The following is a 144,179-nucleotide window of genomic DNA, read 5'->3' on the forward strand; positions in this document are numbered from 1 at the left end:
ATTTTGACAGCTGTTGTATAAGATGCATAATAAATTAACTCCTGATTATCTAAATGCCTTTTTACCACCTTTAATTGGAGAAAATATCAACTATGCTCTACGTAACATGAATGACTATATAATTCCACGATTCAGGCTCTCTCTTACTAACTCGTCTTTTATACCGTCTACCCTTCAGTGTTGTAATTTAGATAATTCAGTTCGGTCCTTGCCGTCCTTGCATTCGTTTAAATTATCATTATCGAAAAAATGTCCTGTCACGTCCTCCAGTACATTTTAAATTTGGAAATCGCAAACTTAATATGTTGCATACCAAACTAAGACACCAATGTAGTTCACTTAATTATGATCTTTTTAGATAAACCTTTTAGAAAGCGCAGCTTGTATTTTTGGTCATCCTTGTGATAATGCCTTTCACTTTTGTATGGAATGTCATCGTTTTACTAACGAAAGGCATATTTTGTTGCAAAACCTAAATAATCTGAATGTTACAATATGTTTAGAAGTTATGTTAAATGGAAACTCACAACTTTCCGTTGAGCTTAATAGAAATATCTTTAGATATGTGCAATGCTTTATCAAATCCAGTAATATGTTTTAAATTTTGTAATTGGACCAGTTTATTTGGTAAACCGTATATTATATCATTTTGTCATCATCCCTGTAAATGTAACTATGCCTAAACTGTCTAACACCGAAGGTATCACCAACGCTTGTGATAAAGGTAGAAGAACCTTACATTCTATTGTTGGTGTGGCTCCCTCCTTATCTGCAATAAGTCCTCTCGTTAAAACCAGTCTCTACAAGAAAGTCGTTTTACCGTCGATTCTGTATGGGTGTGAACATTGGACTAATCTCACTGTAACAGAAATCTCCAAGATTGCTTGTTTTCAACACTACGCTGTAAAACTCATACTGGGTTTACCACGTCGTACAAGGTCAGATATAGCCGAATCTATACTTGGTCTTTTCAGAATCTCAGCAGAAGTCGACCGGAGGAAACTACTGTTTCTACAAAAAATGATAGCTATGGACCAATCCTATCTGCCGAAGCAAATTTTTACCATACGTCTACATTTATATATTTCAGTGTTACCCAACACACCAGCTAACCATAAAGGATTTTTCCCTGATATAGTTAAAGTACTCCGGAAATACAATCTTCTTTATTATTTGGAGACATATCTACGGTCTAACATATTTCCAACCAAGTCCCAAATGGAAACGCATAGTGAAATCCACTATTAGGTCCTACGAAAACTCGGCTCTCAAGGAACGTATGGCAAATGATAATGACTTCTCCTTTTTCCAAAAGATTCATTGCTCATATGACCTATATAGCTTGTGGCATGCTGCGGAATCTCCGTCCGATATGCAAAACATTTATTATATATGTTCTGTGTTGGCTCTGCCTAGTGGCCTTGCCGATGAACAATGCCCTCTCTGCACAATGTCTCATGACGTCGCAGTAATTCATCTGTGTGCTGATTGTATAGTCAATATTGCTCTAAAACAAAGCTTTATGGAAGACATTCTCATTACCTTCGGTCCAACTGTATTCCATTTCATTGAGAGAATGGATGCTACTGCCTTCACCCGCACCATATTAGGAGCCAATACAGGAATTCCCTTCATTGACGATACAGACTATGAACAATTCCTCATGAAATCTGTTCAATTTGTCGCTCGTGTTACGCGATGTCTGTTGTAATGTATTGACTTAACCCAACGTAACTGTTTCGCGCGGACATGAAAATCCCTTTCAATGCCGCGCTTGCATCTCGTTGTATATACATATTTTTTTTCGCGTTTTCTTCTAATTCCTCTGTTCATTTACTTTTTTTTATGTCGATTTCCTTGTATTTAAAATCTCCAACCGGAGGAAATAAAGTATGATGATGATGATGATGAAATAGTTCGAACATTGGGCTCCGGCCTGATAATCAACTGTAACCTCCACAAATTTTCACGTCCACATGCGAGTACGTTGAATATGTATGATCGTATTTGAACCACAGGGATCTAAGAATTGGTCAGTCTGTATGTAAAATGTGCTATACACTCTAGGGAAGATGCAATTACATGTACGCTGTAACAAATTCTCAAGTCCCTGTGTTTGAACCACAGGTTAACATACGTATGTACAATAGCTCGAAAGTGTAAATTTAGGAGCCGCCAGAATAGTTACTGGTGTTAACAAATTAACTAATATTGAAAAACTGTATATTGTGGTAGGTTGGTCTAAATTGATCGACAAAAGACAAAACCACAAAATTATCCAATTTCATAAAATGCATTATCATAATACACCAGTGTACCGACAGTCTGAAAATATTACACAGATTCGTTGTAGAACTAGCATATATGCTAATTACTTCCTTCTCTCTGCTATTGACAGTTGGAAGAATATGCCAATTAGCATACGTAACAATCCATCTCCTTCTTGTCTCAAAACTTATCTAAAAAGATCATCTCCGCCGGAACCACCAAGTCATTTCTACTGTGGGATACGTTTAGGTCAAATCTATCATACCAGATTGAGAATGAAGAGTAGTTCACTGAATGATCATTTATTTAAAAGAAACTTATTTCTCACCTCTGTGTACCTGTGGTCTAATTTAGGATACTTCTCATTTTCTTTTAACATGTAATAATTTTCCCGATCTACGACATAAGTATATTCTCACCTTACCATATAACATAACTGTAAGTTTATTACTGTCTTGCGATGCTTCTCTTTCGATCGACGATAACAGGAGGATATTCCTTGCTGTGTATGTACATGTACCATGGACAAGCTAATGTACGTGTATGTCAGTGTTATGGTACAGCTGTCAAACAAAAAACACAATCTGGAGTTTAGTTATTATAACTCTGTCGAGTCTCTTGTACGACGGCCCATATACGCCTGGACAATATACACATAAGCAATTGATGTTTGTCCGAGGTTTCCAGAAAAAATGTGGTCAAAAAACTGCATATGCAGTTGTTTTTTGCCAAGTGTCTGACACATTTCATCGTCAGATTTTGCTTTGCTTTTTGTTTATTTCGACAACACAGTGTTGGCCCGTAACCGCCTTGGCACATTGCGAGCTTTGCTCAGGTAATTAGCATAACATTTGATAACTCCCGACTGCCTGATGAAGCACAGAACTCTACGTTTTACCTACGTTTTCTCTTCGTTTTCTCTTCGCTTCCCTTCTTTAAACAATCTTAAAATAACGTTATCTTTCACATACGATGAAAATACACCGTTTTAAAAGAATTTGAATTTTTCGATTTTGTATCATTTGACCTCCGTGAATCGTATATCTCGTACCTTGTATCGTGTTTACTGTACTGTGAATCATGTATCCCGTACCTTGTATCGTGTTAACTGTACTATGAATCGTGTATCCCGTACCTTGCATCGTGTTTACTGTGCTGTGAATCGTGTATCTCGTACCTTGTATCGTGTTTACTGTACTGTGAATCGTGTATCTCGTGCCTTGTATCGTGTTAACTGTAATGTGAATCGTGTATCTCGTACCTTGTATCGTGTTTACTGTACTGTGAATCGTGTATCCCGTACCTTGTATCGTGTTAACTGTACTATGAATCGTGTATCCCGTACCTTGTTTCGTGTTTACTGTGAATCGTGTATCTCGTACCTTGTATCGTGTTTACTGTACTGTGAATCGTGTATCTCGTGCCTTGTATCGTGTTTACTGTACTATGAATCGTGTATCCCGTACCTTGCATCGTGTTTACTGTACTGTGAATCGCGTATCTCGTACCTTGTATCGTGTTTACTGTACTGTGAATCGTGTATCTCGTGCCTTGTATCGTGTTTACTGTACTGTGAATCGTGTATCCCGTACCTTGTATCGTGTTTACTGTACTGTGAATCGTGTATCCCGTACCTTGTATCGTGTTTACTGTACTGTGAATCGTGTATCCCGTACCTTGTTTCGTGTTTACTGTACTGTGAATCGTGTATCCCGTACCTTGTATCGTGTTTACTGTACTGTGAATCGTGTATCCCGTACCTTGTATCGTGTTTACTGTACTGTGAATCGTGTATCTCGTACCTTGTATCGTGTTTACTGTACTGTGAATCGTGTATCCCGTACCTGGTATCGTGTTTACTGTACTGTGAATCGTGTATCCCGTACCTTGTATCGTTTTAACTGTACTGTGAATCGTGTATCTCGTACCTTGTATCGTGTTTGCTGTACTGTGAATCGTGTATCCCGTACCTTGTATCGTGTTTACTGTGCTGTGAAACGTGTATCTCGTACCTTTTATCGTGTTTACTGTACTGTGAATCGTGTATCCCGTACCTTGTATCGTGTTTAATGTACTGTGAATCGTGTATCCCGTACCTGGTTTCGTGTTTACTGTACTGTGAATCGTGTATCCCGTACCTTGTATCGTGTTTACTGTACTGTGAATCGTGTATCTCGTACCTTGTATCGTTTTAACTGTACTGTGAATCGTGTATCTCGTACCTTGTATCGTGTTTACTGTACTGTGAATCGTGTATCCCGTACCTTGTATCGTGTTTACTGTACTGTGAATCGTGTATCCCGTACCTTGTATCGTGTTTACTGTACTGTGAATCGTGTATCCCGTACCTTGTATCGTGTTTACTGTACTGTGAATCGTGTATCTCGTACCTTGTATCGTGTTTACTGTACTGTGAATCGTGTATCCCGTACCTTGTATCGTGTTTACTGTACTGTGAATCGTGTATCCCGTACCTTGTATCGTGTTTACTGTACTGTGAATCGTGTATTCCGTACCTTGTATCGTGTTTACTGTGCTGTGATTAGTGTATCTCGTATATTTTATCGTGTTAACTGTGCTGTGAATCGTGTATCTCGTACCTTGTTTCGGGATTACTGTATTGTGAATCCCGTTCCATGTATCATGTATCCCATATTGTATAATGTATCCAGTAATATGTATCGTCTATCTCGTATCGTGTATCGTGTATCCCGTAGTGTGTATACCGTACACTGTACCTTGTATGGTGTTAACTGTACTATGAATCGTGTATCCCGTACCTTGTTTCGTGTTTACTGTACTGTGAATCGTGTATCCCGTACCTTGTATCGTGTTTACTGTACTGTGAATCGTGTATCTCGTACCTTGTATCGTGTTAACTGTACTGTGAATCGTGTATCCCGTACCTTGTTTCGTGTTTACTGTACTGTGAATCGTGTATCCCGTACCTTGTATCGTGTTTACTGTACTATGAATCGTGTATCCCGTACCTTGTTTCGTGTTTACTGTACTGTGAATCGTGTATCTCGTACCTTGTATCGTGTTTACTGCACTGTGAATCGTGTATCTCGTGCCTTGTATCGTGTTTACTGTACTATGAATCGTGTATCCCGTACCTTGCATCGTGTTTAATGTACTGTGAATCGCGTATCTCGTACCTTGTATCGTGTTTACTGTACTGTGAATCGTGTATCCCGTACCTTGTATCGTGTTTACTGTACTGTGAATCGTGTATCTCGTACCTTGTATCGTGTTTACTGTACTGTGAATCGTGTATCCCGTACCTGGTATCGTGTTTACTGTACTGTGAATCGTGTATCCCGTACCTTGTATCGTTTTAATTGTACTGTGAATCGTGTATCTCGTACCTTGTATCGTGTTTGCTGTACTGTGAATCGTGTATCCCGTACCTTGTATCGTGTTTACTGTACTATGAATCGTGTATCCCGTATCTTGTTTCGTGTTTACTGTACTGTGAATCGTGTATCTCGTGCCTTGTATCGTGTTTACTGTACTATGAATCGTGTATCCCGTACCTTGTATCGTGTTTACTGTACTGTGAATCGCGTATCTCGTACCTTGTATCGTGTTTACTGTACTGTGAGTCGTGTATCTCGTGCCTTGTATCGTGTTTACTGTACTGTGAATCGTGTATCCCGTACCTTGTATCGTGTTAACTGTGCTGTGAAACGTGTATCTCGTACCTTTTATCGTGTTTACTGTACTGTGAATCGTGTATCCCGTACCTTGTATCGTGTTTACTGTACTGTGAATCGTGTATCCCGTACCTTGTTTCGTGTTTACTGTACTGTGAATCGTGTATCCCGTACCTTGTATCGTGTTTACTGTACTGTGAATCGTGTATCTCGTACCTTGTATCGTGTTTACTGTACTGTGAATCGTGTATCCCGTACCTGGTATCGTGTTTACTGTACTGTGAATGGTGTATCCCGTACCTTGTTTCGTGTTTACTGTACTGTGAATCGTGTATCCCGTACCTTGTATCGTGTTTACTGTGCTGTGATTCGTGTATCTCGTATTTTTTTATCGTGTTAACTGTACTGTGAATCGTGTATCCCGTACCTTGTATCGTGTTAACTGTGCTGTGAAACGTGTATCTCGTACCTTTTATCGTGTTTACTGTACTGTGAATCGTGTATCCCGTACCTTGTATCGTGTTTACTGTACTGTGAATCGTGTATCCCGTACCTTGTTTCGTGTTTACTGTACTGTGAATCGTGTATCCCGTACCTTGTATCGTGTTTACTGTACTGTGAATCGTGTATCTCGTACCTTGTATCGTGTTTACTGTACTGTGAATCGTGTATCCCGTACCTGGTATCGTGTTTACTGTACTGTGAATCGTGTATCTCGTACCTTGTATCGTGTTTGCTGTACTGTGAATCGTGTATCCCGTACCTTGTATCGTGTTTACTGTACTGTGAATCGTGTATCCCGTACCTTGTATCGTGTTTACTGTACTGTGATTAGTGTATCTCGTATATTTTATCGTGTTAACTGTGCTGTGAATCGTGTATCTCGTACCTTGTTTCGTGTTTACTGTATTGTGAATCCCGTTCCATGTATCATGTATCCCATATTGTATAATGTATCCAGTAATATGTATCGTCTATCTCGTATCGTGTATCGTGTATCCCGTAGTGTGTATACCGTACACTGTACCATGTATCGTGTTTACTGAACTGTGAATCGTGTATCACGTACCTTGTATGGTGTTAACTGTGCTGTAAATCATGTATGTCGTACCTAGTATCGTGATCGTGTTTATCATACCGTGTATCGTGTTTACTGAACCGTATATCGTGTATCCCGTACAACGTATTGTGTATCCCGTAACGTGTATCGTGTATACTGTACCGTGTATCTCGTACCAAGTACCTTGTATCTCGTACCAAGTATTGTGTATACCGTACCGTGTTTCGTGTGTACTGTACCGTATATAGTGTTTCCGTACAAGTATCGCGAATTCTGTACCGTGTATTGTGTATACCTTACCGTGCATCATGTATACCACACCGTTATCTTCTTTTTTTGTATGTTTGTTTGTTTTTCTTTTTTGATGATTTGACCTTTAAACGTTGCAAACATCTTCAAACGAACGTTTTCTTTCATACATTATCAAGATAAACTGTTTTTAAGAGAATTTGAAATTTTCGATTTTTGATCATTTGACCTCAGTGACCTTGAAAAAAGATCAAGGTCAATAAAAAATAATCAAGATTGTAGCCCTCTGTACAAGCTATGACTTTGCCAAAATTCTAATCTGTATGTGTAAAGATATAGGAGTAAACGGAAATTAAGAAAATTTTTGGGACAAATTTGAATTTTGGCGGGAAAACGAACATTTTTCAAAGTGCCATTTCTACGCCATTTTTTATCGCACGACCATAAAACTTGCTCAGTTCCTCTTCATTGATCATGCACTTTAAAATAAACTTAACAAATCAAATCAATTTTGTTTTTGAATTTTTAACCTTGATTTGACCTCATGCTTAGACCTTGACCTTGACATATTTTTTGATAACATGTTACAGGGAAAAGTTAGACCTGATCATGACCTACAAGATGCACTGATTGTTCAAGGAAAAAAACGAACAAAGAAAGAACCTGATTCGAAAGAATTTATAAAATTGTACTTTTTTTGATTATTTGACCTTGAATGAAGGTCAAGGTCAATGATCAGTGATACTTTTTGTAGCCATTCTTATATGCTATTGTTGTGCCAAAAATCAGGTCTGTAGGTGTATAGATGACGGAGGAGAAGCATTTTAAGTGCATTTTTGCCTGTTTTTTGAATTTTGACGGGAAAAACTTTGAAATTTTCAAAGTGCCATATCTCCGTCATTTTTCATTTGATCACTAAATTTTTTTCACATTCCAACTCAGTGGTCCATGCTCTTTCATATGTTATGGTACACTTGACTCTATTAGAACATTTTATTTTTGACCTTACCTTCAACCCATTGCGAGGTCATGACTTTGGCACTTTTTCTGATGACATGGCATGGACAAAAGTTAGCCCCGACAACGACCTACATGACACACTGAGCCTGCATGAAATAGAACGATCGTGTATGAAGTTATGGTCGTTCAAACAAAAATCTGTGTTTTGACCTGTGACCTTGACCTTCGAACTTACGATCACCAAAATTTCAGACAAATCACCAGCTCGGTTGTTCATTAACAAATACTATACTATGAACGTTTTATCGTTTGTTATTGAGAAAAGTTGTTCACAGCACGTGTTAAGAATAATTAATTAAATAAGTATTTATATAATAATCCGAATTCTTATGTTAATGACCGTAGCGACTAAACAACAACTGTTCTGAATGCATATTGAAAAAAATTAGATGATCCGACCACACGGGAACCTTGTACGATGTTTACTTGCCGAAATATACGCAATTTAATTCCAATCCAAACCGCCACACAGCTTCAGGTCGCCATCTTTGCTCAAATCAAAGCATCTGGGCGTTTGAAAGAGTGAGTACTGCAAAGCTTCTAAACGATCTTGTGATGCAAATTTTAAGATTATAATAGAAACGAAATGTGAATTTTAGAATAATTTGATTTAAATTACTTATGCTTTAGGTTAGCATATCGTAGCAATTATTTAGAATGAATATTTAATGTTGCACTAAATACTGATCACAACATTTTTATTTAGACATTTTTTTTTATATTTCTTCAATTTCATTTCATTTCAAGTGTTGATTTAGATTTCCCAATAAATTCGCGGAAAATGAATTTGATGACGTAACCGGAAGTCCACATGTTATTAGAACGTGACCCGGCTGGAAAACATGCATGACGATAATAAAAACAGAAAATCATTGAACATTATACCGGGTTATTGTCGCTTTTTTTGAGACACCGATGTGCTAAAATACAACGGAAGGTAACACTGATTTTGTTCATAGCTATCGTAATATAATTTTAGGCATGGCCTATGTGAGAGCGCAGCAATCCCGGTGCCCATGGAATTCGAGAAACAAGCACTCATAATCTAGTCTACTAGAATAGTAAATCCCACGTGATTTGTTTCATCTATGCGGAACGTAGTACAGTTTCCGATGGTGTGAAATGTAAAACAGACTGGTCGTATCACTGCCTCAAATATCATGTGAATTTAAATACATGCTTTATTTAGCGTAAGATATATATATAAGATATATATAATATTGTAATGTTTTTAAAACTCGAGGATCAAGACCGTGATTTCGATGCTAATCTATTTACGGTGGTCACGTGACTCCTCGAATACCGCGAGATCTGCCGAAATTTACCGCGAACGGGTTTTCGAGCTGCGCTCTCTATCAAGTAAAACGAACAGTTATTGCGAAAATAGCAGCATTTGCTTCACCTAGTTGGGCCAGACCTACTTTCGTTTTACAGTTTACAGATCATCTTCTCAACCAGTCGATCTAATTGCTTATCCGCGGGATTTTCTATTAAGCATATTTGTACTTCTCATCAGAAACGTATATACCTGTTATAAAAGTCTCTGTTCTCATGTACAATGCATCTTTGTTTAAAATTGACTGGTATGCAGGTCGGATCCGACTTTCCTCATGATCAGCTGACCCTGACCACATGTCCACGTTACGATCGTATCCTTTCTTAAACACTTCATAATAGATGTTTATATCCACGGCAGATTTGTCTTGATTACTACAATTTTCTACCTTCTTGCAGAGATATTATAATGTTAAAGATAATGTAAAGTTCTATAGATTGAAAAATACTGCACATATCATTCAACGAAAGACCATGCTTTCCCTAGATGTAAAAGTAAAATAATGCTACTGGTCACACAATATTTTTTTTATAATATTTATTCTTTAAGTGGATGTATATGGCAACATTTTAAATACTTTAATATATATAAACACTTATAACCGGTTAGCTTGTAAGAATAATAAGAATAATAATAAGAAAAAACATAACAATAACAATAGTGATTTCCATACGAAATGGAAATCCCTAATTACCCCATCCCTGATGGCTTTGTACATGTCACGCTAGCCACCGTGTTCGGCCCACGCCAGCCGAAGGGTTCATGGTTGTTATTTCAACTACTACCAAGTATACTAGTCTTACTGTATCTGATTGTATAGTACTGTTTATATATTATGTGATTGTATTTGTATTATCTGTGTCTTGATAAAGGGGCGGATTGCCTCGAAAATTTGAGATTGTTCACGTCGACACTGTTAGAATAACTTCTTTGCCCCATATATATACATGTATATATATATACCGATCATCTCAACTGAAATAGAAAAGTTATATTCTTTCGTATGAATTTGATTACACATCACATGCAGTATCAACACAACACTTTTGTCATTTTTAGTTTGTACTTCAGCCTACATACACCAATCAACCGTAACCCTTTTAGGCCCGTGGTTCTCCCTACTTCACTTGTATGGGAAACAAGAGATGTAGTTAAATATTCTTATTATTTTCGACCGTAGTATTTAATTTGTAAAAGAAAACTTCGGCCTATACAGATTTTAAATACCCCCTGGTTGTGATTTTGACGATACTTGAATATGTTTTCATCCATCACACGAAATGAAAAGTAGACCTCCATATCAATCTTAATAGCAATATACTCCATAACCCATCCTCGGTTATATGATTTTGTTAAATATACATTCATATCTTACGTGTCTAAAATTGTTTATTTTCAATTTGAACAGATCCCGATAATTTAACTATTGAAATATGAATTTATATCTTCATTACATATTGTTGTTCACAAAACTTTAAATACATTTTGTATGTCGTCCGTTTAAATACCCGTGAAAAGACTACCGTTTTGCACACGGATATGAGGGGCATTGGCTCACAGGTGTCTCGTGTGTACATGTAGTTGTGTAATTGTAGAGTCGGACGATATCGTACAGGATGGATTTCCGAATCATAACGTGGATATTTGCTATTCTAGCCTCTATGGCGCCATCAACAAATGGTGAGTTTTTTTCCGTATGCATTTTAGTCTTTTTTTTTGCTTTTTCTCCCCCCCCCCTTTTTTTCTCACAATTAAAAAATAAAACCTCCTCCTCCAACTAGTCAGAGCAATTCAAAAGTTTGACCGAGGAATATATAACATACGTAAATTATCAGCAATAGACACAATTTTGTTTTCTTAAAACTACAGGTAATGCATACATTGGTGTATTTTGTTTCTCGTGGCCTAATCGACGGTTCAAAACATTATTGAGATATACTCTATCCATCGTTTCTTTATAATTGAATAAGAATTCCTCATCCTTAAACTTACGTTAATTAATGCTCTCGAAGTCGCTTAAGGTCGCCATACTGTCTGTCCACCCCTTTCTGCCTTGTGTCAATCTTTAGACTATATTGAAACCTGTCTAGCTCTGATGCTTTTTTTTTCTGTTGTTCCTTTCAATGTGGGGTTTGGCCGACTTGGAGTCCTTCCTTCGTTTGTCCATGCTACGGCTATATAACAGTTTCTGTTCCTTTCTCTCCTCATCGCGTCTACCGATTTCTTTTTATATCACAACTGATATTTCTTGTTTAGGGATTTTTTTTTTTAGATATTTGAAAGTTTTATTTAAATACTTGTTATGATTAAGATAGCTGATATAACTAAATAGAGGATATTTTGCCAAAAACTAGTGTGAACATTTCAGAAATACAGCAAAATAACCCATTTATCTATCTTCGCTTCGATTGGAAAAATCGGCAAGTTTCAATGAGGTGAATAAAAACACCTCATGCCATGCGACATCACCAGACAGAAATGTAAATCAAATTTAGAGGAATTCTTCAGAGTAGGCCTTAATACTGTCATCCAATTCATGTATTTAAAGAAATCTGAAATATCTTTAAATATTTATATAAGACTTTTGCTTTGTTAATATAACAATATGTTGTATGAAAAAAAGTGTGAACCTGTGACATAAAATGGACATAATTACTTACAAACTTCGATAAAACATGAGATTCATGATTTTTTGAAATCAAATTTGCACGACATCTTAGCCTGTAAATAGCTTGTCATATTCCTATCATAGTTTTAAAAGGAAATCACGACATACACACAAGGAAATAATAACGTGAAATATTAATTCAATAACAGACAAAACTGCACGCCCTGGTGTAGTCGGTGACGTTAGGGACTAAGAGTAAAACTGTCGTGAAAGTCGTGAACATGGAAATGTGCCTGGATAAATGTAAAAATGCAGCATGGGAGACGCATTTAACGACAGATTTTAATGATTTGAATATTTATCACTGACCCTGAAATTGACAAAACACATTTTCTAAACAAACATTAAAAAAACTTGGTGCAAACCATGATTTAATCATATTTGCAATTGTTTGATATTGGATAAGAATTAAGACAATACAGGACTGTAGTTGTAAATATCTTACAAACCACTATTCGACAAACAGAAATGCTGGAAGTGTACTGCGGATTAATTCAACTTCATCTATTTGAAGCAATTGATAATCAAGTTTATCAATTAATCACTCTTGTTGGCCCGGATGGACGGAAGCTCGCAAAGGGTCTAAACCGGAGTAAAGTGGCCGGGCAGGTGACCCGATACCTATTCCAGGCCCGATCGTGGAATCAATTCCTTGCAGCCTAACTGTACACGGCCAACCGACAACCCACAAACAACAGATCTTTCCTTTTCCCTATACTACATGCATTATATTTTAAGAGATATTCTATTTCTTTGAGAATCTATGTTTTGGTAAAGCATTTAAAAATAAAGAAACAAATATGAATTTAAGCATTAGATTTCATCTTCTGATTTGATTATATAATTGTCGTAGAGGATCATATTTGATTTCGTTATTATTCAGTTTATTTTCTGTTTTTCTTCTTTTGTATTTCTCTAAATGCTTTCAACAATAAGACAATATATTCCTGTCAGACAATACGTTAATCACATGCAAATACGTACAAAGGTAATGTATAAAAAATAAGGACCTTTGACTACGGTTAATATAGTTATTTATCGACCTGGCAAAAAAAAAATAACATCGGGCTTCACAATCGGTCAATATTTTCCCACCATGATGATGTAACATCTTACTAATAAATCGAAATAGGAGGTCATGATTAATAAACACGGTTAGGTTTATTTACCTCAGAAGTATCCGAACTAAATATCTATTCTCATGGTAGAGTGGTCAAGTACTGTACACACAGGTTCAAACAGTGCAACTCGTATTACAATGCCTCTTAAACCAAGTTTTGTACTACTGTTTGGGTGGTTCAGTGTGTGTTAATAAAACTCGTCGGACATATCATTGTTACTTTAATAGGACTTTTTAATTTTGAAAATGAGCAATCTTAATTTGTGTATCATTAATTCAACATATAAGAATATTACGTCTCGCAACCAGACTGTTTGTACAATAAATAGTTCATTTTATACAATTACTAAATTTCGCTAAATAAAATTGGTCAAGAGGTTAATAAGTCAACACAATTGCGATGATATATATTCAATTCATAGGTATGGGTAGGAAGTTAGAGTAATTTCCGCTCCAATGTAAATATTAGTGAGCATGACAAAAATCAAATAAATATACGTGTAAATATACATTACCCAAATCAGATGACCGATAGAAGTCATATCTATAATGTATGTGACGTTTCGATGACTACACTGTCACCTTCATCAGACTAACGACCAATGTGAAATGTACTAGCACTGTCTTATGTAGTGTCCGAGATGGTAAACGATTCGATCTACTCTTAAGAATGTTTCGTCTTAATCATGATCCTATGAGTTCGCTAATAGTTAATTTTACCATCTCGTCACACTATTTTCGAGCTTGGTGTCATTTGGATATATAACGTATAAAGTTGATAATAACCGAAATTACATATATCATATATTATAACGTATATAGTTAATAATAACCGAAATAACATATATAATATGTTAAAACGTATATAGTTAATAATAACCGAAATAACATATGCGATATATTATAACGTATATAATTAATGATAACCGAAATAACATATATAATATATTAAAACGTATATGATTGATAATAACCGAAATAACATATATAATATATTATAACGTATATAGTTGATAACAACCGAAATAACATATATACTATATTATAACGTATATAGTTGATAATAACCGAAATAACATATATAATATATTATAACGTATATGATTGATAATAACCGAAATAACATATATAATATATTATAACGTATATAGTTGATAACAACCGAAATAACATATATACTATATTATAACGTATATAGTTGATAATAACCGAAATAACATATATAATATATTATAACGTATATGATTGATAATAACCGAAATAACATATATAATATATTATAACGTATATAGTTGATAACAACCGAAATAACATATATACTATATTATAACGTATATAGCTGATAATAACCGAAATTACATATATGATATATTATAACGTATATAGTTAATAATAACCGAAATAACATATGCGATATATTATTACGTATATAATTAATGATAACCGAAATAACATATATAATATATTAAAACGTATATGATTGATAATAACCGAAATAATATATATAATATATTATAACGTATATAGTTGATAACAACCGAAATAACATATATACTTTATTATTACGTATATAGTTGATAATAACCGAAATAACATATATAATATATTATAACGTATATAATTGATAATAACCGAAATAACATATATAACATATTTTAACGTATAAAGTTAATGATAACCGAAATAACATACATGATATATTATAACGTATATAATTGATAATAACCGAAATAAAATATGTTATATATTATGACGTATATAATTAATGATAACCGAAATTACATACATGTATACAATATATTATAACGTATATAATTCATAATAACCGAAATAACATATATTATAACGTATGTTGTTAATCTATATAATATATTAATACTATATTAAGACATATTTGCTGTATCATAACGTACATACTTTATTATTACATACACTATCATGCATTGCATATATTCTTATGTTATTGAGATATAACACAAAAAAGTGTACTCGAAGTAAACCGCGTGTGATGATAGTACACTTGATCAAGGTAATTCTTTTAACTTAGTCTAATTTACTATACACAATACCTGTGAAAATCCACTTTTATTGATGGATTTTTTTTCTCTTAGAAATTTTAACGCCGCTGTTATAGCCAATCCAAAGCGACGCTATAAACGGTTACACATTTTTTTATGGGCTGAATATTTTTTGCCAATGAAAATGCTTTATATAATTTCCACACTATATATATAATAGCGTGTATATCATTTTAATGCATTTTTTTGCCACTGAAATAGAGAAATTAATCAAACTAATAAAATTTATATTTTCACTGCAGCGATGAGCAGTGAAAACATAAGATTTTGCAGTGGAATTATAAGTTTTTCGTTTTTGACCAATCAGAGCGAACCTTTGTATTCACCACATTGAAACTTGCCGATTTTTCCAATAGAAGCAAAGATAGATAAATTGGTTATTTTGCTGTATTTCTGAAATATTCAGACTAGTTTTGACAAAATACTTACTTGACGATAGCTATTCATGCATGTTTCTCCGATAACAGCAGAAAACGCTTAAATTGCGTTGATTAGTCCTCTCAAAATGGCGCCGTCAAGTTAACATCGAGTAAGGTAACAGAGATGGCGTCATGAATTCCCGCTGTTTTTGACACTAATAATTTTTTAATGCTTTTAATTTTGTTTTTAAGCATATGAAATGAAATAAAAAGAAAATTGAATGGTTTCCCGTTTAACATAACATATATTTCACTTGTAAGACAGAATATTTCGATATTTTTTACTCGTGCTTCGCACTCGTGAAAATATCGATATTTTGTCATACTCGTGAAATATATGTTATATTAAACGGGAAACCATTCAATATCCTGTATATAATATATATATACTATATCAAAACGTGCATATCCATCTGTAGTCTACGAAATTGATTACATATTATTATTTCAATTTCTACTCAAGTTGGACTCAATGAAACTACCAAACTATTAATCTGTTTCATTTGCTCATGAATTTGACAAGATTAACACTGATCAGTGCGTATGAATACATGGTTAAAATCCTTCCGCGAAACGATTTCACTTTTTCTACATTGTTGTTATAAACATGGAATAATTATTAAAATTATCAAATTTATAATGCATTCTTGTATTTTATGAAAGACCAGATATGCTAAATACTTCTATTTTGACAAATTAATGCTGTTTTTAATCCTAATATTGCGGACTATTTTACTCGACCGACTAGACATGCACAATCCGGAACTCCTCGGACTTTTCCGCAGTTGGACTTGCACAAGCTTCCAGACATTAATATCTAGACCGACTTTTTTATTCGAAAAAAAAACCAATTGAAATATAAGGATTGAATCTTGATTTGGTCGATTTCATGGGATCATGAATTGAGTTGCTCTTGAGACAAATTCAACATGAACTGCTTCGCAGTTCATTAAATTTGTCGCAAGAGCAACTCAATTCATGACCCCATGAAATCGACCAAATCAAGATTCAATCCTTAAATGAACGACAGGAAAGTTATGGCATGAAATGTGATTTCTTAAATATGAATATTGGATAATCATCGAGGGTAACTTATATGCACAGGTGCTGATTGTACGACAGGGGCGAAGGTTGGTGACGACACTCCGCTAACAAGAAATACAGACGACTTTGGAGTAAATGGTAAGCTTGGTTTATATAACTGTACCTAAGTCATGATCTTTATATTTTAGATAAATTAACCAGTAAGTTCTTATCGATACTACCATCAAAGGAAACGCCACATACATTGTATGTTAAAGATAACGTGAACGTTTAGTCCTATAAGGCTTCTCACAAACTAAGATATCATTGATGGAAACGGTACAAATAATTTTATACCTATAGTAAGGTACTTTTATAAAACCTGATATATTCAATGCCAACATAATTTATCAATTATGATATTATCTAAGTAAGTGAAATGGCAGTGATAACAATGTTGTGTGCAAGTTGTAAGCGCCGAATGGCAGCTCCGCCTGTCTGCTACCCAGGGGTTGCGAAAGAAAATGGATGGTAGCTTAATGCTTTATAGCCACGGATAATAATTTATGAATAGCTTTCAGAAGACTATAATGTTTTGATAAATCGATACAATAATTCAAATAATGATAATAATTGAAATAGTTTATTATAAAAATATATGTAAAATACAAATATTAACTTACGGTTTCGTGACATTCATGCCGGTATTTACAGAAAAAAAATACATGTCAAAGTATTGTATAGTGTGTGTATGTATGGATGTATAATAATTTGCCCCAATTTTGATAATTTATATTTGTTAAAGTTCCAAATATTCAAGTGAGAACACGCTATGTAAAGACAATAACGCAATGATATTACTGTACTGTATGCTTGTCTGACTGGGTGATATTAATAGCATAATTGAAAACTCGTCTGAGTGTCGCGTCTATCTCTGAGTTCAAGTTGTCGTAGTGGTATGTTTCCCTCATTGAGTTTCGTTTAAGTAAACGTAAGAACCCCCTGGAAAATTGTGTTCAGGTGTACATTTTGTATTTTTGACTGATATAACAATATTGCGGCTTCTACAAGTGTTAGTAGCAATGGTGGGCGTAGCTTGGTTAACTTACGTGACCGCCATCTCTTGCAATTGTAATAGTTGAATAATTGAAATATCGAGAAATGCTTTTATTTTGTTATCACATGTAAATTTTTCTTATAGAACTTTTTTTTTGTTAAAAAAATTGTCATTACTGAAATAAAAAAAAGTAAAATATTGTTACTGTTTATGGCAGAGTTAATAAAACATGTGAAGCTAGTGGAACTTTCAAGTTTAATGCGAAGCTGGGGGGTTCTCAATGTTAATGTGAAGCATGCGGGACTCTTCAGGTTGATGTGAAGTTGGTGGTACTCTCAAAGCTTAATGTGAAGCTGGTGGAAGAAACAAATCTATTTTTTCTTTATAGGTATGAGCCTGTGGACAGATGACGCGGTAGGATGTACCTGTGGTGTTATCTATGAGTGGCTATACTATGCCAAAAGTGTGAACACAGTTTATTTTCAAGTGTGGAGAGACACTGGTGGGGATGTTTATGAGTTAGTTGGACAGCATCAACATACTCCTACAGGTATGCTTTAAGAAATTATTTTTCTTTTTAGTTGTTTACTGGTTTGTCAACTACACATTTTACAGATGTTTTGAATGGACGTCAACAAATTCTTATATTTCATTTAAATTTGTTTGTTTACAATACTTCAAAAGTGGTCCAAGAGGGTGTGTTTGTGCCAACCATTGAATTATATTGATTGGTTCTATCGAAGACTGATATACGTATTTGCTCTGCTTTAATGATTTTATAACGAGAACATAATATTATATATCACAGAAAAATAATAATAATTTTCAATGAATTAGAAATAAAAATGACTAAACTTCATGTTTCAGCCATTTTGTTCGGCACAGCTAGGGACCAAGGAAAACCTACATATAATGTTTTAGACAATGGAAACATACATATGACAGAACGTTATGTGAATTAGAAATAGTAACATCATGCTTCAATTCCAAGCCATTTTGTTTTCTGATCATACTCAAAGTCGAATGGACACAACTAGGGACTAAGGGAAAGCTAAATATAAAGTTTGTGAAAAATTCTCTCGGTACTTCTCAAGAAATATAGCGATAACAGACTTCAACTGTCAAAACCGAAGATTGCCATTAGGTGGCAATACTATTTTCTGGATCGGACTCCAAATCGAGTAAATTGGCACAATTAGGGACCGAGGGAAAGAAGTTTGAAACAAATTGAAAGTAAATCTCAAGAAATAGTGATAACAAGGATTGTTTACGGACATACGACGGACATAGTGCGATTTGAGAAATAAGATCAATGATCGTCATTCCATGGGCATTATGCGAACTGATTCAATAGTCCGACAACTGATGGAATAGCAAAACAGCTGATTCTAATCATTATTATTCTAATAAAGTTTGACAATAACGTCACCTTTTGTTCCATTTCCTTGATGAATCATAAACATTTACATTTACATGTTGTTTGATTTGCATTAAAGCGTATCAAATATAAATTAACAAAACGGAAAAATTAGAATAAGGCGTGCTGAATTGTGGCTCCGACCTCATTCACTGTCATCAGAGATAACTTTCACTCTTTAAATGGAACGAAAGTGAACAACGCAATCCCTGTTGTATCAAGGATGGCTTTCGCGGTTTCATTTATATCCTTCAAAATAACAGAGAGTGGATCCATTTTGAAAGAACATTTAATAGTTATAACACTCATTTTTTTTCTTTAACATTTAATTTTTGTCTTAACAGGACAAGTTAGCAAATGTCATTTTACATTGAAAATGAACACCTGTTGCACTGTTGATAAAGGTGTTTATTTTTCGAAGTTTGGAATTTCTGTAAAATATCTCAATCTACTACCAGTATTATTTCTGTATTTTATTTTTTCTGTATTATAAAAATTGTATCATTTTTCAGCTACTGGCAGCAATACTGCTACATTTACTGGCGCTACCCTGATCCCAGTCAATGAAGGTGATGTCGTAGGGTGGTACGTATATGTTGTTATTATATAAATGGACATTATGATAATTAAATAACAATAATAACAACTTTACAGGAAGATTAAGTCAACAGATTCCATGTTACATTGTTCATACATTTCTTAAGTCTTTGGTCGAAAATTGATTTTCTCTGAAATATTTAAGTTTACACTGAAGCACACTTATATTGGGATAACAATGACGACTAACGTAAAAATATACATCCGCACAGTTACATCAAGCGGCGTAGTAATACAACCGAAATATTAAGAAAACTTACAGGCTGAAAAATTACTATGGATTGTGTATAGTCAGTATACTTAAAGTGATGTGAACGTAGTTACAACTTGCATTACATGCATAAAAATAGCGGAGTACTTTTTTCATAAAAGTTAGATTCTTGACAATAGATGAAAGTTGATTATCAAGCGGCGTAGTAATACCACGATAATGTAATGAATACTCACAGGAAGTACACTATGGAGTACTTTTAGTCAATGTACTCAGGGATGAACATGGTGTGAACTTAATTTCTTTTACCTTTTAATACATAAAAAATGTTGAACAAATAGTACCCTTTTTATTAAAGCAATGTCATTGAATGTGGATGAAAGTTGATCCGATTATTTACTGGGAAATATCTTATAGAAAAATGGAAAGATTATAATGGCTATCTATTTGAATACATTTTGTATATTGCTTAGATCAAGATAAAGAAACTAATTTAAAACTCGGCTTCATTATACAATATATTTTGAATTGGTTAAGTGGTTATTTATATAGTGATTCTCCAAGAAGGGACGGTTGTTTATCATGTTTATTTAAGTGGAGTTAATTAATTTCCAAATTTATAAAAGACACGAGCTTTAGCTAGTGCCTTTTCTAAAGAAAATTAACTAACGAGATTAAGATTAACATGATAAACAACCGTCGCACGTTTGGAAACATGTTTATCCAATAACTCCTTTGCCTACACATATACCGGGTTAAAATTCTCCCAACGTATTTACTAGATTTTGCAAGCCGAGTCACTATGGAAAATATAGTTCGTAACAATGAAGAGTTTTTTTCATCTATTTTAGATGAACCACTTATGTATATGGAAATAGGTTTGCAAAATATAGTATTTTCTGAAATGTAAGTATGACACTCATTATTTTTAAAATTTATATTTATATACCTTTCCATGAGGACAATACTCTCACTCATGGAATCATACCAAAGTTGACTTCCGCTAAATCCACAAAACGTGTCAGGTCGATGTTTAGATTGACAGACGACAACAAAAATCGAGCGTAGTAAAAGAAGTCCGCGGTCAAAGGACATAGGTTAACCAATCAGAATTGTTGGAGGTCAGAAATGACCAATCGGAGGCTTTGAAAGTGGTTATACCCTGTGGTGTGTAAACAAAACAATGTTCACTGTTACGAATTTTATCACCTGCCATGTCAGTTGTGACACAAGCGTAGTTATGGGTTAAATATCGGTAATAGCAGGTAATTGTGTGTATTTCATTTACTTTTATTGTCTATAATATAAACTCGGTATACGTTACTGATAATCTTTTAAATCGAGTCATTTCTATGTTGTAAAAAGGTATTCTCCTGACGCATCTGTGGTAAGCTATAGAGGCAATGGAGGGAATCTGAACTATCGAACGTCTACTGCTGTGGGGGCCTTGGTAGTAGGGGACACTCATGATTGGTCTGGTGATGCCACGCAATCTGGAAAGCGATTTGGATTCCATGCTAAGATACAACCAAGTGAGTATTATTTCCAATATATTTAAAATGTTATCAACCAGTTCTCAAAACTGTTAAGAATTTTGGTATCACACTGCAACATATAAGTTCTTACAGTCTTTGCAGACAATATTTCAAAATTCAGTAAATATGCTTGTTACATTTGTATATTGTATATTGTAAAATGAAATCATAATTCCTTTATAGTCGATACGATTATTGATAATCTGAAAATACTAAAAATGCAACATTTTTGCAACATTATGCTTTCTTTTGTTTTTTTGTTTTTCTTTTTTAAATAGAAATTTTGTTAAAGTGAAAGCATATTTTCACAAGTTAACAAGTGTTTGCATGCAGTGTAGTAGCCGCAACGACTGGTACACAGTTTACCATGTCAGTGTGCAAAAGAATTATAGTGCGCGCGCGCACACACACACACACACACACACACACATCCACCCCCCCCCCCCCCCACAAAAAGTATGTTTTATTACACTTTGTTTATTTGTACGATGGCCGATATCAGCCGTCACGTTACTCGCATTTATGTGATGCGAGTAACCTGACATAGGCTAAAATCACTTGACATGTTACTCTCATGTGATGCGAGTAACCTGACATAGTAAAAATCACTTGACAGGTTACTGGCATTTGATGCGAGAAACTGTACCCGGTCACGAAAGAGATGAATGTACATTTACAAAACCCATTAACATTCCAGAGTATAGTTTTACTAGACCTTTCAAAAGAGGATATCATGGCGACTGTCGAATATCTCCGCATTTTCGTTTTTCCCCCCTGATTAAACCACAGTTTCATGTTTTGACCACAGACTAATTGCAACAGAATTTCTTTTTGTTTTCCCCCTGTAGATTGCTATATTTATGTGGTAGAACAATTACCCGACAGGGGCGAAGCTAGACCTAAATGAATGTGGAGCCCGGTCGAACCGAAGGTCCGATGGAAGACTTTAGGTCGTATCGACCTTCCGAGCGAGTGGCGAGGTTCTAACTAAGGGCTAAAAGGAAAGGGCGAGGAAAGGCTAGAAATCTTTCTTTTGCAAAGAGTAAGAAGTAGTACGGGGGTCTCCCCCGAGAGTCTGAGATATACAATAGAAAATTTTGATATTTTATGTTGCAAGAAATTTTGTAATGTTCCATACTTAGTAGACACTATATTAGGATAGGTCCTAATAATACATGTAGACTGTGATGTAATCCAAGGTTCGTGTGGGTTAAACGGGAAACTGTCGTAAGATTGTGTTTATTAATGAAACTATTGAAAGAATGAATTCTTGAAAACAGCTTTAAAAAAATGGTTTCTCGGCAAAATTATGTGGAAGCCCGGGCGTACTGGCGTACGTCTAGCTACGCGCCTGCCCGAAAATGTAAATTGAGGGAAATGGCTTTATTGACCAAAAATAATTGAGGAAATAAGAGAAATTGCCTAATTGACCAAATTTGAGGCCAAATATTATACTTTTGAGTGACATTGGACGAGAGTTTTTGTATGCAACACAAATAATCAAAGATAAGGTTTTAACTTGCTATGTTGATGTGAAACACGTGTTAACCCTGGAATGTTAATGGGTTTTGCAAGTGTTTTTGTCACCTACTTTAATGTTACGAACAATTACCCGTATCACATGAGAGTAACCCGTCATGTGATTTTTATTATGCCAGGTTACTGGCATCTCATGAGAGTAACCCGTCATGTGATTTTTACTATGTCAGGTTACTCGCATCTCATAAGAGTAACCCGTCATGTGATTTTTACTATGTCAGGTTACTCGCATCACATAAGAGTAACCCGTCATGTGATTTTTACTATGTAAGGTTACTCGCATAACATAAATGCGAGTAACGTGACGGCTGATATCAGCCATCGTATATTTGATACCTTAGTGTATATTCAAGCCTCACAGGCCATTTGTCTGATGAAGGTGAAAAAGTGTAGTTATCGAAGCTTCAGGCTTAGGTCCAATCCTACTTGAGATTATACCAAAGTCTATCAACATAATTCACGAATGCTGCCTAAGATTTTGCTAGGTATCTCCTTTGAAGTTGCTTAGTTGGAAGCACTGCTTGTAGACTTTTGTCCCTGAGGTTAACAACTACATATGTCACATATCACGTATACATTGACTTTAAACTTTACCGATTGCCACCAAAATCTGATCAAGTGTAGAATGATGTGTAGAATAAGGTGTTGTGATTTTGCGGTGTGAATATAAACTAAATCTATCAAACGGATAATGAAATATCTTGTATACAATTTTATCACCGAGCCACGAAAGGATGCACATAAAATTATATGCTTGTATCACCACTTTCCTTATCAAGCTGGGGTTTAATAAGACATTTCTTTTAATGTTAGACAGATCGGACATTTTCTAAGTAAACATTACCCCGTGATTTGATTACGGGGTTGAGCCAGATTTCCCCCTGCTTTTTGTTTGAAAGTTTTTAATTTGGTTTCCATGACTGATGCTTATTATTATGTTTAAGAGAGTTGGTTGGACAATGAGGGAATATATCTATTATTCCTGTGTATTGTTGACAAATGGCTTCTGGTCCGTAAGATAAGATTACATGGGTGACACCTGACGGATGTCACAGATTGAATGAAGAGTAGTAGAGGGCGATAACCCTGTTTGTGTTTATCACTTTATTATTATTCCGGTAGGTTTTTTCTTTCTACTACACTAAGTAGGTAGGATGTATTTTTTTTATTCGTGATTTCTATTCAGAAAGTGCAGAAAACAAAAAGGGAGCAACAACATTAAGAAAAATCGACACAGCGGGGGCAAAATATGACTAAATTTAGATTGACAACTTGGAAATGAAAAGGATAGCATTACCAGGTGTTTAAGAATGATTAAAGTCCCTTACTTCTTAGAAGGCATCCAGCATGCTAATCTATGTCGAATCCAGCTTATGTCACATTCCCGATGAGAGCATGTCCACTGATGACGATATCATCACCAAACACGGTGTATTAAAATTGTCTGTCTAATTTCAACATCTATAACAGAAATAACGAAATTGGCAACAAGCCAAAATTGATTGATCCAGCCGGTACATTTAAGAAACATTTGTTGAGGAATCATGGATATGCTATATAGAAAAAAAATTAAAGCCACATACTCAAAAAGAAATATGTTTACATTTTGAGCACTTTACAGTTTCCGACAGACCAAGTTTCTATGCGAAATAGTCCCATAATGCATCGGGCGGGTTAACAAAATTGCGAAACGCCGAATGCCTGAGCCTGCCTAATACAGACAGAATCTGCCAAAAGAATCTTGAAAGGGATAAAATCGGCAAAACCAGAGTATTTCCTTAGGAAAGGAAAAAATTCATTGCAACTTAACGAGAGAAGAAAAGGGAATAGACTCAAGGACTTCCGCGGTCAAGCATCTTGGATTGCAATTGATACATGTGTGCAACTAGAATTTTAGTTTTTTTGGGAGTATGTGGCTTTAACGATGGGTGCAATTGTACAGTTTAGTTTTAAGCGGACCCCAGTTGTGGTTCTGTTTTAAGGAATGATCGAGGCAAAGTCTAATAAAGAAGATACTGTAAAGTCCGTGATTTGAATTTCTCTATAATATCTTCAGTGACAAACTTTTGGAACATAAATCATTTGCATTCCAACCTCCAACCATTAATATTGATGGTATATAGGTTCTCTCGATGGTTCAGGTTGTCCTCAGTTTTCACCAAATTGACGTCACATTTTTTCTCTCGGTAAAAGCAATTGTCTTGTGTGAAGATGTTTACCTTTTCGAAACACCTTGTTTTTATCTTTTTATTCTCATTAGCAGCACTTAATATCCTTTCTCATCGGTGAACCTTGTGTTTTGCTGCAGTCTATTCTCTTCTTCATTAAATCTTGTCATGAGCTCCACGTAATGTTTAATGTTCTTCGCTTTTTCGTTATATCTGTCCTAGTTTTGTCGATGTAATGGGATTTTATTCATTCTTCCATAATCTAATATTTATCATAATCTATCAATGAATGGAAGGTTGTATGACTTGATTCATAAAAAAATAGCCTCTTTGAAAAAATGTACAAAATATTAATAGAGAATTGTGGCATTTTTTCATCGTAGTTCTTCCCGCTCCAAATCATCTAGCTATCGAGTAAACTAGCATGAAAAGCAAAGTGATTTTGCTCTTTGCAAATTATCCAACAGTGGCGCAAAGATCACATATGTGTATTTTCATGACGATCGGCTCATATTTACTGACCGACAAAATATACCGGGACACTAGTGAAAAACATCACATTGATAGAATGAATAATTTTCGATATTTCACTGGTAAAATAAAGAAATTTATCTCATCTTACACCAAGAAAAATAATAGCATCGGCCTTATAAGTAACAACTTAAATGACATAAATACTATACAAAATATAGAACCGGACCAAGAGAGAATTTAAAGCCTATACATGCAGCATTTTCCCGTTTTAATCGATTATAATTGCTCTTTATCGGACATGTAGCATCTTTAAACAAGTGATTGATTGTTACAGATACTGCACCAACAATAAGAAACTTGGCGAAGACAACCTCGATCAGCGACACCTCACCAACGGGATTTCTTGTGTTTACCTTGGATGTATATGATGCTGACGGCGATACCATAACAGCAAGCATGACGTCAGCTTCCACTGATTTTGCGTTTGATGCAAATACACGTAAACATATATTTATTTTTTACCCTTCCTAGTTTTTCCATCCTATTCTCAACTCTCCCGAACTAGTCTATTTCTAATGTCCAATCCTATTTTTGACAGCAAAAGGTGCTGAAAATGAAAGTTAAATAGTTTTCAGTCATGTTTTGCCGAAGTTATATAAAAGATGGGTTCCGCGTATTTTCGTTCATTTTTTGTTCCCTGTGACACTTTCAAGTAACTTCCATTTTTCTGGATTGCCTAAGTGATAATTTTGCACTAATATCTCGCAGTATGATATAATGATAAGACAATGCTATATCACTGTGCAGTATTGAGACACAGATTGAAAGCAACATCAGCTTTTCTCAAGTTGCTTGAATATTGAGACTTGTCATTTAATTCTACTGAGAGTGCTTCCTTTCAGAGATCAATTTACATTCGGTATGTAAAAGGTGTTCCATTACAGGTAGCCTAGAACGTGATAGGTATATGAATATGTAAGTATTTCAAACATTCTATTTATGGAAAACGATTGATTCCAAAATGACATGAAGGAAAAATACATTTTATAAATCGTTATATTTGAAATATTCGTGATTAAGATATATATATATTAGATCATTGATTCCTTATCAGTATCAACATTGACTGCAGCAAACGTTAGTGTTTTGAAAAAATAATTACTTAGTTACAAAATGGAAGCTTCCTAATCATGTCTGATGTCATGCGGAGAGTCACATCCGCGACAGCACAGACAAGCAAATTGTGGAATTTTCGAGGCAATCTACTCCTTTATCAAGACATACGACATATGTTTCAATATTTACCAGATCTTTCCAACATATATCTATTTCTTTATTCAAGTTCCTGTTTTATAAATCTCGCGTGTTTTGTAAAATCAGTTGATCCTATCAGTCTTGCCATCGTTGAGAAGGCTATATCTTCCTTCTTTTCGTGGTAGATGAAAATTCCGGAATGCGTTAGCGTGTTAAAGTTAAATAACATTTAAATATTTGAGCATTTATAGTCCATATTGTCGTATTTGTACTGAACTTGAAAGGTCTACATACTTAAGAACTTCTGTCGCTCCGATCACGATAAATGATTATACATTTGGAAACAATTGTAAGAAGGAAGTTTTGCTGTTCTTAAGCCGGTCGCCCGATGCGAGTCTGCATTATCGACGATCTCCTTCCATTAGACAGTGTTTGGACATTTATTTCTGACGTGATTCTCTGTGTACGTACGACCTTTGCTCCCCTCCTCCATTTTTAGGCTTCTTCCCCCTTCATCCTCGAAACAAGCGTGTCTAGGCCATCAGACACTGCCATAGAGATTCCACTCTGTCTCTCCCATCATTCGCTGTGAATAACCGTGGCACTTTTTTTTTTTTACTTGTTTTGCTTTACCATGCGGTTTTCAGATATGCGCCTGCAAGGTGATCCAGGACGTTGGTTATGTATCCAATTATTTCATTCTTTGCTTCCTGGTATATTTTTATGCTTTATTCTGTTTTCAGTTCGGGTGACAACACTTATTGATACGATTACTGCTGGTTCCTACCCTCTAACGTTCCAAGTACAGGACCCATGTGGTAAAACAGGCACCGGTACTCTTACCATAACAGTTACGAATTCGGTAAGTTCCGGTAGGTCAGTGGGAATTCGGTTAGCTCTGGGAAATCGCCTTGTGATTCGGTAAATGCAAGAATGCCCATGTGTAATTCGACAGGTTCCATTAGTCTGAAATGTTAATGATGACTTTTTAAATTTTCAATAGTCTAAAAAAACAATGCATGATTTGGTATGTTCAGGTACATACATGAGTAATTCGTAAGTTCCGGTATTCTGACATTAACATTGAAATACTCAACATGTACATATTTCCATACGCATTTGTTGAAAATTTCTACATACATTCTTTATGCCTGTCTTCCTTACATAAAACCTTTTTAGATGTCCCCTTTTCCAGCCACAGCCTATTTTTTTTTATATCTCTTGCATACATCGTAAATGTACGGCATGTATGTTGTTAAACCTCGTCGCTTAGATCATGAATAAAACTTTTTACCGTCTGAACTGAATTTAGCTTCTAATTAAGCAGGGTTTTCGAGTTCGAGGAAACGAAATTTAGTTAAATATTGTTATTGACAGCCCATCTATCTCACCAGCCTTCCGAGTTACGCCGTGGTGAGTCAAGATATCACCACCCAGACCCTTCTCCATACCTTGGCCACTTCGGACGCCTCTCCGACCGACAGTATCGCCAGCTGCAACTTGGCTGCCGCCCCGAAATTCTCCACCGCTATTGTCACAGGAACAAGTGAGCCTCACATGTTTACGCACAGAACTGTGCTAATTTTGCACAATGAAATCCGTCTAAAGAATATGAGGTTTTTACCGTAATTTAAAGTTTTATCGTCTACAAAAGGTGTTATTTTTGTTTAATACAAGTAAAAAGTAATCTCTTACAAACACCGGTTTCATTGTAAATAAATGCCAAGTGAAATAACTAGCTATCCTTAAATTACTTATTCTAATTTGATCATTTGATACATTGTTGATTTATTTTATCATTAAGTTACTGATAAGGCATTAAACTAACAGTTCTCATTAAAAAATTAATTTCAATAAAAATTAAATCAATCCGGTTGACTATATTCAAACTTGAGCGTTTCGGCAAAAAATGAATAACAAAAACATATGATATGCTGCCAAAATGTGATATAAAACTGCAGCCTAGTTTGAAGGGAAGGCGTCCTATATCCGAAGCAATTCTAACGTTGCCTATAATAAATATGTACTGATTTGGTTGCACTCAAATTTCAGTGCATTATCAGTTTTAGCAGATTAGCGCAACTATGAAACAAATTCAACATTATTTGCTTCAGAAATAGTATATAGAACGTGTACGTGACAACATTAAAAATTAACGAAATGAGCTTCAAGCGCCGAAAAAAACGCTAATATGAGAGTACCGCTAAATCAATGTACGCTTGCAGTGTTTCATAGCCGAAAGTACTTCATGCGGAATGTAGTCAGGGGTCAAAAAGATTAAGACACATTAAAATAAAAATCTATACACTCAGATCGGGATAAAACAACAGGAGCTCTTTGATACTCTTATCAGTAGTTGACAAACCTCAGTAAATATTCCCTGTCACTTTCGCCCGATTTAAAATGTTCTTTAACTAACACTTAGGTGAAGTTACATTACTTTTTTTTTCTAAAAACATTATGTGGATTTGTAGGGTAACGACACACATCAGTAGTTGAAAAACCAACATACTATCTCCAATGAGTTCGGTTCTTTCTCGGCGCAGTAAACTGATATATGCATTTTTTTTTATTTTAGCGTACGGAATATACTCCATTTTAAATCCCGGGTTCGATTATGTAACGACAAAGAAGTATCAATTTGACGCCACATGTACAGATTCCTATGGAGCCTCAGACAGCGGAACTTTGTATGTCTACGTTACAGCCAACACTCCACCGATATTCACAAACCTGCCAGGTTACCAATTTAATCAATAACACTACACATTCTCCAACAACAGTTGCTTTCCCTGATCTTTACTTATAATGTTTAGCAATAAGGACATTCTTCAACAAAGTTGTATCATGAGTGTAATGGTTTCAATTTCATCATTGTTAATTTTACATTCCTAGAAAGAGACCTACCTGCTTTACCATCTACGGTATTTAATATTCCAGTTGATTCACTGTTTAAGGATTTGTGTCCATTAGCTCCGTGATATATATTTACTACTAACGGGAAAATAACAACAAAAGGTTTCGAGAGATCATGTGAAGTTTTTTGGTGGATATCATGTTCTCATTGAGAAATATTTCATTTCTTTGTGGCCAGACTACTGTTAATATGGCTAGTAGTGCAATTGCCATCACCCTAGTTCTCATTTTAAGGATGGGACACAACCCGGATTAGACTTAAATTTGCATGGCGGGTGTCATCCATGAAGCAAGAGACGTTTTCCCTTCTGGGACACATGCTCTTATTATTCCACGTGTATTTCAATTAAGATTCCCCTTACAAATACATAATATAACTTTAACTATCAGGGAAATGTATTTTTAAATGAGATCCCCACACTAAGATTAAATGTTGATCTTTTAGATCTCATCAGTTATGATTCTGTTTTTAATCCGTTGTATGTTTGGTAATGACAGATAAAACAACGATTGCCAGTACCATAGCAACCGGTACCAGTGTGTTTGCTGTAACAGCCACCGATGTTGACGTTGTAGATACCATCACGTTCAACGGCGTCACGTGCTCGACAGGAACCTGTCCGTTTACAATAACCGCCGGCACGTGATCACTATTCCTTTGTTATCTACAAACATATATTTAACAGAAAGATTTGTTTTAATATCATTTGATGTTTTCTAAAGTCATTAAAAGCAAAACAGTACAGCAAAGAACCTCCTTAATTTAAATACGTCTAACAGAAATCCATTAAAAATCAAGCAGGTATATGTAGGAGAACATTTTTTATAATGTATCTTGCATGGCGGTGAAGATCATTTCCGTGTTTAAAAAACTTTCGGAACTTCAAGAATTGGTAACTAGACTTTGTTTAAGGTAATATTAATCTCCAAGGAAGCGTATTAATGATCGTTTGAAAACGAGAAAAGGCTGTATTTTTATACATCACCAAAAGTTGCAATTTCATACCTCCTTCTAAATATTTTATCATTATTATGTTGATAAACTGATGATATATTCATAATGGTTTTAGGTGGTGAAATACAGACGAATGCAGATATCTCGGCACTAACCATACCTGGATATGACATATACGTCACAATCACTGACGGAACAAACACTGTGGGACCGAGGACCGTGACTGTCATAGTTACTGGTAAGTCGGTAACAAATGTACATGGATGCATATTATGTATACAACTACTTTTAATCGAAAGTAATGAGCATCATTATTAGTTTCTCTCTCATTTAAAAGGTTCTTAGAACTTGAAATTATCTTAACTTCAGTAATTTTATGCAATTAACATTGCCTTATATTAATCTCTTTTGTTAGAAAAGATGCGAGGGGGCGACAGAGGTTTTAAGCGAGAGTGGATCGGAGTAACCGTTGAAAATTTTGGTGTTCGGGGAATCGAACCCTGATCACCTTAAGGAAATTTGGTGCGGAGTATAATTGGGCAAAAGGGATGAAACGTTGTATAAACGGAGGGTGTGGCTCCCCTGGGGCCGGAGAGGTGAGGCACAGTAGGGGAAATTGAGATTAATCCTTTTAATCCCTACTAGTCTTGAACGCTTGAATGGATTCTGATGAAATTCAGTCTGGAGTATTATTGGTTAAAGGGGATCAACCATTGTATAAACAAAGGTTGTAGCCCCATGGGCCCGGAGGAGCGGGACCCAGTAGGGGAAATTAAGATTAATCCTTAAATCACACTAGTCATGGACGCTTGAAATGATTTTGATGAAATTTGGTCTGGAGCAATATTGGGCAAAGGGGATCAAACGTTGTATAAAAGGAGGGTTTGGCTCCACTGGGGCTGGAGGGGCGGGGCCTAGTAGGGAAAATTGAGGTTAATCCTTTAAATCCCTTCCCGTCCTGAACGCTTAAATAGATTTTGATGAAATTTGGTCTGGAGCATTATTGGGCATATGTGATCTAATGTTGTGTAAACGGAGGTTTGGCTCCCCTGGGGCCGGAGGGTCGGGACCCAGGAGGATAAATTGAGGTTAATCCTTTAAATCCTACAAGTCTTGAATGTCTGCATGGATTTTGAGGAAATTTGGTCTGGAGCATTGTTGGGCAAAGGAGAACAAACGTATAAACGGAGGGTGTGGCTCCCCTCGGGCCGGAGGGAGTGTGACCCTATAGGGGAACTTGAGGTAAATCCTTGAATCCGCTACAAGTCCTGAACGCATGAATGGATTTTGATTGAATTCGGTCTGGAGCACTATGCGGCAAATGTGATCTAATGTTGTGTAAACGAAGGGTAAGGCTCTGTGGGGGCGGGAGGGGCAGGGCCAAATAGCGGATATTGAGCTAAATCCTTTAAATTGCTACTAGTTTAAACCCTTGAGATCCGAACCCCATAACCATATATAGCATTGCTTGACATCAAGAGATAAACATACTCATGATGTCAAAATAGGCTCTGGGGTATTCTTTCACCCCTAGGGACTTTGTTTCTTTGATATATCTTTGAAAATATTGAAAACCCCACCCTATAACCATATATAGTATTGTTAGGCATAAAGAGATAAACACAAACATGATGTGGAAATAGGCCCTGAGGTCTTTCCCTGCTCCTAGGGTCTTGGTTTCTTGGTTATATTTTTGAAACCGTTGAGATCCCAACCCAATAAACATATATAGCATTATTTGAAATCAACAAATATATAAATTAACAAATTTAACATGAACATTATTTTGACATTTTGTCAAATCCAACCAGGTGAGCGATACAGGCCCTCTTGTACATTTGTGATATCATATGTATCCTTTTAATGTTTTTAATCGTTTGCGTATCGGGTGTTACTTTATTTCAATCATTGTTTGTTATATTATCGTTCAAGTAAATAGAATATATAAATAACAAAAAATGTTTATGTAATCTAGGCATAAACTCACCACCTGTTATACGGAACACACCTCTGACGTTTAGCCTGTCATTAATGGAGAACAGTGCAAAAAGCGCCTCTATTTATCAGATAAATGCTGCAGATCCGGACTCGGATACGCTAACCTATAGCATCACCTACACACCTGCTACCGAAGGAGCTACTGTCTTCTCGTTTGATACATCTAGTAAGTTTCGAAACACACTTGAATTGCTAATCATAGCCACAAAAATAACAGAGAATACCGACATATTAACGAGAACTGTCACCGTAGCTCTAACCTAATTCAAAATCGATCAAACCAAGGCAAAATTCGAACAAATATAAGAGATACATGAAGATACTTGACAAAGTAAGATGTACTCCAGTACGGTAATCGTCCTCACCAATAACAACAACGAAATATGTTGCTTATTGCACTTTCATATTTTCATAAAAAACAAAAACAAAAACATTTTGATCTGGAATTGTATTGAAAGTTGTAAATAGCTACAATCTGCTATCTGCCTACATCGTTTGCTTTTTCCTGTCTAGCTGGGTAATTGTCCAAGTATCATATTCTATTATCTGCCTTCATCTTTTAACCTTCCAGCTGGGATATTGTACAGGTATTGATAGACTACTATTTGCCTAAATCGTTTGTTTTCCTTTCTAGCTGGGCTATTGTCCACCTCTTCAGCTACCGTAGTAGACTATGAGAGTTTGACCAGTAAGAGTTTTACCGCGGACATCAGCGTTACAGACGGCGCGGCGACTGATACCTACGCCACATTCACCATCGATGTGATTGACATAAACGAGGCTCCAGCTTTCGGAACTACAATCTATTACGTCACCGGAAATGAAGGGAATGTAAGGAGAAAATTCTAGAACTTAACAATACAGTCAAATTGCGACAGACAAAAATGATCATACTTCGTCAATTGTGTATCTGTGTTATATATATTAGCGCAAAAATGAAACGCAAGTTCGATTTTCCAAATGGAACTTTTAGACACGTGGTCTAAATTCAATTAAATTTCACACTGAGCTAGTTCCGTGCACTGTGTAAATCTTCTTCAGTTAAAATTCAGCAGATATTTTTCAAAATAGCGTGCATCAAGGGTACTCTTGCAACATATTTGCTGGTAAATCATTAAAAATCGAACATTTGAACAATTCAGATCAGTTGCACAGCACTTCTTTTCGAAGCTTTTGCACAGCAGAATATTGCGTTTGAGTGAAATCGATAGGAGTAGGGCCATTGCTCTGATAATGCAGGGGCATTCGCAACGTCATGTAGCCCAGCAATATGGTGTATATGAAACAACAATATCCCGTTTACTTGGGTGTCCCAGAATCACAGGATGACTGGGTCCCCAGTCCCAGGAGCGGATGCCCGCGCATTTCGTCGCGACATCAAGATACATACATCTCTCGCACCTCCGTAATCGATTGCAGACGGAGACAGCACGTCAAGGTTTCGGCACTGATAGTCGGCGATGGTGTCCACGAACGCTTCAAATCGGTTGCGGGAGTTTCATTTATGGCCAGGCCGTCCCTATCATGGTCCAACTTTTACGCAGTACCTAATCGTTTCGTTTGGCCCATGGGAGACGCGTTTTGTTCACTGACGAGTCTCGCTTTATGGTATACAGGTCAGATGGACGTCGTGGTGAGTGATATTCTGACGCTTGCGTAGCGGAGAGCGACACATTTTGGGGGATGTCTGTTATGGTAACGACAGGGATATCTCGAGGCGTGAAAATACCTGTTGTGGTAATCGATTGTAATCTTACAGCAGATATCGGAATCAGGTCTTGAGACCACACGTTTTTTCTTACGCAACCTTACGTTGCAGCAGGACAACGCCAGGCCCCATGTTGCTAGGGTTTGTCGTGACGTTTTGGCTCAAAACAACTTTCCAGTTCTTGATTGACCACCATACAGTCCATATATGTACCCAATCGAGCATTTGTGGAACGAGGAAGACAGCAGGGTTTGGAAGCGCGTCAACGTCCCAAATAGCGTAGCTCACGCCGGCCCTTATTTCTCAAAGGGCAATAAACACCATAATGGCACAATTTTAGAAAGAGCAAGAGCAGTGACTGATGCCAGTGGTGGGGACACACGCTACTGATTCGGATCAGGAAACGGCGTAGGGTACCCTTGTCTTAACGGTATTTGCACAAACACCGTTTGTAAAAGGACAACAAAAATCATCAAAATGTATTCAGCAATGATGATATAATCGAGAAATCCACACCATGAACACATCATCAAAGAATAATAACTATCGGAAATAAAGTTGCGTTTCCTTTTGCCGCTAGTATACCCTTATATCAATTGATTCAAAACACAGCATATACGCAAGGCATATTGTTGAACCTTGAGTTAAACATGTAAATGTCTTGTCGTTAATAAAGTGTTTATAATATATAGTAGATTAACCACATTTTCTCTCCATTTAGCTTCTCTTATATTTATGGATGTTTTGCGAATCTGAACGAATGAGCATTCTATATTGTGAGTGAGTGGCTCTTCATATGAATCCCTCTGAAACTTATTTCATTTTTTGTGAGATCAGTCAACTATCTACCTCTATGGGGTTGTGTCTTGATATGATTTGTCACGTTGTCACAGATTTTTTATCCATGCGTAAATTTGGTTGATTTTGCCTATTTAGAACAGGGATACTTCATGGTTAGATTGTACAGCTAAATAGAATTTTTGATCCTGAGTTCAAGATTAAAATCATAAATAAATAAAAAAGAGATATAGCTTTGAACTATTCGCACCTATGAACACAGATATTTATACATTTTACATTGCGATTCAAGCATTTAGTTAATAGACGATTTGTCATCATGATAATTTTTGGTATCGGACTTTTAATGACTGAAAGTCATCGAAAAATCCATTAAAGGGATGTCGATCTCGCATAGTGGAGAAAGTCGCATTCATTTCTGGCGATACGATCTGGCGCAGTTCAAGGCCTAGTAAGGGCTCGAGGCAAGACTTTCTGGATCGTGTGTGATTCTATGTTATATATGTAATGTCCGACGGAATGTCGTGTAAAATTAATCAAATAAAATAAGATCCCGTGGAAGTTCTGCTTTGAAGCTGAAGTCTTAAAATTCTATTGCATTCAGAAGTCCTGTCACTTTCATACTGACAAAAACGTTTTGTATACTTGTATTGCAGGCTGGGGAGAGCTTTGGTAACCCTGGGTTTACTGTAACGGATCCTGATACTGGCGATACATATTCCTACACTGTCGACTGCACTGCTATCACCATGGATTCTAATACAGGCGCTGTGACCTTGAGTGGGACCTACGACCTTGACATTTCTGGTACGGCGTCAGTATTGACCTGTACTGCCACGGTATCGGATGGCGAGCTCACTGATACGACTCAATTGATAGTCACAATAAATGACGTCAACGACCATACTCCAGCATTCTCCCAATCGGACTATACCATTTATACGACCATATACGGTAACGTTGGCGGGATTATTGGGAATATAGCGGCAACTGATGGGGACTTAGGGAATCTACGGTAAGTCTGTGTATAGGAAAAACTGACAAAATATATATTACTAAAAGATGCAATTCTTGCTGACAAAAGTGTTCACAATATAGCTAGCATTTAGAAAGTCAGTTTCAGTCAAAAGATTTGAACATTTTTACAAGTGATTATTAAAATGCTTTCAGTTTTACTATCGGAACTGTGACATATTGAATTAATAATAAAGGGTATTGCGAAGGTATTTTAAGATTGTAAAGGTAAAGGGCGAGATTTTGGTATTGTTGATTTGAGCATCAATATATTTTAGGAGCATTAACCTACTCACTGGACACTTCAACACTCAACGACACTTACTTTGGAGTGAGCGGCACAGGAGATTTATACCTCAATAAGCTCCTTTCATCATTCGGAAATGGGGCATACTTCCCTTTTACTGCAACTGTAACAGACTATGGTGGTCTAACAGGTAATACCAGGATTAAGGGTTATTTTGTTAATTCGAAACACTGTAGATTTCGAAACACAGTTCGTTATGCCATAGCGAATTCAATTTAAAGTAAGAAAGACGGTTTCGTTAGAAGGTCAGCTTTCTTGTTTGTTTTTTGCACTCATAAACTCGATCTAGAGTTAGAATGACGGTTTCGTTTGAATATTGTTTGATTTTGTTTGCCCTCGTGAACTCGAATTAGAGTTAGAATTACAATTTCGTTTGAAAATCGGCTTTCCTGTTTGTCGTTATGCCCTAGGGAATTAGATTTAAAATAAGAAAGACGGTTTCGTTAGAAGGTCAGCTTTCTTGTTTGTTTTTTTTTTGCACTCGTGAACTCGATTTAGAGTGAGAATTAAGGTTTCGTTTGAATATCGGCTTTCATGTTTGTTTTTTATACGCGTGAACTCGATTTAGAGTAAGAAAGACTTTCTCGTCTGAATATCGGCTTTCTTGTTTGTGTTTTTATCCTGATTTGTTCTGATTAACTCGATTATGAATATCATTATTTGTGTTGTTTTATAGATACAGCAAATGTTGTTGTCGTAGTATACACAACAACTACTGTACCATCGACAACTACAACAGAAAGATATATAACATTTTTCGAGTACCCTCCGAACATACCATGGTTCACCATGTTTTGCCTGACTGCATTCACTGTAGCTGTTGTGTTTGCTTACTTGATCTACACGAGAGGATTCCTGAGAAATCTCACCTGTGAAGATTTTAAGTCAGTATGTAGGGAAAAGAAAAAGAGGTAAGATTTTATATTTGTAAAGACAGTTAGGTTCACCTTGCATTATTATTCACTCGCCCATGGCATTACATATATTTATATTCAATAGATCCGGTTTTAATGATATTTATTTGTGTAATTGTGGTTCTGTAACTTCATCAGATCTTAGATGTCAAGGTTTTGATACTTGAAAATTGTGTTTTTTCACAAGCAACACATACCAATTGCTATATATAATATTGATTTACCGCTGCTACGTTGTCTTTTAAACTTGCCAGATACTAAATTGTATAACACGTTTTAGGAATCTCACATGAATTAAAAACATGGCTTAACGGCTTGAAAATATAATAAAATGTTAGCTTAAGAAGCAAACGTTTTATGGAAATTGTAGTATACATGTTTTAAACTTTAATTGTATATTTTTGTCTTCTCTTGATAATTCTAATACAAGCACATATAATTGTGTTACTATATTTTGGTCTGTGTAGAGCATTGTTTATAACACCTGAAAATAATTTCCAGGAAATGATACATATGTATATGCATGTAATTTATGTACACCTCCTTACAGGATCATCAAAAGAAAACCAAAGAAGAAAAACAAACATTTCGGTAAATACTTTGTCATTGATTTCATGATTTTGCTGCTTAATAATAAATGGGTGAAACATTCACTCTGTTAATGATATTGATGGTGAAGTTTGGAAAGGGGAATCGGTAAGTGTTCAAAATATTAACGTCGTACACAGAATAACGTCTGTAGCATTTGGATTTGATAGCAATATGTTTTTATTGTATTTCTTGATGGGTAGCGTTTCTTATGCATTATATCTCATTGATAAGCTAACGCATTCGCTTGTAGTGTGACCATTGTATTTCCTAGCAAACGTATATTGATTGATTTACTTATGTAGTTATCTATTGACCTTCCTATGTACCTTTAATCCGTTGGCCAGCTATTTCCTATGAGACCATGTAATAGTTTTCATGTAATACATGTAGTTTAAAGGTTAAGAATTGTAAACAACTGGCCTGTTCCTATCTATATAAGGAACACCTTATATCTGTTAACTCGTCAGACTACCTTTGGAGGCAGAGGAATAACATCTATTCTCTGTCCCGGGCTTCTTTCGCCCGGGACGGGGCTGACCAGTACTGACCAGTACAACATGTATGCATGTACAGTAAAAATGTATGTACAGATGTATGATGATTGTAAACCATGTTCGTACTATAAACTTAATAAAGTAAAGAAGAAGAGAAAAAAGAAATCATTTCATTGATAAACCGGTAAGGCATTATTTACGAGACCCTTCGTTGAAATACATATATCTGTATATTTTATAGCTTCCGGTCAGCAGGATCTAAAGAGGGGCGTGACGTTTGCCTCGTCTAACTAGACCCACTAAATTCACACAAACTCTAAAGACCGGAATCTGCATTGAAAACCAATCCATATTGAAACCTGAGGAACAACTACTATCGACCACAACCCAACATCTGGGACTGTGTTATTGTTTTAATTTGTCATTTACTACAAGAATATGCACATAAGTACTTAGTCTAACGAGTGGACATCCGCTTGATATCAAATAGTAACACAAATCACGTCATATTAATTACCAGACATGGCTTTTAAAGGTATTTAGAATCATACTGGTTCTAAAAGTTAAGGTGTGAACGTCATCATAATGCTATTCAAATCGTTACAACAAAACTACATGCACGATTGATACCTCAGCGCAAGATTCTGACGTTCGATTGGATTATCTGGTTTTGGAGATAATATTTTGGAATAAACTAAATATCAATTAGAACCAAACTGAGAAATATGTTGTAAATATGATAATATAGATTATTTTTATTAATGCTTTATATGACATTTGCCTTGTTTATAGAGGTTGTGTTTGCTCATACATCAGGATAAGCAGAACTTATTATTTTGATTTTGTGTGTAAAACAGTATCACTTTTAATATACAATGTAAATACAAAGGATAAGTATATATAAGTATCGTGACGGTATAATCAGGATCAAATGATTTTATGATGTTGATTGTGAAATTTATAGAAATATGTGACGTTTGCATCTAGCCATCCAGATTTTGACATTTCTTATTATATCATCATGTACTGAACAGTATTATCAATACTAGAAATTTAAACTAAGCAAGTTTAAAAAAAAAACAAAAAAAAACATGGAGAACGCGGACTTCTATCAATTCTAACATAATATACAAGGGGAGGTAACTTTTGACAAAATATTCCCTTCACAAAAGTGTATCAAGTTTCAGAAGATAAGTTTAGTAGTTTCAGTCCGAAATGTTGTAGGTGCATAAAGAAGAAAAATTTAAGTATCAAATAGTATAATATATTTAAGGATTAAACTCTCTTTTTTGGTGTCTATGGTCGATATAGATGCCAGAGCTTTGCAAAAAAACGTCATATTGTGCGCTAGAAGCACAATATGACGTTTGTTTGCAAAGCTCTGGCATCTATATCGACCATAGACACCAAAAAAAGGACAGTTTAATGCTTATATTTACATTCTCGACATATTCGTTTTGTTATTTCTGAAAATTGAAATTGAGTTAGCATAAAAATGCGAATATTCAGCGATTTCCTCACTGGAGTTCGACAAATAGAACAGCCTATTTTTTCAAAATTCATTTGTCACGTGTAGATTGGCAAACAAAAAAGTGCATTGAAATAATACGAAAAAAAAAAACAAAGTCTGTTCAATTCTTTTTATTATTTGTGTAACAATATTGTATAAAATGTCTTTTTGATACTTTTTAATTAATGGAGCATTTTCAGCATCACGTAAATCTCAGTCTTTTATTAAATATGTATTCAGAAATTGAAAAGTCTTGATAGCAATTAAAAAAAAAACAAAAAAAAAAACATATGAATTATATGGTTTCCAGGTGTGATTATCACGGTATGAATTGTAGACTCAAACATAGTCACAGAATATAACACTGGATTTTATTACATTATTCTTATTTGTTTCATTTTGTGAATTTTGTTTGCTATTGTTTGCTATTGTTAAATTTGTTTTGTGCAATTAGATTATGTGTTTAAATAAGGATGTTTCTTTGTTTTACTTAAAAATAAAAAAGTCTATGCATTGTTGCTTTTCATTAGTACGGCATTCATGTCATTAAAATGAAAATGTTTGAAATCATTATTTATGTTATCTATGATAAAACTGATATGCGTTTCTGAAAAATGGGCTGCACATGTCTCTAATATTTCAAAATATACAATAATACTTTGGCAAGTTTGGCAATAGATGGTTTTGATTTGATTTTGGTTATGTTTTGAATTGTTTAACGTCCTATCAACAGCTATGGTCATTTATTTGTGAGGGTGTGCTTTTGTGTTGTAGGTGTATATGGGTGTGTGTATTTTGGGAGTCTGTGGTGTGTTTGTGTTTGTCAACTTGTGATAGTTCGGATTTCATGCTGACTTTATAGTGCTACCTCACTGAAGCATACTGCCGAAGACACTGGCAAGGTACCCAACCCGGTCACATTATACTGACAGACGAACCAGTTGTGCTACTCCAAGAATGCTGAGCATTAAGGAGGAGTAGTTATTATCATTTTTATATAAACTGGTATGTCTCGGCCAGGGGACATAACCCAAAGCCTTCCTCACATGGGCTAACGCTCCAACTATATGCCAAAATGACAACACACGTTTGTGTGGGTATACGATGATACGCACGGTGATTTATTTATGAATAGCTACCCACAGTTTTGTGAGTAAAATATGATTCGCACGGAGATATGTTTTTATGAATAAATACCTACGGTTGTGTGGCTACAATATTATACGTACGGGGATTCTTTTTTATAAACGACTATGAATGGCTACCCACATTTGTGTGTGTCCAACATGATTCGCACGGATATATATAGAGGATATTTAATGGTTTCCCGTCTAATATAACATATTTCACGAGTATGATAGAATATCGATATTTCCACGAGTGCGAAGCACAAGTGAAAAATATCGAAATATTCTGTCATACGAGTGAAATATATGTTATATTTATCGGGAACCCATTCAATTTTCTTTTTATTGCATTTTCATATACTTATAATTAATTTTTCTTTGTTTTCATGGTAAATACTCAAATGTGATTGGTCGAAAAATTCTTTTCATTCTTCTATGAAAGAAATTTCGAGAATGGCGCGAAAAATGTGACGTCACAATACGACAATTGACGTTGCGTATTGATTTGAGAAAAAGAATCCCATTTAAAACCAGTAAAATTGTACATAAAACATGTTTTAAATTAGAAAATCATTTTCAAAAATTAATTATAAGCGTTGATGTCAATTATTTTTTAGTTTCATCGGGGTATGAAACAAATTTTGTTTGCAAACTGTATGAATCCGCGTAGCGGATTCTTACAGAAGCGCGCCTCGGAGGATATGTAGCTAGCTACTGGTATTCATAGCCGCAATGAAAATTTAAAAAATCTATTCAATTCATATATTCACATAACCTTGATTTAAAAAATTTATATCGAGAAAACGAGAAATTTTATTAAAAAGAAAAAATTGTCATGTATACGACGAAACGCCAAATTATTAGAACAGCCGGGAGATCCCGCCTATGCACCACGCCATTGTTTTAATGTCGTTCCGCATTTTCCGGTCTTTTTTGTTTAATTTTGTATAAAACAAAAAGAAAGAAGTATTAAAGTAAAAATAATATTAAATACAATCATTCAATTCAAATCAGCTATTTTTAACACTTATCTCGTACCAACGTTATCGATCCAAGGGAAGCTACTCTTCCTGTCTTACGGTCGATGGCGTATTAATATGACCCGATTAATCAGGTGATTTGCACGAGAGACAATGTTTTCATACGGTTTTCATGGTGTATTCATGGTCATATGTTTGTTGTTTTCACTTGGTATGTTCATATCAGCAAACCACATTAGGAATGTAAATATACATATATAGCTAGAATTGTATCATAAATATATAGCTAGGATTGTATCATACAGATATAGCTAGGGTTGTATTATACAGATATAGCTAGGATTGTATCATACAGATATAGCTAGGGTTGTATCATACAGATATAGGTAGGATTGTATCATACAGATATAGCTAGGATTGTATCATACAGATAGAGCTAGGGTTGTATTATACATATATAGCTTGGATTGTATCATACAGATATAGCTAGGATTGTATTATACAGATATAGCTAGGATTGTATCATACAGATATAGGTAGGATTGTATCATACAGATATAGCTAGGATTTTATCATACAGATATAGCTAGGGTTGTATTATACATATATAGCTTGGATTGTATCATACAGATATAGGTAGGATTGTATCATACATATATAGCTAGGATTGTATCATACAGATATAGCTAGGATTGTATCATACAGATATAGGTAGGATTGTATTATACAGATATAGCTAGGATTGTATTATACAGATATAGGTAGGATTGTATCAGAAGATGTATTACAGGGAACTTATAAGAAAATGGAACTTCTAAAATCAGTTATGATGACCATGACATCCTGACCTATAGCTCGGAGATATTTTGGCTTGAAGTTCTAGCAAAATCCCTAAGGAATGACGCTGCTAAAGGATCGACAATGATTTTCGATAAATAATCATGATGACCTTGACCCAATAAGACCGAAAATGAACTTCGAGATATTATGGACCTTTGTTATTATGAGAAATTTGATGAAAAGAATTCCGGGAATATGAAGCTATTGGAGGAAAAAATCCGTTAAAGGGCTGATAAAACGTTTCTAAGAATAAAACGGTGACCTTGACATTGATAAAACAACTTCAATATATCCGAGATATTATTGTCTTTTTATAATTGTGTCAAATTTGATCACATTCCCTCGAGGAATTAAGACACTAGAGCGCCGACAAATTCTGGCGATACATGTACGTTAAAGTTGATTCTCACACAGCAACCGTATCACGTTAAAGTTGATTCTCACACACCAACCTTATTGCGTTAATGCTGATCTTCACACATCAACCGTATCACGTTAATGTTGATCTTCACACATCAACCGTATCACGTTAAAGTTGATCTTCACACATCAACCGTATCGCGTTATAATGTTGATCTTCACGCATCAACCGTATCGCGTTAATGCTGATCTTCACACACCAACCTTATCGCGTTAATGCTGATCTTCACGCATCAACCGTATCGCGTTAATGCCGATCTTCACGCACCAACCGTATCACGTTAATGCTGATCTTCACGCATCAACCGTATCGCGTTAATGCTGATCTTCACGCATCAACCGTATCGCGTTAATGTTGATCTTCATACACCAACCATATCACGTTAATGTTGATCTTCACACATCAACCGTATCACGTTAATGCTGATCTTCACACACCAACCTTATCACGTTAATGCTGATCTTCACGCATCAACCGTATCACGTTAATGTTGATCTTCACGCACCAACCGTATCGCGTTAATGCTGATCTTCACACACCAACCATATCGCGTTAATGCTGATTTTCACACATCAACCTTATCGCGTTAATGTTGATCTTCACACATCAACCATATTACGTTAATGCTGATCTTCACGCACCAACCGTATCGCGTTAATGCTGATCTTCACACACCAACCATATCGCGTTAATACCGATTTTCACGCACCAACCATATCGCGTTAATACCGATCTTCACACATCAACCTCATCACGTTAATGTTGATCTTCATACACCAACCATATTGCGTTAATGTTGATCTTCATACACCAACCGTATCGCGTTAATGTTGATCTTCAGACACCAACATTATCGCGTTAATTCTGATCTTCACACACCAACCATATCGCGTTAATACTGATCTTCACACATCAACCTTATCGCTTTAATGTTGATCTTCACACACAGACCATATCGCGTTAATGCTGATCTTCACACACCAATCATATCGCGTTAATGCTGATCTTCACACACCAACATTATCGCGTTAATTCTGATCTTCACGCACCAATCATATCGCGTTAATGTTGATCTTCACGCATCAACCTTATCGCGTTAATGCTGATCTTCACACACCAACATTATCGCGTTAATGCTGATCTTCAAACACCAACATTATCGCGTTAATGCTGATCTTCACGCATCAACCTTATCGCGTTAATGTTGATCTTCACACACCAACCGTATCGCGTTTATGCTGATCTTCACGCATCAACCTTATCGCGTTAATGCTGATCTTCACACACAAACCGTATCGCGTTTATGCTGATCTTCACGCATCAACCTTATCGCGTTTATGCTGATCTTCACGCATCAACATTATCGCGTTAATGCTGATCTTCACACACCAACCTTATCGCGTTAATGATGATCTTCATACACCAACCATATCACGTTAATGTTGATCTTCATACACCAACCATATCACGTTAATGCTGATCTTCACACACCAACCATATCACGTTAATACTGATCTTCATACACCAACCATATCACGTTAATACTGATCTTCATACACCAACCATATCACGTTAATGCTGATCTTCACACACCAACCATATCACGTTAATGCTGATCTTCACACACCAACCATATCACGTTAATACTGATCTTCATACACCAACCATATCACGTTAATGTTGATCTTCATACACCAACCATATCACGTTAATGCTGATCTTCATACACCAACCATATCACGTTAATGCTGATCTTCATACACCAACCTTATCACGTTAATACTGATCTTCACACACCAACCATATCACGTTAATGTTGATCTTCATACACCAACCATATCACGTTAATGCTGATCTTCATTCATCAACCATATCACGTTAATACTGATCTTCATACACCAACCTTATCACGTTAATACTGATCTTCACACACCAACCTTATCACGTTAATACTGATCTTCATTCACCAACCATATCACGTTAATGTTGATCTTCATACACCAACCATATCACGTTAATACTGATCTTCATACACCAACCTTATCACGTTAATGTTGATCTTCATACACCAACCATATCACGTTAATGCTGATCTTCATACACCAACCATATCACGTTAATGCTGATCTTCATACACCAACCATATCACGTTAATATTGATCTTCATACACCAACCATATCACGTTAATGTTGATCTTCATACACCAACCATATCACGTTAATGCTGATCTTCATACACCAACCTTATCACGTTAATGCTGATCTTCATACACCAACCTTATCACGTTAATACTGATCTTCATTCACCAACCATATCACGTTAATGTTGATCTTCATACACCAACCATATCACGTTAATACTGATCTTCATACACCAACCTTATCACGTTAATGTTGATCTTCATACACCAACCATATCACGTTAATGCTGATCTTCATACACCAACCATATCACGTTAATGCTGATCTTCATACACCAACCATATCACGTTAATGCTGATCTTCATACACCAACCATACCACGTTAATGTTGATCTTCACGCATCAACCGTATCACGTTAATGCTGATCTTCACACACCAACCATATTGCGTTAATGCTGATCTTCACGCACCAACCACATTGCGTTAATGCTGATCTTCACACACCAACCATATTGCGTTAATGCTGATCTTCACACATCAACCATATCACGTTAATGCTGATCTTCACACACCAACCATATTGCGTTAATGCTGATCTTCACACACCAACCATATCACGTTAATGCTGATCTTCACACATCAACCATATCACGTTAATGCTGATCTTCACACATCAACCATATCACGTTAATGCTGATCTTCACACACCAACCATATCACGTTAATGTTGATCTTCACACATCAACCATATCACGTTAATGCTGATCTTCATACACCAACCATATTGCGTTAATGCTGATCTTCACGCATCAACCTTATCACGTTAATACCGATCTTCACGCACCAACCTTATCACGTTAATGTTGATCTTCACACACCAACCGTATCGCGTTAATGTTGATCTTCACGCATCAACCTTATCGCGTTAATGCTGATCTTCACACATCAACCTTATCGCGTTAATGCTGATCTTCACACACCAATCATATCACGTTAATACTGATCTTCACACACCAACCTTATCACGTTAATGCTGATCTTCACACACCAACCTTATCGCGTTAATGCTGATCTTCACGCACCAACCTTATCGGGTTAATGCTGATCTTCACACACCAACCATATTGCGTTAATACTGATCTTCACGCATCAACCTTATCGGGTTAATGCTGATCTTCACACACCAACCATATCACGTTAATGTTGATCTTCACACACCAACCTTATCGCGTTAATGCTGATCTTCACACACCAACCATATTACGTTAATGTTGATCTTCACACACCAACCATATCGCGTTAATGCTGATTTTCACACATCAACCTTATCGCGTTAATGTTGATCTTCACACACCAACCATATCGCGTTAATGATGATCTTCACGCACCAACCTTATCGCGTTAATGTTGATCTTCACACATCAACCGTATCACGTTAATGCTGATCTTCACACATCAACATTATCGCGTTAATTCTGATCTTCACACACCAACCATATCACGTTAATACTGATCTTCACACATCAACCGTATCACGTTAAAGTTGATTCTCACACATCAACCGTATCGCGTTAATACCGATTTTCACGCACCAACCTTATAGCGTTAATACTGATCTTCATACACCAACCATATTGCGTTAATGTTGATCTTCACGCACCAACCATATTGCGTTAATGTTGATCTTCACACACCAACCATATCGCGTTAATGCTGATATTCACGCACCAACCTTATCGCGTTAATACTGATCTTCACGCACCAACCTTATCGCGTTAATACTGATCTTCACACACCAACCATATTGCGTTAATGTTGATCTTCACGCACCAACCATATTGCGTTAATGTTGATCTTCACACACCAACCATATCGCGTTAATACTGATCTTCACGCACCAACCTTATCGCGTTAATACTGATCTTCACGCACCAACCTTATCGCGTTAATACTGATCTTCACGCACCAACCATATCACGTTAATGCTGATCTTCACGCACCAACCATATTGCGTTAATGTTGATCTTCACACACCAACCATATCACGTTAATGCTGATCTTCACGCACCAACCATATTGCGTTAATGTTGATCTTCACACACCAACCATATTGCGTTAATGCTGATCTTCACGCACCAACCCTTATCGCGTTAATGCTGATCTTCACACACCGACCGTATCGCGTTAATGTTGATCTTCACACATCAACCTTATCGCGTTAATGCTGATATTCACGCACCAACCGTATAGCGTCAATGTTGATCTTCAGACACCGACCATATCGCATTAATGCTGATCTTAACACACCAACCGTATCGCGTTAATGTTGATCTTCACACATCAACCATATCGCGTTAATGCTGATCTTCACACACCAATCATATCGCGTTAATGCTGATCTTCAAACACCAACATTATCGCGTTAATGCTGATCTTCACACACCAACATTATCGCGTTAATGTTGATCTTCACACACCAACATTATCACGTTGATGTTGATCTTCACGCATCAACCTTATCGCGTTAATGTTGATCTTCACACACCAACCGTATCGCGTTTATGCTGATCTTCACGCATCAACCTTATCGCGTTAATGCTGATCTTCACACACCAACCGTATAGCGTCAATGTTGATCTTCAGACACCGACCATATCGCATTAATGCTGATCTTAACACACCAACCGTATCGCGTTAATGCTGATCTTCACACATCAACCATATCGCGTTAATGCTGATCTTCACACACCAATCATATCGCGTTAATGTTGATCTTCAAACACCAACCTTATCGCGTTAATACACCAACATGATGCGTTTAATGTTGTCTCTTCACACACCGCAACAAACATTATCACGTTGATGTTTATCTTCACGCATCAACCTTATCGCTTTAAATGTTGATCTTCACACACCAACCGTATCGGAATTATATGTTCATCTTCAAATTCTTCACGCTCACCTTATCGCTTTAATGCTGACTTCATCACACACAACCGATCGCGTTAATACTGATCGCCACCACCAACCTTACCGCGTTAATGCTGATCTGCACACAACAGACCGTATCGCGTTAATGACTGATCTTAAATACATCCATAACGTATCCGTCAGTAATGCTGATCTTAACAAACCAACCATATCGCGTTAATGCTGATCTTCACACACCAATCTTATCGCGTTAATGTTGATCTTCACGCACCAACCTTATCACGTTAATGATGATCTTCATACACCAACCATATCACGTTAATGTTGATCTTCATACACCAACCATATCGCGTTAATGCTGATCTTCACACACCAACCGTATCACGTCAATGCTGATCTTCACACACCAACCGTATCGCGTTATAATGTTGATCTTCACACACCAACCTTATCGCGTTAATGTTGATCTTCATACACCAACATATCGCGTTAATACCGATCTTCATACACCAACCGTATCGCATTAATGTTGATCTTCATACATCAACCTTATCGCGTCAATGATGATCTTCATACACCAACCATATCACGTTAATGTTGATCTTCATACACCAACCATATCGCGTTAATGCTGATCTTCATACACCAACCATATCACGTTAATGTTGATCTTCACACACCAACCATATCATGTTAATGCTGATCTTCATACACCAACCATATCACGTTAATGTTGATCTTCATACACCAACCATATCACGTTAATGCTGATCTTCATACACCAACCATATCATGTTAATGATGATCTTCATACACCAACCATATCATGTTAATGATGATCTTCATACACCAACCATATCATGTTAATGATGATCTTCATACACCAACCATATCATGTTAATGATGATCTTCATACACCAACCATATCATGTTAATGATGATCTTCATACACCAACCTTATCACGTTAATGTTGATCTTCATACACCAACCATATCATGTTAATGATGATCTTCATACACCAACCTTATCACGTTAATGTTGATCTTCATACACCAACCATATCACGTTAATGTTGATCTTCATACACCAACCATATCACGTTAATACTGATCTTCATACACCAACCATATCACGTTAATGTTGATCTTCATACACCAACCATATCACGTTAATGTTGATCTTCATACACCAACCATATTGCGTTAATGCTGATCTTCACACACCAACCATATTGCGTTAATGCTGATCTTCACACACCAACCATATCACGTTAATGCTGATCTTCACACACCAACCATATTGCGTTAATGCTGATCTTCACGCACCAACCATATTGCGTTAATGCTGATCTTCACACATCAACCGTATCACGTTAATGCTGATCTTCGCGCATCAACCTGATCACGTTACTGTTGATCTTCACACATCAACCTTATCGCGTTAATGCTGATCTTGACGCATCAACCTCATCACGTTAATGCTGATCTTCACACATCAACCTTATCGCGTTAATGCTGATCTTCACACATCAACCTTATCGCGTTAATGCTGATCTTCACACATCAACCTTATCGCGTTAATATTGATCTTCACACACCAACCATATCGCGTTAATGCTGATCTTCACACATCAACCTTATCGCGTTAATGCTGATCTTCACACATCAATCTTATCGCGTTAATGTTGATCTTCACACACCAACCATATCGCGTTAATGCTGATCTTCACACATCAACCTTATCGCGTTAATGTTGATCTTCACACATCAACCTCATCACGTTAATGCTGATCTTCACACATCAACCTTATCGCGTTAATGCTGATCTTCACACATCAACCTTATCGCGTTAATGTTGATCTTCACACACCAACCGTATCACGTCAATGCTGATCTTCACACACCAACCGTATCGCGTTATAATGTTGATCTTCACACATCAACCTTATCGCGTTAATGTTGATCTTCACACACCAACCGTATCACGTCAATGCTGATCTTCACACACCAACCGTATCGCGTTATAATGTTGATCTTCACACACCAACCATATCGCGTTAATACTGATCTTCACACACCAACATATCGCGTTAATACCGATCTTCACACACCAACCATATCGCGTTAATACTGATCTTCATACACCAACCGTATCGCATTAATGTTGATCTTCATACATCAACCTTATCGCGTCAATGCTGATCTTCATACACCAACGTTATCGCGTTAATGATGATCTTCACACACCAACGTTATCGGGTTAATATTGATCTTCGCGCACCAACCATATTGCGTTAATGTTGATCTTCATACACCAACCATATCACGTTAATGTTGATCTTCATACACCAACCATATCGCGTTAATGCTGATCTTCATACACCAACCATATCACGTTAATGATGATCTTCACACACCAACCATATCACGTTAATGATGATCTTCATACACCAACCATATCACGTTAATGCTGATCTTCATACACCAACCATATCACGTTAATGCTGATCTTCATACACCAACCTTATCACGTTAATGCTGATCTTCATACACCAACCATATCACGTTAATGTTGATCTTCATACACCAACCATATCACGTTAATGATGATCTTCATACACCAACCATATCACGTTAATGCTGATCTTCATACACCAACCATATCACGTTAATGCTGATCTTCATACACCAACCTTATCACGTTAATGCTGATCTTCATACACCAACCATATCACGTTAATGTTGATCTTCATACACCAACCATATCACGTTAATGATGATCTTCATACACCAACCATATCATGTTAATGATGATCTTCATACACCAACCTTATCACGTTAATGCTGATCTTCATACACCAACCATATCACGTTAATGTTGATCTTCATACACCAACCATATCACGTTAATGTTGATCTTCACACACCAACCATATCGCGTTAATACTGATCTTCATACACCAACCTTATCACGTTAATGCTGATCTTCACACACCAACCGTATCACGTTAATGTTGATCTTCACACATCAACCTTATTGCGTTAATGCTGATCTTCATACACCAACCTTATCACGTTAATGCTGATCTTCATACACCAACCTTATCGCGTTAATGTTGATCTTCATACACCAACCATATCACGTTAATGTTGATCTTCACACACCAACCTTATCACGTAAATGATGATCTTCATACACCAACCATATCACGTTAATGTTGATCTTCACACACCAACCTTATCGCGTTAATGTTGATCTTCACACACCAATCTTATCACGTAAATGATGATCTTCATACACCAACCATATCACGTTAATGTTGATCTTCATACACCAACCATATCACGTAAATGATGATCTTCATACACCAACCATATCACGTTAATACTGATCTTCATACACCAACCATATCACGTTAATGTTGATCTTCATACACCAACCATATCATGTTAATGATGATCTTCATACACCAACCATATCACGTTAATACTGATCTTCATACACCAACCATATCGCGTTAATACTGATCTTCATACACCAACCATATCACGTTAATGTTGATCTTCATACACCAACCGTATCACGTAAATGATGATCTTCATACACCAACCATATTGCGTTAATGCTGATCTTCATACACCAACCATATCACGTTAATACTGATCTTCATACACCAACCATATCACGTTAATGTTGATCTTCACGCATCAACCGTATCACGTTAATGCTGATCTTCACACACCAACCATATTGCGTTAATGCTGATCTTCACGCACCAACCATATTGCGTTAATGCTGATCTTCACACACCAACCATATTGCGTTAATGCTGATCTTCACACACCAACCATATCACGTTAATGCTGATCTTCACACACCAACCATATTGCGTTAATGCTGATCTTCACGCACCAACCATATTGCGTTAATGATGATCTTCACACACCAACCATATTGCGTTAATGCTGATCTTCACACATCAACCGTATCACGTTAATGCTGATCTTCGCGCATCAACCTCATCACGTTAATGCTGATCTTCACACATCAACCTTATCGCGTTAATGCTGATCTTCACACATCAACCTTATCGCGTTAATGCTGATCTTCACACATCAACCTTATCGCGTTAATGCTGATCTTCACGCATCAACCTCATCACGTTACTGTTGATCTTTACACACCAACCTTATCGCGTTAATGCTGATCTTCACACATCAACCTTATCGCGTTAATGCTGATCTTCACGCATCAACCTCATCACGTTAATGCTGATCTTCACACATCAACCTTATCGCGTTAATGCTGATCTTCACACATCAACCTTATCGCGTTAATGCTGATCTTCACACATCAACCTTATCGCGTTAATATTGATCTTCACACACCAACCATATCGCGTTAATGCTGATCTTCACACATCAACCTTATCGCGTTAATGCTGATCTTCACACATCAACCTTATCGCGTTAATGTTGATCTTCACACACCAACCATATCGCGTTAATGCTGATCTTCACACATCAACCTTATCGCGTTAATGTTGATCTTCACACATCAACCTCATCACGTTAATGCTGATCTTCACACATCAACCTTATCGCGTTAATGCTGATCTTCACACATCAACCTTATCGCGTTAATGTTGATCTTCACACACCAACCGTATCACGTCAATGCTGATCTTCACACATCAACCTTATCGCGTTAATGCTGATCTTCACACATCAACCGTATCGCGTTATAATGTTGATCTTCACACACCAACCTTATCGCGTTAATGTTGATCTTCACACACCAACCATATCGCGTTAATACTGATCTTCACACACCAACATATCGCGTTAATACCGATCTTCACACACCGACCATATCGCGTTAATACTGATCTTCATACACCAACCGTATCGCATTAATGTTGATCTTCATACACCAACGTTATCGCGTTAATGATGATCTTCACACACCAACGTTATCGGGTTAATATTGATCTTCGCGCACCAACCATATTGCGTTAATGTTGATCTTCACGCACCAATCTTATCGCGTTAATGTTGATCTGTACGCATCAATTTCATCGCGTTAATGTTGATCTTCGCGCACCAACCATATCGCGTTAATGTTGATCTTCACACATCAACCCTATCGCGTTAATGTTGATCTTCACACACCAACCGTATCGCGTTAATGCTGATCTTCACACACCAACCATATCGCGTTAATGCTGATCTTCACGTATCGACGTTTTCGCGTACGGACACGGTAAATTGTCATTTATTTGAGTCAATCGGCCTTGTTTTTGAACCTTCAAACGTTAGCAATAACCATATCAATAAAAGATGATGTATACAAGATGGATATAGCACAACAAACCCCCTGATAAATAAGCTTTTGTACAGTTGTATTTCAACATGATATTCGATCAAGTTTAGTGGTTCAATGTTGTATTTACTCACATGAATGATATATCTGTTAAACATGTGTTGTATAAATGTGTTCAATTGTTAGGTAAACAAACAAGAGTTCAATGGCTTTTAAATTTCAAATTGGAGTCTATAATCAATTGTTGGCAATGCCAATACTGTTCACTTTTGCCTAGTCCACATGCATCAAGCACACGTAGCCATTTTTGGCCCATAGATCTTCCTACAATACTTGTATGGGAGACATTAAATGGTTTTATTAATTCTCATCAATTCTGGACAATAGTTATTTCATTCAAGAAAGAAAACATCTCGTGAAAGGTCATGTATCGTCCAGATTCTTATCTTACGTTACTGAAGGTATTTATTTTCAATTTGAACATCCGACAACAATTTAATTATTAATAAGAGAATAATAAGTGTATGTAATTTTTATCTTCACAAAATTTTCAATATGTCGTTTGAATGCTTGTTGAAAAATTACCGTTTTGTATATTAGTGTATACAAACGAATGTGGTGCGACGGTGGCTCACGGGAGTCCCACAGAAAATATCAATCGGAACACCTCGCCTTCGTCTGCCAACGAGGGGTCTCGAAGTTATACGTACATGTTGTTGTGTAATGGTGGACGCGGAGGATTCGTCCAGGATGAATTTCCGAATCCTACTGTGGATATTTGCTATTCTGGCATCCATATCCTCATCTGCAAATGGTAAGTTTATTTCCGTATGTTTTTATTGAGTATTTCATTTTTATTATGTATATAAATATAGTTTTATATATCGAGACCAAATTTGTGTGATAGGGTTATAAGTATTAACACTCCTCCTCCTCCTCCTCCTCATTATCCTTAAAAAAAAAACTCTTTTAAAATTCTTATGAAGATCAATTGTTTCTGTTATTTAATTTAAGTTCCAACTACTAGTATATAATTATGTAACAGTTTATATCACAAGATGAAATCAAATTTGAGAATTTTGACCAGTTCAGACAAAAGTTTGCCACTGGAAATAACAAATGACAAATCACGAAGCACAAATGAAATAATGTTTTTTTTTGCATGTGAATGATCAGCTGACACACACAATTGATTTTCTAGGACAATATGTAATGGATCTTTTGTTTCCTGGCTCCTTTTTAGTACTGTGATCATTTATCATTGATCATTTTCCTAAAAAATTCCAGACATATTCGTCCTTGTTGTTCTGAATGACAGATTAAAGAACTATAGTCGCTGATTCCGGCAAGCTGGTATTGGCGTGTTAGCGATTTGGCGTGTTGTCTCAAACAATGCTTAAGCGAAATTTAAGAGATAAATTGTCGTCTTGTCGCGTTTTCAAACCAAGACAAGGCGCTAAAGCGCCAGCACACCAAATAGACATTGTACCGCGCAAACACGCCAAGGCGCCACGCATTTGGGTTAATATAATGCGTCCCATTTTGTTGCTCCTAAGTGAATTCATGTAACTTCCGATGACGTCATATTGTTTACAGATCCCGCGCTGTGTCTGCACACGAAGGCTTCATTATGTGGTTTTTTTATTGTTCTTGTTAGTTTTCTTATATTTTAATTGATCAGGCATGGTAAAACAATCTCAAACAATATGAGGTGTGAATGCAGTTTTCAGAAAAAAACGGCATGTTGCGCAAAAGATTTCAACTTTCACGTTGTCAGTGCATTCGTGATCACAGCTTGAATCGGCTGTCATGGCAACGACGAGGACGGTTGTTTAACCACAGTGTTGAATCTAAAAACTTGCATAGGCCTACATGTACAACCGAAAACTTCTAACTATACCTTATGTCTTTGGAAATCATCTGTAAATAATTTATTGAAATAAAAACGATCCATTTCATTCGTCTATCAACGTTTGTTCGTTTCTATATGCCAATGTCGATATTTTAAACACTGAAGAGTTCCAATACTGAAGCATGAACATTAACACTTGCTCTATAAATCGTCATACAGCACCCGACTACCCATAATCAATACTTATGAAACAGATAAGAGCGTGATGGTATTAGTACGTGAACAACGAAAAGTTCTGTACATTCTTTCGAAAATCACAAATATCGTCAAAATTATTTAAAAAGTAGACGATTAACCGGCACTTTGTCAATTAATACCAGTTGATAACGCCGTTATATAACTGTGCGTGAATAATTAGAAGAATGTACACCACTTTTCCTTGGTTTCTTAGTACGATAATCAAGTGTATCACGTTTATTTGCACGGCAAAATACGTTAATCGGGTGCTCTATCCATATTTACCAACAAGTGTTAATGTAGTCTTTCGTGCCGGTCACGTGACCACGCGATAATATGAGAACCGACGAAAACATCCCGAAAAGGACGTTTGACACCTAACATTAAATCCGGTCGAGAAATCAAATAATGAATTTATTTAAAAACGTAACGTTTTGTGTTCTGTTTAATTATAAATACAACATTAACCCGCATGCGCAGCATGCAAAAGCGCAAGCACAACTTTTCACCGCGTCAACACGAGCCGTAATCAGCCACCATATAGACCTGAACCGTATTTCAAAACATTTGCGGCCTTGCTGAGGTTTAATAGTTAAATTACTCAGGCCCCTACCATAGTCAACGTTAACTGACAGTTTTTCAAGAATTACATCATCTATTGTTTTAACAGTGTTATGAGTTACGTTTGGAGGTAGACGGGGGAAATCAGGATATAAAGTATGGCAATGTCATTTCGTCTAGAAATGAAATCCACTTTATTTTAACTACTTTTCAAATCCCCAAACTAACACACATAATATGATGGTAATCATTGTTCTTCAACATGAATGCTTGCTTTATCATTATATCGACACCTTAATCATGCGTTAAGCTGTTTTAGGGATCATTTAACATACTTATGTTAATTGCACGGATACAATGACTGTTGTATAATTATTCATTAAAAGCTAGTTCAGCGTTCCCTGTGACCTTGCATATTTCTGGCAAGGTTTCTTTTGTAAACACGATACCAACTCAAGGTATTTTTCTTCTTCATATAACTTATTGTGTTTATACCACTGGTATCTCTCTCTTAATTTTGTATACAGTGAAAGAAACATTGAATTACATATATTATGTATTTTTATAACATTTGTAATACATCTTAGTTTGGGTATAAACTTGTCATATTCCTGTCATTGTTTTGAATGGAAATCACAACAAACGCATACGTGTATCGGATCTTATCATATCAATTTGTGACATAAGTCGCTTAGGCGCTTGAATCTTACCAGAACTAAAATCGCAAGAGTGCTTGAATAAATTATGTTTTTGAACTAAAAACTACATCACTATTACGGTCGGTACAACCAAATGCCAAAAATAAGTTGCTTGTTTTGATAACTCCTAATGGATAAAATTGCGGGTCCTAGAGTAATCAGTAATGTTAGAGACCAAAAAAGTAAAAAAAAAAAAAGGATGAAAAGGAAAGACGTAAAAAATCGAAATATGCATGGAAAAATGTTTAAATTTAGCAGGTGAGATGTATAAACTGAATAGATTTTAACAAAGAGCACTACGTTTTGCCTTAACCAATGTGAAAAATATACGAATTCTCCGCTTCTTCTGATTGGATAAAAGATCGTCACGTGCAGGCTGATATATAACATATGAACACAATTAGAACTGACCGACCATACAGCATTTACTTTTTATTACATTTTGAATATATTGACAACTTCAAAATGGCAAAATATGATTATTTAATTTTCTGTGATGATAACTTGTTATATTCTAATTATCTAATTTATCTTAATTGTATTGTCTAAATGTTCAATGTGAAAAATATACATTCATGAAGGGCAATAAGTTAATAACTTCAATTATAGATATGTTCAAATCAATGTAATGTAACAATTAGTACCTTTGATTTCTATTTATTTATTTATATTATTTGCAGGAAAAAGTGCATTTTTCCCGAGCTTAACTATTAATATTTTCCCACGAGATTGATATAACACCTTATCAAGCGAAATAGAAGGTCCATGATTGATAAATACGTTCAGGTTTCTTTATCTCAGAAGTATCTTAACTAAATATCTATTATCAAAGTACAAATGTAGAACGGTCATATAATATAAACGTAGGTTTGTAACATGTAGCTCTGATAACAATGCCTCTCGATGGTTCTGTTGTAATGTTTGGGTAAACCAATGTGTGTCAATACAATCTCGCCCTACATATAATTGTAAATGACTTCAAAATGTGCTTTTCAATTTTTAAAATGACTAAGTAATCTTTCTTTGTGTGTTTTTACTACACAAGGTTTCGCACACAATGTCTTTCATATAACAAACATTGGATATGGTATTGTATTTCTCCAACAGAGTGTTAACAAGGCAAGGCATTCATTTTGAGCAATAACCGAACAGTTACAATGGTCAAAGAGTTTATAATTCAACACAAATAAAATTTATATTCAATTTAGGTGGCTTGAGGTAGGAAGTATATTTAGGGAGTAATTTCCCCCCAAACCTTTGACATTGTAATCATGAGTGAGCAAGAAAACAGTTATAGGGGTTAACTAGTCTCTGTAGTCCTTCCTTCATTCACAAATAAACATTTAAGTCTAAACACGTACATCCTCAAGAATTTTTGTGCAAAAAATGAAAAAAAAGAAAAAAAAAAAAAAAAAAATACTAGAAAAAGGTCAAATGACATTAAATTGTCTTCATCTTTTTTTTTTTTTTAGAAAGTTAAACATGAACATGTTGTAATTATATGTTAGGTACAAAAAATGTATCATAAATGCAATGTAAGCGGTTATATTTTGGAATACATTAGTAGGAAGAGATACAAATGTGAAGGATTTTGAGTAGAGACATGCTCTTTGCAAAATTTTCTGAAGATAAAAAATACTATAACTTTCTCTTGCTGTCCATTCGTAATTAGTTGCTAAAAACATATTCAAACAGTATACAACAAATGAGGAATGATAAATTAAAAGGAGGTGTGGACAAAATAGTTAAAATTGATTGAAAATATTTCTATGTAATTATCAAAAGTTAGCATAGGGACAACATGTTTCGCAATGAAACAATGTAAAGTGTACCGGAATAAAATGTTTTTATTTGTTTTTTTTAATACATAAGTAAGTGATAAAGCCCTCTATACGCTTAATAGTTTTGAATGGACTGAAAATGAAAGACTTTCAAAATGTTCACAAAACTTTGACTTTTTTCACAATATGCTTAAAATGATATCAGCAGTATGCTTACTGTATTTTGAAATTTAGTTTATTTAAACTTTCCCATTTCGATACAAAAGACAATAATTTTTACCTGTTTTGTGACAATCTGCGTTCTTAGTTTAGTAATTTGGTTACGTTATTAGTTAATTAGGCAAGCGCATCATTGCTTAATTAAACGATCCCTTAGATGTTATGTTGCATGACCCCCCCCCCCCCCTCTCCCCCTCGGTATTCCCTCATATGTTACTCTGCACGATTTCTGATATATTGCTTTGCGCGATCCCTCAGATACTACGTTATTTGATCTCTTGCATGTTATCTTGCACGATTCCTCAATTATTACTTTGCACGATCGCTCAGATATTACTTTGCACCATTCCTCAGATATTACTTTGCACGATCCCTCAGATATTACTTTTCACCATTCCTCAATTATTACTTTGCACCATTCCTCAGATATTACTTTGCACCATCCCTCAGATATTACTTTGCACCATTCCTCAGATATTACTTTGCACCATTCCTCAGATATTACTTTGCACCATTCCTCAGATATTACTTTGCACCATTCCTCAATTATTACTTTGCACCATTCCTCAGATATTACTTTGCACGATCCCTCAGATATTAATTTGCACCATTCCTCAGATATTACTTTGCACCATTCCTCAGATATAACTTTGCACCATTCCTCAGATATTACTTTGCACGATCCCTCAGATATTACTTTGCACCATTCCTCAGATATAACTTTGCACCATTCCTCAGATATTACTTTGCACGATCCCTCAGATATTACTTTGCACGATCCCTCAGATATTACTTTGCACCATTCCTCAGATATTACTTTGCACCATTCCTCAATTATTACTTTGCACCATTCCTCAGATATTACTTTGCACCATTCCTCAGATATTACTTTGCACGATCCCTCAATTATTACTTTGCACCATTCCTCAGATATTACTTTGCACCATTCCTCAGATATTACTTTGCACCATTCCTCAGATATTACTTTGCACCATTCCTCAGATATTACTTTGCACCATTCCTCAGATATTACTTTGCACCATTCCCCAGATATTACTTTGCACCATTCCTCAGATATTACTTTGCACGATCCCTCAGATATTACTTTGCACGATCCCTCAGATATTACTTTGCACCATTCCTCAGATATTACTTTGCACCATTCCCCAGATATAACTTTGCACCATTCCTCAGATATTACTTTGCACCATTCCCCAGATATTACTTTGCTCGATAATTCAGATAGTACTTTACACGATCCCCCTACACATTACCTTACATGGTTCTCTAGATGTTACTTGTTTCCTTACTCGATCCCTCAGATATAATTTTAGACAATCTTTTATATATTACTGTCCAAGTTCCATCAGATTGCACCTGAACTTAGATCCCCAATAAACATGAGTCAACTGATTGACATTTTGCATTACTTTTACAGAAAGGAGCGATGGCATTCTATTAGGAATAACAGAAATAATATCCAAGTTGGAACTATAAAAATATCCATTATTAAAAATATGTCTAATTAATTAACTTAAAAGGTTGATATACATCTTTTATATTTTAACAGTAAAATGTTGTATATTCCTGGAAAATGAAAGTGTTTTTTTTTCATATCCATGAAATACCTGTAGTGTAATTAAAGTGTTACATCTTCCTTTACTGAGTTATGAAAACCTTCAGTAAGTTAGATATTATGTTATTTTGAGGTCTCTTTAGCTTAGATCCAATTGGATTCACATAATATCAATACTGACAACTAAAATAAGAATAGACGTCGATATATCACAACCAGGATTTCACTTTCACTTTCATCAGACAAATGACCATTGCAGCGCAGCTTGCACCAATTTTTAGATACAAGTGACAAATTGTGGTCACCAAAACGTCTAGTTCAAATCCTTTATTAGTTGCGATATACCAACTTCTATTTAAAGATTAACTTGGATTTATTTTTATGTTTAAACTGGTTAGCGGTTGATGATGAGTACATATCTAAGTTAATTCTTTTAGTTCAGTCTTCTATGAGCGAACCCTGCGGAAGCATACTTTAAGCGATTAACTCTTTACTCTTAGAAATTATTACGCCCTGTGTCAACCAATCAATAGCGATATTACAAACGCGTCGTCATTATTTTGACGTATGACCTGATAACATGGATATTTAAGCCAAAGAAAATGCTTGTTACTAGGGAGATTGAATCATTCATACTTACCAGCTCGAACAAAAACTGTTTAAGCTACTGGAAATCTCCCCGGCTTTTACAAGGGACAGATAACTGAACTCATTACATAACATTACATTATTAGTCAAACGCTGCTTTTCCGTAAAATCCGGCAAGGTTTGGGACTTAATTCAAATCTTGACAAAATTTGACGAAATGTTGTGATTGATTATTTTTGCTTAATCTTAACAAAGAAAAGATAAGAATTCAATGTTTTGTCGTTGCTTTCTTAAAAATATTAATTGTATTTATTTATGCTTTAATTGAGACATGAAATGTTATTTCCTAAAGGTTGAATATTGGGTACTCACTGAGAGTAACATTTGTACTTGTTGGGTACTCACTGAGAGCAACATTTGTACTTGTTTGCACAGGTGCTGCTTGTACATCGTGGTCGAATGTAGGCGAAGGAAATCCGTTAACAAGAAATTCAAACGACTTTGGAGTAAATGGTGAGTTTAAATTTTGTAACTTTATCTAGGATAAGATTTTTATATATAAAATAAATCAGACAATACATTCTAAACTACACAATTAACGCCAAAAATGAAGACATTGATACCACAAAAACACTTCATAAAGCGTATGATAATCACGTGTATATGAAATGTCACAATGTTTCTACATCCAATACCCCGGTATTATATTATTGATGGAAACGTACATACAGTCAAACCTCGATGATTCGAACTTCGTTGATTCGAATTTCTCGCTGTATCAAACGTTTTGTTTGGTCCCGAACTTCCTCACTATATAACACCACTAACTAACGTATGTAGGAATCAATTTTTTATGAGTCGAAGTTCTCGATGTATCGAAAGTTTTTCATGGACCTTTAGCTATGCTAATGTTGTGGAACAGCATTGTATTTTACGTACGGTTCCGAGGATTCCGGGTAGTTATCCTCCGGAAGGCCTCGTGCCTTTATATTACCTATGTTTTAGCCCTCAGTTATCGGTTAGACCTCGGAGCAATACAGACGTTTATTCCTGTCGTTGCTGTTTTGTCTGACAACATCGTCATACAGATATGATAACTCATTCCTGACATGTTACACCACTCGAACCCACAACAATTGGTGTCAGAAGTGGGATTTCATATGCCTGAACCTTCGGAAATCGAGTGAGATGTGATTGATTTTGTATATGTTTTGTGGGAATCATCGTTTAGTTTTCCCATTAGCTTTTTGCAGTATGCACATGTTTGATGTTTCCCGGCTTTGTACAGTTCTGTTTCCGGTTGAAATGTCCATTTGTGACCATTGTAATTACTTTGTATGATTTTTCAGTTTTGATTTTTTGAGAATGTAGATAGTACAAATTCCTTTGTGTACACATAGGACCTGTACCTGATCAGTTTACCTGTGGTTCGGTACTTGAGCTGTTTTCACTGGATAATCGCTCGTTGGTACTAGCCTATGCCTTGTCACTTGTTGAATTGAATGGTCACTTTACTCTGTGCATTTAATATTCATTTGATTGTACAGTTTACCTGTGTCATTTAGTGTACATATTTTATACATTTTTCAAAAGAACTTCTTGTTTCAGCTAGCTTTATTGTCGACTCGGATGCTTCGAATCGCTAACGCTAGTTGTCTACTGAAGTTGCTTTTTTGTGAATATTAACTACATCACATTGGATTATTTAATCCATTTTTGTCACACAGGTATTCTAAACATTTTTTCTGTGATTTTTTAAAATTATTTTGTACACTTTGCTGTGTCGGCTTACTTTTTGTATGATACATTTTCGCCTGCATCTTTTTAGGCGGGGAGGAAGCTGATACTATGTTGTTCAATTCATACATCAAATACACTTAAATTGTGTTCACGGACGGAACGAAGCGCCATTATCTGAATTCAATACATGTTCACGGACGGAACGAGACGCCATATTTGGATTCAATACATATTTAACTTTTGTGTATGTGGTTAGGTGAGGTAATCTCATCAGCCGTTATGCAAAAGTAGTATGATTATGTGACTTTGTGCCCAGCGATAACTCTTGACATGTTTTCTCTGTACTTAAATTTGTTCATATTAAGACACATCATCGGATATCGTACAATGTCGGATTTTCTAACGAGTGAAGTATTCTGATACATGTGCTTGTATTGTAAATTGTTAGTCTTTTTTCATTATTGTAAACGGATACTGTGTAATGTCGGATACTCTGACGTGCATGGCTATCTGAATTTTCCCCATGTGTTGTAAATATTTGTAATCAGATATTGTGCAATGTCGGATACTCTTGTGTACATATTTATCTGAGTTCTTATACTGTACTGTAAATGTTCAGTGTTGTCTGTAGTATAACTTGGTACACTGATTATCGTTGTAAATATGCATTCGTTAAGTTAAGATGAGCTTGTGACTATATGTAGGAAAGAGCTGTACCTTGTTTCAAAAGGTTCTAGTGAATCACTTGATGGTTACGCTGATAGAATCACAAATTTAGCTACAGCTGTATATTGGAAGTGTGGGGAGGATACCATCAAACGTACAGCTATAGACATGTTCCTCAAAACTGTGATGGAAGAGGAAGACTACTATACAGTTGTGGACAACGAATTGGCCAAATCATTAGAAGATGCCATTACATTTTTAAAGAGAATAAGTTGAGAGAAAATGAACCAACTGAAACAGGGAGCGAGAGCGTGAAATACACCACAGGGGAACACAAAGATAAGATGGTTGACGCGAGGGTGCAAATGGAGGGTGAGTCTGTTCGGACGCGAAGTAACATACAGAGTATCGAGAGCGCTTTGGACAATGGCATCAAAGCAAAAGGAAAAAAGAGGAGAAGAAGAGTCCACAGGAAAAAGAAGATCCAGATGAATTTGCCAAGTAACCTGTGTGATGTACGCCAAACTCAGCATGAGTATCGTCAAAAGCGGCAACAACATCTAACTCATCAACATCTACATCAGCATCATTCTCCTCCAAATACCAGCCCCTTTCCTCTACCACCACCGCCATATATCCCTCATCAAGGTGTACCGGGCTTTCCACCTCAACCACTTTCATCGCCACCTCCATATGTTCCCTATCAAGTACATGTACCAACCACACTGCCTCCTCCACCAATGCCAATTCTATATATTACAGTAGTACCCGCCATGTACAATAGTTACAATGCAGTACACAACTGTGTACTAGGTTTCAAAAACAGGACCGGTGGGAACTTGCTGTACATAGTCCCGGTTTTAGAAAATCTGATATTTTAGTTACATTTCCATTTTAAGATACAAGTATTGTGATCAAGTTCCAAGTTTTATAACAAACACATATTTTGTAGGTTTGATAACATTACTTGGACTACTGTTACTAGCTGTTTTTCAAGAGTTTAGCTGTGATGAATCATAGTTTTTATATACAATTTAAAAACGACACGATGTTATCATCTGCTATGGTCACCTCTCAGTAACCTCATCAGAGTGCAAGTATACTTTACCATTTAGTACTGTAGTTTTATTGTATAGAATTCATGCTGACCTTTTGTCTTTTATAACGTATCGCACTCTTAGTAAACGGGGAGGAATGTTGTGGAACAGCATTGTATTTTACGTACGGTTCCGAGGATTCCGGGTAGTTATCCTCCGGAAGGCCTCGTGCCTTTATATTACCTATGTTTTAGCCCTCAGTTATCGGTTAGACCTCGTAGCAATACAGACGTTTATTCCTGTCGTTGCTGTTCTGTCTGACAACATCGTCATACAGATATGATAACTCATTCCTGACTTGTTACACCACTCGAACCCACAACACTATTATTGGTTTTGACTCATGATTAGAGCAACAATTTACCTGTACTGACCACTGCATAGGTGTTTGTCGTGACCCAGCGGCAAGATTTAGCAGATTGTTAATTTCTATCCACCCAGAACAGACTTTGCTTAACAACATGTTGTAAGGTATATTTCCGCAGGCAACCTTTGGAGAGCATTTCTACATGAATTGCTTGCCGACATCCCCGAAAGTTATCGAAACGGCTTGGAATTGACGTCAGCTTTTGAATATTAATTAGCACGCGCGCCTTATCGTTTCTTGTGAATTGTAACAGCCATTTAGCGACACATTTCCTGGGGTTTCGTTGCCGTTTTTTCTATTAGGAAGAGGTAGATCTCAGAACTAAACAGTACATGGTAGAATAGAAATAATCAACTTTGACTCGTGTATTGTTGCAGGATATACAACTCGGACTGCGGCCTTCGTTATTAATTTAATTGCAAAATATTCTCGTCCTCGTTATATATCCTGCAACAATACACGAATCCTCGTTAATTATTTCTTAAATAACTTGTCCTGGTTTCAATAATTTGTGCTCGTTGAAATTGTTAAAACCATACAAAGGTGACGACGCGTACATACATAGTACAAACGAATTACACAATGACATTGATATACTTGATACTATGATTGACTGATTGGATGATCTTTTTCACATGATTCAAAACTCGACATCATGTGTATCTCTGCGTTCGAGCTGTCGATGTCCGTTTCAGTAAACGTGAGAACCACCTGAGTTTCACGAGACTGGAGTATGCAGAAACAATGGTGCATTTGATTTTCTTTGATAATGATAATGTTTTGATATCAGCATCTTACTCTGAATAAAGGGTATTTGCTTGACTCTTATATCATATCTATTATGATTAAGGTTGAAAAGACCAAAAGGAAACATAATTATTTGAGAGAAACTATTTTCTCCTTCAGGGGAAAAACATACACAACAAAATCTACATAAGTATGCTGACGTGTTAACATAAGAATTCTTCTTTTTCGGTATTCGTTTGAGAGCTTTTTGCTGACATTGAAAAATACACGAACTATAATCTTGAGATAGGTTTGAACAACATTTATATTACAGTATTTTATTTGCATGAAACATACAATATTCATGTATCACAAAATAACCGAAAGACAATTGACAATTGATAAATGCAAGTATTTGCTATCCTCTGTTTGACTATAAAAAATGATATAAAAAAAAACCCCGTCATAATGTAACAGAGTGTGCTGGACAATTGTTAACCCCTCTTTATCCATCAAATTATTCAACGCCAGCATTTTCTCAGGGAAAATTGAATAGGGTAACGTTTACAATACAACTGATTTTCAAATAATAATCATCACATATAGAATCAAATTTGAAATCACGAAATGAATGTCCTGTTCAGGGACTGAATCTGAAGTTGAACGCTTTGCTTTCCAATTGGACATACGTATATCTACAATACATCAAAGAACTAGTGCTTGCCCTTCAGAAGGGTACGTACAGTATACAATGTAAAATAAAATATGGCGATGATGATAAGAGATACTAGAAAAAACAAACAGTGATATATACTTATGATGCATGAAAACAAAAGGAAAAAAAAAAAAAAAAAAAAAACCGGTTAAATGCTAATAATTGAAAAAAAGAAAGAAAAAAGTTGACGACCATATATTGTGTTTATGATTTTACGATGATAACAAAATGGATGTCCCTGATTGGTCGAAATTTAGATGTCTTTCGATTTCTATGAAATTTGGTGTTTAAAAGTTTCAATTGGACAATATTGCGGCTTCTGTTGACTCGGTGTTTTTTTAATTGGCATTACTCAAATTATAAAAAAGATAATAAAAACAAAACCCAAGTCGTTTTTTATTTTTGTAGAGTCAATACAACTGTTGCTAATGGTACTCTTAAGGTATTCCTCTTCTGTGTAGCGCGCTAATAAAATATGTGATGTTTAGGGGACTCCTTAAGTTTTTATTTCCTGGTAGCTCGATAATTACACTTGTTGATGGAACTCTCAAGGATTAATGTGAAGCTGGTTGGAGATGTACTTTTTCTGTATAGGTATGAGCCTGTGGACTGATGACGCGGTAGGATGTACCTGTGGTGTTATCTATGAGTGGCTATACTATGCCAAAAGTGTGAACACAGTTTATTTTCAAGTGTGGAGAGACACTGGTGGGGATGTTTATGAATTAGTTGGACAACATCAACATACTCCCACAGGTATGTTTTACACTTAAACGCCAACATGTATTAAGTGGAGAGCGTTGTGTCATCTAATTAGCTCAGAATAACTGAAAATATCCTTTAGGTTTTTAGAGGACTTATCAAACGGATCCTTGTTAGGGATATTGTCACCATCTATATTTCCTGTGGCCTCCGATTTCACTTTGAACGAAAGTGAACACTGTAGTATTAAGGATGATTTTCACGCCTTTATTTCTATATCCTTTGAAACAGACAAAAATAGAGCCGTTTGAAATACATATTAGTAGTATAATTTAGGTATATGACTCATAATTATCCAAATATTTTTTAAACAAATCATAAATATTTAAAAAAAAAAATTTTTTCTTAACAAAATATTCTAACTTAATGTTCATCGAGTTTTTCTTGTTGTACTTAACAATAAGATAAAGTCAGCATATTCCATATAACATTGTAAAATGTTCTTCTTCTGTCCATTATATTAAGGTGTTTATGTTATGACGTTTTCGTGAAATATGTAATTTCTATTTCTTAAGGTACTGGTAGTAATACTGCTACATTTACTGGCACTGACAGGATTGCAGTAAATCAGGGAGATATCATAGGCTGGTACGTATATGTTATTATTACCTCAATGCATGTTTTAATTATCAAATTATTGTTATAATGATAATATAATAAGTATTTTTATAATAATCCAATTTTTATGTTAATGACCGTAGCGACTAAACAACAACTGTTCTGAATTCATCCTGAATAAATTAAATGATCTGACCGTATAGGCACATTGTAAGATGTTTACTTGCCGAAATATACACAATTTAATTCCAATCCAAACCGCCTGGCAGCTTCAGGTTGACATCGTTATTCACATCAAGGCATTTGTGCGTTTGTAGGAGTCAGTTATGCAAAGCTTTTAAACGATATCGTGATCAATAATAAGAAATCTTAAAAGAAACGAAAAACAAAGTTTTAATCTTAATTAGTTAAACATTAAGCTAGCAAATCACAGCAAATATTTACAATTTTATTTTTATATCGTACTCATAGAAAATAAATAAAAAAGTATGTTTCTTCTAATAGGTTAAGAAGAAAGAGGGTTGGTAGGCAGGATTGGGTTAAAACAACCCGAAGAAAGCAATCTGAATACACGAACTGTAGTAGAACAATGCAAAAGTTCAATAGCAGTAGTTTTGTATTGAAACTGTTGTTGAAACGAAAATGTTGAAATATAGCAATGCATTGCCAATAGAGAAAAGTTGATCCGATTATTTCACCTAGAAATATTTAAAACCTGGCTTCGTCATTAAATCATACATGAATTCGTTCAGCGATAGAACGTACATTTTCCCTAAATTCTTTCAACGTAAAAACAGGTTATTGTGCGTATTTCGGTCACTATCATTCTCCATACCAGACTAGCTTTACCTTACTGCCAATGGTTTAAGAGAGGATATGTCTATGTTATAAAAAGGTATTCTCCTGGCGCGTCTGTAGTCAGCTATAAAAACAATGGAGGGGGCCCGAGCTACCGAACGTCGACTGCTGTGGGGGCCTTGGCAGTAGGGAACACTCATGATTGGTCGGGCGATGCCACGCAATCAGGAAAGCGATTTGGATTCCAAGCTAAGATACAACCAGGTAAGCATCAATACTAATTCATTTCAAATGATATACAGTGTAGAACTTTTTCTGGTTGTTAAAAATGAATGTGAATATATTTTGGTATATCACAACAAGATTGCGAGTTAAGCATAGCTAAAACAACCTCAAAAGATAGCAGTCGCAAAAATCATAGTTAAGATGAAAAAGGCCTTGAATCATTACAATCTTGTACATTTAATATCTCGGGAGCATTTGCCGTCTGATGAAGATGACTAAGTGTAATAATCGAAACGTCACGTTTAAATCAAATACTGATTGCGATATACCCGTGTATTTATATAAACCACATGTGATATCACAGTTTTTGATAGGTGTCTCCATTGATATTTCTAGGTGGGAAGCGGTGCTGGCAGAGATTGAATAAAATATAAATGGAAAATTAATCATTATATAGTCTAGCTAAAGGCTGGCACTAGCTGTTGATTATGCTTTACATTAGGATCAGGGTAAACCTCTAATGTAGAAGGTATTCATACTTATGTCGGTATGCCTTGTTGTTACTGTAACGTGCGGGCGTTGAATATCTCTATGGTATTTCTGAAGACAAATAGAATGTTTAAAATATGAATCATTTGCATTTCAACCTTCATCATTTAACATTGATGGTATACTGGTTGTCTCAATGATTGATTAAGGGAGTCTACACTTTTCATGTCACAAATTTATCTCGGCAAAACCAATTTCAGTCTCGGACTTTGCCTTTATGTTGCTCAAGATACTTTCCTTTTTGGAACACCCTTTTTTTCTCATAAGTAGCACAACATATCATTTCTCTTCGGTGAACCTTGTGATTTTTTCCTGCATTACACTTGATTTCTACATTTACTTTGATTATCACACGATGCAATAAATGACACCCATGCTATAGAAATATCTAATTAATCACCAACAAAAGAACAAAAATAATAGCATCGTCGAAATAATGATAGCCTTAAGAATTCTACATACAAAATATAGACGCGGATAATGATGTAAAATCCTCGGGATCCAGTAATGATTTGTCGACTTGAAATACAAGATACACTTGTTAAAGGGTGCCAACAGTGTAGTATATAATGTGGTATTGTTTAAAGCTATAACATAGCACACTCCTGCTTTCAATTGATCCTATTTCCTGTTTGTCGGAGACGTAACACTATTTGACAAGTGCTATGTTGCTGCAGGTACTGCGCCAACTATAACAAACTTGGCGCCGACGACAACCTCGATCAGCGACACCTCACAAACAGGGTTCCTCGTGTTCACCTTGGTAGTGTACGATGATGACGGCGACACCATAACAACAAGTATGACGTCAGCTTCCACTGAATTTGCGTTCGATGCAAACACACGTATGTAAACAAGCATTATTCTCATTTCTAATCTTTATTTTTTTCAGTGTTTTCCTCTTTTCCAGGAGTAGTGGGGTTTTTCTTTATTTCCTTTTGTTATAGTAAGGAAAAGGAGATAGGCTATGTCTATTGTCCAATTCTTTTATCATCTTAAGGAGAAGACTTAGATAGGTTATACCTGATTTCTTATCTTACTTACTATTCCTTTCGGCCAATAAAATTTGTTCAAATTGTAAAAAAATATTTTTTCGCTATTTATATACAGAATCCTGCTTTCTGATTCATCAAACTTTTCTACTCAAACTTCTATGAAAAAAAGAAGATAAGCTCCTCCAACTCGATTATGATTAGCAGAGTCAATAGGAACGCGCCAACTATTAAAGCTACCTTTTTGTCATGAATTGGATCCAAGTTTACTAAACACGCAGCATATACAGCTCGCTGTCATTCAATGTTGTGAACAAAAGCGAACTGCCAGATATAAACGCAAAACTGATAACTTAGGTAATACAAAAAAGCAATAAAAAATGCCCAATGTTTTTTCAGGGAACAAAAAACTGCTAAAATACACGGAACCAATCTTTACAATAACTTAACAATAACATGAGCAATGCAGAAAAATGCAACCGATACAACTGAAAAGAGGCTGAAATCTATTTAATCATAGATAGGAATATTTCTTAGTTTCATGCTTTTATGTTAAGAAAATCCCTAATTACATACTGAATGAATACGCTTAGTGGTTTATCTTTTACAACTTAAACTAAAAAAGTATTCCTATCAAAACTTTTACAGGGGTATATTTTTGTGGAACGATAAAATTTACGAAATCTAATATATACTGAAAATAAAATTTACCCAGAAAAATATCGCCTGCTTGACAATGTGTGCTTCAATTGCATTATGGTGATACACGTTAAATAATACCTAACTACAAATCTTTCTACGATAGCAAACAATCACCAATCATGTGGTAAGTAATTTAAAATACTGATCAGCAGAATACGTTTTAAAGTATATATGATAAGGTGACTATATGATTAATAATGATGGAAATATCGCGTTATCGTAGAAAGATTTGTAGTTAAATAATACCTAACTACAAATCTTTCTACGATAACGCGATATTTCCATAATTATTAATCATATAGTCACCTTATCATATATTTTTTGTTATATTTAACGGAATATGCCACGTGATCATTCGGATCGAGTCAACTTTTAATACGTCTGGGTTTTTTTCTTTTTCTTTTTATTAAGGTAGGAATAAAATCTGAGATGGATATTTTCATTATATTATATTTATTCTTCGAGATTCCTTACAAAGGAGCTGGGGATGTAAGGGTCTATTTCTGCATCGAAAAATGACAAAAATAAACTTTTTAATACCAGAGAATTGCTTTATGAAATATGAATGTGGAGTATTTGGAAAGACGTCTGCGCTACTTTAAAACGTATTCTGCTGATCAGTATTTTAAATTACTTACCACATGATTGGTGATTGTTTGCTATCGTAGAAAGATTTGTAGTTAGGTATTATTTAACGTGTATCACCATAATGCAATTGAAGCACACATTGTCAAGCAGGCGATATTTTTCTGGGTAAATTGTATTTTCAGTATAACTAGATTTCGTAAATTTTATCGTCCCACAAAAATATACCCCTGTAAGTAGCAATATGTTTTTCATTGTTTTAATTAATAACAAATTTTACATAGATATTTTTAAGTGTTCTACCACCCAGTTCAAATAAATCGTCTGATAAATATAATTTATGTAACAACCTAGGATTCCTCAACCTGTTTAAATTTGAATATTTGTTTAGATGTGGGCATAGGTACCAAAGAATTCATAATATGTTTATAGCACATATATTGATCTTGAAACACGTTATGATATACATTGTGTAATACTTTTCTTTGTCATTTTCCTCTTTGTCAATTATCAATAAATTACACGCGACGGAACCAATTATAAGAAGCTAGCTTTGCTATTCTTAAGCCCGTCGCCCCACGTGAGTCTAGGCCATCGACAACCTTCCTCCATCGGACACTGCCTTCGTCAATTGCACGACCCTAGCACCCCTCCATTTTAAGTCTTCTTTCAATCTGCATCATTTAAGCATTTCAAGTGTCCAATTCTTGATTCTTTTCTTCGTTATACATTTTTACTCTTATTTTTGTCCCGCTCTTTGCGATAGCAGATACTTTTCTGTATAAGCATTTAAATGGCTACAGGTAGGGTGTGTCTGTTTTATTTTGTTTCCAGTTCGGGTGACAACAGCTGTTAATACGATTGCTGCTGGGTCCTACCCTCTGACGTTTCGAGTACAGGATTCTTGTGGTAAAACGGGTACGGGTACCCTGACCATAACGGTAACGAATTCGGTAAGTTCCCGTGGTGGATCATTTGATGATTCGGTAAGTTCCGGTAAATGAATAGGTAATTAGCTAAGTTCCGGTAGATCACTGAGAAATTCGTTAAGTTCCGTTAGATCAATGGAAAATTCAGCAAGTTCCTGTAGATTACTGGGAAAGATCCGGTAGATGACTTGGAAAATCGGTAATTTCTGTTGGATCAATGGGTAATTCAGTAAGTTTCGGTAGATGACTGGGTAACTCCGTAAATTCCGTGTGGATCTATAGGTAATTCAGTAAGTTCTTGCTGATCAATGGTAATTCGAAATTTTTTTCCGGTGAATCAATAGGTAATTCAGTAAATTTCTGTAAATCACCTGATAATTCGGTAATTTCATTGGATAATTAGTTATTTTCCGGTAGCGTGACAACAGTTTTGGAATATTAGGTAAGTTCTGGCAGATAAGTTGGTATAAGGTAAGCTACGGTAGATAACAGGTAATTCGGAAATTTCTGGTAGTCCGACAACAACATGGTATACATTTTTACTTCGAGTTTGATAACATATTATTATTGACAGCCAATCTATATCACCAATCTCCCGAGTTACGCCGTGGTGAGTCAGGATATCATCATCCAGACCCTTCTCCATACCTTGGCCACTTCAGACGCCTCTCCGACCGACAGTATCGCCAGCTGTAACTTGGCTGCCGCCCCGAAATTCTCCACCGCTATTGTCACAGGAACAAGTGAGCCTTTAATGTTTACGTTCAGAACGTTGCTATTTTTGCCTAATACAATCCCACTTGATAATTATATATTTTTTTTTACCATAGATCAAAGTTTTGTGGCTTGAGTACAAATGATGCTTAATACAAAACCTACTAAACAGATTTAATAATAATAGTGAAAAGAAAACACGTTAAAAAATACTTATTTTACACAAAGTGGTTTAAACTTCATATGTGGTCATTTGGTGCATTGCTTATAAAGTAGGAACATACATTACTAATAAGACAGTAAGCAAGCGGTAATCATAATTTGTAATTTGCGTGAAAAATATTATAAATACTGTTTGAAAACATTTATAAAAACATATAATACGTTACCAATAATGTAATATAAAGCTACAGCCTAGATGTTAGGAAGGAATCCTTGACTATTTTCGAAAACAATCATTGAAGGCGTCCTATATATTGATCAGAGTAACTCAGGATTTAGCCCATTACTATGATCTAGCAGATTAGCCCAATGATGAATTTACACTTCCGCATTATTTGCTACAGTCAGAGTATATAGAATGCATTATTAACACAATCATTACTTAGTGCAATGAGCTCCAAGCGCCACGATTACGTGTGTAGTATTTCAAAGCCAGAATTACTTAATGTAGAGTATTCGGTCACACATAAATAAAAGTCTATACTGTAAGGCCGGGATAAAAAAACAATATTAGCTCTGCGCTATTCTTATCAGTGTTTGGCAAACCTCAGTTAACATTTTATGGAAATTTAACTTTCGCTTCAATTAAAAAGTAAACACTTCAATGTACTAATAATTATACCATTTTTTCTAAAATAAATAACGACAAATCTCGGTGAAACAATAAAAAAAAAACCTGACAACGGCCTGTTCCGTTAACAGGTATACACATCCACGGTACAAGCCCATGTTTGGTGATTTTGCTCACATACTCTACATAAAAAGTAACACATTGTAAGGTTTCTTGAGTCTTTTTCATCGCACCATCTTCAATGTTCCATGTAAATGTGCGTCCACGTGGTAACTATTCAAAATGACGATGTTAGGCCACTGTATGTAGCGCCATAGCGCGTGACAGCTGCCTTTCCCTACCCCTTGTGAGATTGATTTCCCTAGTAATCACGGTGTCACACTATGAAGTGTATAAGGAAATACTATTTGCCACGAGGCCGGTGTTTTCTCGGCACATTGCACTTATATTTCTTATTTTATTTAAGCATACGGAATATACTCCATTTTAAATCCCGGGTTCGATTATGTAACGACAAAGAAATATCAATTTGACGCCACATGTACAGATTCCTATGGAGCCTCAGACAGCGGAACTTTCTATGTCTACGTTACAGCCAACACTCCACCGATATTCACAAACCTGCCAGGTAAATATAACAAAATTATTATAATTATGTTATCTAATGAAGCTAAAACTTTAAATATTTATTTGATCTGTTCTCTTTCTTAATGTCCCTGAAGAACTTCTAATCAATGACACTCTTCAACAATAGTCGCTTATCTCGATCTTTACCTATAAAGTAACCAGCCATTCTTCAACTAAGTTGTATAATGAGTGCAATGGTTTTAATTTCTTAATCATAAAACTTCCCTTTATAGATAGTAATATACAGACTTGCCTCACTTACGGTATTTACATATCCCTGTTGATTAGATATTCAAGGACTTGTTCAGATTATTGCAATTTAAGTGACAACTGTTGGCTACAAATTGGACAAAAATAACAGCATACTGTTTCGAGAGATGTAGCTGAAAGAAGGCCATTGTAAAGATTTATGATTGACATCGGGTGTTTCATTTGGTTACATTTTGTGTCCTTGTGCGATATGAAGCCAGACGTGTTAACTGTTTGCTGGTATACCTAATGGTACTATTGTAATCACCCTAATTATCATTTTGAGGATAGGACATTTGACCTAGACCTAGACGAAGATGCGGGAGACTTTTCCCTTCTGCATCACCTGGTCGTAATCGACTTATCGACAAATCTATATTTTTGATCGTACCAACAAGCATCGAACGCGTCTGATCTCCTATCTATCAACGAAAAGATATTTTAAATGAGATGTCCCCGCATAAAATTAAGCGTCGATCGCTTTTGAAGCTACATGATATAAGTGGTTATTCTGATTTTATTTGTAACACATTTATTTATATACATAGCATACTTTGTAATGACAGATAAAACATCGATTGCCAGTACTATAGCAACCGGTACCAGTGTGTTTACTGTAACAGCCACCGATGTTGACGTCGCAGATACCGTCACGTTCAACGGCGTCACGTGCTCGACAGGAACATGTCCGTTTACAATAACCGCCGGCACGTGATCACTGTTCTTTTATCTTATACAGAAGTTATTTAAGAAATGATTTAATTTATTGTCAATAGACATTTGAGGTTATTAAGAGAAAAACGGTATGGCAAAGATCGTCCTAATATATTTTCCAATAAATCTTTTATGACGATGAAGGCCATTTCAATGTTAGAAAAATAGGACACACGAACAAACCTCAATATATTTGTTTAAAGTGTTATACATCTCCGAGAAAGATTGTTAATAATCGATTGAATAAAAGAAAAGGTTGTACTATAGTTCTATACAATACAAAGTTGCAAAATGCCACCCTCTAAATATTCCATTATTACTGATAATTCATTCATTATGGTTTTAGGTGGTGAAATACAGACGAATGCAGATATCTCGGCACTAACCATACCTGGATATGAAGTATACGTCACAATCACTGACGGAACAAGCACTGTGGGACCGAGGACGCTGACTGTCATAGTTACTGGTAAGTCGGTTACGAATGTACATGTATCATCTATGTTGCAACTTTTGTTATAAAGTATCAGAAAAACATATCTAATATATTTAAGCAAATTTACAATAAATGTTAAGCAAGTAACATTACCTTACATTTATCAAGGTTGGTTAAACTGCCGGAGAAATCGGAGTAGTTGTCGAAAAGTTTGAAGGTCTGGAAATCGAGCTCCGATCGCAAGGAAGAAATGCGCATGCGTTTTTCATTGCAGAGAAAAGGGTTTTCACTGACGATATATGTATGCTTTTAAAACTTTTACTTACCGTGTTATTATTGTATGTTAACTTTCAATGTAAGGGAAATTATGAATAAAATATAATGTTTGTATTTTTTCTAGGCATAAATTCGCCACCTGTGATACGGAACACACCTCTGACGTTCAGCCTGTCATTAATGGAGAACAGTGCAAAAAGCGCCTCTATTTATCAGATAAATGCTGCTGATCCGGACTCGGATACGCTAACCTATAGCATCACCTACACACCTGCTACCGAAGGAGCTACTGTCTTCTCGTTTGACACATCTAGTAAGCTTTAAATTACTGATTTTACCCTAAAAACAACAACGAAAACAAACAAACAAAAGAATAAAAAAGGACCACCGCTATAATGAACTAAAAACACAAGAGTATATCTTAAAAAAACTCGACATATATGCAACATATGTTATTACAAAATTTGAATTCAAAATCGATGAAACAAAGTACGAACAAAAATATAGATTTGCTTTGAAATCCATGTATAATGCAAGGATAATAAGACCATGTGTTCCGGAAGAATAAGCGTCCTCTGTTCACCGAGGACAACAAATCTAAGTCATTAATATGAAAATTAGGTTGATGACAACAGAACTGCTTGCTTTATCACCAAGAATCCAATAGTCTGACTTCATATATAATATTTCAAAATATTAATATTATGTCGACCATAAAACTTTCCCATGGTCTCAATCAACATGCAGAATTTAACTACTGGCTGTAATGTCGATTTCTGGCTAAAAAGTCTAACGCCATAAGATTTGGAAAAATGATGTCATTATAATGATAATGTTAGGATACGAGTCCATGCAGATTCGACATAGGTTTAGGTTTTGTCAGCAGGAAAGGACGATGAAACAGAAGACGTTTGTTTTAAGGACACCTGTCTTATTCTCCTTGTTCTTGTTCAAGGATTCGACATAAATCTATATTTTCTTCACATTTTGCCTTCGTTTTATCGAATTTGAGTTAGAATTACGGTTTCGGTAAGATTTGGGAGCCTTTTTTGTGGTACATATTTATCTGTATGACAGAACATCAAAAGTTGATAATTGTGTGAAATACGAGTGAAATGCATAAATGTTCCTGGAAAATATAGGAAATTCAACAAGAGAAGTATTCTATATCAAAGTAGCCGTTGATAATAAGCTTTTCCCTACATTTTATTTATAAAATAATGCTATGAAGATATGTTTACCTGGGATAAGATTACGTTTTAAATATCGTGTAGTCGGTAAATTAAATTAGGTAAATCAAAATCCATTTGAAATCAGCGTTTCCCTCACTTTGAGTGAAATTTTCGAAATTCGACCCACAAAAACAAATATTTCTATTTTCATATATTCCTGTAAAAGTTCTGTATAAAACACAATGTTATGTACAATCATTCAAGATTGATTGGTGGTTTGCTATGATAGTGTTGGTGGTTAGCTATGATGGTGATTAGTTATAATGGTTTTGGTAGTAAGCTATGGTGATGTTAGATGTTTTCTATGATGGTGTTGGTGTATAGCTATGATGGTGTTGGTGGTAAGCTTTTATGATTTTTGTGGTTAGTCTTGATGGTGTTGGTGGTTAGCTTTGATGATTTTTGTGGTTAGTCTTGATGGTGTTGGTGGTTAGCTTTGATGATTTTTGTGGTTAGCTACAAAATGATCAAATTACGGGGGACATTGTTGTCTTTTCACCTATTTTTTTTTAAGAATTGTTAAGATCCATGTTGTTGTACTCATGTTGTATTTTCTTGATGTCCATATGTTAGACATCCCTAACGAGTCAAAGAAGAACGAAGTTGGCTGTATGATGTTTTTCACATCTGTTAAAGAACTAGAAAAAACATCCTGTCGATCTCGATTTATATTAAAAGCCTGTTTCCTTTCACGATCATATGACATATTTATTTTAAATATGTTTTAAACGTTTGAAGGGCTAAGCTATTTCTACATTGTTTATGTCTTTGTGCTTTCTAGCTGGGTAATTGTCCAAGTATTAGATTCTATTATCTGCCTTCATCGTTTGTGTTTTTCTTCCAGCTGGGATATTGTTCAGGTATTGATAGACTACTATCTTCCTACATCGTTTTTTCCCTTTCTAGCTGGGCTATTGTCCACCTCTTCAGCTTCCGTAGTAGACTATGAGAGTTTGACCAGTAAGAGTTTTACCGCGGACATCAGCGTTACAGACGGCGCGGCGACTGATACCTACGCCACATTCACCATCGATGTGATTGACATAAACGAGGCTCCAGCTTTCGGAACTACAATCTATTACGTCACCGGAAATGAAGGGAATGTAAGGATAATATTTTAGAATTTTTACAATACAGTCAAATTGCGACAAATACAATGATCTTACTTCGTCAATTGTTGTTTTATTATAAAGCATCATTCAAAACAAATTGTATCATATGTACGACGTATTTTGAATCAGGAGTTAAAGATGTAAATTTCTTGTGGTAAATGAAATGTATTTGATATGTTATTATGTATATAAACATTGTGATCCAGGCACTTAGATAATAGACTGTTAATGACTACACGTCATCGAAAGATTCTATCTATGAATGTCGACCTAGCGAAGCGGAGACAGTCGCATTTATTTCTGGCTTGGTGATTTGCCGTAGTAGAGTTAGAGGCCCAGTCAGGACTCGAGACAAAACTTTCTTCATAAGTGATTATGTGTAGAAAATGTATTGAGGCACCAGGCTTAATATTCTATGGCAGTCAGAACTTCATTTAATTGCATACTTGCGACACTATGTATTTTGTATTACAGGCAGGGGAGAGCTTTGGTAACCCTGGGTTTACTGTAACGGATCCCGATCCTGGCGATACACATTCCTACACTGTCGACTGCCCTGCTATCACCATGGATTCTAGTACAGGCGCTGTGACCTTAAGTGGAACCTATGACCTTGACATTTCCGGTACGACGTCAGTATTGACCTGCACTGCCACGGTATCGGACGGCGAGCTCACTGATACGACTCAATTGATAGTCACCATAAATGACGTCAACGACCATACTCCAGCATTCTCCCAATCGGAGTATACCATTTATACGACCATATACGGTAACGTTGGCGGGATTATTGGGAATATAGCGGCAACTGATGGGGACTTAGGGATCTACGGTGAGTCTGTATTTAGGAAAAAATGACAACAGAAAGCAATGCTTTTCCAAACAGTTAATGTTTACAATTAACATCGAAAAATCTTAGCACGATCTGAAAATTGCGATTCAATTACTGTATAGTTAAGCCTGTATTTTGGGAAAAGATTTATCTCATTTTGTATAAACACAAAGCTTCCCATATATGTTAGTAAACATATGATGATATCTAGGTGATCAGTACGATTTGTAGTAAAGTGTATTTATAAAGTATATTTAAGGTTGTGAACTATATTCACAACTGCCATCTATGATTTAAGCATTAATCCGTTTTAGGAGCAATATCCTACTCCATTGACTCCTCAACACTCAACGATACTTACTTTGGAGTGAGCGGCACAGGGGATTTATATATTAATAAGGCTCTTTCATCCTTCGGAAATGGGGCATACCTCCCTTTCACTGCAACTGTAACAGACTATGGTGGCCTAACAGGTAGTATCGGATTAAGGGCTATTTGTTTTATTCGAAACAATGCATATTTCGCAATAATTTTGGAACATGTTCGTACATATTGAAGCAAATATATAGGTACACATAACGTTCATCGAAATACCTGGTCTTGTGGTGAATTTATTATTGTCAACGACCTCTACACATGTATATATTTCTCCGTATTTTCTCCTTTGTAATCGGTATTGTGTTTGAACTACGGTTTCCTTTTCAGTTTCCTGTTTGTTTTTTGCCCTTGTGAACTTGATTTTGAGACAGAATTATACTTTCGTTTAGATATCAACTTTTCTATTTTTTTTTCGCCCTTGCGAACTCGAATCGAGTTACAATGAACATTGACGGTGTCGTCAAAATGATGTTTTGTTGTTTTATAGATACAGCGAAAATTGTTGTTATAGTATACATAACAACAACTGTAGCAACGGAAACTACAACGGAAAGATATATAACATTCTTCGAGTACCCTCCAAACATACCATGGTTCACCCTATTATCCATGACTGCCTTTACTGTGGCTGCTGTGTTTGCATACTTGGCCTATACTCGAGGATTCTTGACAAACCTCACATGTGAAGATTTTAAATCTGTATGCAGGGAAAAGAAAAAGAGGTAAGATTTAAAATATGAAAACACAGTTTCTAAGTAAAGTAAGTTTATCTCATTATATAACTGTTTTGCATAAGTTTTAGAAATAGAATGAGTAGAGGGCGCAGTCTTAAAATGATATTATTAGCTTAATGGTGGCGTTATAGTTTCTCGCGTCTTAGATGTCAATGTTGTGTTATTGGAAAATAGTGCTTTTCACGAATGTAAGCAAAAACTTCATTTCGCCAGATTAAGATAAAACGTCTTAGAAAACGTTTAAGGAATTATCGAAATCTGTATTGTAAAGTAGAAGATTTATCGGCAAATTCAGTTCATATATTTTTTACTTGAATATTTTGTTTTACTTTATGTCAGCCAAAATTGTCACCTGACAATTATAAATATGAATGCAAGGAATCGATCTGGCTGTGCAAGAAATTTTCATATTTAATTTCAAAATAAATGAATCAACCAATCAATGAATTCATCAATGATTTAAATATGTAATCGATGAAAACAATTTGTTTTACAGAATCATTAACAGAAAGCCTCGGAGGAAAATCAACAATTTTGGTAAACACTTTATCATCATTTTCATGCTTCTGACATGTAAACATATATTGAGGACTGATTATAATATGTTTACCAATCTTATAATTATATTTTTGGTCAAAGGGAAAGGGAATTGGTAAACAATTCAGATGTTATTTTCGTATACAGAAAGGTAATTGTAGGACAATTCATATGTAATAATTAATACATAATTTCATTCTTTGTTAAATTGTTTCTTTTTATATGTACATTATATTGATAACATAATGCAATTCCTTGTCTTACGATAATCAATTCAATTGCTATAATTACGAGACCTGTCGAGAAATGCCCGATGGTATATTTTACAGCTTCTGCCCAGGGGCATCGACAGAGGGGCGTGGAATTCGTTTCATCTGACTTAGCTCTCCAAATCAACACACAACTCTGAAGAATTGGACCCGCATCGTTAATCATTATGGAATTCTGTAGAAAAACTGCTACCAACCACCATTAAGAACATAAAATATCAGAGAGTTGTTCATATGCTGTAAACTGTGATCGTAACAATTTCATTGTATCCATAGGTTTCTCAAAATAAATTTGAATTTTAACTTCAGAAATTCTGGTCATGTTCTAAACAAGAATGAAAAATAAAGATATCAATTTCGTTTTAATTCTTTTGAATAGTGATACATGTAATAACAGGATATAGACATGTACTTAATAGTTTATTTTGAAATATTGTAAATTATGAAACTTTCTTGATGTTTATTATGAAATTTAAAGAAGTATGTGCCTTTGGCATCTGCCCATCCAGATTTTGATATTTCTTTCTGCCTGTTTCGCATTATTGTTCACCGGAGGACTCCTGGAAGGATTAAACTGCTAACTGGTGCAGTTTAATTCACTCTGGCTATACATGCATCCAACTCTCAATCTATTTAAAGGAACTTATATCTTGTGTGTCTTTTATACAATCCTTCGATAAAAGCCAAAATGTGAAAAATTATTCTTACAGTATTTTCATCATCATGTCGTTATCAGCTTCTTATCAGTGTGTATACAGATATTGAAAACATCTCGATAACAAATAAAAAATGAACACCTTGACAGGAGCAAAAACTGAATGATTCTTTTCGTTGTTGATTTTAGGTTACCTGACACGAAGTCTGATTTGATGACCTTTACCTTCATTTAAGGTCACAGAGTTTAAATATGCTAAAATCTTTAAACGACTTCTTCATATTAACCAAAAGGCCCAGAGACTGAATATTTGGTCTTTAGCATGCTGGGATGAAGGGCTACCAAGTTTGTTCATAGGATGACCTTGACCTTCATTCAAGCAGGACATATTTTGGAAATCAATTAACCTCACATTGCAGAAAAAACTGAATTCCTATGATATGGTATCCTTTTCAGCTTTTTTTCCAGAATATTAAGGGAAAGCTAGGTGATGCCTTCAGTCAAGATTAATTCCAAAAATAAAGTCTAAAATATCGAATGAATAAAGAGTATACAATATTAAAATGACGTATTTTTAACTCATGTTAAACAAAACGAATGCAAATTATAGAAATTATAATTATAGAGATATTTGCTGTTCAAGATGTTCAAGATTAACAAGCTGATGTGTTCCAGAAGAATAAAAATTAATCCGATATACGGTGAACACTTAGTTGACTTACTCATTATTTCTCACGAGTCAGCTTGATATATAGTAAAGTGTGTTGCGATTTATGCCAATGAGATAAATATCGAAATAGTATCCGATTTTAAGCATAGGATGCTTTCCTTACGCACCAATCAACAAGTATGTATAACTGGTGAAACATAAACCTTGTATCCGCATTTATAATTATAATTACATAACGAATACACTCACGCTGTCAATATAACATGTGCAGACAGGCTCTTAAGGTACATGTACATGTATTCTAATGTCGCGGAACGGCAAAGGATACATTGTGCCCTAATCAGAACAGGTCAAATATGAATATTTGCCCTTGACTGGCCAATGACCACGTTGATATCGTTTTAAAGAATCTGATATTAATATGATGTCAATATGAGTAAGAACTGTCTGTGTGATATGTTATTGATTCGGGAGGCGGGACGGACGAAAATTGGTACATACATCTATAATGTATGGACATGGACCAGTAAGGATAGTGATTACTACCTTGTGTATGGACATGGACCAGTGAAAACAGTGATTACTACCTAGTATATGGACATGGACCAGTGAAGATAGTGATTACTACCTAGTATATGGACATGGACCAGTGAAGATAGTGATTACTACCTAGTGTATGGACATGGACCAGTGAAGATAGTGATTACTACCCAGTGTATGGACATGGACCAGTAAAGATAGTGATTACTACCTAGTGTATGGACCTGGACCAGTGAAGATAGCGATTACTACCTAGTGTATGGACCTGGACCAGTGAAGATAGTGATTACTACCTAATGTATGGACATGGACCAGTGAAGATAGTGATTACTACCTAGTGTATGGACATGCACCAGTGAAGATAGTGATTACTACCTAGTGTATGGACATGCACCAGTGAAGATAGTGATTACTACCTAGTGTATGGACATGGACCAGTGAAGATAGTGATTACTACCTAGTGTATGGACATGGACCAGTGAAGATAGTGATTACTACCTAGTGTATGGACATGGACCAGTGAAGATAGTGATTACTACCTAGTGTATGGACATGGACCAGTGAAGATAGCGATTACTACCTAGTGTATGGACATGGAGCAGTAAAGATAGCGATTACTACCTAGTGTATGGACATGGAGCAGTAAAGATAGTGATTACTACCTAGTGTATGGACATGGACCAGTGAAGATAGTGATTACTACCTAGTGTATGGACATGGACCAGTGAAGATAGTGATTACTACCTAGTGTATAGACATGGACCAGTAAAGATAGTGATTACTACCTAGTGTATGGACTTGGACCAGTGATGATAGTGATTACTACCTAGTGTATGGACATGGACCAGTGAAGATAGTGATTACTACCTAGTGTATGGACATGGACCAGTGAAGATAGTGATTACTACCTAGTGTATGGACATGGACCAGTGAAGATAGTGATTACTACCTAGTGTATGGACATGGACCAGTAAATATGGTGATTACTACCTAGTGTATGGACATGGACCAGTGCAGATAGTGATTACTACCTAGTGTATGGACACGGACCAGTGAAGATAGTGATTACTACCTAGTGTATGGACACGGACCAGTGATGATAGTGATTACTACCTAGTGTATGGACACGGACCAGTGAAGATAGTGAGTACTACCTAGTGTATGGACATGGACCAGTAAAGATAGTGATTACTACCTAGTGTATGGACATGGACCAGTGAAGATAGTGATTACTACCTAGTGTATGGACATGGACCAGTTAATGTATAACACTGTATGTATCACACCCCATTAGCTACTTAACGTTGTAGAATTTAGTGTGGACACTTGTCTGATGAAGTTGACGGAGTGTATACACCAAAATGTACCGATTAAAGCAGCATTAGATTGTATACTAATAGACGTTGATTTTTTCTGATAAATAGTAAAATTAATTTACGATAAAGAAATTAACGAGCCTGCAATCAATGTAAACCCTAAAACCTGTTCTTTAAATATATGTTTCGTAATCAAGGGAACGCCTTCGATTGATATTTTTTTCAAAAACAGTTTCGCCTGATGATAATTTCGAACAGTAATTTTCAAAGTTATACTTGCTTTCGGCAACCAACACTATACACTTTCAATACAATAATCATGACATGGTTAAAACTAGCATTTATGGATATATTTACAACCAAAAATAAAAAAGAAAAAAAAAAAAAAAGAAAAAAGAAAAAAAAGAAACAACAATAAAAAAAAGAAAAAAAAGAAAAAAAAACAACGTGGGAACACTGACAGCGTCAGGAGCGAAAGTAAAGGTTGGAAAATGTCTACTAGTTTGGCCACTATTAATTCTGAGTTGTTTTGCTATGGAGGTCTTTTAAATTCTGCTCTCTTATCAGATTGAATTGTCAGTTAAGTGTTGTAGGGTCTAAACAAAAGTTTATATAGTCGGTAACTTTTCAATCATATCAAAATATATCAATGTCGTATAAAGTGAAAACTATTCCATATAAGGATATGTATATAGCATACAACTTTATGTAACTACCGCGGATATAGACATAACCACCACATATAATGATAAAACTACCACACACACAAACATATACACCAATATAAGGATAAAGGTCAATGTATGACGAAAACGAGCAAGCCGATTCTTAGGCGTATAATTGTTTGAAATAACTGAGGTTATCGGATATCATTTTAAATGTTTGGATTCCTTTTGGGAGCCCCTTGAGTTAAATTTGCACACCACTGTCAAGTATGTAGAGGATATCTAACAGTGTCTTCAGTAATACCAAATATATTTCACGAGTGGGGCTAATATTTTGATATTTTGCACGAGTGCGCAGCTAATTAGGGCTAATATTTTGATGTTTTTCACGAGTGCGCAGTACGAGTGAAAAATATCAAAATATTAGCCCCACTCGTGAAATATATTTGGTATTATTGAAGACACTGTTAGATATTCTACCTACCCCGTATGCTAACTAGGCCTACAGCGATAATTTGTAAACAAAAAAAGTAGTTCCCGCTGTCCAGGTGCTGACATATATGTCGGGCTTTCTGATTGGTCAATTATTTTGGTATTTTCTAATCATTAATTTGATTGGTCAAATCAGCAAAAGTGATGTTATTTTTCACAATATTTCTAGTGAAAAATACCCAGTGAAAAATATCACTTTTATAGAATGAATAATTTTTGATATTTCACTGGTAAAAATGTAATAAAGAACGTTACCGGTATTTGTTCTCCAGGTATTGGAATGTTATTCGTCTTGAGTGGACTCGTCAGTGTATGCAGTAATATGGCGGCTCTTACGGGACATTGTTTGAACAATAAAGCAATATGCTAGTTTCTGGATTTTTTGTATGCCCCAATGGTGATGCTTTTAGGCCCTAAGTTGTATGTATGGAATATTTACCTGTATGTTCTTCTCTTGATAGGGGTAACAAGTCTGGTTACGGGAGGATTGATCCTCCTTTTCTTCCTTTTAAGATTATTGGGCTTCAATTGCATGAATACTTTAAACTATTCCTAATTACAGTGATTTCTTTAGATGTATTGCAATTGTAGTGCTGCCTGTAATCGGTCTAACCTTTCATTACTCTATATGCATGTTTGACTCCCGAAAAAAACTGTAGAGATTTGCTTTTTGCGTTAATTATAATTTATCAATATCTATCGCCTTGCTATTAAGTCATTGCAGATTAATACATCTCAGGCATAGACCTCTATCTGGTAAATACGTGTTGTTTAGATATAAAATGTATCGTAAAGATATATAAATTTTCATGTATGTTAGCAATGATGAGTTAAACAGACAAAGGTTCAAAGACTGTTCATGATTTCAAATTCGAGTCCATTATCCATCGCTATCAACAATGCCAATACTGCTCACTTTTATACTTCGCCAAGTCCACATGCATTAATTACACGTAGCCGTTTTAGCCCATAGTTCTTCCTACTACACTTCTATGGAACACTCAATGGTTAAATGTCATTCTTATCATTTTTAAACAATACTTATTTTATTCGAGAAAAAAAAAAAAAATACATTTGAAAGATAATGCATCGTCCATTTTCTTGTATACGTGACAAGTAATCATTTTCAATTTGAACAGCAGCAATCAATTTGATTATTTATAGGGGATATGACTGTTCATAATATTTAATCCTTTCAAAAATCTTTAGATATTGCATTTGAATGCTTGTGGATAGAATACCGTTTTGTATATTAGTGTATACACACTAATATAGAGCGGCGGTGACTCACTGTTGTCTCACAGAAAATATATGTACATGTACTTGTGTAATTGTGGAGTAAGACGACTACGTCTGGGATGGAGTTCCAAATATTACCGTGGATACTTGTTATTCTGGCATCAATGCCCTCATCTACAAATGGTAAGTTTTTTCCGTATGCTAATTTCATTGAGTATTTTTTCTTGCAATAAGTCATTTTTACATTCGAGGGGAATGAAAAACAATGTCCGCCTTCAGGTTGCGGTAGTATTTACGCTTTCCTGAATCGTTGAGGTCAACCATATCACGCGCATTCAGAAGGAAGGATTCTCCCAAAAACCACGATGATACAAAAATAAAAGAACATCCTGATCCTGTTTAATCACGTCTTCTATAAACCTAGGGCGAAAACGGTGGCAAATATTTGCAGTAGTCGCCTGACTACCACATGCTGTAACAATGGTGCGTTCGCAACGGGCAATGCAAAACTTATAATTTTGTGAGCGAGTTCGTAGACGTCGCCGTCTCTTGACAAATCATTGCCCCCACACTGCAGAAACATAAATCTAATTTACTAACAAGTCATTTCTTAATGCCTCAGAGTAAAAATAAATGGTTTTGGCTAATGATCGTTCCAACGGTGGTTACAAAAACTTTATACGTAAACGTTTATGTAGGTGTTGAACATCACTGCTCTAAAAATGTGATTGGAAGTTTTTGATATAAACAGTAGCATCGTCAAATATGTCGAGACGTAAAACGTATTAATAAGCCAAGACTTTTAGACACCTGTGATAAATTTTACACGAAGCGCACTGAAAGTACTATAAATTTTGATCATTTTTTTTCACCTGTTGTCATCTTTTGTTGTGCTTGTTGCCGAAAAACACAATTTACCGGATATAACATGAAGAGTCAAGACGTAAACCTTGCAAAGCAATTACAATTCCCGCAGTTGGGATCGCTAAAAGGATACGGAACAGCTGAAATACAGGTTAACACATCATGCATACATATATAACGCATTTTGTGTAAATTGTAATCGTAAATCTATCACTGGCGGCCATATTTGATCCAACTTGGTACCCTCAAATGAGACGTTCCCGACGAACCGGTTCGTTCCAGCGGAACGTCGTGTTCCATTTAGCGGAACGTCTGGTTCGTTCCGGAACAACCGGAACGTTCCGCTAAATGGAACACGCTAACTATCTTAGGTTGGTAGTCACATAAGCGATTTGATCCGGGACATATCGGTCCCCCACCAAGACAATAGCAATAAACCTGTAACTATGTTCCATCCAAATCGAAGTTAATACAATTGAGGTGAAAAGCATTGGTCATCTGATCAAGTCTTACGAATGTGACCAAGTTTTAAGACAGACATCGCCATTATGAAAACAAGGAATGCATATATAGAGAATACATGGTCAGTATCTTAAAATATAAGATGTATTTTGGCGAGGGTAAAGAAAGACAAAAGTGGCGAGCCTTGGCGAGCCACTTTTGTCTTTCTGTCCCGAGCCAAAAATACATCTTATATTTTAAGACACTGACCATGTATTCTATTTATCCTGCAACAGTCATAAAAATAATCATCAAAAATAATCATTTTAAAGTGAAATGGTGTCAAAAATAACAGAAATATGTTCGCCTTTTAAACGTAGTTTCACTTTGAAGTAGGTCAGTCGAACTGACGCACGTGCTAAGATTCCAAAATACAGCTATTTTCCGTCACTGCCGTATACAGCAAAAATATATACGGTGGGTGTATTACGACAATGCGTTGACAGTTGCAGGATAAATATGTATATAAGCTAGGTAGATAGCGCCTGTTTACATAACCAATATCAAAGGAAATCAAACGTCCCCACTAAAAATCGTCTTCAGTTGATCCGGATTCCTCATAAACCAGGATAGTAACCGTAAATGTTATCCTTATATTTTGATTTTAGAGCACAAAATGTCCACAAAATGTGGTAGGTAAAAATACGTGGAAACGCATAGACAATTTTTTTCTAAATGCTAGTTTGCGGTGAGTGGCCAGTATCCCAACTGGGCAGCGAGCATCATAGTTTGTCCATAGACAACAGGCCCCTTATCATAGGTCAAGCAAGGTTGAACACCTAGCTGACTCTCTGCACTGATCACCCGGGATGAACTCTTGAGGGATCAGACATGCATGTCCGGTAACACGTGATTATGGTTGCTGATATGTGCCATTTCGTTATTTCGCCCCGCTAATCATCGTCTTTTCGCAGCGACATAACGAAATAAAAGTAACGCCAAACAACGAAATTTTAAAGTCGCTGTTTAGCGAGCCCAAATACTTCTCCCCGCTGTTTATCGTATTTCGCCACGCTAATGAGCGTTATTTCGCCCCGCGGGACGAAAAGACGATGATTTTCTTTCTTTCGTCCCGCGGGGCGAAAAGACAACAAACATCGTTATCTTGCTGCGAAAAGACGATGCTCTTCGCTCTGTCGCCCCGCGGGGCGAAATAACAATGAGTGCAAGCAATGTCAATGAAAACTATCAATGAGTGCAAGCAATGTCAATACAGTACTATCAATGAGTGCAGGCAATGTCAATAAAGTACTATCAATGAGTGCAAGCAATGTCAATAAAGTACTATCAATAAGTGCAAGCAATGTCAATAAAGTACTATCAATGAGTGCAAGCAATGTCAATAAAGTACTATCAATGAGTGCAAGCAATGTCAATAAAGTACTATCAATGAGTGCAAGCAATATCAATAAAGTACTATCAATGAGTGCAAGCAATGTCAATAAAGTACTATCAATGAGTGCAAGCAATATCAATAAAGTACTATCAATGAGTGCAAGCAATGTCAATAAGGTACTTTTAAAAATTTACCAACAATTAAAAGAAACGAGAGACTGGATAAGTGAGGTAAGTCAGGTAAAGAAAGCTATTCCTAAAGAATGGAAGGACAAAATCAAGGGAGATAATGCACGGGTAAATGTACAAACTGACTCTGATTTATTAGTCTTTGATGAAGGAGTGGGTGTAAAACTTGATCAGATAAATAATAAGTTTCTTTACTTAGCATTTATAAGAAAAAAGAAATCAGAGTCATACTGCAGAGGTATGTGGGAAGATTTGTTTAAGTTAGAAAGTAGTGGTTTGATTTTTCATGGATTATTTGAATTTATCAATAATATTTTAATAGAGAATAACGAAAAAATTTTCAAATGGAAACTATTCCATAATATTCTTCCAAATGGAATCTTACTTAAAAGATGGAATATTATTGATAATGATGAATGTTGTATATGTAAAGTTAAGGATGATTATAAGCACTATTTTATAGAATGTCAATGTGTAGACCCATTTTGGAATTTGATAGATGATCTTTTACAAAAACATAATTACAATGTTCAGCTAAGAAATATGTATTACGTCGTGATAGGGATATAAGATTGTTGAAAAGAAGTACAAAGAATTTAACATTCTTATGTCCCTGATTGGTTATACAATATATAAATACTACCACATCTCTAATAGAAGGATAGACAGTTGTTCAATTGTGTCTTTATTCAAATTATTCATTGAGAGAAAATTACTCCTACAACGATATAGAGATATAAAATTATTGAAAAGCAAAGCAGTATATTTAAACGAGTATCATGTAAAAACGAATAAAAATGATTAAAAGAATCAATAGAGAATGTGCAATGATGATAAACATGGCTCTGCGAGCTTATTAGCTCTTAAAATGTACTAAAACATAAAATTAAAGGGGTGGTTGTTACTTTCGAGGATAAAATTACGAACACCCAGTTTTGCGTTTGTATGATATGTATAATGTATATGGATTTAAGAATGCTTTGTAAACGAGATGAAATATAAAAGTGTCTTAATAGTATAGTAATGAAATATGAATGAGAAGAATGAACGTTGTGACTATATCCATATAATATTAAGATATATCTAAGAGCCTATATCTGAGCATAAAAAAGTACTTTTAACCAGTGGAGACAATACACGTTTATCGAGGCTCCGCTGTTATAGTCTGGTATGCGGATGCCCAGCATACCATGTATCTTCATTCTTGAATCACTTTGTCCCGATTCACTTTCACAATCACGCAGTTTTGAAAATGCCATCCACATGCCCATATTAAGTCATATCCCGGAGAAATAGTTCTGAAATAAAAGAACAAAAAGCACAACAGAGCAGTAACTTTAAAATGGTTTTATGGGAGGGCTGATACATTTTGTCGGTGTTCGTGAGAGCCGCGACGAAGAAGGAAGTAACGGGCTCACTACTAGAAATGGGTCGTACAAAATATCAACACTTGCAGAAAAATGAGCAAACACCGTTCGCAACAACGCCGAGAGTTCATACCAAATACCTTGACTACCGAAAGATGACCAAACACCATTTGCAACCACTATAACCTCTGTGCGATACTGGCTCTTTAATAAATTGATTTATTTGTTACACAATAAATCTTTTTATTTTTATCTAATTTGTTAATGATATTAACACGATATTAACTCGGGATTATTTCCTCCTTCTGATAAAGGACTGTGTTGGTACCATTGCATTATTCTTGTTTATTTTCAGTTTGCTGATATACAATGAACCCCGCCATCGGTACAGAACACTTCATTTTTGCCTAAACAAATGTGAAAAATTTAGGAAGTACACTTGTAATACCACCAATGATTAATTCAACAGTGATTGCTATATATTATACAAGACCATAACATAATTATGTATTTTTTATTCAATCAACACTTTTTTATTCTACAGACTGTTATACTAAAGCCAAGATTTAAACAGACCATTCATCTCTTTTAGTATCTAGGTTATATGAAGATATCTCAAAGCTTAGAGGAAATGGCGCATTACCCCCTTGATTCTGATTTGATAAGAAATTGCCACGTGATGGCCGACACATAACATATGGACAAAATTACAACCGATCAACCCTGCATGATTTACTCTATTTAAAAATATATATATATATTGACAACTTCAAAATGGCAAAATGTGATTATTTGTCTTATAGGATAATTTGTGATATTCAAATTATTGGATTTGCATTGTCTTAATGTTCAATGTAAACAATGCATATTCATAAAAGACAATAAGTAAATCACTCAAAATATAAATTAATACAATATAGCATTCGAGTCCGTTGATTTATCTTAATAAAGTGTATCAACCTGTCAGGAAAAGTCATACGGACCACGGGCTATACTAACGGTTATTATTTCTCTACGATGTTGATATAACATCGAAATAGAACGTCCATATCCTTATAAATACGTTTAGGGTTCTTACCTCAGACCTGTCTGAAATAATTACCTATTCTCATGGTAGAGTTGTCAAATACTGTACACATAGGCTTATGATATGCAGCTCGCATAATAATGCCCCTTAAACCAATATGGTTCTGTATTTATCTTTGGGCAATTGTGTTAATAGTCACCTACCCTGCATGTCATTGTAAATGACTTTAAATGTGCTTTTCAATTTTGAAAATGACTAACGATCGTACTTCATGTGTATTTTCCCACACAATGTCTTTTGTATGACATACATGTACATTGGATAAGGTATTGTGCGTCGCAAAAAGAGTGTTATCTATGCATTCATTTCGTAAAATATCTGAACAGCTAAATTGGTCTAACATTTAAAAAAAATCAACACAATTAAATGGCTTATTCAATTCATATAGGTAAAGGTAAAGTGTAGGAAGTATATATAATGAGTAAGTTCCCCTGCAAATCTAAGTCATTGTACACAGGAGCGAGCAGGACAGCACATTTAAATTGATCGGTATATACATTTTCCGAATCAAATGACCGAGCATAACACAAATACAATATTATTATATGTATATTATATCATTACGTATACACTAAATTCTAACATATACGATAGTATAACGTATGCATCAGGTATGTTTTATTTTAACGTATAAATTATGCTAGATACTCTTTAACAATGTAATAAACTATTTCATAACGTATATATTATATCACAGCGTATAAACTTTATTATAACATACTATAACCCAATTTATATCATTATATAATAATACTATTATTAAATATATACTATATTATAACAGATATTTGTATACTATATCATATATTCATTAAACATATGCCTTATTCTTAGATATGACTTGATACTCTCTCTCGGATAGGCTTTTTAAAAAATGCTAGATTTATTCTCGCAACTGGTTATATTGATAATCACATTCTTGCTTGCTTACATTACATGACTTGCCATGTTAAACATAAACCAATTAACACAATTACTTAGATTTTACTTGTTATTGCATTAAATGCTCACTGAGATATTACTTAAATACTAATCCTCAGGTATTACATACAATTACATAGCTTTTTACTTGACACCTTATATATTATTTGACATGATCGATCACGTGTCTCGATCCTTTTCTTGTTACCGTACCCGATACTGTAAATATTACTTGTTACCTTACCTGGTACTGTAAATATTACTTGTTACCTTACCCGATACTTAAGATGTTACTTGTTACCTTACCCGATACTTTATATGTTACTTGTTACCTTACACGATACTTAATATATTACTTGTTACCTTACCCGATACTTTATATGTTACTTGTTACCTTACCCGATACTTAATATATTACTTGTTACCTTACCCGATACTGTAGATGTTACTTGTTACCTTACCCCATACTTTATATGTTACTTGTTACCTTACCCGATACTTTATATGTTAATTGTTACTTAACCCGATACTTTATATATTACTTGTTACCTTACCCGATACTTTATATATTACTCGTTACCTTACCTGATACTTTATATGTTACTAGTTACCTTACCTGATACTTTATATGTTAATTGTTACCTTACCCGATACTTTATATGTTACTTGTTACCTTACCCGATACTTTATATATTACTCGTTACCTTACCTGATACTTTATATGTTACTTGTTACCTTACCCGATACTTTATATGTCACTTGTTACCTTACCCGATACCGTTGATGTTACTTGTTACCTTACCCGATACTTTATATGTTAGTTGTTACCTTACACGATACTTTATATGTTACTTGTTACCTTACCTGATACTTTATGTATTACTTGTTACCTTACCTGATACTTTATATGTTACTTGTTACCTTACCTGATACTTTATATGTTAGTTGTTACCTTACACGATACTTTATATGTTACTTGTTACCTTACCTGATACTTTATGTATTACTTGTTACCTTACCTGATACTTTATATGTTACTTGTTACCTTACCCGATACTTTATATGTTACTTGTTACCTTAACTGATACTTAATATTTTACTTGTTACCGTACCCGATACTTTATATGTTACTTGTTACCTTACCCGATACTTTATATGTGACTTGTTACCTTACCCGATACTTTATATGTTACTTGTTACCTTACCTGATGCTGTATATGTTACTTGTTACCTTACCTGATGCTGTATATGTTACTTGTTACCTTACCCGATACTTTATATGTTACTTGTTACCTTACCCGATACTTTATATGTTACTTGTTACATTACCTGATACTTTGTATGTTACTTGTTACCTTACCCGATACTTTATATGTTACTTGTTACATTACCCGATACTGTAGATGTTACTTGTTACCTTACCCGATACTTTATATGTTACTTGTTACCTTACCCGATACTTTATATGTTATTTGTTACCTGACCCGATACTTTATGTATTACTTGTTACCTTACCTGATACTTTATATGTTAGTTGTTACCTTACCTGATACTTTATATGTTACTTGTTACCTTACCTGATACTTTATATGTTAGTTGTTACCTTACCCGATACTTTATATGTTAGTTGTTACCTTACCCGATACTTTATATGTTACTTGTTACCTTACCCGATACTTTATATGTTACTTGTTACCTTACCCGATACTGTTGATGTTACTTGTTACCTTACCCGATACTTTATATGTTACTTGTTACCTTACCTGATACTTTATATATTACTTGTTACCTTACCTGATACTTTAGATGTTACTTGTTACCTTACCTGATACTTTATATGTTACTTGTTACCTTACCCGATACTTATATGTTACTTGTTACCTTACCTGATACTTTATATGTTACTTGTTATCTTACCCGATACTTTATATGTTACTTGTTACATTACCTGATACTTAATATATTACTTGTTACCATACCCGATACTTTATATATTACTTATTACCTTACCTGATACTTTATATGTTACTTGTTATCTTACCCGATACTTTATATGTTACTTGTTACATTACCTGATACTTAATATATTACTTGTTACCATACCCGATACTTTATATATTACTTATTACCTTACCTGATACTTAATATATTACTTGTTACCATACCCGATACTTTATATATTACTTATTACCTTACCTGATACTTTATATGTTACTTGTTACCTTACCCGATACTTTATATATTACTTATTACCTTACCTGATACTTTATATGTTACTTGTTACCTTACCCGATACTTTATATATTACTTATTACCTTACCTGAAACTTTATATGTTACTTGTTACCATACCCGATACTTTATATGTTACTTGTTACCTTACCCGATACTTTATATATTACTTATTACCTTACCTGATACTTTATATGTTACTTGTTACCTTACCCGATACTTTATATATTACTTATTACCTTACCTGAAACTTTATATGTTACTTGTTACCATACCCGATACTTTATATGTTACTTGTTACCTTACCCGATACTTTATATATTACTTATTACCTTACCTGAAACTTTATATGTTACTTGTTACCATACCCGATACTTTATATATTATTTGTTACCTTACCCGATACTTTATATATTACTTGTTACCTACCCGATACTTTATATGTTACTTGTTACCTTACCCGATACTTTATATGTTACTTGTTACCTTACCCTGATACTTTATATGTTACTTGTTACCTTACCCGATACTTTATATGTTACTTGTTACCTTACCCGATACTTTATATGTTACTTGTTACCTTACCCGATACTTTATATGTTACTTGTTACCTTACCCGATACTTTATATGTTACTTGTTACCTTACCCGATACTTAATATGTTACTTGTTACCTTAACCCGATACTTTATATGTTACTTGTTACCTTACCCGATACTTTATATGTTACTTGTTACCTTACCTGATACTTTATATGTTACTTGTTACCTTACCTGATACTTTATATATTACTTGTTACCTTACCCGATACTTTATATGTTACTTGTTACCTTACCCGATACTTTATATGTTACTTGTTACCTTACCCGATACTGTAGATGTTACTTGTTACCTTACCCGATACTTTATATGTTACTTTACCTTACCCGATACTTTAAATATTACTTGTTACCTTACCCGATACTGTAGATTTTACTTGTTACCTTACCCGATACTGTAGATGTAACTTGTTACCTTACCCGATACTTTATATGTTACTTGTTACCTTACCTGATACTGTAGATGTTACTTGTTACCTATCTTACTCGACCCCTGAGATATGAATCGGTACAATCCTTTATATTTTACTTTGATCGATCCTTCAGATAACTCATTCACTCATAATAAGCTTAGACCCCTTCCTCTAATATAGAAATGATTCTTTTGGGGTTAATATCAATAATTTCGCAGTAAGAACTCTTAAAAATAATCATTATACAAAGTGTGTCTTAATAGATTAACTAAAAAAGTTTGTTATACATCTTTAACATCTGAATGGTAAAATACATCATACTTATGGAAACTGAATTTTTTCATCATACCAATTAACTAGTGTAATAAAATGTTAATTACTTCTACCTTTACTTCAACATAGTCATAACCACATATATACGTTAAAGATTATGTTATTATTAGGTCTCTATGAAACGATATATCTATTTATTCGACATATCAAAGACACTGTAATCTAGAACCTAGTGGCTGTGCTTGTTTAGTTTGTTAAACGTCCTATGAACAACAAGTGTAATTACAGGACGTACCAGGCTTTAGAGGTATAAGATAGCCGGAGTACCCCGAGAAAAAAACCCATCGACGTTGGTTTGAAACTCAAGCGAGCCAGTGGTGGATGGCTAGTGATAAGGTGTCGGGACACCTAACCACTCGGTCACCGCGGCCCGTTTGCATTGATGTGCATTGGTGTGCATCTTATCTATCACAAACACTAAAATGGGAATAGACGTTGGTATTTCCCAACCAGTATTGGGTTAAAGCTTGACATTTCGGTAACTACACCCTGTCACTTTCATCAGACAAATGAATAATGCAGCGTAGCATGCACACAGTGTAATATACAAAGCACTGACCATTTATCATATGAAAAAGGCAAATTGTGGTCAGAAACATCAGTCTTAAATCTTATACTGGTTTACTTATACCAAAGTGATTTTATGTTTTAGCTCCATAACTATAACTAAATCCAAGTTGATCCTATAATTCGATCTATTAAAACTTCTGTGGAATTCTACTTTTATTGATGAACTATTTTCTTTGAGAAATTATTACTCCGCTGTATCAACCAATCAGAGGCGTCGTTACAAACGACAACGTCATTTTTTACCTATAGCCTGATTACATACATTTGTAAGTATTCAAGCCCAGCAAATTGCTTCTTACTAGCAAGATTGAATTATACACACTAACAAACTGATTAACACCACATAAGATATTTCTCTACTTTTACAAGTGACTGAAAATTAAACTCTTCATTGTGCAGTTTTTCAGAAAATTCTGGCATGGTTCGGGATGAACTCCAAATCATTTTGCAGAGATTTTGTGATTGATTTACAATTTGCTTAATTTTAACAATATATTACCTAACAATAAGCATTCATATCTTTTTTTGTAGATTTAAAAAGCCAGTATTTACTAGATTTATCCATGCTTTAATCAAGGACAAGAAAGCTATGACGTGAAATGTGACTTTTAAAATGTTAACTGTTTGATAATCAGCGTGGTTTACTTGTATGTACAGGTGCTGATTGTACATCAGGGACGTCTGTTGGTGACAATACTCCTTTAACAAGAAATTCAGGCGACTTTGGAGTGAATGGTAAGTTGAATTAATGCTTTTCTACCTAATATATACGATGTATATATCAAATAAGACAGGCAGTAAATGTCATCTACAACAATAACCACAATAAGACACTGATATCACAAAAACACTACATACAATCACGTGTATGAGAAGTTTCACAGCGTTTGTACATACAATTTTATTGACGGAAACTTTATACATATGTTTATACCTATTATAAGATACAAATTTTATAAGTCCTTATATGTTTCCAAGCAGAGACGACATGAATTCTTATTATATTGGATGTAATATTATTCCAGTACGTGATTAGACAGTGCTAATAATGTCGTGTAGAAGCCGTTAGCGACGAATGGCAGCTCCGGATGTTTACTAACTATGGAGACATTGACTGATTGCTAAAGGCCTTATAATAACGGACAATAATATATAGTTATAGGTTACACGACGAGTGGGCGTTGTATATGGTATTTCTTCCATTTTAATTAGTTATTTTTCAGAATTTACAAAAACACAGCTTTTTCGAGTTTTTTGTTGTTGTAATTTTGGAAAAGTAACTATCGAAAGTGAAAGAAATGCCATATACAACAATCACGAGTTTGTGTAAACTGTTTCTACCACGATAAAAAAAGCTACATTGTATTCTGAGGATGTATTGACCTGTTTTGTATCAACATGTGTTCTTTCACAATATCAGGGTATAGTGTAAGGAGGTTATATTGAAATGCCACTAATTAATATGCAAAATTGACAATTTCTGAAATGTATGGAAATATTACAATTGATAACAAGTCTTAACAAATCATAAGCAAGTTTATTGTTTTCAAAACATTACATGTATATAAATCTACATATATTTTCAAAAATATGACAAAAACAACTGCGAATTACTTTTTGTGCGTTATCATTTTCGGGACATCGTGAAACGGCATTCAAGTGTTTGCCAATCAAATCGTATTGAACCACATGATTAAAAATATTCCCGGTCAAAGGTCAGCGTGTCAACCAATCAAAACGCATTTAGAGTTTATTCCATGTGTGGTATAAACTGAATGTTATTTAACAGTTGTAATGGACATTCTTACCGGAATGCATGTCCTAAAATTATATTTTGTGTTTAGGCATGGATATGAAATAACATGTTACCGTATCATTAATATATATATATATTCGTTAAAATTGTTCAAAATATTCAAAGTTGACGACGCGTACGTACATTGAATCAACTAATAACGCAATGCTTGTTCTATTATTTATGCTTGTCCGATTGGATAATATTAATCACTAGTAGCCGGGTGTATATCTGCGTTTTAGTTGCCGTAGGGACGCTTATGAACCGCTAGAGTTTCGAGAGACTTGGTTATATAGAGGCAATTGAGCATTTAATTGTCTTTGATAAAGATAATGTTTTTATATTAGCATCATATTAGTTTATTTAGTTATTATTCACATGAATTTTTGATGGTGTGTTCATGATTATTTCTCGACTATTTCCTAATTATTGAATACATTTTGATGATTTTTGTTGTCCTAACACAAATGGTGTTTCCGTGAACACCGTTAAAACAGAAGTACCCTACGCCGGTTCCTAATCCAAATCAGTAGCGTATTTGCCCATCCCTAACATCAGTCGCTGCTCATCATAATGTCTATTGACCTTTGAGGGATATCATTCCACTCCTGCAGAAGGGACTGCGTTAGATGAGTGACGATATATGGGACGTTGACGCGCTTTCTTTCTCGTACGTCCCATTAATATTCGATTAGAAACATATCTGGACTGATTTTAGCCAGAAAGTCACGACAAACCCTAACAATATGGGGCCTCGCGTTGTCCTGCTGCAACGTTAGGTTAAGTTCATGGATAAAAGGAAGAACATGTGGTCTCAGGACATGGTCCTGATATCTAACTGCTGTAAGATTACCATGGATAACCACGAGAGGTGTTTTCACGCCTTGAGATATCCTTACCTTTACCATAACAAACCCTCCCTGGATCTGTCTCTTTCCGTTACGATCACTACTACGTCGATAAACACGTTGTGTTCCATCTGACATGTAAAGCGTGAAGCGAGACTCGTCAGTGAACAACACGCGTCTCCAATTGGCCAAACGAAACCGACTAGGTGCAGGTGCACCTCTGCGTCGGTGGCGGACCAACATAGGGACGTCGTTGCCTTAAACCTTCCGCAACCAATTTGTTACCGTTCTTTGACATACTGACCGACCACGAGTGTCGACAGCTTGACAAGCCGTCTCCGTCGCCGTCTAAGATCGGTTACGGAGGTGCGAGTGGCGTATGCTAAAAGCATGCAGCGTCAAGTGGGGTCACGATCGACTGAATTTTGATTGAAAAACACAGTGCACGGAGTTAGCTCAGTGTAAAATTTACTCTAATTTAGACCACAAGTCTATAATTTGTATAAGAAAAACCGAACTTACGTTTCTTTTTTCAGCTAGTATATTTTACGCAACAAACATTGTTTCCCCTTCAAGAGCAAAGTATACACACCAATGTCTTCACAAGAACATCAAGACGATGCTTACGTGTACGTTGTTTTTCTAACAGCTCGCCAATAACACACGTGGTGTTAGTGGGAGTATCAAGTTTTTTTTCTGGTAGCTCGCCAATAACACACGTGGTGTTAGTGGGAGTACCAAGTTTTATCATGGTAGTTCGCCAATAACACACGTAGTGATATTGGGACTATCAAGTTTTTTTTTCTGGTAGTTCGCCATTAACACACGTTGTGATAGTGGGACTATCAAGTTTTGTTTCTCTGGTAGCTCGCCAATAACACACGTAATGATAGTGGGACTATCAAGTTTTTTTCTGGTAGCTCGCCAATAACACACGTAGTGATATTGGGACTATCAAGTTTTTTTCTGGTAGTTCGCCATTAACACACGTTGTGATAGTGGGACTATCAAGTTTTGTTTCTCTGGTAGCTCGCCAATAACACACGTGGTGTAAGTGGGACTATCAAGTTTTTTTTCTGGTAGCTCGCCAGTAACACACGTGGTGTTAGTGGTACTTTCAAGGATTCATGTGAAGCTGATGGAAGAAACATTTTTTTTCTGTATAGGTATGAGCCTGTGGACGGATGACGCGTTAGGATGTACCTGTGGTGTTATCTATGAGTGGCTATACTATGCCCAAAGTGTGAACATAGTTTATTTTCAAGTGTGGAGAGACACTGGTGGGGATGTTTATGAGTTAGTTGGACAGCACCAACATACTCCTACAGGTATGTCCTACACTTTAACATCAAACTGATATATATTGAAGTAGGGAGATTTGGGTAACCTTTCCAGTTCAGGAAAGCTGGAAATATCTATTTAGTTTTTTCCTTTTGTTTTGTTGTTTTTTATTTTCGAAATGTATTAAACCGATCATAATCATATTTATCAAATTCATCTTTTTTTACAAGTCATAATTATTTTTGTTTTAAATACAATGTGCTATTTTGGTTATCTTATTCTACTTTGGGACTTAACAAGATAATTATGTCAGTAAATGCCATTTGTAAATGAACTTCCTCAGTCTAGATTATTAAGGCACAAGTTATATTTTGAAGTTTTGGTCTTTTTGTGAAATATCTCATATCTTTTTAGGTACTGGTAGTAATACAGCTACTTTTACTGGCATCAATCGGATCCCAGTCAACCAGGGGGATATCATTGGATGGTGCGTATATGTTGTTGTAACGGAAATGAATATTTTGATAATAAAAACTTAACAAGAATGTTTAGTAAGCACATACATTATTTCTTTGTACATTGTATTTCTTAAGTTCTCTTATTAAGGTGTTCTAAAGCTTTGAATTTTCCTGAAATACATTGCATATAAGTCCACACAGAAAGACAATCATATATGAATAACAATGACAACTGGGGTAAAATGTACATCCACACAGTTACATAAAGCGCGTAGTATTACAACGGGAATATTCAGAATAATTACAGGCTATTCAATAACTATGAAGCGCTTATAGCCAGTATACTTAAAGATTGACATGATATGAACTCAGTTTCTACCTATTTCACATGAACAAAAACGTTAAGAAATAGCGGACTACTTTATTATTGGATTTTCTTGGAAATATTTAAAACCCGACTTCATCAATAATATATATTTTCAATTAGTTCGCTTGTTAAGTGATTTTCCTTATTTATTTAAAAACAATCATCAATCATAAATTGCAGGTTATGGTGCGCATTTCGTTCACTATTTATCTCTATACCAGAATCGCTTTACCTTACTGTAAAAATGGTTTAAGTGAAATTATCTTGGTGTTATTAAAAGGTATTCTCCTGTGGCGTCCGTGGTAAGCTATAAAAACAATGGAGGAGGTCCAGACTACCGAACGTCTACTGCTGTGGGGGCCTTGGTAGTAGGGAACACTCATGATTGGTCTGGCGATGCCACGCAATCTGGAAAGCGATTTGGATTCCAAGCTATGATACAACCAGGTGAACATTATTTCTAATCTATTTAAAATGTTATGGAACCTATTCTGCTTGTTGTTAAGAATAAATGTGAATAGATTTTGGTATATCGAAGCCAGATTTAGATTTAATCCCAATTGAAACGACTTCAAAACATAGTAGATATAAAGGTTATATTGTGGACGAAAAAGACCTGTGGATTTGGTCATTTGTCTGATGAAGGTGACTGAGCGTAGTCATGAAAACGTCACGTTTATATTCAATACTGTTTGTGATATACCAAAGTTTATCCTCTTAATAGGTATGTTGTCTCAGTTTTTGCTAGGTATCTCCTTTGATATTTCTGGGAAGGAAGTGCTGCTGGCAGCCATTTGTCTCGGAGATTTGTCGCAACCCTGCACGTCACGCATTGAATAAAAATGGAAAAATTATCAATAGGGGCATTGTATACTTTAACTATTAGCTGTTTTCTCTCACGTCCGTGATTTTAATCTCTCTATGGTACAGTTTGAAACATGAATGATTTGTAATTCCCCCTCCATCATTTAACATTAATGGTATACATGTAATCTCGATGATTAAGGTTGCCTTCGCTGCTTACGTCACATTTTTATCTCGTCAAAATCAATTTCAGACTCGAAATACACCTTCATGTTGGTAAAGTGAAGTCGCTTACTTTTTCGGAACACGTTTTTCCCCATAAGTAGTAAATCATATAATTTCCCTTGTAGTCTTTCCATGCAGTACATATGGTAAATTTTTCTTTGTTGAACATTGTCATAGTCTCTATTTAATGTTAAAAACTTACAAAATTAGGATTGCTACATTTATTCGTTTGATTTTTCCCACTTTAATATTCCTATATTTTCATTGAAAATCGAACGAAGCTGAGTTGGAAGTTTGCTTCTATTGAAAAATGACAAAATGCCGACAGCGCAATACTGGTTCTCACAAGATATGACACCCATGATAAAGAAATAAATTTAATCTAAAAAAAAAAAAAAAAAAAAAACAAAGATAACGGCTTCGTCCTTATAATGATAGATTTTAAGGTTTTTGCATACACCATATATAGACACAGAAAACGTTTTTTTTATCTCTTCGGGATGAAATTTAATTATTAGTGAACTTGAAATGTTCCATAGAGAACAACAAGAAAAACGTTTTATAGTGTAGCAAAGTATAGCATATATTATGTAACATTTTGTATGGTTTGAAACTTTAAACATCCTAATGCTCTATTAAACGATCTTTATCATTTTATGCCGAAGTCGTAACACCATTTGACAAGTGCTCTGTTGCTGCAGGTACTGCGCCAACTATAACAAACTTGGCGCCGACGACAACCTCGATCAGCGACACCTCACAAACAGGGTTCCTCGTGTTCACCTTGGTAGTGTACGATGATGACGGCGACACCATAACAACAAGTATGACGTCAGCTTCCACTGAATTTGCGTTCGATGCAAATACACGTATGTATACTGGCATTGTTTTCATTTCTAATCTTCATCATTTATAATCCTTTCTTTGAGGAAACTCATCATTTTTCGTCTTGTTTTCTTTATAGCTACAAACTGAGGTAGGCTATGCCTGTTGTCCATTTTTCACCTGAGGAAGAAGGCATGGATATGCTATATCTGATGCTTTATCCTACTGACTTTTCTTTGCGGCCGATAAAATTGGTTGAAATAGTAATAATCAATTATATCGCTATTTATACGCAGAACGTTGCTTTCGGATTCATCCTTTTTTTCTTCTTTTTCATATTTTTATTAAAAGAAAGATAACTTCCGCCCAGTTGATAATGACAGGAGTGATAGGTAATATTTTCGCACATGTTGAACTGCAGACTGAATTAGAGCTACGTCATCAAAACAAAACGTTGTCTGCTTACATGTATCTTTCAAACAAGCTCCCGTCGGTTGATGCGGAACATTGGTTATGTGTCCAGTTCTTCACTCTTTCCCTCGTTATACGTTTTATTATTGTCCCGCTCTTTGCGATATTTGGTTAAATTCTGTAGAATGATCGATGGCTACCAGTAGGTTGTTTCTGCTTTTTTCTGTTTTCAGTTCGGGTGACAACAGCTGTTAATACGATTGCTGCTGGTTCCTACCCTCTAACGTTCCGAGTACAGGATTCTTGTGGTAAAACGGGCACCGGTACTCTGACAATAACGGTAACGAATTCGGTAAGTTCCCGTGGTCAATCACTTTATAATGCGTCAAGTACCGGTAGATGACTGGATAGTTCCACAAGATGACTGGATAGTTCGGTTAGTTCCACAAGATGACTGGATAGTTCGGTTAGTTCCACAAGATGACTGAATAATTCGGTTAGTTCCACAAGATGACTGGATAGTTCAGTTAGATCCAGTAGATGACTGGATAATTCGGTTAGTTCTACAAGATGACTGGATAGTTCGGTTAGTTCCACAAGATGACTGGATAGTTCGGTTAGATCCAGTAGATGACTGGATAATTCGGTTAGTTCCACAAGATGACTGGATAGTTCGGTTAGTTCCACAAGATGACTGAATAATTCGGTTAGTTCCACAAGATGACTGGATAGTTCGGTTAGTTCCACAAGATGACTGAATAATTCGGTTAGTTCCACAAGATGACTGGATAATTCGGTAAGATCCAGTAGATGACTGGATAATTCGGTTAGTTCTACAAGATGACTGGATAGTTCGGTTAGTTCCACAAGATGACTGAATAATTCGGTTAGTTCCACAAGATGACTGGATAGTTCGGTTAGATCCAGTAGATGACTGGATAATTCGGTTAGTTCTACAAGATGACTGGATAGTTCGGTTAGTTCCACAAGATGACTGGATAGTTCGGTTAGATCCAGTAGATGACTGGATAATTCGGTTAGTTCCACAAGATGACTGGATAGTTCGGTTAGTTCCACAAGATGACTGAATAATTCGGTTAGTTCCACAAGATGACTGGATAGTTCGGTTAGTTCCACAAGATGACTGAATAATTCGGTTAGTTCCACAAGATGACTGGATAATTCGGTAAGATCCAGTAGATGACTGGATAATTCGGTTAGTTCTACAAGATGACTGGATAGTTCGGTTAGTTCCACAAGATGACTGAATAATTCGGTTAGTTCCACAAGATGACTGGATAGTTCGGTTAGATCCAGTAGATGACTGGATAATTCGGTTAGTTCTACAAGATGACTGGATAGTTCGGTTAGTTCCACAAGATGACTGGATAGTTCGGTTAGTTCCACAAGATGACTGGATAGTTCGATTAGTTCCACAAGATGACTGGATAATTCGGTTAGTTCCACAAGATGACTGGATAGTTTGGTTAGTTCCACAAGATGACTGGATAGTTCGGTTAGATCCAGTAGATGACTCGATAATTTGGTAAGTTTCAAAAGGTGACTGAATTGTTCGGTAAATTCTGGTAGATGACTGGATAATTCGGTGAGTTCCAGTAGGTGACTTTATAATTCGCTAAGTTCAGGTAGATGACATGATAATTCGATACGTTCTAATATATGACTGGATAGTTTGGTAAGTTCCAGTAGATGACTGGTTAATTCGGTAATTTCCGGTAGATGACTAGATAATTCGGTAATTCGCGTTGTCGAACACTTGATAGATTCGGTAAGTTCCGGTTGACCACTTAGTGATTCGGTAAGTTCACTTTAGTTCCATTAGCCTGACAAAACCATTAGAAGAATTAGCACATTCTAGTTGACAATAACATGCACGATTCTGTAATTACCAGTAGATCGACATGTAATTCGGGGGTAATCGAGTAGCCCAGTACCTACTCTCTGAACTGCAATTTTTACAATGATTTAGTGTTCGAGTTATGATATCAGAGTTCGAGGCGATTAAGTTTGATTATATATTGTTATTGACAGCCTATCTATATCACCAACCTCCCTAGTTACGCCGTGGTGAGTCAGGATATCACCACCCAGACCCTTCTCCATACCTTGGCCACTTCAGACGCCTCTCCGACCGACAGTATCGCCAGCTGTAACTTGGCTGCCGCCCCGAAATTCTCCACCGCTATTGTCACAGGAACAAGTGAGCCTTTAATGTTTATGTTTAGAACAGTACTATGTTTTGACAATAAACTCCCAATGAATAATCATGTTTTGCGTAAAAAAAAACGTGCACTTGTTGCACGCTACAAATCCTACTGAATGTTTTTGCCCTGGGTTTAAGGTTTCGGGGTTTCACTAACGAAGCAGGTTTAGAGCATTCAAAAGGTTTAGCAGATAAGCGCAATGATGAATGGGCACATCAACATTATTTGCTGCAGACATTTTATATAGTATACTTATCAAAATCATAATTAATTCAGTACGCTTCCAGCGCCACGAAAAGCGTTAAACTATGTACATTATCAGTATTTACAAGCCGTACTTAGTTCCTGACTAACATTAACACATTAAGACCAGGGCTAAAACAATAGAAGTTCTTTGCTATTCTTACCAGTGGTTGGCATGCTCATTCAATAGTTTATGTAAATTTCACTTTCGCTTTAATTGATTTTCTAAAAATGTTCTTTATAATTACAGTCAAACCTGTATTAAGTTTTGATGAATTTATTGTTTCTTAAAGAAATCTGCAATCATAGTTTGCTTGCTTGTACATTTCACATATAGTTATGTTCAGCCTCAGCTTTCATAATAGCTGTTAGCATTTCTGTGTGACCTTTCTGGCAATAAAATTATTTAATTTCAGTCAGATTTTGTGCACATCACTGTAACTTAAGTGTAGTACGCAAGTTGTATCATCATCTTCCTCTCAACAGAATTATCCGAATCACCAGGTCATTTTCAGCAGATTTGAAGTAATCTAAAACATTAACTAAAGGACGATCCCAGTCAAGTTGTTCGGTATGATCATCACATGTTTTCATGTTCGAGTCCAAATCAGGTGTGTTTACTAATTCGCACTGATACAGAACTTTTGATAATTCCCAAACAGAGAGCGGGGATCATCCTCCTCATCGAAGTCATCATCATCTTGAATCACATTCTTATCATCCGTATTCCGGTTGAGTACTGAATCAAACCCACACTTATAAAAGCACTTTGTAATGGTACCACCGTTAACCTCCTGCCATGCCTGGCGTATCCAGTAAATGACAACAAGTATGGTTGTTTCAGCAGAGTTGCCCCTTTTGCTCCTGGTTGTCGGTCCATCTCGCATGTGTCTCAACTGCAATAAAGAAAAAAGTGAAATCAGAACCAAACATATTCTTGTGATTGATTATACATGCATATCAAATAAAATGATCAACGAAGCAATAAAAAGAAATTCAAATGAAAAACATAAAAGGGAAAAACACTTACCTGGCGTTTCCTAAACTGGAGTTTTGTTGCCTGAATGATCCCTTGAATCACTGGCTGAGATAGACATGAGGTGTTGGCAGGTAAAAATTTGAGAACAATGTGAGTTAGGCTCACATGAGGGTGTGACGGGGCATTGTCTATAAACAATAGAATCCGCCTATCTCTGGCGTTTGAAAATACTGTCTAAATATTTTAGCCATTCTTCAAAAGAAAAAAAATTGTTCATCTAGGCTTGTTTTTATTTTTTCTGTATATCATAGGTAGGTTTTCACTTTTAATGTGCTAAAAAGCCCTGGGGTGTTTTGACTTCCAAATTACAAGCGGGGTAAGTTTCTCTCCTGTTAATGAGGCACACAAAGCCACTGTGATTCTTTCTTTCAATCGTTTACCGCCTGAACAATCATCCCCTTTCAGGTGAAATGTTGTCCTAGTTGTCCCCGAAAAACAGTCCAGTTTCGTCCATATCAAAAATATTCTCTGGTAAATATTCCCGACATAGTTCCGGAATTTTCTTTTCCAGTCGCCAACGACTTCTTTATTAACATCACCACGTTCGCCACTTTGGGTTCCAAAAACAATGTTGTGTCTTTTCAAAAAACGATCCAACCATACATTTGATGCTTTGAAATGATCTCAACACCACTGACATACGGTCAGTACCAGGAAAAAGCCCCACGTGGGTTTCGAACTCGTAACTGTTTTCTTCTCACTTTACTTAACAAATTGTAAGGCGCCTTGAATCTTTTTTGTCGCACCATTACCAATGCCCTTTGAAAATTTGTGTCGAAATTGATGATTGTATCAATTTACCACGTGGTTACGCTATACACTATTATTAGTAGCGTCATAGCACGTGACAGCTGCCTATTCCTAAGCCGTGTGAGATTGGTTTTCCAAGCAATCACGGGATCATCTGTGAGGTATATGAAAACATATAATCTGCCACGAGGCCGGTGCTTTCTCGGCACAGTACTCAAATATATATACATGTGTATTTTTATTTTAGCATATGGAATATACTCCATTTTAAATCCCGGGTTCGATTATCTAACGACAAAGAAGTATCAATTTGACGCCACATGTACAGATTCCTATGGAGCCTCAGACAGCGGAACTTTCTATGTCTACGTTACAGCCAACACTCCACCGATATTCACAAACCTGCCAGGTAGATATTAACAGGTCCCAGTTGATTCTATATTCCAGAATTTGCTCCTATTATCGTGATATCCGTGACAACTGTCGTCTACTAACGGAACAAAAATAACAGCAGAATGTTTGGAGACTTGCAGGTTGGGGAATATTAATTGTTGACATCATAACCTCATTAGGAAATATTATATTTCCCTGAGGGGTATGAAGCCTGACGTGTTTGTTGATATACCTAATGTTTCCATTGTAATCATCCTAGTTGTTATTTTGAGGATAGGACTTAACCCGCTTTTGACCTACACATGTAGTTTTAAAAGGTATATGTCATCGAACGGGACTTTTTCCCTTTCTTCGGCGCCTTGTTGGTTTCCACTTGTAAGCTATTCAATAGTCTTCTTGTAAATCTTTATTTTTGCTCGTCCCACAACAAACAAAGACAAGCCTCACTTCTTATCTATCAAGGAAAACTTATTTTCAAATGAGATGCCCCCTATAAAATCAAGCGTTGATCCTTTGTAAGTTACATTATCAGTGATGATTCTGTTGTTTTTTCATGTGTAACAAAATTGTTTATAACTATTGTGAATTTTGCAATGATAGATAAAGCAACGATTGCCAGTACCATAGCAACCGGTACCAGTGTGTTTGCTGTAACAGCTACCGATGTTGACGTTGCTGATACCGTCACGTTCAACGGAGTCACGTGCTTGACAGGAACCTGTCCGTTTACAATAACCGCCGGCACGTGATCACGTGTTCTTTTATAATATATAAACATTATTTAAAGAAATGTTTGTTTTAATATCATTTTATGGTCTATAAACATTTGAAGACATTAAGAGCAAAGAACGTCCTTATATGTTTTATAATGAATCTTGTATGACGATGAAGATCATTTCAATGTAAAGGGTAAAAAAAGCAAAAATAATAAGGACACAGGAAAAAACTTCAAGAATTGGTCGATATATTTTGTTTAAAATGCTATACATGTACATCTCCCTGATTGTAATCGATTGATAAAAAGGAAAGATTGTTGTATATATTACTGATAATTCATTCATTATGGTTTTAGGTGGTGAAATACAGACGAATGCAGATATCTCGGCATTAACCATACCTGGATATGAAGTATACGTCACAATCACTGACGGAACAAACACTGTGGGACCGAGGACGCTGACTGTCATAGTTACTGGTAAGTCGGTTACAACATGTACATGTATCATACACTATACGTAGCTACTTTCTTTAGAAAGTATCAGAAAAAACAGCTATTGATGGCTATCATGAATAGTGTTTTTTCTTTAATTAAATCAATCTTATAAATTAGCTGTAGAAGTGTTTGATGGTCACTACGATCGCATGTGCATGCTTTATTCACTGTAGTCTATATTTCGTATGGAGAGAAACGGTTTATAACTTGTGACGTCATATTTATCCTTTTTACTGCTGTATAAGGTTGGGTATTACTTTATTTTAATTAGTGTATGCTATATTATCGTTCAAGTTAAAAGAATATATGAATAACACATTATGTTTATGTAATATAGGCATAAATTCGCCACCTGTTATACGGAACACACCTCTGACGTTCAGCCTGTCATTAATGGAGAACAGTGCAAAAAGCAACTCTATTTATCAGATAAATGCTGCAGATCCAGACTCGGATACGCTAACCTATAGCATCACCTACACACCTGCTACCGAAGGAGCTACTGTCTTTTCGTTTGATACATCTAGTAAGTTTCCCAATTATTAATTATAACCTAAAAACAAAAAAACAAAAAGAACAATGAATTAAAAAAAAAAATAAAAAAAATGGAAAGATATATCTAAAAAAACAACCGAATGCTACCGTATTCTAAATTCGAAATCGACAGAACTAGAGCAAAATACAAATGAAAATATGGATTTTCTTAAAAAAAAAAAACATGCAAAAAGCAAGAAGAATAAGACCACATGTTCCGGAAGGGTAAGCGTCCTCTGCTCCACGGAAGACATACAATCTAAGTCACATCCGTGCTTAATAATTAATATGAAAACCTAGGTGGTGGCAACAGAATCGCGTGATCAATAATCGAGTATGTCTGACTTCATATCGAACATGATGTTGACTTTCCCATTGTCTATATCAACCTGCAAACTTCAACTTCTAGCTGTTATGTCGATTACTGTTGAAAAATGTCTAACACCACATTAATTCGAAAAAAATAATGCAGTTGGAATAATGGTATTGCTGGTAAGCTATGGTGATGCTGGTGACTTGTTATGATGGTGCTAGTGCTTTGCGATGTTGATATTAGTGGTTTGCATTGATGATATTGATGGTTAGCTATGGTGATGTTGGTGACTTGTTATGATGGTGCTAGTGCTTTGCGATGTTGATATTAGTGGTTTGCATTGATGATATTGATGGTTAGCTATGATGATGTTGGTGAATAGCTATGATGGTATTGGTGGACAGTTTTGATGGCATTGATAATTAGTTATGGTGATGTCAATGATAAGCTTTGATTGTAGACATTTATGTCTATGTTTAGTGCATCTAGTTCAGATCCATGTTGTTATGAGATGCTTGTTTTTATTTGTGAAGGACCAAAAGAAAACAAAAACAAAAAATACCGGTGATCTCGATTTATGTTGAAAGTTGTTAAAACTTATTTCTTTTTACGACTATATGGCATAATGATTTCAAATATATATTAAACGCTTGAAGGGGTAGTATCTGTCTACATTGTTTATATTTTGTTTCCTTCTAGCTGGGTTATTGTCCACCTATTAAATTGTATTATCTACCTTCCTCGTTTGTGTTTTTCCTTCAAGCTGGGATATTGTACAGTTGTTGATGACTACTATTTGCATATATCGTTTTTTTCCTTTCTAGCTGGGCTATTGTCCACCTTCTTCAGCCACCGTAGTAGACTATGAGAGTTTGACCAGTAAGAGTTTTACCGCGGACATCAGCGTTACAGACGGCGCGGCGACTGATACCTACTCCACATTCACCATCGATGTGATTGACATAAACGAGGCTCCAGCTTTCGGAACTACAATCTATTACGTCACCGGAAATGAGGGCAGTGTATGGAGAATATACTTGAATTTTACAATACAGTCAAATTGCGACAGCCATAATTATTTTCGACAATTGTGTTTCGTTATCATAAATCAGCTTCCAGAACAAAATACCTTTATGTACGACGTATTTTGAACCAGGAGTTAAAGATGTAAATTTCATGTCGAAAATAAAGTGTATTTAATATGTAATTTTATACTAATAGCATCTATGGACAGATGTATATATATATTCATAGCAATCATGGCATTTAGATAATACACTGTTAATGACTACACGCCATAAAAGAATCAATTTTAAAGGGGTGTCGACCTGGTGGAGAGGGGACTGTCAAATTTATCTTTGGCCAAGTAATAGAGTTCGAGACTCGGTCCGGGCTCGAGACAAAACTTTCTTCATTTGTGATTCTGTATTGAAGCACAAGGCTTCATTATCTATGGCAGTCATAACTGCTTTTTGTTTCATGCATTGAAACAACACGTTGTATATTTGTATTACAGGCAGGGGAGAGCTTTGGTAACCCTGGGTTTACTGTAACGGATCCTGATACTGGCGATACACATTCCTACACTGTCGACTGCCCTGCTATCACCATGGATTCTAGTACAGGCGCTGTGACCTTAAGTGGAACCTATGACCTTGACATTTCTGGTACGGCGTCAGTATTGACCTGCACTGCCACGGTATCGGATGGCGAGCTCACTGATACCACTCAATTGATAGTCACAATAAATGACGTCAACGACCATACTCCAGCATTCTCCCAATCGGACTATACCATATATACGACCATATACGGTAACGTTGGTGGGATTATTGGGAATATAGCGGCAACTGATGGGGACTTAGGAATCTACGGTGAGTCTTTGTTTTGGGAATTGACAACACAAAACAATGCTTTTCCAAACAGTTAATCTTTCTTTAGCTGCAACAGTAGATGCATATCTATATATAGATATGTGAGAGGTATCGGAGTATCTTAGTCAAATTCTTAGATACATTTTGTATATATATAATCAAAACCAAATATATGCAAAACGGATAACAGGATCTGAAAAAAATCTTGGTCCGAGAGATCAATTGTCACTTTCTCTTTGAGGATAATGCTACATGATAATGTTTGTCTCCTGCATTTCAAAAGTTCGCAATTTCATCTCATTTGGCAAGTATGTCGTCTGGGGCTTTAAAAAGAATACAATTTGTTCCAACAAAAGTGTATGAGGTACATAAGCTTCCATTTAAAACATGTTTCAGTAAAACAAAATGGTTTTAGGAATATATTTGTAATTGGTTATCACAATTCCTAAGTTTAGCAACCAGCAGCATGATAATTGAAAGACAAATTCCTCAAAATGATTTATGTTTAATATGGAAGCCGGAATCCTAAAATAACAATATCAATAAAATGATGTTGTCTAACGACATTGATAGGTATCTGCTTCCTGAAAATAATAGATTGGAATTAATAAAAAGTATTGCTATTAGATACATTAGCAAGTAGGTTTTGCTGATTACGATTGAGATTCAATTACTTTATGATTATACTTGTTATTTGGGAATAGATTTATCTCATATACGAAGCCTCTATTATATATATTAAACAGGATATAGAAAACATTAAAAATAATCAGATGATTGAAGATTTTTAGTAATGTGTAGGTGTAAGATATTTCTTTTGATTGTTAAAGTCAATGATGAATTGTTGGTACTGCTGATTTGAGCATCAATACGTTTTAGGAGCAATATCCTACTCCATTGACTCATCAACACTCAACGATACTTACTTCGGAGTGAGCGGCACAGGGGATTTATACCTTAATAAGGATCTTTCATCATTCGGAAATGGGGCATACCTCCCTTTCACTGCAACTGTAACAGACTATGGTGGTCTAACAGGTAATAGAGACCAACCAACCAATTGTTTTCCCATAGACTTTAGTGTTCACGTTTTGGAGTATTTCATTCAAATTCTTGAATTCAATTTGACAATTATGGTTTAAAACAAAAGTTTAGGGTCTGATATAACACATAATCAAAAAAAAGTTGGGTCCTTCAGCTCAAATTTTCTCCAGGGTAGCCATTTTGAAAATAGGTGAATTTCGCAGTAAAAATTCTCAAAAATCTTAAATGTTTACCTGATTATTATTATTACCTGAACTTTTGGGAAAAAAATCAATCGGACTTACGAAATTTATATCAACATTTCTTATTGATAGTTACCTACCAGGCTACATATCTATTTTCTCACTTCATAACATACTGGCCAATCAGTGGCTGCCAGACATTTTATCCTTGGCTCAACTTTCTATACACAGGGGCTGTTTCAAAAATATATATTTTTTAATTGGTTGGTTGTTCCCTATAATAACCCCGGATTGAGGACTCTTGATGTATGTTCAGCAACAATTTGGAAACATGTTGTATTTCCCTCCCTTTTTGCAGCAAATATAAAGGTGCACATAACGTTATTTGTCCATAACAACCTTTAAATTGTTAACCCGAAATAATAACATTATATGGTCTTGTGATCCGTGTATCATTGTCATGGCTCTTCATATTTTATATAAAGGTATACATTTCTTTAAATTACGAATTCGTTGTACATCTGTTAAATCGGCTTACCTGTTTTTCGGGGTATGTTTTGCTATGTTTTTTGCCTTCGTAAACTCGTTTCTGAGGTAGAATTATTGTTTCCTTTTAATATCGGCTATCCTGTGTTGTTTTGTTTGTTTGTTTTGTTTTTGCCCTCATGAACTCGATTTTGAGTTAGAATAACGGTTTCCGTTGAATATCGGCTCTCATTTTTCTTTATTTCTCGTGAACTCCATTTTGAGTAAAAATTACAATTTGTTTGAATATCGGCTTTTTGTTTGCTTTTTTTTTTGCCCTCGCTAACACAAATTTGAGTTAGAATTACGGTTTCATTTGAATAGGGACTTTCTTAGTCTTTTTTTCTTCCCTCATGAATTCGATTGTGCGTTGGAATTACGTTTTTGTTTGATTTTTTTGGAATTTGTTTATGCCCTCGTGATTTCGATTTTGAGTAAGCATGACGGTTTTGTTTGAATGTCAGTATCTTTTGTTGTTTTATAGATACAGCGAATGTTGTTGTTATAGTATATATAACAACTACCGTACCAACGACAACTACAACGGAAAGATATATAACATTTTTCGAGTACCCTCCAAACATACCATGGTTCACCCTTTTATTCATGACTGCCTTCGCTGTGGCTGCTGTGTTTTCATACTTGGCCTATACTCAAGGATTCCTGATTAACCTTACACGTGAGGATTTTAAATCTCTATGCAGGGAAAAGAAAAAGGGGTAAGATTTAAAATATGAAAACACAGTTCTAAGCACAATAAGTATATGCCATAATATAACTGCTTGCATCAGTTATATAAATAGAGTGTGTAATGGACATACTTTTAGATAATATTATATGTTTGGTAGTGACGCTACTTCAATATTTAACTTGTTAAAAATTTATCGAAATGAATAAATCAATGAATCAATAAATAAGTACCATATTTGTGATCGATGGACACATTTCTTTTACAGAAACATTAAAAGGAAACATCCGAGGAAAATCAAACATTTTGGTAAACACTTTGTAATCAGTTGTATGCTTCTGACATCTAATTTTATACTTGAAATAATATTTTACATTCTGTAAATGATATTTCTGGTCAGATTTGGAAAAGGGAATGGTACACAATTAAGACATTATTTTCGTATACAGAAAATAGCCTATGGCATTTTAGGACAATTCATATGTATTAATAAATATATAATTGTTTAATAAGGTTTCTTTTTATATGTACTTAACATTGATAAAATAAAACATTTCCCTGTTTTGCAATAAGCAATCCAATCGTGATAATATTTTAATGAGACCTATTGTTGATAAGAGAAATACAGGATGGTATATTTTACAGCTTCCGGTCAACGGGATCGACAGAGGGGCGTGAAATTCGCCTCGCCTAACTTAGCTCATCCAATCAACACATCACTCTGAAGACTTGGATCCGCATTGGAAATCAATCAATATGAAATTCTGAAAGAAAATTTCTACCGACCACAATCCATTATCTGACACAATTCTAACATTTAATTTTGAAGACTGATTGAATGTATCAATGTTTAAACGTAGTTTCTTCATTGATTTTTTAAGAATATACACCAAAGTACTCAATTCAAATGACTAGACATCGACTTGATAGCATTATTATTCCTGGTGGCAATCTCTAACCCGTCTATCACTGGAAACTTCCAAGTGAAATGGGATAAAGCCTGAAGCAAGCACCTGACAATACAGAAGAAATACAAAACAGCAGCAAAATGACTATATTGGTGGGGTGGGTGGGTGGGTGGGTGATAAATCAACTGCTCAAACACAGCGTTCCTGCAGTCTGGAATTTTCAAGTGCTAAGGTGGGATAATTCAAAGGCACGCAATTGACAAAAGGGCGACAACTCTTAATCCAGTAATAAGACACCAAAAGGACTAATATATTGTACTCTGATAAACAGATTTATTTATTATCAAATAAATCCCATTATTTCCACGAACTATCGTTTCGCCGTGAATGGTTGCTTGTAGCAATGACGGCACAAGAACAGGCCTAAATGGAAGCGCAGAATTTGACTTTTGAAACGCGATAACACTGTTACAAATTGAACATAACAATTAAAGTGTGAAAATAGATATATAAGTATCAAACTTCCTTCGTTGGTAAGTTGTTGTCAAATATTTCTCTCGTGATTGCGGATTAATAAATCATATTACGACAACGCATGTTGTTCAATTTGTCTGCAATTTCATTAGAATAAGGAGACAATATCTTTTTAAAAAAGCTGTATTTTAATGCTTAGATGTATTTCTTGTTACTCCATTATATTATACATCACAAAGTAGCATTTGATACAATTGCCACTTTGATAATGGGATCACAAGGTACAAAGATCATAATGATAATAAAATACAATAAATTGTAGTATATGATCACTATTGCTACCTTATTGACGGCATTGATGTTTTCGAATATGGTAGATGTATATATGTTCATGAAAGAGGTTATTTAAAGGGATAATTTAAACCAATTGAACCAAAAGAATTCAAAAGAACCAAACTAAGATGAATGTTGTAAATAAGATAACGATGATTCTTTTTATTCTTTCTTTATATGACAAAAGGATAAGCAAGCTATATCATTTGGATTCTCTGTATAAAAAACCCATTCGCATGTGGGTTAATGTTGCGTCCATTTTGTTGCGTATTAGTGTTTCCATGTAAAACTTGTACATTCCGATGACGTCACATTGTTTACAGATCCCGCGGTGTGTCTGCACTGCCTCACACGAAGGCTTCATTCTGTGTGTTTTAGTGTTTTTGTTAGGTTTCTTATATTTCAATTGATCAGGTATAGTAAACCAACCTCAATCAATATGAGGTGTGAATGTAGTTTTATAAAAAAACGGAATGTTGCGCAAAAAACTTCAACTTTCATTTTGTCAGTGCATTCGTGATCGCAGCTTGGATCGGCTGTCATGGCAACGACGAGGACGGTGGTTTTACCACAGTGTTAAATCTTGCAAGTACAACCGTAAACTTCTAACTTCTTGAAAGCATATGTAATGAATTTATTGAATTAATAACAATCCATTTCATTTGTCTATCAACGTTTGTTCGTTTCTATATGCCGATTTCGATAGTTAAAACACTGAAGAGTTCCAATATTGAGGCATGGACATTAACACTTGCTCCATAAATCGTCCTAGAGTACATGACTACCCAAAATCAATACTTATGAAACAGAAAAGAGCGTGAAAGTATTTGTACGAGAACAACGAAAAAGTGAATAAATAAATAGAAGAATGAACAGCACTTTTCCTCGGTTTCTAGGTACGATAAACAAGTGTATCATGTTTATTTGCACGGCAAAATACGTTAGTCGGGTGTTCTGGCCATATTTACCAACCAAGTGTTAATGTAGTCCTTCGTGACGGTTACGTGACCATGCGAGAACACGAGGACCGACGAAAACATCCCGATAAGGACGTTGGACACCTAACATTAAAATCCGGTCGAGAAAACAAACAGAACTGACGGGGAAGTTATTAAAGAATGATTTTTGAAAAATATAACGATGTTTGTTCTGTTTAATTATAAATGCAACATTAACACATATGCATTCTCATTTCTAATATACAATGTAAGTACACAGCTTAATTATATAAAAGCATCATGATGCTACCATCAGGAAAACTACAGTTGGTTATAAGCTATAATTATAATGTATCCATACATTTCTCAAAATAAATATTAATTTTAATATGAAAAAAATCTGGTGAATTTCTTAGCAAGAATTACAATTACAGATTGTGTGGTTTTTTTTTACTACTTCTCCATGGTGACACGGTTTAGAATACAAATATATACTTAATATTGTAAATCATCCAAATCAAATAACGTTAAATATGACATTTATCAAATCATGCGTCTTTTGCATCTCCCAATCCTCATTTTGTCATTTCATCATGCCTGTTTCGCGTTTGTGTTTGCCTCTCTTATACTCAATGACGAGTCCTAGAATTTAGTTTTTTCTCTATTTTATCTAACTCTAAATTTGCTTGTTTTGTGTCTTTTGTTCAATGATTCGATAAGAATGTTCAAATGTGAAAATCAATTCTTAGAACTTATTCAGCATCACATTGTTCTCAGCTTCTTATGAAGTATGTATGCTATTGGGAAATCTTGATTGCCAATATAATCTTAAACCATTTGATATGTATCATAAAATACTGTATAATATCGTTTCCTTGTGTCATTATCACTGGTAAGAACTGACTGGTCAAGGTAATGTACTTAAATTACAAACTAAAAAACAAGTCACAGAATGTATCATTTAATTGTATGTTGTGGATTTATTTTAGCTTTTGACGTGTTTGTTTTGTGTGATTTGATGATTTGCTTAGATTATAAAATGTCGATGTAAGAACGAAATGTCATTAAAGTGAAAATGTTTCAAAAATTGTTCTATTTTATTTATAATAAATCTGTCTCATATTTATATATTACATTTTTTGAAAAAAAGGATGTATATTTTACACAATAACAACAATGTTTGATGTGATTTTGGCAATATATTCAGACAAATCTAAACATGCATTATTGTTAAGATGGATTCCTTATAATGATATTATAGGGTCTTAAAATAATACGGTAAGGGAAAGAAGCCAAGAAAAAAGTTACTCGAACAGTACATCTTTATTAATTCACCAAAGTCGTCGAAATGATTTGAAACATCTATGACGCTAGTATATTGCTAACTTCAAAACTCTCATGCTTTATCGTCAGCCAACTGATGGTCAGTGATTGTTGCGATCACATGCCACATGGCACACAGGTAACAAAATGTTTCTTTGAGTTTCGAATTAAGTCATATACTAAAGCAAGAGATTAATCTATTAGGTGATATCTTAATGAGACTATAATATTTTATTAATGATAAACATGTACATGTATTCAGAATTTACAACTATACAAGTAGTTACGTGAAAATAAATCGAGTTTTGAATTTGATTTCATCATCTAGATCTTACCTAGGAAGAGAAATTTACCTAAATGCTTTAAGCTTAGAATACCTGGATCAGAATTAAATATAATTACAAATTCGCCGTATTCGGCATATAAACAACAAAGAATATTGACATTATTAAAATAATATTTACGTGTCACATAAAGCTGGGTCAGATATGAACAAAATAAAGATTTGCACGGGGAACCTTGACAAAAATAGAAGTAGAATAGGACCAAGTGCTCCGAAAGAGTAAGCATCTTCTCCTTCATCTATGACACCCATAATGCAAATATAGGTTTGATCTGGTTTTCAAAATGATCAAAATTAGAAGTAAGGTGTTGACAACGGAACCAATTAATTGGCTGCCTGTTACTTGTGTCAGTAACAGTCCGTCATTTGCTAACCTCGGTTAGCTTAACCAGCCTTCTGCATCAACATTTGGGTCTATGGCATTAAACTGGCACCAAGTAATAACATATAACATGAATTAAGAATGATGCAAGTCTGATGTTATATACCCAATATCTGTCATACCATTTCCAGAACCCAGGGTAAGCTGTACTGCAAACGCCACATCTATACGACCAAGCGTCAGATACGAAGATGTAGTTAAACTCGAGGCCTAAATGATGTACATCACAACCATCGCCGGCTTCTGGAAATTTTCAGCAATATAGGTTTCTAAGCCTTCGGCTATATCACAATCAGGTCAAAGGGAGGCAATTGCTACAGGTTGCAGGCATCTCGTTTATACAAAACCTTGCTAATAGATTCTGTTAATACACTTTACATTGTTATTTGTTGTGTAAACTCACATCTTATAACTGTCGTAGGCACAATGGATACTCTACAGTATCGTGACACATACAATCGATAAGCAGTAGACGCTGGCATGGCTCTCTCACCTGCTGACGCTGAGCTGTACCTTAAGTTATTATCACATTAGGATATTCTTACGATTTCTAAAGGTATGACTAGTTTAATCCTCTCAACACTTGACCAGATTAGTCGTCATGAATTATATTGTTCTGAAACCATATTTAGTGAAGCTTTTTATCTTTCATTAGTTACGCATAATTAGTTCCTAAGTGAGAGAGGGATCTTCTTTAACAGCTTAATTTTGTACAAATGGTATCTTGATTTAATTCGAACACTTGTATTGTAATCTATTTCATATTCTAACACGATTCGTTTACAACGCGTGTTTTGATTGGTTGCGGACCGACTTCTAATCTGCGATAGAACCATGACATATCGTGTTAAGCCACGCCCCGTTTCTAATCAAAACAATATGGCGTCAAGTTCGACTCGTAGCGAAATTCAACACTCTGCACCATTTATGATTGATGACCCGTGATATTGGAATCGAAAGTGAAGAAATCGAATAGAATGAATTAACTTAATAAATTTAACAAAAATCGTTAACTTCATTCTTACCGTCATTTATTGATTGAAACGTTCATTTCGTCCGTGTGTAAGCATCTAAGGTCAAGTAAAATCCGAAATGAAATGGAACAAGTGCACATAACTTTCACATAACGATTGAACCTATAGAAACACATCAACTCTGACTTTGTCAAAACGCCCATGTCGTTATGCATACTGCATAAATCCAAATATGTCGTTAAATCTTCTGTAACAGGACTTTCACAACAATCCAAATACACCGCTTCGTCAACATACAGACCGAACTCTCGCCAGTATGGGCGTGGCCAATTGACCGACTTTGAAAGCTTCTCTCTGATTGGTCAATCTGCCACAGTATGACACGTAACTAGCGGAGGTCACAGAGTACTTAACAGCGTACTTGTAGCGATGTAAAACAATGTATCTAATATGCGATAGTAACCGTGTTAGAATGGGGATAGTATGTTGTTTTGAGTGGCTATACTGGCGATTAGAACATGAAATTTGGTTTAAACTCTCGACCTATCGGTCTCGAGTTCAAACCAAATTTCATGTTCTAATCGCCAGTATAGCCACTCAAAACAACATACTATCCCCTAAATGTATTTGTACATATAATTCCATTAAGAAGAATTTTCTAACGGAAGTACACACATACATGCACCATACCCTCCACCATCAAAACTCACTCCTATCTCTTCCATTACATTTCACAATAAGATAAGTGTAGTCTTTTGAATTTAACAAAGAGGAATAAGTTTCATTTTGTTTTTGTCGGCAGGACTTTGGGTTCTCGTTAATAACGCAGGAACCGCCGGAAATGCCTCACATATCGAATGGCAGACTGTTGAAGACTACCGGAAATGCAATGACGTTAATTTGTACGGAATTATCAACGTCACTACCGTGTTTCTACCGTTGGTGAGAAAAAGTAAAGGTCGCATTGTCAATATCACAAGCGTCATAAGAAGAATTGCCTATGCCTGGAGTCCCTATGTTGTTTCCAAGTAAGGAGCAGAAGGATTTTGCGATTAACTAAGGTATGATTTAATTAACTGTTCTTAATTATCCGATGATGCTGTAATCATGGTGAAGGCATTGTCCCATAGTGCTGAGCAGCTGTTTTGCTGTGACAATAGTTTCGAGTGGGGAGGGGCACATTGAGAAAATGCCAAATTTTACCTTTCAATCTTGACAGACCAATGACCACCAGCTTATCGTGAGAACAGAACTTTATGCTATGTTAATGTGGTGTAAATATGAACACAATCTTTTATCTATGTGAGAGCGGGATTCTCAAAATATCCCTTGATTCGAAACGTAATGGGACGAGGTTAGACATTAGGACGTGACTGGACTGGACTGGACTGGAGGAATCGGGTAACACTATATGCCCCCAACCCTTCATTGGCAGGACATAAATACTCAATGCTTCCGCCCTGCCTTATCTATCTAAGTAGGCCTCGGATGCTTTAGTCATTCCGTAATGTAAATAACAGGGATATTTCCTACTCGATTTTTTTCTTTCCAAGAAAATAAGAGACGTTGTCATGCAGTCTATAAGGTCCATACACAGGCAAAATGTCTTCAGTCAATTCAGGTCAAATTCAGGTAAATTTCAGGTCAAGGTTTTCAGGTCAAATTGACATGAATTTCACCTGAATTCGCATGAAGATTTTTTCATGTCAAATTGACATGAATTTCACCTGAAATAATTTACTAAGATCACGTTTGTGAGTACAAGCGGCGTCTCGCACTACAATACCACGCCAACTGTTTCTGTCCCCCCAGTTGAAGAAAACTGTCGCCAATCTGAATTTTTATCCAAAATAGTCCTTTAGAAAGGAATATTTATCGATAACTTATCTTGTCGATAAAGAAGAAAACTCCTACACTTTTGGAGCACAAGTGTTATTCGACTACGTTCTACCTGGTCATTTTAAATGTGAAAACACATGTATATTGTTTATGTTGAACATGTTTTATTTTTCTATCTGTGAATCTATGTAGATACCAGTTACAGAACTGCGGTGTCAGCGTACATATAATTTAACTAGGCTATTTCAAAACGAATTTAATCAATATGGACGATATAGAGCGGAGTATGAGAAGATCGTTCCAAGCACTGAACAATGAACAGAAGATGTTTTATGGCGAAAATTATGTTTCTGAAGGTACGTTAATAAAGAACACAGTAATATTGCCCCGCAATGAAATGTTAGAGACAGTTCCATAACACGCACATGTGTATCTTGTAAATAGAAGTGGAGAAAAATGTTTTTTTTTCTTAATATTAAAGATAGTAACGTCTGCTGAAAAAATCCAAAAGTCAGTATTGTTTACTCTGCACCTCCACGTGCATAATTAGGATCATTTGCCTTCCTTATAATCATTTATGAATATATATTATATAGTTTAATCTTGTTTGTAACAAGTATTTTCATTGGCTTATCAACCAATAACATCAAACCAAAAACGAGTTTTTGTAAGTATCCGGTTTAATACTTAATACTGTTGCAATTGAATGTACGCGAAACAGATATATTGAATAATGGTTGTAACAACCATACTGATAAATAGTTTGCCACTAAAGAGTGTTCATAACTTAAGGAAATAATTTGACCAATCAGAATGCTAGTACTGTACATAGACTTCAGTAGCGCTAACGATAGGCTGCAACTTAACTGCGTTACATTTAGCCTAAGAATGTCATCGCTCTTTGTAACGTCGCTTGTGATTGACTGATACAATAGATTGTGTAGAGAAGATTTACCGTGACAAACTTGAATGTTTTTCAGTTATGGAGCCATAACGCACACATATCCTGAAATGTCTTTCATTCAATTGTTCATTACTGCACTGGTGTAGCTGCTTGTAATATCTCATGCTGCGTTTATTTTCAGTGATCAAGAAATCAAATAAAAACTTGGATAAAATTATGTATCCAGATATATACAAGGTCGTGGACGCCTTCACACATGCACTAATTGCTGTTTATCCTCGAACAAGATACGTGGTTGGATTTGATGTTCCAGTTAATATGGAACCTACAAGAGTGGATAGGTGACCGGGTAGTCTAAGCTTTGTTTAAGTTCCAGACACCGGCAGGATGTCAAAAACAAGAATGACAACAGTTTAAGAAGTTCTAAGAATAGACTCGTATAAGATAAGGACAATACTTACATTAATTAATATATGATGTACATTGAATTTTAGATTATTACAAACTAGGCAATTTGATTTTCTTTAAATGGATTGTACCAAAGGCAAAAAACACCTTTCAATACAAATGAAGAAGTTGATAAGTAGATACAGTAATTCAAAAGAAAGTTTAACTGTATCAATCAGTTGTTTTGTCCTTCTAGCCCCCAGTGATGATACGGGCCATAAGCGCAGAGCGTGACACGTTCCTTTGACCTAGAATAACAAATTAACCCAAGGGTCCGACCCCAAGATCACTTATGATTGGCAATGACAGGATATCGCATTTTAGAATTCAAGACATGTTTTGCAACCTAATCACAAACCTGTTTCTTACTTTCAATGTTTCATTTTAAAGAAAATTTGCTAACGTTTACAGTGACACCAACCATGACATGTTCCGAGGCTGAGATAGTTCCCACAAGTGAATGCAATTCCCGCGAGACGCTAGGTAGACATTTGCTATATATGGGTCACTTATTTATTTTCACTTTGTCACACAATAATTCAAGCTTGTCATACTTAACACAATACATATACATTTCCCCCTACCATGCAGTGGCTTCTTTATGATATCGGCATTGGTTGTTTTCGGGGAGTTTACTGAATAGTAAACAACACAGCGTCCTTGTTTGAATTGTCTGTCCTTGAATGATACGGCGTATCTGATTGGTTACGAATATTCCCGTAACCAATCGTAAACGACATACCATTCAAGGAACGGCAGTTGATCATTCAATAATCCGTAGATTGTTTTGCACTTTTAGATACAACATTCCTGCCCTTGTCAATAATAAGTTATCTATGGGTGGGTCCCTGATGCACATGTTTCAATCTGAGTCATAAGGCCCTTAGCATCACTGAATGCCCGTGTGCCTTAAAATGATGACACCTCAGAGGTGACTAAAATAAGTAAACAATGTTAAACTCTAGTTTGGGATGTGTAAAAGGCAAATAAGGCAATAAAATGTATCACTGTCTCAATTAAATTTCAAAATAATGCTAAGTGCGTGGGTATATTGTAGTTTAATTTGTTCGCAGTTGCTTACGGTGGAACATCCAAAAATATAGTCTGAAAGACGATTTAAATTGAGTATTACTTTGCAACCTTTTCTTTTTGAAGCCATGTCTTGTGGCTTCGTATGTGTAAGACACTTTACTATAATTGCTCTGGATAGCATTTAGCAGGCATGATGTTCAATGAGGAAGCCAACGGCAGCTAAAAAGAGACTCCTCCAAAAACCTGGTAGGTCAGGAAGCGATTAAACATTTGTACTAAACAAACAAATAAATCGTGTAACTACTTACTATATTTATTCCTAATTTGATCACTAGTTACAATTTTTATACCTTTTAAACCTGATCTTGATAATGTGTTGAATAAGCGTTTGAGTATGTAGCATAAATGGTGAGGTTGTATTGTAATAAGCGTACGATTAACACAAAGGCAGCACCTGCTTCAAATAAGCAGCACGACACCTTTCAGCATTTTGTGCTGTTATCTGGATTTTTGTTGTTGTTGATATTGTTGTTATCCGTGATTTATTTAAGAAAAAAATATTGTGTGTAAAATTATGCAGCAGAGACAAATACAAAGTCTCCTTTCGCTTCATTTGCATAAGACAAGAAAAGGTGAAGGATTCCAATGAAGTCAGCACAATAATATTATTTACGTAGCTTCAATATATTTATTTTAATCATCTGATTTGCCGAGCAATATCTTCGTTCAGTTAAAAACATAAAAACATACATACAATGAACATTTTAACGATTATTGCTATTTGAAGCATCATTGTTATTTGATGTATTATTTACGTCACGGTATTGTTCATGGCGAAATTAATACAATGTATTAATTTTTCCGTCAAAGGTTGGTTTACAGGTGTTACATATTTAGAAACATTATTTGTTTACCAAATCCATATGAAATTCGCCAAGACTGGATAAGTCTTCTATAGTTATCTGTCTTGGATTATGTCGCTGGTTTGAGTGTCACGATGCTGACTTGAATAATTTCACGGGGTCGGCGATACAAACGTTATTACGTGGCCTTTATTGTTGCAAGGTCACGCTATTTTGAACAGACTATTATCACAGCTTTGTTTTTAGTCACAGCACGTAATACCTTATTTATTGTTTTGTAGAGCGTAGATATTTGCATTTGTCTGGCATATACCGGTAACGTTTAATGCATGTTGTAATCCGACAGAATGTATTAAAAATATAATTTTTTCTAAAAAAAAAAAAAAAAAAATACACGATTGCCTATTTTTATAAAAATTGTGCTGGTATACAGAATATCTTAATACCAGCCGCGTTTAGTGTTGTGTTGTTGAACAAAACCTGACATAGCCTGCCATACGCTTTTTGTGTGTAATGCTATATACATCAAACTAGTACAATCTAATTTGGTCATTTGTCTGATGAAGTTGTCGGAGTGTAATCACCGAAATATAACACAGATTTTAATGTACAACGTGTATCCTCGTACATTCTTATCCATCCAAAGAAATATTCCATAGGAAAAAGTACACCTGTTTTGCTTATGTAAGGTGTTAATACAATAATTATAGTTCGGTTAAAACTAGGCTTTATAAATGTATTTAAACAGACTAATAATATGATGAATGACAGTAAAAGACGAAATGAAGTCTTGCTAGTTCAGCAATTATTACTTTGGGCTATTTTGTTACAGAGGTCTTTTAACTTCCACTTAGTTGAAGAGATTTACAATTAGTTTGAATTGTCAATGACTGTTTTGTGAATTTTTCAATCAAATAAATGAATTACATTATTACAAAAACAGATTGTTATTACATTCTTTATTTGCACATTTATTGCATATTGTTATATATTATTATCACGATATTTGTTTTCTTTGCATGTGAATATTACGTAGATTATAACTGAATCCATGCACCCCAGTTTAATCTTCGTAGGGGTTTGTTGAAACTGAAGGAATCGTTTGAGGTAAGCGATTGATAAGGCCTGATTTATGCCATCGGGTATTGCATTGCATAGGACAGACGAATGAGACAGAAAAAGAGTTTTGGAATGATTGGCTTCGACAGTTAAGTCAGAATTAAAACAAAAATAAATAAACTGTGGCAACATATTCGTGTGATTTTCAGAGACATTTCAGTAAATGCTATGAACCAATGATAGGAAAACAAAAAAATACAATTACAAGACAATCCATGGTGTGTCGCTGCGATAGCCTAATATTCATATGTATGGATATGATATATTCCAAACACAATGCCAGTATTAATTTATCTGATATAAAGGTGTAGGGTAACCGTAACGGAAATCCAGATAGGTTTTAATCAGTCAACAGTGTGGTATGACTATGATTAATATCCATATGTCCCTTCAATATCACAGAATTGAGTACGTTACTTGTAAACCGCCTGTATTACTCCCATTATTAGGTTTCGTCTCACCAACTATAGTCAGTGTTCTGTTGGCTAAAATCAGTCACTGGTTTACCGCCTACATGGCTACTTCTATTATGAGGTTTCGTCTCACAAACTATTGCCAGTGTTCTGTCGGCTATTACTAGGTTTCGTCTCACCGACTATAGTCAGTGTTCTATCGGCTAAAGTCAGATTTATCGCCTTCATTACTCCTCCCATTATTAGGTTTCGTCTCACCGGCTATAGTCCGCGTTCTGCCGCCTAAATTCAGGTTTACTGCCTACATGGTTCCTCCTATTACTAGGTTCCGTCTCACCGAATATAGTCAGTATTCTGTCGACGGAGACAACAATAAAAATGATGCTGTTATATCAAATACATAATAAATGAATAAGTAAAGATAGAAGTAAAAGTAGCATCATATAACATAATTCTAACTGAAGACCATACACTGGATATATATATCTAATGAGAAAGGTTATACAATGGTGTCATATTGTCTTAGATAGTTTAGCTTGATATACATTTACCGTCAAACAATAACATTCAAATTCACTTCATTATAATAAATAATTCAAACAAATCTATTTACATTTATTTAAAGAGATTTTCCATGATAAACTACAAACAACACGATAATGAAATTATAAAATGACCAGGGCGTCCTTTAATGTCGAATTGCACAACCTGTGAAGATAGCAGAGTTTGTATGTTCTTGTAACAAAAATGCCACCTGCATGACCAACATCAAACCAACTTGAAAATAATGAACTATTTTAACGAATCATATTAAATTTAATTCAATATTCAGAAAGATTTCAGCAAGGTACATTGTATATTTCCAATGCAAGATGATGTGGTTAAATGATCGGGATATTTCGGTCATTTCCGTTGCATTCCTGAATAGAGTTTTGGATCATGACGTAGTTTTTTAGAACAATATATATATATCAGATACAATCATTCTTACCTGTGATTCATCGTTGGTGTATATACTGAGGAGAGTAGGAGCTGTGTCAGTGTGACACACAATGTAATTCAGGGGGAAGGCACTGAGGGAGACTCTGTAATGTAAGGTAAGTAAACGTTTATATTTGATACATTTAAAACATGTTAAGCTCCAAAAGACAAAACTTGCATTACATGCTTCAATTCATTCAAATATGACACGGGTCATACCGTAATAATGTGTTTTGCAGCATTATTAATTACATTAATTAATATTAAGAAATTTGTTGAAATAATTGTGCCTCCCTTACCAGATTTTGGCATTTCTTTCGAACTATATTGAATACCTTCTATTGACTCCTTAGTATCAACACTTTCATTAGCATCACTATCAATACCTAGAAGGACTTAACAGCTCCATGATGCTGTTTAATTATTTTTACTCTTCTGTTTCTAACTCTCAATTCGTATTGAAAGGTGTAAATATCTTGTGTATCTTTTGAGCAAGCGCTGACAATTTCCCGTTTCGTCGAATTAAACAGATATTTACCCTAAAGAACTCTTGTCACATATTTGAATTAATTCTGACATGTAATCAATATTAATTTATGCGATAAGTACCATTTTCATACAAAAATAGTTCATTTGTCACAAACATATCTATAACGGATATGATGCTTATGATAAGAAACACAAATAATGTTTATTCCTGATAAGATCGACCTTAAGTGGAATAATACATTAATCTACATCTTAAACATAGCGTCACGGAGACATGCCCGTGTCAGAAATCTCCGTAAAACAAATTAATTATACAAGTAGAACCATTATAATAATATACATAAATGAAGGTGAATAAGTAAATATAAATAACGATGTCCTAATCTAATTTATATGACGTTAATACTAAAATGCAATGAAAGCAATGTATTGGTGGTATGATAATAATTGTTGAATAAACCTATTCTTTCAAAATGCAATTCGAAATGTTCTATATGTACAATAATTGTACTTGAGGTACAAAAACAACGGGTAAAATACCGAAATTATCAAAAATATAACTCAAAATTGATACAATGAGGGCAAAACTTGAACAAAAAAATATCTTCATTTGCAAAAACATAATGAAAAAGTATAAGGAGAATAAGACCATGCGTTCTGGAGAGTAAGCGTCGTCAATACAAACATACTTTGCAAATGCAGATTGAGTAACTTGAATATAATTGAATATAAATTAAGGCCACTTGAGAGTAAAAAAAAGACTTAACGTCTGTATCGACAAAAGGGTTCCATTCATGATCTACCTGCGATTTTAACTATAACATGTTACTTTTGCATGGAGTGACATTTCTTATCACAAAAAAACTATATTGCTTTAATTCCCCGGCTAACTTCTTGGTGTCATACTTTGCCCCTGACATCCCCGACAGGTCCTTGAAAAATGAAATAGCTTTGCGATGTTATTCAGTCCCTTTTTACATCTTATACTGTATCTGTAAATAAATTATTAGTCAAAGGCTAAGTGTCATAGGTACAAGCATAACATCAAAATATGTCCGCTAGATCTTTTATATAGCTTACACGTTAGCTATCTTTTTTCATTTATTTTTTTCATTTAAGAACAGAAACCATGTGTGAGAAGACAATATCATTGTTATACATTTTGTATATTCATATATATCAGAATAAATATGAATGTTCTCACTATGTTATTGCGTACAAGAATAAATTTACTGTCTGTGTCGCTAGGTTGTCTTTATGAGTATGTGATTAATTGTCTCAGGTAAGGTGTCTTATGTACAATCGGTATATTTCTGCACACTTCATTGTATGAAACCTTGACATACCTTTGTGACTTGTTTGTATGAGATATATTAATAAGAAAATTACAAGGATAACAATTTCTTGCATTTAAGGGGCGTCGATAACTCAGTCGGTTAGATATTTGGGCTTCGTCACCTCTGGTGGATATCAGAGGTTCTTAGCTCGACGCTCCCTACCAGAGACGATTTGTGTTTTTTGGGAAGTTGACAAACATACCAGTTTGTGTTTAATACTTGGGAAGGACACTTTATCCAAATTGTCCTGGATGGTATGCTATCAGTCTCTCGTATGTTGTTCAGTGAGATAAAACTGGCAGTTAAGTCTTACTAGTAAGGAATTATTTAAACTCATTTCAGAAATTGAGTTGTATATTCTCTCCATCGTGTAAGCAAGCGCTTATGCAAGTATTGGTGGAAGCCACTTCTCGTTATCTGACATGGGAATTAATGCATTTACCTTGCCGATGGCAGACGAAAATAAATAGTTGAATTCTGTATCACTAAAATGTTTCACGTTACAATTAAGATGAATTCAATATACAGCTGATCGCAATTGTATTGTAAACAAAACGTGTTTGTTAAGCCGATAACGCAACATGAAACGGTTCAGAATCGCGTATAAATTCAGATTTTTTTTTTTAAATATATTTGCGCTGTGCAGTATGAGCAACTTTAACATTTTCAAAAGATAATGTTATTAAGATGAGATCATGTCTAAGCATGCATTATAATATTTAATAAGAAAGTGCATTTAATAAATGTACGATTGAAATGCCGCATATGATATCTATCTACATACTTGTAACCAGACCACATCGCTAGTGATGTGTTTACATGTACACAAATAAGACTTATCAGTTATTTTATTGTTAAGATAATCCGTTTTATATTCAATTAGGATACATAATGTTGTAAACACAATCGAAATATTTAAAAAAAATCAATTAGTGTTGATATCTGTTTATAGGTTCTAGTGTTTAAAATTTATAGCTTTAAGGGTTGACACGTACAATTATATGCTATTTATGAACATGCTGTTGAATAAATTATAACCGCTACCGTCACGGAGGTCATAACTGTCACTTCAACGTAAAATGTTTTCTGTAACGTGACCAACTGTCCACAGCAGACGCGGTTTTGTAATTATCGTCATTGTTCTATCAAGGCCAAACAATCACTCTATCAAAACCAAATGATAATAAAAAAAAACTGTATTAAAAGTGTATGTATGTATCGAATGAAGAAATGCCTTAACCAGTATACTGAAATGATAAGAAACACCTCTACTTTTTAGTTATTAAGAAGTAAAATATACCTTATACATACCAAATTATACCACGGATCTACACAATTAAACATAACACTGTATAGTGAATAATGTGTATTTATATACGATATTCGTCATGAAACAAAAAATCATTGATGATTGTAATATTTGGCAAAAATGAATAAACAAATACAAAAAATAAATAAATAAATAAACAAATACAAAAAAAAAGTAAACAAATCAAGTAGATACTTTTTGGAGAAAATGAAAACAGTGTAGAGTTAATTAAAAAAAATAATAATTCAACAGAATTCACATCAATAAAGTAGAATGACATGAAAATACCTTACCGAAACCACTCTGACATCCAGTTTATACATTCGTTAATCAGTCTCTCTACATATTATTTTCAGAGACAGCCAAACGTAACTCAAGTCATACCAAAACACACACAAAACAAATCTTAACACCAAAGGAAACTACATGTCAGTAAGTATACTCCCAGCACTTTCTTTAAATCTGTGATATATTCATTTACTTACAAACACTATTTGTTTGTGCTGTTCATCCCCAGCTGTGCTGTTCATCCCCAGCTCCCTGCTTATATAGCTGGTATGGATGTCAGACAACATATTTAAGACATTGATGATTGGAGAATGGTATCTTACCAAATATGCATGTGGGTTGAATACTTGAAGAAAGGCTTTCTCTTAAACCTGTTCAACAACGACTCATTCTCACTTCGTACACCACTGCAACCTATAGTCTACACCGATGATATCATAATCAGTAAAAACACACACTTTGATAAATATGATGAAAATATCAACAAAAACTGACAGCAACTTACTTATACAATGATTAGCAGACAACTTCATGAAGACAAACTAATAAGAATCCCAAGGCATGGCATCAGGTTAAGGGGCCGCGGTGGCCGAGTGGTTAAGGTGTCCCGACACTTTAACACTAGCCCTCCACCTCTGGGTTGCGAGTTCGAAACCTACGTGGGGCAGTTGCCAGGTACTGACTGTAGGCCGGTGGTTTTTCTCCGGGTACACCGGCTTTCCTCCACCTTCAAAACCTGGCACGTCCTTGAATGACCCTGGCTGTTAATAGGACGTTAAGCAAAAACAAACAAACAAACAAAAAGCATCAGGTTAAAAAAAAACATTATAAAAAAATATGTATTTTCATGACCAAGAAAGTGATTTTTGTTTTAGGCTTTGAGCATAGTGTCATTGTAAGGTAAATAATTGACAATCTATGATTCAATGCTTTTTAGAAAAAAAAAATTGTCGGTGTGGAACCTGTTCGAAGAATAGATAGGATAAATACTACGGATATGAAGGGAGAGAGATGATTAATAGTTCGAGTGATACAGAGTAGTCGAAGAACAGTGGTTCGAGTAATCGGAGGCTATTCTACAAATAATATATAAGGACGTGGTCGGGACCAATTGAACAGTTTGACTATTAAGGAGTATTCGAGGAATGCGGGTTCGAGTAAGCAGGGTTTTATTTTAGTCATATTAACAAAGAAGATAAAGAAGTACTGAATGTCTGTCTGCGTCTACTGCTTTATAGAATAAGTTACAAGGAAGTGATGGACACAGTTGTGCAAGATGTTTACATTGTATGGCAGCTCCCCAGTAACTTGAGAAATTCAAAGACGATATTGCTATGATGAGCGGTAGACAAAACCTTTTGAATTATTATCTCAAATATAGTTTCCCGAAAGAACATTTATACATAATTATTATTTCTTAACATTATATGACAGAGTTTAATTAATTCGCTTTCAAAAACACCAACCATTTAAAATTCATTTAGAATAATGCTTTACAAAAATGACAATTTGCAACTTTATTGAAATGATATGTGTTATGTTACTGAATAACGAGAAAACAGCATGCATGAATGATAACCTGTGAATAAATTCACTTCTTGACCAATCTTTATATGCACCTATTGCATATGTTTAAAACAAAACTGCTGAGTGAAACAAAAGCCATCAAAGCAAAGTTTTAAAAGATGCAAATTGACGCAAGGTTTTCACAGGGAGGCATTTCGTTTCGATATACAATATTTGACGTGTTGGACGCTCAACAACCTCGGCTCTCATATTGAGAACGTTATATTTTCAAGGTTTAATCTTAAAGTAAGAGACGCTTACCCTATCCGAATTCAAAACCTTATAACCATGTATCGCAGTACTTTTGTAGAGTCCCTTGTTCTGAATAATTTGAATTAAAACTGTGGTTTTGTTTACATGCTGGGATTCTTGTTATTGTTTATACATTTATGGGTATATAGCAATCATTTCATCCCGGTCGCTAACCTACAGGGTATATTATAGGAATCCGCGTCAACATTTTTACTGTCCCATAATTAATTATGTATGCAGCTCTGGCATTATGCAAATGGCTATTGTACTTGAGGAACTTTTACGAACGCCAAAATTTAACAAATCTCTATTTTTGATGGTTGGATAACGTATTCGGAAACTCAAATTTGCAGTCTCGGATTTTTTTCATTTATTGTCTTATTATTATCACCACAACAAGCTTAAGTCGAAAGCCCCTTAACTAAATATCTATTTAGTAACGGATATTAATACTGGTTTATCTACTTCACTTTCATCATATAGTTGATGCACCGAACGTTTACTCGTAAGTGATGATAAGGGTCAAAAGGAGGAAACCAAGAGGGGATCAGAAAATAAAAATTTACTAATTTTTACCATCATGATGTCAAATGGAGGTACAATAACTCCATAATGCAATTAGGTAAATGGATTTTTAATGTCTGAATTATTACAAATTAATTTCGCTCAGTTATAATAACCAATTCATATAAAGATATTGAGGATCGTATATATAACTATGTCGTTTTTTGATACATATCTTTTGTTCTTTCGCTCTGATTGCTTTATTGTCTTTAGATGGTTTATACATCTGACGCTTAAGCTGAATACATTACGTTTCATGATGCATTGTGATGATTATTCTTCATCATTAAGTAAAATATTCAAAAATCAAATATAAGAAACAAGCATTATTGTTTTGTAGAAGTGGTTCCGTGATATTTTGAATACAATACTTACTGTCCTTTACATTCCTTGCCCATAACTTTTAAAACAAATGTCTGTCATGCCGAATTATAAATATAGAAAAATGCGTATGTGTCATATGCTCAGAATGCTCGCATGCATGATATATTAATCCCTTTATCGTTAAGATTCGTACAATGGGAATAAAAGGCAGAAAAAAAGACACATACATTTGAAATTGATTAAACACTTGTAAGATTTTTTTCTAACTGTTTAAAAGATAGATGGCTTTAGATGTTCGTGGTTCTCGCTGCCTTTGACAAGCATTTGCATGTATAATCAAATCTGAATCAATCTTCATTAATCTAATGACTAACCTAGGAGACAAACTGGTATTGTCTTCATCAAAGAGATGTAATCATTTTTATACAAGAAAAAACAATTTTGATATGTATCTGAACAGTCTTAATGGTAGACAGGAAGACACAGCTATAAACATAACTCACATTTTCATAATATTAATATGTGCTGCTGTGCATATTCAAACATCAGTTCATTCAAATTCTGCGATAGATGAGACTCATAATTAGCCTTTTCTAGATATAAGTCATCAAAATGGTATGGCCACCAAGAATCATATACGTGTCCAGTTGTTTTTAAACATAACTGTGTACGTACACATTAAGCGGTAAACTCTACAAACACGACTTCGGACATAAATTTCATCGATAGTTCTAAATTGTGCATGTTTCTGATGTCCGAACGTAAGGAATGTCCCTTAAATGAAATGGGGCCTCTTATTACTCAATATCTAAAAGATATATGCTTTTAGTACGAAATTGGGGTTTTTAGGGATGCTGAACACGTTGAAAACAGTTTCGAAAAGTGTGTCTGCCACCACGGTAATAAAATGTAAGTCTCTGATCAATCAAAATGTAGATATTGATATTTTGATGAAATTTGTAGGTGATTTTCATGATACTACAAATACAATGTTAACTTCCATTTTTTTTTATTTAAAAAAATAACCACAATTTTCAATTTTATTGGTTGAAATTATTTTTGATGTAGTATGATGCTTAAAGGTATTACGACTTACGGGACGGTATTATGGGTTGTTTAACACTTTATTATCAATTAAGGGGGTAGTTTAACGGACGTCTCTAACTGACCCACGTGTTCGTCATTGCTATGATTTGTGTAGATTCGGTTATGTACTTATATTTGAATATTAAATATGACCATACTAAATGGTAAAGACTGGCAAAATGTGCTGACTTGCATTTTGCTGCTATGACGTCATCATATTGTAATCAAACTTGTAACAATACGTTAGGTAGTGTTTCATTATAAATGGCTTAGGATATTACACAATGTTTATAGTACTGTCAAATATTTTGTGAGGTGACAATTAAACCAATTCCATCAAATTGAAGCTAAGCATCCTGAAGATGATTCACAATATATACACATTACGCCTATCAAATGTGTATATAACCATATCTAATTTTGAAACAGAGTTGAAATCTTTGAACGTTATTCATACATTAATATTCAATCTATATAGAATTCAAAATACTTTTTTTTTGTAAATGAAATTGAAATTTCGAATATATTTCACGTCCTGTATGTTGAAAAGTGTATCAGTCTGGCACTTGGATTGAGAATCTTCATGAAAGGTTGTAGATCTAGATATATTTTTCAAGCAACAATGACGAAACGTGAATTGGTTTCGTTTTGTGTAACTTTAAACTTTTGATAAATTTCACCCCTTACTGAACAACTATGTGTATTTGTTTATTTGAATGGCAATGTGTCAATTATACAAGTATGTGCCTGCGTATTGTACATTTTACCGGTCTCTATATTTGATTGAAAGGGTTGGTGTCAAATTTTAATTGTAGACCAAATTTTCACAAGTATAACTATCACTGAGATTTTCTAGTTCCCATCCATTCAATGAACCCGTGTGTCTGAAGTTGTACCAGTCTTCCTGTTTGAATGCTAATGTTGGTGTCAAGTTTGAATATTAGAGCAGATTAGCACACCTATCACTAAAATCAGACCGTTTCTTTATTATTTCTTTTGCCTCACACCTTACTAACCAATTCTGTGCCTGCGTATCTTATATCGTATCAGTCTATCTATTTGTGTGTGACGGTTGGTGTCAAGTAAGGTGTAAAAAGATATCAAGAAGAATGATACACTTTTATTTACCATAATTAAGACGTTGGAGATGGTATGTTGATTACTATTTACATAATGTTTTTTTCATTCGAAGAGACTATGAGAATTTATGACATATTGTAATGAAGTGATGACATGAAATCCATTCCATTTACATGTATTTATAAATATACAGTCTTGGTACATCCTGGTTAACAATTTATTGTAGCTTTTTATTTACACATCTGGATTACATAAAACATTTACTGTATAGAACGTGCTGTATTACTTAGGAGACAGCATCATCATTATCTAATGAAATATGCCGTTTAATCTGACAGTTTTATGTCTGAGAGGTGTAAATTATTTGAATAAAATTCAGATTGTGACTGCTTTTTCGTGAAATTTAATGACAAAATAAATGGATTTGAATTTTTGCAGGTTCCGAAAAAGAAACTTCATTAATATAGATGTAGTAGCAACAATGTTCTTCCTAATCACCAGTTTCGTAGTATATTTAAAGATAATCAGAACAAAACAAAAGCAAACAAAAACTGTAACAGAAGGAAATAAACTGACGTTTCGAAATACATTTCTGCATTTCCACCTTTTTGCCCTTTGTATCACTAAATTGCCCCTATCGTCACTAAAGAGTCCCGAACGGACAAAAAATCTGCACGACGAGATATTATTCTCATTATTCTTCATATGCTGAATTTATTACTGAAGTCATATAGTATTGTGTTACAAATTAAGGTGTTTATGAACAAAATTTCAACTCAGATTATATAAATATTCGTGTTTTCGATGACTAATACCATTTTAACAATCTCAATACACGTTTTGTGCAAGCCTAGTGCAATCTTGTCACGTTTGGAAAATTAAAGTCATCATGATTTATGCATAACTTTGCATAAAATACATATGTGTCAGAACGAAGGTTTACAATAGAATGACCTAACTAACTTGAGTATTATTTCACTTAATAGATAAGCCACAAACCACAAGCACGATTTTCAATATAGAATTGAAATATTACTGTTTAGCGAAGAATTACCAACTGATGAAATATTGCAAATTATTTTTATTGAAATGTAGACAGGATGAATATGAGGAGTACTAGCGATGATGTTTTTGGATTAATAGTGTTTGTTTGTTTGGTATATCGCCCCACAGCATTTTTACAAGCGGAGTTTCCTTGTAGCAGCTTGTGACTACCTGACTGTACAACATATGGAAAGACCGTCGCATTTTTTTAACGTGCAATTAGTTAAACTATCTTGCTACAACAGCACGAAACCGTTCGCAATTTAGACTTCCTGAAGGACCCAAACCTCCCTGGGTAGGAATCAAACACTTATCGTCTATCAAGTTTACATTGTTGAATTCTCTAATCTTATTATTTAATCTTTTTAGAGTTACGATTGTCTAATTGGCTATAAAACATTTAACAGTTTCCTCGCACTCCGAATAATGAAAAGTCTTAAGACCTCGTCATGAGATTTTTTGTCTGACAATAGAAACGGACGTTTTCGAAATCCTGCAAACATTTCTTTTACTGTTTATGTTTCCGAATCATATTTACACCAAACTGATGAATGTATGATATATGATATATGATTTAATGCTATTGTAGTCTTCAAACAATGGTTACAAAGTTTACTACTTTCCTTGTATATATTAACGCAGCGTCCTTAAAACATAAAATGAACTTAGGAAGAAATCGCTCAAGGACGGACTACTTTTTTCGATTGTAGTTGGGTACAAATCATATATTATATGCAAATTCAGCACATACGGAAATCCTTAACAACAGAGACCTAAGTTGAATTGTTTAAAATGGAATTATTATGTTAATTATAGATATTAAAAATATTATAAAGAAATAATCGTTAAATATAGAAATAAGATATATACAATGTATATGTTCCAACTATTTCAAAGAAAGCATGGAAGTCTTTCTGTAGTATTTTGCTTAGAGAGAAGTATAACTGATTATGTGTGTTGTTTATATAATTTCATCTAATACTTTGAAGGCAATAAAAATCATGTTTGGTAATAAATTACATGTACTATTTTAAATTCAACGCCAAAGCATCTCGTCAAATTGGCATTTTGTTGTCACCAAATGACACACAATCCTAGCTGTTGGTAACATTTATTATCGAATCATTCTGACGATGGTGCTTATACTGGACAGAAAGTTTAATATAATGAGACATGGTTACCCTTCCTTGGAATTCCCGAACTTTGAAGTGTGTTAAATGATTTAGGTGTATGGTAATTCGTCCTCTGTGATAGGGTTCTCAGTAGTAATGTAAGTAATGGCTGAATACAAACACTATTTCGGAATAATCAACTATACCGTATCCAAACACTAATAAGCCCCCTCCCCGGAAAATGCTCAGAAATAGAATCAAGAATTGAAATGTTACTTTATTCATCTGGGACAACCTTTAAATCATGTTTTAGATTACATGACAAAATTTTACGATTATATAACTTTTACATTCTTATGATACAGCTGTTGAATACTCTATACTACACATGTATATATTTTTCAACGTCTGGATAAAACCTTATCTAGACAACTCTAAATTCGCGAATTATTAGAGCCATAGACTCCACGTGATTCCTACAATTGAATATCGGTAACTGATAGATTAGCTGCCAATCATAGGTGTTGTTTTCGTACAAATGATCGCAAATGATCTGAATTGGCGATTGACTCTGCTCGCGTAATACCGCGAAAATAAAATTTCAAGCGAAATATAAGTGATTTGTAGTATCCATACATATAGCTAGATAGTTAGGTACGAATAACAGTTCTGTAATATAAAACATATCATTGTATACACTATACATTGTTATTGTCGTTTTGTTATATATGTCCTGGTATAATTAGAGGGTCATTAGCGAAGATTAGCAAAACACTTAATGATTGTTATCATGATGTAGAAAAACATTAATCATTTCTATTCCTAAATGACATTTTCTATCCAATTATGTTGACTGTCGTTTGAAAATCGTTAGTTTCGATATAAATGTAGGTAATATACTTGAAATTGCCAATTGAGAACTGACAAATTACGCATATTCCATATTGGTATTGTGTTCTGTGTTACGGAAGTAATCAAACGTGATTTGCATAACATATCTCCATTTATTTTCTTAATTTACGGCCTTTTTACACTTGATAGAAATAGAGGTTAAGTCAGTCATGTATTCATAATAAACCTTAGTTTGTCATACACAGGGAGTATGTTTATTAATGTTTTAGGCAAACATGACAATTTCAAATGCTAATTTCATCAAAAATGAATAAAACCCTGGATAGACAACAGGCATACAATACAGTCTTTTAAACTATACACTTCGCATCTTTTATGTAGTCTAACTGATGATAAAAAATAAACGTTTCTTGAATAAACTTATAAACTTCGATATTTATCAAGGAAAATGAATAAAAAGGGGTTTTTTAATCACCTCAATAATGACTTATTGTTTTGCCTTTGGAATAAAAACAAACCAATGCACCTAGACAACCGTTGGAATAATTTGAGGATAAACAGTAAAATTAAGGTCAAATTTAGTTTATATGATTAATAAGATTATTTTGTAAAAATAAAGCACTATTGTTTCAAATCCGTTATGAATTCCTTACTGTTGTTATGGCGACAAAAATGGTTGTTATGGATTAAAAATGTGTTACCAGGTCTATTGCTAGGCAATTAATTCATAATTCTTTGAAACTCGATATTTCATGAGTCCTTGTTTATCTGGTATCCTATTCCATGAAATCAATTATGAATGATGATACCAGAATGGCTGTTAATCCATCTCCTCGTTTATGTTCTGTTATATACTTTTCTATTTTATTCTGCAATTAAAAAAACCCATCACCACTTATCATAAAAACCTTAGTTTCTCATTCAGAACTCCAATGTCAATCACCGAGTCTTTCAGTATGATAGTTTTCAGTGCGTTTTTTTGTAAGAAGTCCATTACCACAGTTTTAAATGATATGTTTATTGACAGGTACATCCTAGCAGCACATAAATCATCAATATATATAGATATAATTTAATATCTAACTTATCTGCGATGACTTCAGCATATTTTTTTTATAATCTTAGTAAACCATATCTAGGTCAATGATATGTGACAATGACTTAAGTGTGTTTTCATGTTCACATGCGTATACAAGATACAGTGTAATACATACAAATGGCTATATGCTCGGATTGAATCTAGATTAAATGACATATCATCATTTTATGACAAAGGCAATACATGTCACAGTTAAAATGCTGTAGTTATCGGCGTTAACACGAAACACATTATACATATACATGCATTATGTTTTAAGTTAGTTACAAAATGCATAATTTATAGATATAGCAGTCCGACATGCTAATGGTAAAGTATTAAGGCACACAAATCTTGTCTTAAGTCTCTTGACGCCACAATAAGCCACATTAACCAATCAAGACGCGAGACAACTAGTTATAGCATGATTTTGCAAATCCAAGTGCTTCTGATGTCAGGTGGCTATTTATAGCAGACACCGGTTGGTCGGGTGGCACAGTGCCTTTCCCGGTCGTACGTGAAAAAAGTAGAGGGTCACCTGCCCGACCATATCGGTTTTCTCAAGGTACTCCGGTTTCCTTTTAACACATTAAGATTCCTCCTGCGCTTCCATCAAGGCCAACAAGCGTGATTGATATAAGTTGGAATAATATGTTTCAAATATTGTTTTCAAATAAATACAGTTGTTTATATCCCTTTGAAACTACAGGCATTCCAATAATTAGTATTGATCGGCTGATATCTCGCTAGCATAAAACATGCATAGTAAGACCCCATCTCACTGTAAAATTATATGAGTGATGTGTGACATTCAAGTTATTTACTATTAAATACACCCTTTTGCAAAACCCAGACTCCAAGACTAAGTCTGCCCATAACCCCATTTGGAAGCTATCATGAATATTTTAATTTTCATATTTTCCAAGCTACTTTTAGAACTGTTATTAAACAAGTTAATGCTTAAACCTTGTCGTCGGTTAGAACCTGAGATAAATCTTTTCTTTTGTTTTTCCTTAGTAATTGTTTCCTTAATTTTTGTTTTGTAAATCTGTGACTTTGTGACACATACACACATGCAGGCATTGAACAATGCCGTTGCACTAAATACCTTAATATTAGTACGAAAAGACCTTATAAATACATTCATTTAAAAATTATGCATATAATTATTTTTGTTTGATAGGTTTGATTAACCAACGAAGCAGTGATTGTGTTAAATGGAACACACATAAACCCAATATGGCAGTTAGTGAAAGGTTATTATATTACTGTTAACTGCATACAGAAAATGTTCACTCAATGCGTTTTGTCATTGTTTTTATTGAGCTTTTAAAGCGTCTCAAACAAAGCGAGGAGATATGATAAAAGTTTCCTTTTTGTTTTCATTAACTGCACTTTATACTCTTATATTTTGTTGTTGTCTTTCAGTATCAGAACTCCACGTGTTATGTATATTTATATTCTTTATTCTATAGATATACCCTTAGTATGAGGAAACATATAACCCTTGAAATAATATAAAAATAAAGATGATATATTTCGGTGTAATAGGTAATATAAATGTCTTGTGTCACAAATTCTATTTAAATTTTCATTCATCATGTCGTATACTGTACATTTACATACATTTGTGTTTTAAGGTAAGGTTCACCTGCGTGTTACTTTTACAATTGCGAAATTAAGCAAAACTTAAAGCAGTGAATACCTGCCCAAGACAACCAATGATCAGTTTCATTCGACGAAGTAAATTCATGCAAATATGACAACAACACATTGTTGATGCTAATTAGGCATGATGTATTAAAGCCATACTGGAAATGTACGGATAATGTTTCGCTATTTTGTTCGTCATTATTAATTATGCAGATCATTTATCATTAAGAAGCGCACGACTAGACGGTGTACAGTGTTGGGGATCAAGGGTCAGAGAGCATATTAATTGTATGCATTATCTTAGTAAAAACTATTTATAGTAAAAAGAGATTTTTTTTTTAACTTAATGATTATATAAGATTTAGGTTTCGGCATCCATGAGTCCCATGATGCAATTACGGAGATTGTTGTGGTGTAATTAGGGAGATCGTTGTAGAATGTTTGCTTTTCTAAGATAAACTCTGGGTTTTTTTCCAAAAAGGAAAAAATATTTAGAAAAAATAACAAACAAACAAATATGACATAAATCATCTTCCATTATCATGGCTATAATGTACTTCCACTTTGTACATGACAGGTTTGTTAATATCAGACCAGCAATTATTATGTCAAAAAAGGGGTTTAGGATTTTTAAAAGATATCTCAAAACATTCAATTTTGGTTACAATGTAAAGCGGAATTTAAGAAGTTTGATAATAAAAACGTAATCTAATTTGAGATAGTATCAAGGTTTCGTTATACGTTTCTTACTGGTGTCAGTAAGTTTTATAAGATTTCAGACATTTTGTTCATTAGTTGGAACGCTGCCAGTCTTTCTCATATCTAAAGACAACCTTCAATTTAATTCCATTTTATGTTTCAAACTCCACGAAAAAGGTTCCTTATTTTAAATGATTTCCTCCAG

General features: G+C 35.1%; 4 protein-coding genes and 1 long non-coding RNA gene across 5 annotated transcripts in view; all 5 read left to right on the forward strand.

The window, feature by feature from the left end:
• The first annotated feature begins 27,895 nt into the window (after nt 1–27,895).
• Nucleotides 27,896–30,705, forward strand: LOC117316676. The gene is made up of 4 exons (XR_004529966.1): nt 27,896–28,011; nt 28,527–28,695; nt 29,728–29,889; nt 30,564–30,705. It is a non-coding gene; the product is annotated as an uncharacterized LOC117316676 (long non-coding RNA).
• Nucleotides 30,706–30,966: 261 nt separating this feature from the next.
• On the forward strand, nt 30,967–40,173 carry LOC117316675 (protocadherin-like wing polarity protein stan). The gene is made up of 8 exons (XM_033871381.1): nt 30,967–31,258; nt 32,996–33,184; nt 33,653–33,849; nt 36,181–36,539; nt 36,817–36,975; nt 37,522–37,756; nt 38,310–38,350; nt 39,086–40,173. Exons 1-5 carry the CDS (start codon nt 31,126–31,128, stop codon nt 36,899–36,901), a joined length of 963 nt encoding a protein of 320 aa, XP_033727272.1. The 5' UTR covers nt 30,967–31,125; the 3' UTR covers nt 36,902–36,975; nt 37,522–37,756; nt 38,310–38,350; nt 39,086–40,173.
• A 14,234-nt stretch (nt 40,174–54,407) lies between these two features.
• LOC117316674 (protocadherin Fat 4-like) lies at nt 54,408–82,764 on the forward strand. Its single transcript, XM_033871380.1, has 18 exons — nt 54,408–54,933; nt 62,067–62,144; nt 67,537–67,698; nt 68,220–68,292; nt 69,158–69,324; nt 70,512–70,679; nt 72,948–73,066; nt 73,617–73,785; nt 75,016–75,177; nt 75,992–76,132; nt 76,486–76,608; nt 76,976–77,164; nt 78,990–79,186; nt 79,670–80,027; nt 80,342–80,500; nt 80,893–81,127; nt 81,636–81,676; nt 82,006–82,764. Exons 1-18 carry the CDS (start codon nt 54,843–54,845, stop codon nt 82,083–82,085), a joined length of 2,712 nt encoding a protein of 903 aa, XP_033727271.1. The 5' UTR covers nt 54,408–54,842; the 3' UTR covers nt 82,086–82,764.
• A 15,019-nt stretch (nt 82,765–97,783) lies between these two features.
• LOC117316253 (protocadherin Fat 4-like) lies at nt 97,784–116,853 on the forward strand. The gene is made up of 18 exons (XM_033870791.1): nt 97,784–97,799; nt 98,589–98,666; nt 101,741–101,902; nt 102,270–102,342; nt 102,961–103,127; nt 104,375–104,578; nt 105,179–105,297; nt 106,998–107,166; nt 109,450–109,611; nt 110,196–110,336; nt 110,668–110,790; nt 111,146–111,312; nt 112,480–112,677; nt 113,172–113,529; nt 114,409–114,567; nt 115,765–115,999; nt 116,237–116,277; nt 116,614–116,853. Exons 1-18 carry the CDS (start codon nt 97,784–97,786, stop codon nt 116,691–116,693), a joined length of 2,652 nt encoding a protein of 883 aa, XP_033726682.1. The 3' UTR covers nt 116,694–116,853.
• A 12,416-nt stretch (nt 116,854–129,269) lies between these two features.
• LOC117316793 overlaps nt 129,270–144,179 on the forward strand; it is a 23,537-nt gene continuing 8,627 nt past the window's right edge. Inside the window, exon 1 of the mRNA XM_033871566.1 lies at nt 129,270–129,357. The gene's annotated coding sequence lies outside the window, so the exon portion shown is untranslated. The remainder of the gene's footprint in view (nt 129,358–144,179) is intronic.

This window comes from Pecten maximus, chromosome 18 (genome assembly GCF_902652985.1).
Source record: "Pecten maximus chromosome 18, xPecMax1.1, whole genome shotgun sequence".
Taxonomy (NCBI): Eukaryota; Metazoa; Mollusca; class Bivalvia; order Pectinida; family Pectinidae; genus Pecten; species Pecten maximus.

What these genes read in the sequence shown, in the direction of transcription:
- LOC117316675 (XM_033871381.1), top strand. Translation starts at nt 31,126, where the DNA reads ATGGTTTTAGGTGGTGAAATACAGACGAATGCAGATATCTCGGCACTA. An exon ending in CGTGACTGTCATAGTTACTG is followed by an intron (nt 31,259 to 32,995) that starts GTAAGTCGGTAA and finishes TATGTAATCTAG; the next exon opens with GCATAAACTCACCACCTGTT. An exon ending in TCACCGGAAATGAAGGGAAT is followed by an intron (nt 33,850 to 36,180) that starts GTAAGGAGAAAA and finishes CTTGTATTGCAG; the next exon opens with GCTGGGGAGAGCTTTGGTAA.
- LOC117316674 (XM_033871380.1), top strand. Translation starts at nt 54,843, where the DNA reads ATGGTGGACGCGGAGGATTCGTCCAGGATGAATTTCCGAATCCTACTG. An exon ending in AAACGACTTTGGAGTAAATG is followed by an intron (nt 62,145 to 67,536) that starts GTGAGTTTAAAT and finishes TTTTCTGTATAG; the next exon opens with GTATGAGCCTGTGGACTGAT. An exon ending in TGGGGACTTAGGGATCTACG is followed by an intron (nt 80,028 to 80,341) that starts GTGAGTCTGTAT and finishes AATCCGTTTTAG; the next exon opens with GAGCAATATCCTACTCCATT.
- LOC117316253 (XM_033870791.1), top strand. An exon ending in CAATAACGGTAACGAATTCG is followed by an intron (nt 105,298 to 106,997) that starts GTAAGTTCCCGT and finishes TGTTATTGACAG; the next exon opens with CCTATCTATATCACCAACCT. An exon ending in CGCTATTGTCACAGGAACAA is followed by an intron (nt 107,167 to 109,449) that starts GTGAGCCTTTAA and finishes TTTTTATTTTAG; the next exon opens with CATATGGAATATACTCCATT.